The sequence below is a fragment of the Scyliorhinus torazame genome, chromosome 4, assembly GCF_047496885.1.
Source record: "Scyliorhinus torazame isolate Kashiwa2021f chromosome 4, sScyTor2.1, whole genome shotgun sequence".
In the NCBI taxonomy this organism is placed as follows: domain Eukaryota; kingdom Metazoa; phylum Chordata; class Chondrichthyes; order Carcharhiniformes; family Scyliorhinidae; genus Scyliorhinus; species Scyliorhinus torazame.
In genome coordinates this window covers 232,957,076-233,080,540 of record NC_092710.1, presented here as the reverse complement: position 1 = coordinate 233,080,540, position 123,465 = coordinate 232,957,076, and the positions used below count along the sequence as shown (strand labels likewise).

Sequence of the window (123,465 nt, the reverse complement as noted above, 5' to 3'; positions counted from 1 at the left end):
ATTTATCTGCTTAACTGACGAACACTTTTGCAAGTAATTTCAGTTTTCATTAATTTAGTGCCAATAATCTGGACTACTTTAAAAGATGTTGGAAATTGAGTGGAAATAGAAGTTCCTTACGGCCAGAAAGAAAAATATGTTTGGTAAAAAGATATTAGAAAGGCTGGTTGCGAGGACTTCCGGTGACGGCGGGCGGGAGGCAGCCGCACACTGGAGGGCTCCCGTTCGAGAATAGAGATTTCGGAGTTTTAACGCCCGGTCCCGGGGGCAACGGAGGCGAAAAGGCTATAAGAAGGCACAGGGAGTAAAAATGTCCAAGTTTGGGAGAAAAACGGCCGTGAAAAAGGGGGTTAACGAAAGTCCGCCGGTGAGTGGAAAAGTCAGAGCAGGAATTGTAAGGAAAGCAAAGGCTGAAGAACCAGGAGGCCGCATCGCTCACAGCACAAGAAATGACCACGGTGATGGCTGTGGAACTCGACAAACAGTTCACATGGAAGCGAAGGAGGAGGAAATGGTGATGGTATTGAAAGTGCTGGTGGAGGAGGTGATTGCCCCACCAAGGGCAGCGGTATCAAGCGCAGCAGCGGAGGTGCGGGAGCAAGGTGAGAATGAAGTGGAAGAGGCATTATCGCAGCACAGTGATCAACTCACCTCGATGGGGAAGGTGTTGCGGAGAGTGATAGAGACCAACAAGGTTCTGCGAGCCAAAATGGAAGACCTGGAAAACAGATCCAGGCGACAGAATCCAAGGATTGTGGGTCTGCCCGAAGGGGTGGAAGGCCCGAGGCCAACAGAGTATTTTGCCACAATGTTGGTGAAGCTATTTGGGGAGGGGGACGATCCCTCCCGATATGAACTGGATTGGGCTCATCGGTCGTGGAGGCCTATACCAAAGGCGAGTGAGCAGCCAAGAGTAGTAACTGTGTGTTTCGGTAGGTATAGCGTGAAGGAGAAAGTCCTGTGCTGGGCAAAGCAGAAGTGGGTGGTGCAGTGGGCTGTATACCCATATACCAGGACTTTACGGTGGAGCTGGTGAGAAGGCGGGCTGCCTTCAGCCGCGTGAAGAAGGCACTGTACATCAGCAAGGTGCAGTGCAGCATTGTATATCCAGCTAAGTTGAGGGTGACCTACAAATCCAAGGACTTTTATTTTGGGACGGCGGAAGCAGCGGAGTTTGCGAAGGCAGAAGGACTGTGGCAGAATTGAGAAGTGGTCGTGTACCGATGTAGCCTCATGTAACTTTATTTTTTCACTGCATGTATGTACTAAACGAGTAGACGCTGTATATATTTAGACAAGGGAAGAGATGGGACTATCATTTGCAAGGATGGTTCTTTAGGGCTCGGGTATGTATGCGGGGGTTGTGTGCTAAAGGGGATTTCTTGGTTTTCCTGGGACCGGGCAAGGGGGAAGGAGACCCAGGCGGGGCCCTCCACACTGGCTGGTTTAAACCGGCCAGTGAACGGGAGTGAGGTGGGGGTAGGGGCAGCGGCCATTGGAGCCTGGTAGAACAGGTTTCGGTGAGTCCAGCCGGGGTGAGATGTTGGGGGAAGGAACCGAGGTTGGGGGGAGGAGTTTACAAGAGGAAGGAGTCTTGGGGGGGGGGGGGGGGGGGGGGGGGTGCGCGGCGAGGGTGTCTACAATTCATGGGTGTCATTCACTGTACTCTTTCGGGGATTGGATGACATTGAATATTAGGGGGGGGGGGGGTTGGACTTTGTCAATGGTGACCATAGGGGATTCCCGATTCCTTTTATTTTCCACCTTGGGAGGGTCTGTTTTATTTGATGCTTATATTGTCAGGTGGACCGTTGTTTGGGGTGGTGGGAGGATGGGATTGTTGTTGTTAATAAGGGGATTGACATTGTATTCGTTAGTTTGTTGGTGGGGTGTAAATTCTGAAGAAAATGGAGAATAAAAATATATTTTTTTAAAAGGCTGGTTGCACCTAAGTCACCAGGATTGGATGAGATAAATTAGGGGGTACGGAGGGAATTATTGGAAATTGTTGCAGAGGAACTGGCCAATTGCAATCTCTTGTAGCATAGGATCAGGTGTATTGCCTGCTCGTCAGTTTTGATTTAGTACATCTCTTTTGTGGGAACCATGAATTTGATTCAATTTGAATTTAAATTGTTTTTTATAGCTAGATCCGGGACGTTTGATGTCCACTCTGCGAATTGGCTTTGTAACTCTTGACAAAGTATTTTTTTTAAATCTAGCCAGGAGTGGTGCCAGGAAACTGCAAAATTACATAATTACTCTTCAGAAACGAGTGGAAATTAAACCCAAGTACAGGGCAGTTTAACCTTGATGGTGGGAAAGCTTTACGAAAAACAATAAACCGCAACATTCATTTATCCACATGCTGAAGAAAGTTAACACAATTCTTTTTAAAGGAAAGCTACATTTAACAAACTTGATTTGAATTTCTGGACAAGAGAGGGGAATGGGATTTATGCAGTATATATGAACTTCCAAAAGTTGTTTGATGCAATGTCATATAACAGGTTTGTCAGGAAAGGTACAACTCCATGGAATAAAACAGACAGTGGCAGCACAGATATTATGTTGGCGGAGTGACAGGAAACAGTAGTGCTTAACTTTTTTTGGACTGGAGAAAGGTATAGAGGGGTTCCACAGAGGTCGGTGCTAGGATCACTGCTTTTTAAAATCTATATTAAGGACAATTACAAAATTTGCAGATGACAAATCTTGGAAGTAAATTACAAATGAAATGCAGATGTGCAAACATTTTGGTAGGAAGAATGAGGAGCAGCATTGTAAACTAAAGGAAACAATTCTAAAACAGGTGCAGGAGCAGAGAAACCTGGAGGTGCATGGGCACAAAATATTGAAGGTAGCACGACAGAGAAAATAGTTTATAGATATATGATTATGGACTTGACTTCAGAAATAGAAGTAGAGGACAAAAGCAGGAAAGCTATGGTGAACTTGAACTGGAGGGCTGTCCAATTCTGAGCACAGCACTTCAGCAAGAATATGAAAACATTAGTGATGGTGCAGAATATCTACAAGTGTGGTTTCACGGATGAAGGGCTTCAGCTGGGAAATTGGGGCTTTTTTTCCGTAGAGGAGTTTTGATAGAGGTGTTCAAAATCATGAACAGTCTGGACAGAGTAGATAAGGAAAAACTGTTCCCATTGGTAGAAGAGCCAGGAACCAGAGGTTACAAATTTAAGGCGAACAGCAGAAGAACCAAAAGTTGTTTCAAGTGGTGCTCCACAGGGCGAGATGTTGGGACCGTTACAGTTTGTGTTATATATTAACGATTTGACACAAACGTGGGGAGCATGATTGGGAAATTTGCAGATGACAAAGATTGACTGAGTGGTGGACAGTGTAGAGGATAGCTATAACCTTCAAAACAAGATAGATGGAATGGTGGAGTGGGTGATAAAGTGGCAAATGAAATTTAACACCGAGAAATGTGAGGTCATCCATTTTGGGAGGTCGAACAGTTGTAGGGAGTACACAATAAATGGGAATATACTAAGAGTAGATGAAGCGAGAGATCTTGGCATACACTACACAGGTCTGTAAAAGGCAGCAGTTAAAGTAGACAAGATTGTTAAGAAAGCATATGGAATCCTCTCCTTCATTGGCAGAGATATAGAATATAAAATGTTAGAATTGTATAAAACACTGATGAGGTCACAACTGGAAGAGTGTGTGCAGTTCTGGTCCACATTACAAGAAGGATGTGATTGCTCTGGAGAGAGTACAGAGGAGGTTTCCAAAATGTTGGCAGGGCTAGAAAAGTGTGGCTAAGAGGAAAGATTGGATAGTTTGGGGTTATTTTCCTTGGAACAAAGAAGGCGGAGGTGTGACTTAATTGAGGTGTACAAAATTATGAGGGAAAGAGATAGGGTGGACAGAATAAAATTGTTTCCCTTGGTGGAGAATTCTAGAACCAGGGAACATAGATTTAATATAACTGGCAGATGGTGTAGAGGGGACATAACAAAAAACTTTATGCAGAGGATAGTGGGAGTCTGGAATTCGCTGCCTACCTCTTTTAAAAAGGTACACGAGTCTACGTCTTAAATGCTCTGGAGGGCTGTGGACCGGGTGCAGAAAGGTGGGATTAGAAAGGGCAGGGCTGGCATGGACAAGATGGGCCAAATGGCCTCCATCTGTGCTGTAACTTTTCTAGGATTTTAAGACACAGTGAACTGTTAGGATCTGGAATGCAATGCCCAAGAGCGTGGCAGAAGCACATTCAAACACAGAGTTGCTCTTGCAGGGAGGAGCCAGCATGAACATGACAGGTCGATAACCAATCAACATTTCTAGCCATTTTGAATAGAAGCAAATTTTCTTTGCACAAAATTGTACAAAAATTAATAGGGAGCCGATTGGTCTATCGATACTTTATTTCACCCAAGCAAGCTGGGTTTGAAGCAATCCAGAGTTAGGATTCAGAGAAGAAATGTAACCATAAGCTATGCAGCAATGCTGAATGCAAAATTTGCATAAGCGAAGGTGTGTACAATGACAAAGAAATAATTACAAAAAATTTGGCAAGTCTTACCAGGTTGGAGATTCAAACCCTACTCTAGAATTTGAGCACATATACCACGCTAATTTGTCCAGAAAGTAAACATAATGCTACACATTTGATGTCGGACATTTTTCAAGGTGAGACATTAAACTGAGGCTCCACATGACTAGATATAAAGATCCCATAGCACTATTCAAAAAGCAAGTGTGTTGTCCTGGCTAGCATTCCACACCAACATCAAAAAATTAACTGTTTATTTCATTTGTTGTTCATGGGCCCTCCTGGAATGCAAACCGACTGACATATTTGAACAAAAAAAATTTGCTCAACAGCTTAAACCAAACAAACTAATTGCAAAGTGCTTGAAAATGTGACACGGTGTTATGAAATGCTCAGTTATTGAAAGACGATTCAGCAATTCAGAAGTGGGTAAAAGTGGTCAAGGAATGTGGAAAGCATTAATACAGTATGTGGCAGAAAATACAACTTTGGTCTTTGATATCGGTGTCATCCATTAGACACAAACTCAGAAGACAAACTTCAAACTCAATTCTAATTCTTTTAAATATACATTGGATAAATATTAATGCTTTCATCACAAGCCATAATACACTTTTTCTATAGTTTAAAAAAAAATTGAATTAAAATAATTTGGGTCTTTAGTGTTTCAGTACATGCTTTCAACCATAAAAGAATTAAAATGTTTAGAAGACTAAACAAAATTAGTGAGACAGTGCACAAAAAGCAAGCACGTTGAATAATTAAAACCCAAAACGTTGAGTTAAACAAATAGGAAATCAAAATCATGAGAATGGATTTTATTTTTTTCTTCGCTTTCCAGACATTACCAAATCTAACACATTGCATTGCAGCTCAATCCATTAGCGTATGAATGCTTGCAAGATATTCATGAGGAAACTATTCCCCAGCCCAAAAGTGGAAGAAAAAAATTAATATCCTCAGCACATATACAAACAATGCACAACAAGATTAGAGTTCTTTTGCATGATATTTGCCGTTTCCTATCTCTGTCTGGTGCATCTACTCAATTTTGTTCCAACATAATTTCAGAGATTCAAATTAAGGGAGAACAGGAATGGGTTGGATGGGGGGAATGCTGAAGAGAGGGGAAAACAGTTTTAGGGAAGCTGATTCCAGGGCTGTTGCCAGCAACAGTAGAAAAACGTAGTCCGAAATGAAATAAAATATATCCAAAAGCATGAATATTCATGTCAAACTGTACAGCTCTGGTCATCGTAAAAAAATATATACAAACAAACATTAGCTTTAATGTAGATATGTTAATTTAGAGCACAGATTTTCAAACTTAGAAACTTTTCACCATGATTTATATAACTATTGCTGGTATAGATGTACTGAAATTCTTGTTCGTCTAATAAATGAAACTAGATTAAATGCTTCTGCCTTCAGATACATTAGTTCAGTAATATTAGTTTCAGGCTTACATTTCTTTGTAAGATACAATATACGCACTGCAAAGTATTAAATTGAGCCAACGCTAAATTGAGCTCGGCAAATGAGGCACAGAGCTTGACATGTAGCTATGTAGCAAATAAAAACTACAACACAAAATGCTCAAACATTTAGCTTTTCTGATCATTGCCGTATCAGCATTTGTATTCTGATTTTTCAATTCTATACCAGGGATACAAACATGGCATATGGGCAAAACCAAATTTGCAATTAGAAGATTGGGGCAAGGGAAAAGAATGTTTAGGAAATAATTTTTTTTACATACATATCAAAGTTTTATCCTCATTAAATTGTTTCATGAAATTGAAGTAGTTTGATGCTAAATATTAACACTCCTTTTCATGGAAAAAAATCCAGCATTCAATTTTAAAGTAATACTGTTGGAGATTTTAAATTAATTGGTCATATATGTCAAATACTGTGCAAATCTGAGTAATATATTTAGTAATGTCATGGGAGCAATCAAGTAATATACATTATGCATGTAGTCTTGGTGATAGAACCCTACATCACTACAGCCATGCATAAATAATATGTGCAAAAATTACTTGTCTTTTATTACTGTCTATAAATTTGTAGAGTTTAGCTCTATCTAAAACTCAAAACTGCAAATTCAAAAACGATGTATTCTCCTCCACCCAGCCCCCGCAAAACCTACAAATGGTAAAAGATAAGGTAAAGTCGCCATATCCCAGATGACCATAGGCTGCTTCCCCCTTTGAGGGGAGAACTGACTGGTGGTGATTTAAACTGAGGATCACCACACCTCAGGTGAGGGGCAAGATTGAGAAGGCAGGGCCTTCATGAATAACCTTATCACAAATGGTATACAGTGCAGAATACAAATTGCACTGATTGGGTGCATTGAAAAACATCCTTTAAAACTCAAATCATAATGAAAGACATTCATAGTAAGAGATGTCTTTGTTGTATGAACATATTGCAAATTACAACTGTATATGTACTAATGTTGCAAGAAGGTGTCTTTTCAAATACTGATTTTTCCATAATATATATGCATACAACGCGTACACACTTGCCAGCGTTCAGCAGTTCCATTTCTTTGTAACAATTTGGCATGTCTATTTTTTACTTGGACCTTACAGGTTAACAATCGGTCTGTCCCTTTAAGATGTTCTTAAGAATTACTGTTAACATCCATGAATGACCAGTAACACATTTGTCGCACATGCCTCCCTTAAAATAGCAAGCAGAATACTCCATTAACATGCATTCATCTGCTAACATTACTAGTTATTTTTCTTTCATAGTACAAAATTAGCGTTGAATTCTGATAAGCAATAAAATTCAATGTCAATAGTGAAAAATTCAAAATCAAAAATCAATATGCTGAATACAGAATAGAATTAACTTAATTATTTTAGAAAAGGTTGTGTTTCTAGATTTAAACAAATGTAATTGTCTTTCAAATTATTTAATTTGACAGTGCAGTCCCCCACCTTTAACTGGGCAAACTTAAAAAAGAGATCTTGCTGGCATGGTGGATGGATTTAGGTGGGAAGGAAACATTAAACCACTAAATGTTTTGAATATTTACACTGAACATTTAAGCACACAAAACGTAATTTTCCTTTTACAAAAATCACAGTGCAGCATCCTTTTTCATAACTTTTGTCCATTGCAAAACAGAAAATAAGAATCTTAGGATGTTGCAACACAGATGAGAAAAGATATTTGAAACTGTTGCTGTGTTCAGAAAATAGATTATAAATAAGGGTTTCAAGTGGATTCTTGAAATTTAGTGTAACAGGATCATAGCATTTAGAAATTCTAATTCTACCAATCAATTTAGTGATGAAGTAAACATAAGGAGAGGTATTCTGCAGTAGTTCATACATGTATCTAGTATATGGAGAAATTATTACCTCAAGTGAATAAGACAAAGGAAATTTCAGTAGTAGTGCCTAAGAAAATATGGTGAATGAATAATAAGACTAAACAGCATTATTGTAAAATCCCATTTTAGCCATTATTAACCAGTAACCTGTACCCATTTAGTTATTCAAAATTCTTAAGTTACCGGTTAAATTTACTTGAGTTAATTACCCCAAATTGAAAATTTGTATCTGCACTTGAGTTAATGCACTTTTTCCTGGGGAAGCGAGGGAGGGAGAGGGTGTGTGTGTGAGAGAGAGAGAGAGAGAGAGAGAGAGAGGGGGAGAGGGAGACAGAGAAAAATTACATATTACTACTGATCATGTATTCCTGATTAGTTGACCATACAAGAGTTTCAATGATTGCCAGTTATTTCACTCTCTTCAAACATTTGTTGTGTATTGTACACACCAACTAATGCAATTATCAAAATGATGTGTAGTTGGTAATGCTACACGTTTCCTGTTCAGAGTGCACTTATGAAATTATCTTCAAGTTATGAACAATGTAAATTTACAGATTTCCATACTGAAATATAACCAAGCAAATGCCGATAATCATTGTTCTCATTGACAGATAATTGACCTGGAGTCTTAACAAATAGTTCAACAAGTCAGGAACTGTTAAACAATTGTGTCTTAATTTAAGAGAGGTAGATTTATCATCAGGGTAGGGCAAGGGGTATACCTGTAAATTTTCTTTACAGATATCAGTGTTGAAAATTGCAGTGCTAAATAATTTGCTCAAACCATGTATTCTCCAAATCCAAAAATTTAAGTACGAGAGATACAACTTCAGGACCTTTAGAAAGGATTTTGGTCAAATAGTTTTAGACTTCAATTCCATTATTCAACACAAAAGCATATCACACCCTGTAACAGTTTTTGAGGTTCTAGAAACAAAGAATAAATAAGTATTCTGTTTAAATTAGGGCTGTAAACAGTCAAATGAAACAGTGCGTTTGGATGACTGCAATTTCAGCTTAAATATAGGTGTGTCTTTATACCAACACCTCTTTCTTTTGGAGCAATTTTGACAGTTGAGATCTTTATGAACCCAGATATTAAGTGAACATTAAATACGAAAGATGAAAGTCAACAGCCCCAGTTTAAATTTAACCTTAACTGCAAATAGAAAGTACATAAGCTGCCTTAAATTTTTGCCCTTTCATAAATGTTCCTAATTTTAAACTCGACTACAGCAGCTTTTTCATGATATTGGCTCTGAAGATTTATGAAGTTCTTTCTGAATGCGGTGCAATGGCGGTATTAGACAATTCCACCAATCATGCATTTAGAGCTGGAATCCTTCCATTGGCGCCTCTTGCTGCTGGAAGATGAACTGTTGCTGATTTTCATCCACTTGTGGTGCAATGCTAGAGTCCTCCTCCTCTATACCAAAATAATGCTCAATCAGATCAAAGGCCTTTTGATAGATTTCCTGGTTTTCATGACTTTGGAGAAATTCGATTTTGTCTAGACCTGCAATTAGAGATCACAATTCAATGTTATTTATAAGTTGCACTGTTTATTGTTACTTCACAAAGTAACTTACACAAAGTGAATAAAATGTTACGCACTATTCATTGGTGAGATTTCATAGAATTTACAGTGCAGAAGGAGGCCATTCGGCTCATCGAGTCTGCGTCGGCTCTTGGAAAGAGCACCCGACCCATCCCCACACCTCCACCCTAACCCCATAACCCAGTAACTGCACCCAACACCAAGGGCACTTTTGGACACTAAGGGCAATTTAGCATGGCCAATCCACCTAGCGTGCACATCTTTGGACTGTGGGAGGAAACCGGAGCACCCGGAGGAAACCCACGCACACCTGGGGAGAACGTGCAGACTCCGCACAGACTCCGCACAGACAGTGACCCAAGCCAGAAGTCGAACCTGGGACCCTGGAGCTGTGAAGCAATTGTGCTAACCACTATGCTACCGTGCTGCCCGAGATGGATCATATGATTACTTGCCTGAGGAAACTGCCATCAATTATTTCAAAAGAAACATATCAGTGTTCCCTTTTTGGGGAACAGTGGAGTCAAGGTGAATATGAGCCAGTTCAAGAAGATGCAGAACAAGATTTTTGCATAAACCTTTGTTTCCCCTTTGCCACACAGACTCCAGGAATTTTATTTTCTAGTCAGGGCTGGGAACCTGACTCCTGGATAATTTCAGAGTCCCAACCCCCAGGCAACATCACTCCTGATGCTATCTTGAAATGTAAATGCCCTAATTACGCCAGAGGCAGGTTCGACACCCAATTATTGGCCACCGAACGCAACCAAGGAGGCAGGAGCTGCCTGCAGATCCTGAGCAGCAAAAGCAAATGGTAGCCACGATGAGGCTTGCCACTGCCTTTATGAGGAGTAGGCAGCGTCTTGGGAGACCCAGTGGCCTCTCACAAAAGTGGCCAAACAGAAGGTAAAAGGCACAACCTGGTCAAGATCCCAAGAACTAACTGGAGCTCAAGACAAATAAACTTTGAACTTCTGCTCGGTTTGAACAGCTATGCACCAACATGTAACAAGCAATTAGGGTTCAGAGATGTCAATTTTGATAACTCCATCCTTCCTGGCCTGCTAACAAGCTGAAGGAGATTAATGTCAGGGTGACATTGGCTGAAAAAGACCTGAATATTAGTGGCCCAAGACAGAAAGTTCTGAAATATTTTTGTGACAAGAGATCATTAATTTACTTTTATGATCCAAGTGAAACGCAAATGCTTCTAGGCATTCAACATACAGTCCAAGTGCCAGAGTCTGATCAGCCAAAGGCTTCTATCCAGCCAACCAACCTTTCTTAACTTCCACCTGGATTACCTTGCGGGCCACTTCTGAATGATGCTCTCCGCAGATGAATACACCCCTGCTCCATCAGAAGCACCAATATGCACAGGAATGGGAAGATCTCACCCCATAGAGTGCCCGTCTGCACCAAGTTTACACGGTGCGTTTGCAGGAAGATGAATGGGTGCGAGCGCAGTCCCAATGAACGTGGTTCTCAGACCCTAAACCAGAGTGCTGAACATGTAAAAATAGCCCCTGGATGAGGATCACCATTCAAGTGCTATTGCAGCACCTCCTCCATTCACAGTATTTTGATTTGTCTCATTGCAGGCGTTGCTCACAAAACTGAATCTAAAAAACACTGACAGAACCCAAGAGCCGGTTTTCAATGAAGACAAGTGTTGATGCAGATTGGTCCCTGGCCTCTTGTGTATGTCTCTTTTGTTGAATCAGTTTGAGCTCGAGAAATGGAAGAGAGGTTGCTGAGTTTCACCCAGAGGCCTTTTAAACCCAGTTCACCAAACAATTTCCAATGTGGAACTGTCAAAGGAGGTAGGTACTTTGGGAGATTAGTTTGTCCAACAGTCACTGTCCATTTAATCTACAAAAGTATCATTTAAGGTACAAATTTGGTAAAGTTTTCAATTCACTTTATAGAGTTTTACATTCATTTTTAGGATGTGGGCATTGTTACCAAGGCCAACCTTTACTGCCAATTCCCACTAGATAGGTGTTCAGCATATGCATCCCTCATAATAAAGTGAAAGTGCAGCTGTGGGGGCTGTCCCTGCACTTTCTAGGAAACATTTGAGAACAAAGAGGCAGACTCTTTGGGGGAAAAAACACGACCTGCAATCCTGAGTGAATGGATCCCTGCATAGTAATAAAAACAAACTGATTCGCCCCATTGAATCTTGATCTACCAAAAAGCTTTAAGCAGGCAATGCTCATCTCGGCGAATGGCAAGCTACAAGTGTCAAGGGGTAAAGCGCTTCACCGTCATGTTTTTGATACATTTCCTGTGAGCTCCAGTACCTCAGCACCAGGTACTCTAGAATGACCATGCTGTAAACGGCCACGGTGGCACTCACCCGGACATGGCTGCTGGTCCTGGGCTTCAGGCACCAATGGATCCGACTGACCAGGATAACTGCAACCCAGCTCGCTGCAAACGGGAACTTTTGTCTCCTCCTCACCGGTGTCTTTACACACTTTGCCACAAGCCATTGGCTCGTATTCTTTCGGTCGCTCCTTATTCCCCCACTGCTGACTAGTGTTTAATAGGTTAAAAGGCTGCAGATGGGAAGAGCTGCCAAACGAGCCCCATCCCAGAGAATAAATTGTTCTTCCCGACCCTAGCCTAACCAGCCCAGCACAAGACCTCCTGACCCCCCACCTCCTACGAAGGACCCCCTCGGCATCCTGGCTGCATTTGTTGGGAGTGTACTGACACCTTGCCACTCCTTGGACTGCAAGCTACCAGTCTACATTCCTCAATACTTCGACCAATTGAGGCTAATGTGAGTTTTGGCTGGAGGATTTGGAGAAACCCAGCTGGCGAGTGAATGGTGCGTCAATTATATGCAAAATAGCTCTAATGAGATATTTGCATGGTCGGGCTAGCGGGAAACCCACTATGGTCAGCGGGACGGGCACTGACACTTGCGATGGGCCTGGCGAGAATCCAGATTTCGGCCTGAAGTGGGATTCTGTGGGCCATTGCGAATCCAGAGCCAGAGGATCCCAGCAAATAATTAGTTGGGAGGAAAGTTCAACTTCTCCAGTACTGGGTATTGGACAAGCAGATTAGAGACAGTGAAAGTTTAAGAAAAATGGTGGTTACACCGAGCTATGTGTTTTCATAGGTTGGGGTGTAATGGTATTGCACTAGTGATCCAGCAACCCAGAGTAATACTCTGCGGAGCCAGGTTCAAATCCCACCATCGCAGATAATGAAATTTGAATTAAATTTTTAAACAATTGAATTAAAAGGTCTATTGATGACCATGAAACCATTGTTGATTGTCGTAAAAATCCAACTGATTCACTAATGCCCTTTAGGGAAGGAAATCTGTCATCCTTACCTGGTTTGACCTATTATGTGACTCCAGATCCACAACAATGTGGTTGACTCTTTTTAAAAAAATCCCAGCCAGCGACACCCACATCCCATGAAGAAATAAAAATTAAAACACTACAATGGACATATTTTTGAATGATATTGCCAAAGGGCATTATATAGATGAGAAATAGTAAGGAGTTAAGGCTAGATCCTTCTCGTAAATGGTGCAGAACAGGAAGAGAAGCCATTGCTAGTGATTTTCTGACTAAAACTGGATAAATAAAATTGGAACCATGCAAATGTTCCACTCAGCCGAATGGCTTAAACCTAAACATCAGGGAAAGGGTGCAGAGAAAATAATTAGAACTAAAAGCTGACAAGTTTCCAGGTCCTGATGGACTTCATCTTGGGTCTTGAAAGTGGCTGCTGAGATAATAGATATATTGGTTTTAATTTTCCAAATTTGTTCACGACTCCAATGAAAACGGGAATCAGATATTTTAGCTTCTTCATTGCCAACCAAGGATTATTACATTTCAGAGAAGCAAAATGAAAGTTATATCCTCTCTTTCAAACATACTATTTGCTCCGATTATCATGAGTTTTCTCACCATAGGCTTCTTCAATAAGTGCACAGTATGGATTGATACCATTTCCATTCTGTTTGGCCTCTTGTTCTCCTAGTCGCAGAATGTTTTCTAGTCCATTCAAAGCAACTTGCACTATTTTGGAGTCCATGACTGTAAGTAAGTCACAGAGTGGTTTGATGCAGCCCAATTCCACTAAATACCTTCAAAGGTAAACAAAAAAGGTGCCAGTTAACAACTGCTGTTTTAGTGAACTGATTATACAACATAATCTAAACATCCTCAAATAATTTACAGATAGGCATAGATGTTGAGCATGAACAAATTTTGTTTAGCACGTATTCTAAGATTTTGATTACTGTAATAATAAAGAATTATTAACTAGCTTTAGTTGTGCTACACAACTGTGTAACATCCACTGTTGAGCGACCCAATGATAACTTTCAGATAACGTAACAATTTACTTCAATTTACAATTCAGGTAGAAGTTTTTTTGAAGAATTCAAAAATTTAGAGACAATTAATCACCCATATTAAACATTTGTTACATAATTTGAAGTACGGGTTGAAAACTTGGAAGAAAATCACACTAACACCCATTCAAATTATTTTCTGGACAGATTTTTGTTGAGAGAAAACAGAGAATTGAAGCGAAGCATTTTATCAAGACTATACAGTCATGGATTCTATAGTCATGGTGCTTGAACATTTCACTGGGATTTCCTATCATAGCTCATTTGCAGCTGGTACATGGAAACAACTTCCTAAGATTAAGGATCTAAAAATACTGATTATACAGTACCCTGGTAGAATAAATATGACTAATGGTGCACAAGCTTTTAAGAAACTAAGTGTATCAACAAAAACCAATAATCCATAACTGATTTCCAAACATTGTAAAGACCATAAGTCATGGGAGCAGAATTAGGCCACTCGGCCCATCGAGTCTGCTCTGCCATTCAATCATGGCTGATATTTTTCTCATCCCCATTCTCCTGCCGTCTCCCCATAACCCCATATCTCCTTATTAATCAAGAACCTATCTATCTGTCTCAAAGGTACTCCGTGATTTGGCCTCCACACCGTTCTGCTGCAAAGAGTACCACAGATTCACCACCCTCTGACTGAAGAAATTCCTCATCTCTGTTTTAAAGGAATGTCCCTTCAGTCTGAGATGGTGTCCTCTGGTTCTAGTTTTTCCTACAAGTGGAAACATCCTCTCCACGTCCACCCTACCCAGGGCTCGCAGTATCTTGTAAGTTTCAATAAGAACCCCCCTCATCCTTCTAAACTCCAACGAGTACAGACCCAGGGTCCTCAACCGCTCCTCATATGAAAAGCTCTTCATTTCAGGGATTAGATGCAGGGCCCCAAATCTGCTCACAGTACTCCATATGGGGTCTGACCAGAGCCTTATACAGCCTCAGAAGTACATTCCTGCTCTTGTATTCTAGCCCTCTCAACACAAATGCTAACATTGCACTTGCCTTCCTAACTGCCGACTGAACATGCACGTTAACCTTAAGAGAATCGTGATTAAGGACTACCAAGTTCCTTTGTGCTTTTGATTTCCTAAGCATTTCCCCATTTAGGAAATAGTCCATGCCTCCATTCCTCCTTCCAAGTGCATAACCTCACACTTTACCACATTGTATTCCACTGCCACTTCTTTGCCCACTCTCCTAGCCTGTCCAAGTCCTTCTGCAACCCCCATGCTTCCTCAATATGACCTGTCGCGCTACAGATCTATGTATCATCTGCAAACTTAGCAACGGTGCCTTCAGTTCCTTCTTCCAGATCATGAATGTATATTGTGAAAAGTTGTGGTCCCAGCACACTAGTCCCTGGCTGCTATCTGAAAAAGACCCCTTTATCCCCACTCTGCCTTCTGCTAGTCAGCCAATCCTCTTTCCATGCCAGAATCTTACCCTTAACACCATGGGTCTCAACTTATTTAACAGTCTCCTATGCGGCACCTTGTCAAAGGCAATTTTGGAAATCTAAATAAAGCACGTCCACTGGTTCTCCTTTGTCTAACTTCCTTGTTACTTCCTCAAAGAATTCTAACAGATTTGTCAGACATGACCTCTCCTTGACGAAGCCGTGCTGATTCAATCCTATTTTATTATGCACTTTTCAAGTACTCCACGATCTCATCTTTAATCGGACTCTAAAATCTTACACCAATGACCAAAGTCAGGCTAACCGGCCTATAATTTCCCGTCTTCTGCCTCCCTCCCCTCTTAAAGGGGTGTCACATTAGGCACTTTCCAGTCCTTTGGGATCCTCCTCGTCTCCAATGATTCCTGAAAGATCACCAACAATGCCTCCACAATTTCCTCAGCTGTCTCTTTTAGAACCCTGCGATGTAGTGCATCTGATCCACGTGATTTATCCACCTTCAGATTTCCCCAGAACCTTCTCCTTAGTGATGGCCGCTATACTCACCTCTGCCCCGATTCTTCTGGAGCTCTGGCATCCCACTGGTGTCTTCCGCCATGAAGACTGATGCAAAGTAACTCGTCAGTTCCTCTGCCATTTCTTTATTTCCTATTATTACTTCTCCAGCCTCGTTTTCCAGTGTCCAAAGTCTATTTTTGCCTCTCTCTCTTACCTTTGAATATTGAAAAAAAACTCTATCTTCTTTTATATTACTAGCCAGCTTACACTCATTTCACCTTCACCCCCCTTATTGCTTGTCCTCTGCTCGCTTTTAAAGGATTCACAATCCTCTGGCTTCCAACTAATTCTCACCACTTTGTACGCTTTTTCTTTTGCTTTTGCGCTGTCCTGGACTTCCCTCGTCAGCCACGGATGCCATGTCCTCCCCTTAGCAGGTTTCTTCCTCCTTGGTATTAATCGCTGTTGTGCCTCCCAAATAACCCCCCAAACCTCCTGCCATTGCTGTTCCACTGTCTTCCCTGCTAGGCTCCTTTTCCAATCAACTCTGGCCAACTCCTCCCTCATGCCTTACCCATATTTAATTTGATAAATCAAAGATTCATCAAAAAAAATCAAAGAATCAAAGATTCATTCACCTGAGGAAGGAGCAGTGCTCCGAAAGCTAGTGACATCGAAACAAACCTGTTGGACTTTAACCTGGTGTTGTAAGACTTCGTACTGTGCTCACCCCAGTCCAACGCCGGCATCTCCACACCATATTTAATTGTAATACCATTACATCTGATTCTAGCTTCTCCCTCTCAAACTGCAGGGTACATTTAATCATATTGCGGTCACTGCTCCCTAAGGGCTCCTTCTCCTCAAGTTCCCTAATCAGGTCTGCCTCATTACACATCAAATCCAGAATTGCCTGAACTCTAGTAGGCTCTGTCACAAGCTACTCCAAAAAAACATCTCTTAGACATTCCACAAAATCCTTTTCTTGGGATCCACTACCAAGCTGATTTTTCCAGTCCTCCTGCATATTGAAGTCCCCCATGATTATTGTAATATTGCCTTTTTTTACATGCTTTCTCCACATCCTGACTACTGCTAGGGGGCCTGTACATAATTCCCATCAGGGTCTTTTTACCTTTGTGTGATTCCTCAACTCTACCCAGAGATTCTATGTCTTCTGATCCTGATTCTTCACTCCTCGTTATCAAATCAACTTCATTCCATACCAACAATGTAATCCCGCCCCCTTTGCCGATCTGCCTGTCCTTTCAACAGGACACATATCCTTGTAGATTTAGATCCCATTATTTTTGTTCTCTATTTCCCATGCAGTTATGACACCTTCTGAGCTAATGCTCTGGTTCCCACCCCCCGCCATACCAGTTTGAATCCTCCAGAGTGACTCCAGCAAACCTCCCAGCCAGGATATTGGTGCCCCTCCAGTTCAGATGCAACCCGTCCTTCTTTGACAGGTCCCACCTGCCCCAGAAGAGATCCCAATGGTCCAGAAATCCGAAACCCTCCCGCCTACACCATTGGTTTAGCCACATGTTTAGCTACACTCTCCTCCTTTTTCGAGATTCACTGGCACAAACAAAGAACAAAGAAAAGTACAGCACAGGAACAGGCCCATCGGCCCTCCAAGCCTGCGCAGACCATGCTGCCTGTCTAACCTAAAATCTTCTACACTTCCGGGGTCCGTATCTCTCTATTCCCATCCTATTCATGTGTTTGTCAAGATGCCCCTTAAACATCACTATCGTCCCTGCTTCCACCACCTCCTTCGGCAGCGAGTTCCAGGTACCCACTACACTGTGTAAAAAACTTGCCTCGCACATCTCCTCTAAAGCAATGCCCCCTGGTAATTGACCCCTCTACCCTGGGAAAAAGTCTCAGACTATCCACTCTGTCTATGCCCCACATAGTTTATTCAACCTCTCCTCATAGCTAATGACCTCCATACCAGGCAACATCCTGGTAAATCTCTTCTGCGCCCTCTCTAAACCCTCCACAGCCTTCTGGTAATGTGGCGACCAGAATTGAACACGATACTCCAAGTGTGGCCTAACTAAGGTTCTATACAGCTGCAACACGACTTGCCAATTTTTATACTCAATGCCCCGGCCAATGAAGGCAAGCATGCCGTATGCCTTCTTGACTAGCTTCTCCACCTGTGTTCCCCCTTTCAGTGACCTGTGGATCTGTACACCAAGATCTCTCTGACTTTCAATACTCTTGAGGGTTCTACCATTCACTGTATATTCCCTACTGCATTAGACCTTCCAAAATGCATCACCTCACATTTGGCTGAATGAAACTCCATCTGCCATCTCACCGCCCAAGTCTCCAAACTATCTAAATCCTGCTGTATCCTCTGACAGTCCTCATCGCTATCTGCAATTCACCAACCTTTGAGTCGTCCGCAAACGTACTAATCAGACCAGTTACATTTTCCTCCAAATCATTTATATATACACTACGAACAGCAAAGGTCTCAGCAGTGATCCCGGTGGAACACCACTAGTCACAGCCCTCCAATCAGAAAAGCACCCTTCCATTGCTACTCTCTGCCTTCTATGACCTAGCCCGTTCTGTATCCATCTTGCCAGCTCACCTGATCCAGTGTGACTTCACCTTTTGTGCCAATCTGCCATGAAGGACCTTGTCAAAGGCCTTACTGAAGTCCATATAGACAACATCCACTGCCCTACCTGCATCAATCATTTTTGTGACCTCCGCGAAAAACTCTTAGCAAGTTAGTGAGACACGACCTCCCCTTTACAAAACCGTGCTGCCTCTCGCTAATACGACCCCTTGCTTCGAAATGGGAGTAGATCCTGTCTCGAAGAATTCTCTCCAGTAATTTCCCTACCACTGACATAAGGCTCACCGGCCTGTAGTTCCCTGGATTATCCTTGCTAACCTTCTTAAACAGAGGAACAACATTGGCTATTCTCCAGTCCTCTGGGACATCACCTGAAGACAGTGAGGATCCAAAGATTTCGGTCAAGGCCTCAGCATTTTCCTCTCTTGCCTCCTTCAGTATTCTGGGGTAGATCCCATCAGGCCCTGGGGTCTTATCCACCGTAATATTTTACAAGACAAGACGTCTTTTTGCATCTCAATGTGACCCAGGCTATCTGCACACCCTTCGCCAGACTCAACATCCACCAATTCCTTCTCGTTGGTGAATACTGATGCAAAGTATTCATTTAGTACCTCGCCAATTTCCTCTGGCTCCACACATAGATTCCCTCCCCTGTCCTTCAGTGGGCCAACCCTTTCCCTGGCTACCCTCTTGCTCTTTATGCGCGTGTAAAAAGCCTTGGGATTTTCCTTAACCCTATTTGCCAATGACTTTTCCTGACCCCTTTTAGCTCTCCTGACTCCTTGCTTAAGTTCCTTCCTACTTTCCTTATATTCCACACGGGCTGTCTGTTCCCAGCCTTCTAGCCCCGACAATTGCCTCCTTTCTCTTTTTGACGAGGCCTACAATATCCCTCGTTATCCAAGGATGGCGAAATTTGTCATATTTCCTTCTTCCTCACAGGAACTTGCCGGTCCTGAATTCCTTTCAACTGACATTTGAAAGCCTCCCACATGTCAGATGTTGATTTACCCTCAAACATCTGCCCCCCCAATCTAGGTTCTTCAGTTCCCGCCTGATATTGTTATAATTAGCCTTCCCCCAATTTAGCACACTCACCCGAGGACCACTCTTATCCTTGTCCACCAGCACTTTAAAACTTACTGAATTGTGGTCACTGTTCCTGAAATGCTCCCCTACTGAAACTTTTACCACGTGGCTGGGCTCATTCCCCAATACGAGATCCAGTACAGCCCCTTCCCTAGTTGGACTATCTACATATTGTTTTAAGAAGCCCTCCTGGATGCTCCTTACAAACTCTGCCCCGTCCAAGCCCCTAGCACTAAGCGAGTCCCAGTGTCCCATGGCACAGGAGAAATTACAACCCTAGAGGTCCTACTTTTTAGCTTACTACCTAACTCCCTGAACTCCTTCTGCAGGACCTCAACACTCTTCTTGCCTATGTCGTCAGTACCTATGTGTACTACGACCTCTGGCTGTTCACCCTCCCCCTTCAGGATAACCGGTGTTCGTTCAGAGACAAGTGTTATAAGCAGAAAACAAAATAAAGAGTCAAGCTACACCATTCTGAATCCAAGAATTAAGAGTCTGTCTTCAATACTTATATGCTTACTCTAAAAGATTAGTGGATTGGGTGGAAAAGCGCATCCATGGGCACGATGACTACCTCATCTATTGGTTACAATTACCTGATTTGCTCTGGAGTCCCTCCAGAAGTTGCATTTGTGATAGCCCACGCAGCCTCCTTCCTAGTGCGGAATTCAGCCTTTTGGAGAACATCTATCAGCACTGGGAAAATATTTGCATCTATTACAGCCTATTAAGTATAAAAACAGAATATGAATATCAAATCAATAGTCGAGCATATTAGGTACAAAAATGATATAAGACGATAATTGCTGTTGAAAATAAAATTTCAACTGAGGTGTCTCGTTTCCCCTTTTAAAAAGCTGTTTTTTTGCAAATATTTGTGGTGCTTGAGACATACACTGGACGCTTCCAATAGCAAACAAAGAGGTTTATTAATGAAAGGCAAAGGCAGTTAAATAACAAGCACAGAACACTATACAACAGGTCTTTACAACTCTGCTCCCTGGCCCACACTGCCTGGGGTCCTGCTCCCAGGGACCCGCGCAAACTCCCCATTGGCCCAAGGATTTGCCTGGAGTTGGTCAAAGTCGTCCGTGGAGCCCGCTCCCTTAAAGGACTGCACCAACACATGCCGCACCCCCTCCCCCCCCTTAGGTCCCTTATTACACTACCCCAAAACTATATTCAAATGTCACACTGGTTAAGAGACCATGGTAAATAGCGTCAATCTAAAGGTCAATTGGTCCGATGACCTTCGGGTCCTCCCGGATCTCACTGCCCCAGGCTCAGCACTCTTTTGGGAAATTGGGTCAGTCAATACTGCCACAGGCGGCAACACTTCAACGATAGGCGAACTGGCCTCATCGGTCTAGACAGGCACAGCAGGTTGAACCGAAACGGGAATATTTGGCTGAAACGAATCACAGGTGTATTGCCAATGCTCGTTGAATTTGTGAATTCGAAGCTGGGGGTTGCCACCTCTCGACTCAAGCGGTCAACGTGCTTTCTGAAGGTCTTCCCATTAACATTGACCGCATAAGACGCCGCTCCGATCAGACCATAGATATCATAGAATTTACAGTACAGAAGGAGGCCATTCAGCCCATCGAGTCTTCACCAGCCTTTGGAAAGAGCACCCTACCTAAGCCCATACCTCGAACCTATCACTTTGGTGATCGTGACCACAATTCGATTAAGTTTACTTTCGTGATGGAAAGGGATAGGTATATACCGCAGCGCAAGAGTTATATCTGGGTGAAAGGCAATTATGATGCGACGAGTCAAGACTTAGGATGCATCGGATGGAGAGGAAAACTGCAGGGGATGGGCACAATGGAAATGTGGAGCTTGTTCAAGGAACAGCTACTGCTTGTCCTTGATAAGTATGTACCTGTCAGGCAGGGAGGAAGTGGTCGAACAAGGGAACCGTGGTTTACTAAAGCAGTCGAAACACTTGTCAAGAGGAAGAAAGAGGCTTATGTAAAGATGAGACATGAAGGTTCAGTTAGGGCGTTCGAGAGTTACAAGCTAGGAAGGACCTAAAGAGAGAGTTAAGAAGAGCCAGGAGGGGACACAAGAAGTCTTTGGCAGGTAGGATCAAGGATAACCCTAAAGCTTTCTATATATATGTCAGCAATAAACGAATGACTAGGGTAAGAGTAGGGCCAGTCAAGGACAGTAGTGGGAAGTTGTGCTTGGAGTCAGAGGAGATAGGAGAGGGGCTAAATGAATATTTTTCGTCAGTATTCACACAGGAAAAAGACAATGTTGTCTAGGAGAATACTGAGATTCAGGCTACTAGACTAGAAGGGCTTGAGGTTCATAAGGAGGAGGTATTATCTATTTTCACACTTTCCAGAATTGCTAAGTCCCCTGGGTAGGATGGGATTTATAAGAGGATTCTCTGGGAGGCTAGGGAGGAGATTGCTGAGCCTTTGGCTTTGATCTTTAAGTCATCTTTGTCAACAGGAATAGTGCCAGAAGACTGGAGGATAGCAAATGTTGTTCCCTTGTTCAAGAAGGGGAGTAGAGACAACCCAGGTAACTATAGACCAGTGAGTCTTACTTCTGTTGTGGGCAAAATCTTGGAAAGGTTTATAAGAGATAGGATGTATGATCATCTGGAAAGGAATAATTTGATTAGAGATAGTCAACACGGTTTTGTGAAGGGTAGGTCGTGCCTCACAAACCTTAAGAGTTCTTTGAGAAGGTGACCAAACAGGTGGATGAGGCTAAAGCAGTTGATGTGCTGTATATGGATTTCAGTAAAGCGTTTGATAAGGTTCTCCACGGTAGGCTACTGCAGAAAATAGAGGCATGGGATTCAGGGTGATTTAGCAGTTTGGATCAGAAAGTGGCTAGCTGGAAGAAGACAAAGGGTGGTGGTTGATGGGAAATGTTCAGACAGGAGTCCAGTTACTAGTGGTGTACCACAAGGATCTGTTCTGGGCCACTGCTGTTTGTCATTTTTATAAATGACCTGGAGGAGGGCGTAGAAAGATGGGTGAGTAAATTTGCAGATGACACTAAAGTCGGTGGAGTTGTGGACAGTGCGGAAGGATGTTACAAGTTACAGAGGGACATAGATAAGCTGCAGCGCTGGGCTGAGAGGTGGCAATTGGAGTTTAATGCAGAAAAGTGAGGTGATTCAGTTTGGAAGGAATAACAGGACGACAGAGTACTGGGCTAATGGTAAGATTCTTGGCAGTGTGGATGAGCAGAGAGATCTCGGTGTCCATGTACATAGATCCCTGAAAGTTGCCACCCAGGTTGAGAGGGTTGTTAAGAAGGCGTACCGTGTGTTAGCTTTTATTGGTAGAGGGATTGAGTTTCGGAGCCATGAGGTCATGTTGCAGCTGTACAAAACTCTAGTGCGGCCGCATTTGGAGTATTGCGTGCAATTCTGGTCGCCGCATTATAGGAAGGATGTGGAAGCATTGGAAAGGGTGCAGAGGAGAGTTACCAGAATGTTGCCTGGTATGGAGGGAAGATCTTATGAGGAAAGGCTGAGGGACTTGAGGCTGTTTTCGTTAGAGAGAAGGTTAAGAGGTGACTTAATTGAGGCATACAAGATGATCAGAGAATTGGATAGGGTGGACAGTGAGAGCCTTTTTCCTCGGATGGTGATGTCTAGCACGAGGGGACATAGAGGGGAAATAGATATAGGACAATGTCAGAGGTAGGTTCTTTACTCAGAGTAGTAAGGGCGTGGAATGCCCTGCTTGCAACAGTAGTGGACTCGCCAACACGAAGGTCATTGAAATGGTCATTGGATTGACATATGGACGATAAGGGAATAGTGTAGACGGGCTTCAGAGTGGTTTCACAGGTCGGCGCAATATCGAGGGCCGATGGGCCTGTACTGCGCTGTAATGTTCTATGTTCTATCCCCACACCTCCACCCTATCCCTGTAACCCCATCTAACCACAACCAGTTCTTCTAACAAAGGCAAAACTGAAGTAGAATGACGGGCTTCTTGGTTGCACAGTGGTTAGCACTGATGCCTCACAGCTCCAGGAACGTGGGTTCAATTTCGGCCTCGGAACATGGGCGTTGAATCAAAGATTTACACAAATCTTGGCTTTTAAGCCCTTAATCTAGCCCAATTCTTCGTGGAAGACGTCCTCATACCTCCTTAAAACAAATTGGAGGACGCCATCAGATATTTTGAAGATTTCCAGCCAATTCTGCAACCAGTCCCTTCCCAACAAACTGGGTCCATATTCTTCCACGACAACCAAAGACAGATTGGCCTCCTGTCCTCTGTAGGCCATTGGCTGTTCCAAGGATATTCAAATCTCCCCTCTGTATGTTTAAAGCTTAGCTGTAGTACTCTTGAAGCTTTAAAGACTGCGTTCCTGCATGAAGATATCGGCAGGTCTTCTCACCTACCAGTCACCGAAGCCCAGGTGCCAACTTCAATTTTAAGGGGTCTACCATTTACCATAAGACAATTTTAATTGGAGTGGTCTTAATCCATTTGTGTGTATCCAATTGTTGCATTACATGTTCGTCTTCAGAGCTATTCTCGTGCTCAGCGGCACTATGGACTGCCGTTGCTGTCTTTGTTTTGGACTGGCGTGCTTTGGCTCGTACTGCTATGTGCTTGTATGTGCCCTCTTTGGTTACATTGGAAGCACAAGAGCTCCCAAACATGGCAGGTCTCCTGGGGATGGTTCCCGCTACCGCAACAATAGCAGTGTACCCCGAACACTCCGACTCCTTCCCGCTCCTTGAGTTCCGGTCCTGTCCCGAGGACAGTGTCTGACCCTGTGCTGCGCCCTTGTATCTCATCTCGGACCTCGCAGCCATACCACCCCATACTTGGTTAACCTCCTCTTTAGCCATGCTTTCAAGTTCAGCAGTACATTGTTGAGCGCATTCCTTCCTCTGAGCTATCCCGATCGTTTTTTCCAATGTAATTGTGGTCTTCGCCAGAAGCTTCTTCTGGATATTAAGGTTATGGATTCCACAAACCAACCGACTGCACGACATGCCACTAAGCATGGCCCCCAACTCAGTGCTCAGCAAGCTGATGAAGTCTGTCTATGAAGGCTGAGACAGACTCTTTATGGACCCTCACTAATAATAATAAATCGCTTATTGTCACAAGTCGGCTTCAATGAAGTTACTGCGAAAAGCCCCTAGTCGCCACACTCCGGCGCCTGCTCGGGGAGGCCGGTACAGGAATTGAACCCGCGCCACTGGTCTTGTTCTGCATTACAAGTCAGCTGTTTAGCCCACTGTGCTGAACCAGCCTCTACAGAGATAAACCTAAAACTTTGGGAGAATAATCAAGGGCCTTGGGTTGAAATATTCTTTAACCAATTTCACTATCTGGTCAACGATCTCTTATCTACTCTTTTACCAATTTAAACACCTTAACTTGATCGCCTCTCCACTATTAAAATTCAAAAGGGAACACAATCCATGTTTATACAGTCTGTCATCATCTTTAAGCCCTGGTAAAATTCTGATGAGTCTGCACTGTACCTTTCCAAGGCCAATGTTTCTTTCCTGGACTCCAAATGGTACATGTCCAGAGCAAAGTCTACCGATAACCATGAAACCATTATCGATTGGTGTCCTTCAGAGAAGGAAATGTGCTCTCCTCATCTGGTCTGGCCTGCATGTGACTCCAGATGAACAGCAAGTGGTTGACTCATAACAGCCACTCAGTTTGTGGACAATTAGGGACAGGCAACAAATGCTGGCCTTTCCAGCAAAGCTCATATCCCATGAAAAACTAACATTAAATACTACATTCTTTAAGGCTTTTAGATTCTGTGAACCTACGATCCAATTTTTAGTGATTTAAGTACATTGACACCGAATTTTCCTTTGCTGCTCTTCAGCTCCGAGACTACAAATAGGGCAAAATTAGGACACGAATCGACAATGGTTTCATGGTTATCGGTAGACTTTCCAGATCATTAGTGAATACAAATTTCAGCATCTGTTGTGGTGTGATTCTAACCCATGTCCCCAGAGCAGTACCCTGGTTACTGGGTATTATAAAATATTCCAAAGTCTTGGCTTCCTTCCAAGTGTATGTCCTCACACTTCGGCACATATAATGCCATCTGCCAGAGCTTTCCTCCCTACTTTCTTTCCCAATCTACAAAACGTGCTGTGCTTCCTAACCTCATATCATCCAAAAACCTTGATATAAAATTCTCCATTATAAATGCACACAATTTAGATAGTGGGAAATTGCGGACATAGTACATAGAAACATAGGGTTTAGGAGCAGAAGCAGGCATTTCAGCCCTTTGAGCCTGCTCCAACATTCAATCAGAATGGCTGACCTCTTCCTGGTCACAAATCCACCTCCCGACCTGTTTCCCATATCCCTTAAAAAAAAAAAATCAGAAGCGTATCTATCTCCTTCTTGAAACCATTTAATGATTAAGACTCTGCCGCACTATGGGGCACCGAGTCCCACACATTCCCCGCCCTCTGCGATAAGTAGTTCCTCCTCATCTCAGTTTTAAATGTACCATCTCTCAACCTATAACTGTGACCCATTGTTCCAGATTGTCCCATAAAGTGGAACATTTGGTCTAAGTTTACTTTATCAATCCCTTTTAGTATTTTATATACCTCGATCAGATTCCCTTGCATCCTCCTGCACTCCAGCGAGTATAAGCCCAAACCATTTATCTCTCCTCATACGTCAACCCAGTCATCTCTGGAATCAATCTGGTGAACCTCCTTTGAACTGCCTCCAATGCCACCACATCCTTCCTCAAGTAAGGAGACCAAAACTGGACACAATACTCCAGATGTGGTCTCACCAACACCCTATACAATTGCAACAACAGTTCTCTACTTTTATGATAGACCTTTTGCAATAAACACTAAAATTCCGTTTGCATTTTTTTGCTACATCTGCATACTGACTTTCTGCAATTCCTGAACAAAGACACCCAGACCCCTCTGCCCAGACGCATTTTTAATCTGCTTTCCATTTAGATAATAATTTGCCTTTCTATTTTTTCGGCCAAAATGGATAACCTCACATTTATCCACATTAAATTTTGGCCCATTCTCCTAGCCTACCTGTATATCCCTCCGTAAATTCTTATTTCCTCTTCACTGCCTGCTTTCCCACTTGTTTTAGTACAGATGCCTCAGGAACATCGTTGGTAATATTCCATCTATCAGAGAACCAATAATTTATCCCTGTTCCCTGTCTCCAACTTCCCGACTATTCTGCCCGCGCCGCTGCCCCCACAGAACATTGATATTTACAATCATATGAAAATAACAAAGAGAAAGGCTAACTGACCATCACATCTGCCTCATACATGCGACGGCACGGTAGCACAGTGGTTGGCACTGTTGCTTCACAGCACCAGGAACCTAGCTTGGGTCACTGCAGTGCAGAGTCTGCGCGTTCTCCCAGTGTCTGTGTGGGTTTCCTCTGGGTGCTCCAGTTTTCTCCCACAAGTCCCAAAAGACGTGCTTGTTAGGTGAATTGGCCATTCTGAATTCTCCTGTGTACCTGAACAGGTGCTGGAGTGTGATGACTAGGGGCTTTTCACAGTAACTTCATTGCGGTGTTAATATAAACCTACTTGTGACACTAATAAAGATTATTAAAATACAGATATGATGCCTTCGGATGGTCACTTCCCCACGCACCAACATTTTTTTAAGGCAGAAAACCTACATGACCAATTTAAGGGGAAAGAATCTAGAATTCCGGATCTCAAAATATCATAGGTTACTCCACACAAGTAGGGCGGGCACAATATAAACCATTATTCAAATATCATTTCACTTTTACTTAATGCAGCTAAATTATGACAGGTAACAGGCAGATTTTACATTGCTTTTGGAAGTACAACAAAGTACATTACCTGGATTTGTGCTCTATTTCCAGCAGTGATGTTGGAAACTGTCCAGCAAGCTTCCTTCCGTATAGATTCTTTTGGGCTGCTCAATAAATGAAGGAGGCAGGGAAGTGCAGAGCAATTCAAAATCACCTAAATTAAGTAATAAAACATTAAAATTGAGAGACATTGCTACTTAGTAATATAGAGATGTAACAGTTGTCACAATTTAATGTCCAAACTCAAATTAAAAGAGTAGCCCAAAAGCGTGCAAACAAAAACATTTTAAACTTCAGTCTCTCCAACTCAATTTAACTACTATTATGATCCTCATGGAAACCAATAGCCTAAAAGAACCAATTTACCAAATTCACCCAAAGGAAGATACTGATAGACAAGATTTCACATTTCATAACTTTTCCATGTAACAATTAAACACCAATTAACAGCCACATTATATTTAATAGAAATTATAAAAGCACATTTCAAATAGCCAATACAACAAAGATGGATTTCATGGCTTTACTATGGATAACCTTAGACATGGGGTCATATTCAGCCACAAAGTTGTTCAAAACTGTCTCTCTCAGATAAGAGTTCCACTTCCTATTTCCAGGCATTTCACCTCCTGTAGCCACTCTCAACCTATTTGGGACCTACGGGCAAAGTCATCAGCAAAATGGTCAGCTCTGTTTAATTAGTCCTTTCCAAATAACTGAAGCAGCACAGTAACACAACTTTTCTTATCCTCATTCCCAGATTCAGCCTTCCAACACACAACTCTCCTCAGCCTGTCTGCACTACTCCGCCAGTGAAATCTATCTGATGATTCTTAGTCTTCGCCCCGCCCCCCCTCCCCAGCTCCCACAAAGAACCTCCATTTCCTTAGCAACCGGAGATATCAGCCAGATTTCCCAGCAATTTGATGCGACATCTAGAAACCTAAAGTCATAACCGCCTTTCCCAGATACCTAAAGTTTTCATTTCTCTTTCAATTAGAGATTGTCTCAAAAAATACTAGACTCTGAAACCAAGGCCAGTGCATACACAAGGTTGGATACGCTCACAGTGGATTTCAACATATTAGATATATTTTAGAAAAGACTAGAACTGGTGAAGTGGGCTCCACATATTTAGTTTATAGCACAGAAAGTGCACTATATTGTCAGCAAATAAAAATTTCAGAAAACATTATTGCAGCAGAATTTAAATATTTTGATTCTGCTGTAGAAAATAATGTTATTCTTATTTCAATATAACTAACACATTATATTCCTAGAAGGAAAATATATAGTCCCTTATATACCTACGGAGCAAAAAAAAAAAAGACAGATCCTTGCTTAAGTAAATGATTGCACATTATATTAATCATATTACTTGTAATGATCTTAAAAGGTCAGATTGTCTCTAAATATCTCCACTTTGTGTGAAAATGACCGGTAGATAAATAATGTGGCAAATTCTGTGGGTTTGGATATAGGTGTAGGGGTCAGGGTATGACATTATATCATAGGAAAATGAGAAATCAGAGGAAATGCTGGCTCTAACGTGGCAATTTCTGCTTTTAATTAACTTCAGTGAATTAAGCTTCATGCACAAAAGCCACTCGCATGAGGCAGGCTGTTAATTTCAATGGTAGTCACTCAATTACAGTGTTACATATCAAATTGCAAAAGCTATGTTATGTGTGGGCCCACAAGTTTCCTGGGATTTCTGGAACTTACCAGTAAAGTGAAACAAGAATACTATGACATTTGAGAGGCTTGTGTCATGACCGGGATATTTTCTTCCGTGATCACTCGCCAGCGAGTATGATTGTCCACCTAAGAAACTCTGTGTTACTGGTCATGGGTTCTGTGGGTCCTTGCCTGGCTGATGAGACGATGCTGGAGCCGCATCTTCAATCACATACTTGGCAGATGCTTCTGGGAGGTGGGATTGGTTCATGGACTTTAGATGCCTGACATTCCTTTCTCTGGCTACTTTCCCAGACCTCGTTGTGTTGTCAGGTGTCGTCTCAATCTCTTCGGAGCAAGGGTCTCCCAGGTGTTGATGTCGATGTTGCTTTTCTTGAGGTAAGCCTTAGGACATCTTTAAAGCGCTTCCCTTTTCCTCCGCTTGTTTGGGAGCCTTTCTTGAGTTTAGCAAAGATGATTTGCTTTGGCAGTCGGAACTCTGACATGCTAAGCACATGGCCAGCCGAGTGGAGTTGGTATTGGATGATAATGGCCTTGATGCTGGTACTCTTGACTTCAAGGATGCTGGCGTTAGTCCGCCTATCCTCCCAGCTGATGCAAGAATCCGTCTTCAGGACCTTGAGATGGCACCTATCCTTGGCTCAGGTTTCTGAGCCGTAGAGTTGGGAGGACGACTGTTTTATACACAAGGATCTTGGTGTCAGAATGGAGCCAAAGACTCTGGTCGTTCGGTGTTTGAAGGAGGCGCTCACAGGTTGTATACGATATTGGAGAGGTGGCTCCTCAGGTAGGAAACATTCCACGTATGGTAGTTTCTCCGTTGATAGTGATGGAGGGAAAGACCGGATCTTGCCTGGAAATAGGTTGGTAAAAGACGCGAGTCTTCTTGAGGTTGAGGCCAAGACCAATTCTTTGGTATGCCTCTGCAAAGGCGTTGAACAGGATTTGGAGATTCTCTTCTGAATGGAGATGGTGATGTCATCTGTATACTGAATTTCCATGAGCGATGTTAATTTTGTTTTGTTCTGTTACCTGTGGGCCCAAGAGTTTCCTGGAACTTCTGGAACTCACCACTAAAATTAAGCAAGAACATGGCGACATTCAAGAGCCTTAAGCCATGACCACCATATACACCAATAAGCACTCTTATTCACAACTGCTTTCTTACCTGCCCTTGTGAAAGTGTTTGTTCCAAGTCGTTGTGCTGACAGGTTACTTTATACACTTTGATACCTCTATAGTTAGAAAAGTCATTTCCATATACACTTGATACATCTGATCTGCAATTAGATCAGCAGGAATACTGCTTGTAATGTCAGACTGGAACTTAGGCAAGGATCAAGATAACCATCAGCAGCAGAAACAGTACCTGCGCTAGCAGAAGTAGGAAGAGCTGCACTAGCAACAGGAACATATGCCACACCAACACTCTCTTGATAGGAGAGGGATCAGCAGTGAGGTAGTTTTCAGAGAAAAAAAATCACAGTGCAGAGGACCTACAGGCAGAGAATGAGCTTCTCTGACATGTCTTAACAGTGTGTCTGTACTCTGTGTTGCACCAGGTGATGGCAGACATTTGCAGTTTGCTAGAACAAGACATGTTGACAAGTGGGCCTGGTGGCCATGCGTTGGAAGTCACTGTCAAAGTCTTTTTTATATAAATTTAGAGTGCCCAATTCTTTTTTTCTAATTAAGGGGCAATTTACCATGGCCAACTGACCACACAGACACGGGGAGAATGTGCAAACTCCACACGGACAGTGCCCCGTGGCTGTGAACATGCCCGGGCCCACAGCGCATGAGACAGCAGTGCTAACCACTGCGCCATCGTGCTGCCCCTTGGCTGTCAAAGTCAACACTACTCCCAGCTGCTTTGCCTCTTAATTCTCGCAGGACTCTGCTAGAGACATTTGTAGAATCTTGCATTCATGAGCCCACAAATGCACAAGACTGATGGTTTATTTGACAGTGTAGGCAATTATGTGCACTTCTCTTGCAATGACAACATTCAGAAAGAGTTGAAGCTTGGTTTCATAGATCATAGAATTTACAGTGCATAGAATTTACAGTTTGCAGTTCTACTTGGTCTCCTGCACATATTATGATGGACTCCTGCACATATTATGATGAAGCAAAGTCACATTGGACACAAAATGTTAACGCTGTTTCTCTGTCTACAGATGCTGCTAGATCGACTACGTTTTTCCAGCACTTGTTTTGTTTTCAGATTTCCTGCATCTGCAGTAGTTTGCTCTTAATAACCGTAATAACGACATCTGAATCGTCCTGGAGTCATCAACTCATAAGAGCTTCCACTCCATCAATGTGCAATTGCCATGTAACCACAAAAATATATTTATGCCCATGTGCAAAAAGGTTCCTGCTGCTTTCGACCTAGGGCAGCCCATCCTCTCCAATCTCTTTTCACCTTGAAGCAAACATACTTGCTTGGCTGCTGAGAGACAAGTAATAACCATTTAAAACATGGTTGTCACTCATGGGGAACCCAACCACAGGCTCTTGAGCAGTACAATGAAAACCAGACACATAAGTTGACATGCTGCAGATGCCTGGAGCGATCTGGATGCACACTTCGGTACACACCATTCAGGATATCCATCATTGTTATGGTATGCGGTACTCAGCAAAAAGATGTCTGCCATTCCCTGAGGCACCCCCTTTCCCCCACAGCACTCCACAAAGTTAAAGTCAAGCCCAAGATTTCAAGTAATGAGATGAATGACCACATATCAATTTGAATGAATCGGCCTTGAGAAACAATAGACCGACCAAGGTAAATGTCTACTTTTGCGATCTTTACCATCCCCCTAAAACAGAACAGGCAGGCAGAGCCTTGATTTAGCATCACAACTAGAGGAAAACTTCACAGAACCCTCGGAATACCACACTGAAATATATATCCCGATTATATATTTAGGACCTGGGTGGAGATTGAACCGGTGACTTTACAGCTCAGTCAAAATGACACTTATAACCCAAGACCAAAGTAAAAAATGCAACTGGATAATAATAAAAATGCCACATGTACTTTGGAAGGGTAGTTAACTTTTACAGGCAAAACGTATCAAGAAATATCTGATACAATTGATTTCAAGACCAAAGGGTAAAAAAGCTATATACGGACATGGAAAATACTATGTTTCAGTATTAGATTCACAAATAATAATTTATGTACAGAAATTGCAGTTGTGCTGAAGAGATGGTGAAATTAAGTCTCACAAATATACTGCGAATCTGAAGGGCAGAATTTTTTAAAATGTTCTCACCTGTGTTTGGATGTCATCGCCAGTAACTATGTTTCCTACAGCTCTCAGTGCAGGTGAGACAACCTTATAATCATTATGCCTATTAAAGAAGTGCAGGGCAAATTAGCGCTACTCATTGCTAAATTTCAAAGGAAATTATCGAAAAACTTTTTTCCAGCAAGAGTAGACGTACAGAACACAACTGATTTTTATTAAAAACTAAGCCCTCTTATTTAAGGCAATGAACACTATTGCTGCCAAATCAGATATACTTTAAAAAAATTTAAACTATGCAAGACAGAAGTTTTATGAAATTAATAGTAACATTCTTTTAGATTACTTCCTACTATAGGAACCTATCCAAACATTATGACCATGGTCACTAGTTTATAATGACTACGTCAAATTCAATTCTTTAATTATATGGGATTGAGATTTCTGCTGGTTAGAAAAATTACATCCCACAATTCCCAGAAAATCATAAATCTTCTGATTTAAATAAAATATTTGAGACAGAAAAAGGCCAACATATCAAAAGCCAAGAAAGAAAATCTAGATACTTACATCAAAAGCTCCACTAATCGTCTGCAAACTCCAGAATCAATAACTATTTGTATTTTCTCATTGGGTCCATCGGAAAGATAAGAAAGGGCCCAGCAAGCATCAGCCAAGACATCAGGATCACTGCTAAATAAAAGTCTTGACAACACGTTCAAGCAAGGTGATACCTAAAACAGGACAATAGAAACATTGATAAGATGTACGCTGATTTAAGTCACTGCACAATGGAGCAGCTTTACTCAGGTTCAAGGTTGTTGGAAGGATCTGAACAATTCTGAAGACACATTGAGATTATTTTCACCAATTTGAATGTTGTGCGTTCTATCGCTAGAATGGAGATGAGTTCTTGAAGGCACAAGCAAGTAATTATTTAAATTTCAAGAAACAGAAGAGTGATTGGGACACAGTCTGAAGAAATAATTAAAACATTTTAAGAGCTTCAAAGTTTAGCAGTTACTTCAATACTGAAAATGTTATTAGGTTTGTGAAATGTTCCAATGTAAAAAAAAAAATGTCTTAAGCTATACCTTTTCAAAATCTGGAGGTGGATTCTTTCCTCTACACAGGTTGGACAAAGCCCACACAGCATTTCTTGTTGTAGTAAGACGGTTCGACTTAGTTAATAGCCTGAGTTTCAAAAAGTCTACATTAGAAAAAAAAACTAACAAGGTAGCAATACTATATTTTTTACTCTTAATTACAGAGCCACAGCACTTATCAACATACTAAAACTGATTTATTCAAATGACTTTGATGACAACGGTCTGGTAACACCTCAAATGTTTTACCCTTTGCTTTAAAAATACATGATGTGGAGATGCCGGCGCTGGACTGGGGTGAGCACAGTAAGAAGTCTTACAACACCTGAGGAAGGAGCAGTGCTCCGAAAGCTAGTGATTCGAAACAAACCTGTTGGGTTAAAAATATTTAACAGGTTTAGGAGAAATAATACGGGCCAATATATTCATGGAGGCTGCAGGGAAGATCTGGGCCCAGTGAGGGGGACCAGAGAGTTGGGATGAGCCTTAGGGTGGGAGGGATTGTGTCTGTACAATAGTTACCCAGATGTTAGAAGAGATTTTAATTCTTCCAATTTTTTCTGGGTACCTACGAGTGTAACAGAGTTAGCGTTTTAAAATCATATCTTTGGATGGTTCCCAGAGCAGGGCAATTTGTCCAGGGCAAGTTTGCACTTCTGGGCAACTGCTGTGCAAACTTTACCTGTGAAGCTCAGAGGGGGGCTCCACATCTTTGCCATACCTCCTAATCCAAAGCTGGAAAGTTTGGAAGTTACAGCCCGATGAAACTCATCTTTCAGGCTACCTCTACAAATCTGATTCATCCAATGTGTATGTGGATGAAACTCTACAAGCCCTCAAATGCTTCTTCCCATTTACTCCAACCTGCAGTGATGTTAATGTTAGTAGGTTTATAAACTATTCACACAATTGACTTCTTACCACTGCCATTTCTTATCTTACCCAAGCTGGTTCTACATTGATCTTTAGAATGAAGGTCATCTCACTATTGTACTAATGCTATCCTTAATTAACAGAGAAACCTCACCACCTTTTCCTAGCTTCCTGCCCTTCTGAAACATCAAGTATCCTGTAAAGTTTTAGGTTTTGTCCCCTTGCAGCCAAGTCTCTGCAATGCTATCAAGTTATATTTATTTGTATACACATATTTTGTTGGTCTACTGCCATGAACTTACTGCAAGAGAGGAGGAAGAATTCCACAATTTAATACAAAGTCTCTGCATTCCGCATTGTCCCCCGCAATGTTGCCCAGAGCCCACACTGCCTGGAAGACAATACAACAATCAAAACCATTGAAAGGTATGCCCACTTTAAAAAAGTTATACTTTTACATTTAAGAGGGATTAACATGCTACAAAAGCAATTTTTGCAGAACACAGAATTAGGTCACAGACTGGCACGTTGGGGAACAAAAAAATTTTTTTTTTCAAATGAGAGGCATTGAGTATTGTTAATGGGCTTCATATTATGAAAGGACAAAATAAGAAAACACATGAAAAAAGGTCTTCCTACCCTTTTCATTTACTCAGTGTACTTGAACTTTACATTCAGGAAACAGTAAACATCAACATTCACTACAATAGAAACGTCACTTTCCAACAAGATAAAATCATTCCAAAGTTTAATGTTTGAATGTCAAAAGGTACTTCCATAATGTGACAAAACTGATGTGCAGTTTTTCCTTTCATTAATTTATTGCTGTTGGGGAGGGAGGGGGCAGGAATGATCAACACCATTTGACTATTAAAAAAGAATGAATTGGATATAAAATTATATTTAAGAATTAAAAAATATAAAGCAGAGAGAGAATACCTGTTCTTGCACATCCTCATATTCAGAGTTAAGTAGCTCAATGAAGATAGGAACGGCATCAGCTTCTATAACTACTTTAGTATGGAGAAATGTCCCAGAAGCAATGTTTGTCAAAGCCCATGCAGCCTCAAACTGCAGATTTAAAAAGGACACAAAAGTTAATATCCAATGCATTACTGTAGCCCCTTTGCCATTACTTAAAACGCTGAAAAGGCATCAGTTTTAGTTTGCTATTATTACACATCTATTTTGCGTGTTCTGGAAAAGACAAATATTTCATTCTAATTATCCAATACTAGTAACTTTGCGCTGTAAGTCACGATATCTATGACTCTATAAAATGAAATAACTTAGAAACATGATACAATTCTCAAGAATACGTTAATGAGGTTGGAGTTATAAAAATATGGGGCAGGATTTTCCTCCCACCGGCACCAGATTTCTGGTGTGTTGCATGCGCGGGATTCTCGCCAATGGGGTTTCCCATTGTGGGCAGCCGCACGCCGTCGGGAAATCCCCAGGCTGCCGGCGCAACGGAGAATCCAGCCGGTGACTTTAATCGAGTCAGTGCAATACAACGTTTCAGAGGCCTGCAGCTGAAACATCTGAAATTGCCAATCGTAAATTATCTGAGAGGCTATATGTGGCCGGAAAGTGGAGCTGAGTCCACAAAAGATCAGCCATGATCTCATTGAATGGCGGAGCAGGCTCGAGGGGGCCAGGTGGCCTACTCCTGCTCCTAGTTCTTATGTTTGGTTGATGGACAATTCTCATTGAACTGAAATTCTGCTATCAACCACTTTCCACACTGAAAAAGTAAATGCACTAAAACATCGGCCAGTGGTGAATCTTTTTCATTCAAAGGAAATAGCTAAAATAGATTGTTTTTGTTAAATAAGTTTAATTGTTTAAAACAAAAAACGTGAGCAACCTTTTTCTTCACTCAAGTATTGTGGTTGTAAGGAACTCTCTTGTGAATCCTCGATGGACTCTTTGTTTCCGTTTTGATTCCTGTTCTTTTGGCTATTATAATTCCTGGGGCCCACACATTTAATTTAAAAAAAGTAGGAGATGCTGACATTAGCTGCGGCACTTCTGGACAAGACTTTGCTGGCAACCAATCAGTTCCATTGCAAACCTGGAACCAAACAGATTCTCCATGTAGATTGGTTTGGATTCCTCAGTGTTTTTGCTTTCAATTTCATTTTGGTGCTGCAGAGCTAAACTTAATCTTTTTGAGTCTCTCTCTCCCAGAAGAGGGAAATTCTCTCTTAAATCATGGCTGGAACTCCCTTCAGGTACACAGAGCAATTTATGAGTACTCAAAGCCTGAAGAGGGAGTTGGTGGAAGGGGAACTTTTCGGATTCCTGTCCCATTAAAGATACCGGACCACACACAAGCCTCGGAAAAACTGCTGCTCTAATATTCTGTTTAACTGAGACAAGCTGTTGGTGAGTTTGCTGAAGCTGACCACATCTCATAAACTGAGCAGTCCTGAAGTGCATCTTCCGTGGGTAATGCTCAGCCCACTACAAGTTACAGTGTGTCCCCAGAGGGGATCCCACAGCCTGAGTAGTCCAGACCCAAACCATCTCAGAAGGGATCACCGCCCACAAAGGTCATCAAACCCAGCAGTGAAGATCCTCAGATTTCTCAATCCGTTATTTTTTTAACCTTCCTTATCTAAGAATCTAACCTTCCTTATCTAAGAATCTAACATCAGAGGGTAAACTGTGACATGTAGATGTGGTGGGAGGGAAAGGGGGAAGCAAAGGGGTGAAAGGTGGATAAGGTGGGGGGATGGGTAAATATATATAAAGAAAGACAAGAAGGAAAGAAATGGTAAAAGACAATTAAAATGAAATGGGATGAAAACAAATGGGTTGAGTTGGGGTAGAGCTAATCATCTGAAGTTGTTGAATTTGATGTTGAGACCGGAAGGCTGTCGCGTGCCTAACCAGAAGATAAGATGTTCCTCCAGAGGAACATCAAATTCAACAACTTCAGATGATTAGCTCTACCCCATCTCGACCCATTTGTTTTCATCCCATTTCATTTTAACTGTCTTTCACCATTTCTTTCTTGTCTTTCTTTATATATATTTACCCCTCCCCCCATCTTATCCACCTTTCCTTACCCGTTTTCCTCTTTGCTTCTCTCTCTCTCTCCCCCCCCCCCCCCTCCCCCATCTACATGTCAGTCTACCCTCTGATGTTAGATTCTCTGCAGTTTGACCTTTCACACTTTTTGTTCTCTCTGGGGACTGCCATTAGCACTCTTTCCCCTTGGTTTCTGTGGCTATCAGAACCCCATTTTCCTGGGTTTCTGTGGTTATGACTCATCTTTCATTCTCGCTTCACAGTAAAAATATTTCCCACTTTCCCCGTCTTTGGCAAAGGTCATCTGGACTCAAAACGTTAGCTCTTTTCTCTCCCTACAGATGCTGCCAAACCTGCTGAGATTTTCCAGCATTTTTTGTTTGGTTTCAGATTCCAGCATCCGTAGCAATTCATTTTTAGATCAATTATGATCTTATCAAATGTAGGAGTAGGCTCAAAAGGGCTGAAAGGCCTACTCTTGCTCCTCAAGTCCCATGTATCTATGTAGGAAAGGAGCTAATAAACTGAAAAACAAAGAAATGGAAAATAGAAAGAAAATGGAAAACTGAATAGAAAAATCAAAATGTAAAGTGCTAGAAATATTATAGACACCCAAAGATCCTACGTTTCAGGAACTTAAACGGAGAATTAGGAGGGCTAAAGGGACCATGAAATGATTTTAGCAAACATGGCAAGGAACATCCCAAGGCTTTTTAGGCATTTATTAGAAGAGGGTAGCAAGAGAAAGAGTACGCCCATTCAAGGACAATGGAGCGAAGTTATTCCTGTGGAACCACAGGAAGTGGATGAAATCCTTAATGAGTACTTCGTATCGGTATTCACCAGGGAAAAGGATATGATGGATGTTAAAGTCAGGGATAGGTGTGTGAACTCTCTTGAGAACGTCAATATATCAAAGGGGGAAGTGTTGTGTATCCTAAATTGCATGGTGTCCCAAGGGTCTGGTGTGATCTATCCCAGGTTACTGTGGGAAGCCAGTTGGACACAGAACTAGCTTGGTTATAGAAAACAGAGAGAAGCGGTGGAAGGGTGTTTTTCAGAATTGAGATCTGTAACTAGTGGTGTTCTGCAGGGATCAGTGCTGGACCTCTGTTGTTTGTCGTAAATACAAATGATATGGAGGAAAATGTGGGTGGTCTGATCAGTAAGTTTGCGGATGACACGGAGATTGGCAGCGTTGTTGGTAGTGTCGAGGATACTACAGGATATAGATAGATTGGAGACTTGGGCACAGGAATGGCAGATGGAGTTTAATCCGGACAAATGCGAGGTGCTGTATTTTGGAGGATCAAATCCAGGTATGAATTATACTGTAAATGGCAGAACCCTTAGGAACATTAACATATAGAGGAATCTGGGTGTGCAGGTCCACAGTTGCCCGAAAGTGGCAACACAGGTAGCCAAGGTGATTAAGAAGGCATGTGGCATGCGTGCCTTCATCTGTCGAGGCATTGAGTACAGGAGTTGGGAAATCATATTGCAGCTATATAAAACCTTAGTTAGGCCGCATTTGGAGTACTGAGTGCAGTTCTGGTCACATTATCAGAAGGATGTGGAAGGTTTGGAGAAGTGCAAAGGTGGTTCACCAGGATGTTGCCTGGTCTCGAGGATGTTAGCTATGAGGAGAGGTTGAACAAACTAGGATTGTTTCCACTGGACAGACAGAGACTGAGGGGAGACCTGGTAGAAGTCTACAAAATTATGAGGCATTGACAGGGCGGATAGGTTAGAGGCTTTTTCCAAGGGTGGAAGTGTTAATTACAAGGGTGTACAGGTTCAAGGTGAAAGGGGGAAAGTTTAAGAGAGATGTGCGGGGTAGATTTTTCACGCAGAAAGTGATGGGTGCCTGGAACGTTCTACCAGAGGATGTGGTGGAAGCAGGCATATTAGCAACATTAAGAGGCATCTGGGTGGGTACATAAATAGGGAGGAAATAGAGGGACACGTACCAACGGCAGAGTTTTTTTCTTTAAGTTAGTACATCATGATCGGCACAGGCTTGGAGGGCCGAAGAGTCTGTTCCTGTGCTGTACTTTTTTTTGTTCTCGAAATAGGGAAGAAATAACAAAGACCCTAGGAATTATATTCCATGTTTTATTGAGAGCAGATGTGCTGAGGTCAGGACAGTGACTAATACCCCCACCTGCGTAATGGGAGACAGCGAACATGGGTAATACAAATTGGTTAATTTAACATCTATGCGTGGAAATTTTAAAAATCTTTTCATTAAAAATTTAATTAAATTAAATTACTAAATATGTAGATGGAGAAAATAATCAGCAGCAGTCAACACAGGTGGCAAAATTGTATTTGACAGAAGTATTTGAAAAGGCAACAATATAGTAGATGGGGAAATGCTGATGTACAGGATGCAGATTTTCAGAAAGCTTTTGTAAAGATATCCCTGGAAATAATTAATTAGTATTGAATCAGGGAGAAGGCAACAAAACAGCTGCCTCCCTTCTTGCCTTTCACATGCTGCAAGGGGCGGCACAGTGGTTAGCATTGCTGCCTCACAGCGCCAAGGACCCGGGTTCAAATCGGCTTTGGGTGACTGCGTGTGGAGTTTATACTTTTTCCCCAATGTCTGCGTGGGTTTTCTCCGGGTGCTCCAGCTTCCTTCCAGTCCAAAGGTGTGCATGTTAGGTGATTGACCATGCTAAATTGTCCTTTGTGTGCAAAAGTTAGGCTGGGTTATGGGATTTCAAGCGGGGTGGGCCTAGGTAGAATGCTCTTTCGGGTCGTCGTTGCAGACTCGAGTGGCCGAATGGCTTTGTTCTGCACTGTAGGGATTCTATGATCCATCATTGGACCTTTCTATTTCAATTTCTGAGGATAGACTGTCTACTAGTATCCATTACAAACCCACTGGCTCCCACAGCTGCCTCGACTACAGCTCTTCACACCCACATCCTGTAAAGACTCCATCCCATTCTCCCTGTTCCTTCGCCTCCATCACATCTGTTCCGATATTACCACTTTCTAAAACAGTGCTGCTGATATGTCCCCATTCTTCCTTAATTGTGGTTGTCCACCCACTGTGGTCAACAGGGCTCTCAACCATGTCAGACCCATGTCCCCCCCTTGCCCTCCCTCCCAGAACCAGGATAGCGTCCCCCTTGTCCTCATCTTTCACCCCACCAGCCTCCTCATTCAAAGAATCATCCTCCGCCAGTTCTGCCAACTCCAGCATGATGCCATCACCAAACACATCTTCCCCTCACTCCAAGTCAGCATTTTGAAGGGACCGCTCCCTCTGGGCTACTCTGGTCCACTCCTCCATCTTCCCACGGCACCTTCCCATACAATCACAGAAGGCGTAACACATTCCTCTTTACCTCCTCCCTGTTCACCATCCCAGGTCCTAAACACTCTGAAAAGTGAGCCAGCACTTCACATGCAGTTCCTTCAACCTGGTCTACTCTATATTGGAGAGACTAAACACAGACTGGGTGCCCGCTTTGCAGAACACCTCCGGTCCATCCGCAAGTCGGACCCAGACCAGTAGATTTATTCAACAATTTCAATTGGGCAGCACGGTAGCATTGTGGATAGCACAATTGCTTCACAGCACCAGGGTCCCAGGTTCGATTCCTGCTTGGGTCACTGTCTGTGCGGAGTCTACACATCCTCCCAGTGTGTGCGTGGGTTTCCTCCGGGTGCTCCGGTTTCCTCCCACAGTCCAAAGATGTGCAGGTTAGGTGGATTGGCCATGATAAATTGCCCTTAGTGTCCAAAATTGCCCTTCGTGTTGGGCGGGGTTACTGGGTTATGGGGGTAGGGTGGAGGTGTTGACCTTGGGTAGGGTGCTCTTTCCAAGAGCCTGTGCAGACTCGATGGGCCGAATGGCCTCCTTCTGCACTGTAAATTCTATGATAATCTATGAATTGCAGTACATGAATTTCATAGGTCTGATAACTTTGATGCAAACTCATGATAGTTGAGGCATGTATCTGCTCATAGATTTTAAACACAATTTCTAGCAAGACACACAAAATATGAGTGTCTGTTGTAAAGTACAAATATATTCCTATTGCAAATAGATAATTGTTGTGTAGCGCAAATGGCTTGAGATTAACTATTAAAATACATAAACTTTTTAAAAATTAATTACTCACTTGGAGGGTAAAATTCTCATTCCTCTTCAAAAACTCCACAAACCTTGGCACAATACCAGGTGTATTTATGACCTCATCTATGGGAGGATTAGGTTCTGGAAATGAAAAATGATAAAATGTCAAAAGAAAATCCATATCACTATCTTTCCACACTTGTCATCCTGCTTTAGGACAAATGGATCATAGGACAGACGGATCATGGTTAAAAAAATATATATATTTTAGCAACATATGCAGCTTTATTTATAGAAAATTGAATTAATGGCTTGAAGCATCGTTTTGTTTCAAATCACAGGGACAGAATCTCAGATTAATTTAGTCATATGAATCATCACTATTTTAACAGTCACAAAAACGCAGTTACTCTCTGATGGCGGTCAGATCAGATAAATAGTAATCTACGCCAAGCTCTTCGACAGAAAACAAAAACATCTGATTCAAAGAAGAGTATAGATGTGTATGCCAGGAACAGCGTGCCATATCTAAAAAGGTGTCAACCTGGAGAAGCTACAACACAGGACTACTGCAATTCCACAATCAACGGACCAGATCTAAGTTTTGCAGTCCACCCACAACCAGCCCTGAATGTTGGTGGACAATTAAACATTTCATTGGAGGAGGCTCCATAAATATCCCCCTCAATGATGGGGGAGCTGAGCAAAAGTGTAAAAGATAAGGCTGAAGCATTTGCTACATTTGTCAACCAGAAGTGCAGAGGCGATGAAGCATCCCAGCTTCCTCCGGCAGTCCCCAGCATCATGGATGTCATTCTTTAGCAATTCAATGTACTCCAGGTGATATCAAGAAACGTAGCTGTAAAGGCTACAGGCCCTGACAATAGAACTTAAGACTTGTGCTCCAGAGCTTTCTGTGCTCCTAGCCAAGCTGTTCCAGTACAGCAACAACACTAGCATCCACACAGCAATGTCAAAAATTGCCCAGGTGTGTCCAGTGCACAAAGAAACAGAACAAACCCAATCCAGCCAATTATCACCCATCAGCCGACACTCGATCATCGGTGAAGTGCTGATAGCTCGGTTGAGGACCCTTTCTAAGCGGCACATGCGTCTCAATAATTTGCTCAGCTGCCCAGTTTGGATTTCACCAGGGCCAATCAGCTCCTGACCTCATTATAATCTTGATTCAAAAATGGACACCACCACCAACCTCCAACGTCAAATTATCAACGCTGACATTTGCCATCCTGATGCTGGCGATTAAACAAAACACTTTACAGGTGCGAGAAAGTCTGTTGATTTGCTGCTGCAGGTGTTCCTCAGTATGGAATGTTAGAGCAGCATAGAGTAACTCTCTGATGAGGGCTTGGTGCACCTTTAACTTAGATCTTAAGTCAGTAAAGGTTTAACAGCTTGTCAGTTCTGGCACAAGTTGACATCCTCTGTAACTGACCAACATGCATGTGACAACAACAATGAGAAGAATATCTCAAAGTGTGTCAGTCCCAGAATTAAACCCTATTTGACCCTACAGTAGATCTCAAAAGGTTCTGATATTGCTCCTTCATAGCTGACTGTTCCCATCATGTTGTCATGGAAAGAGGAAATCACATTGAGCACCATCAGCAGGCTGTCAACTTTCTCCAAAAACTTAAATAAACCACCTCTGCTCACATGGTTGAATGCTTTGGTGTGATCGATGGTACTATATAGAATCCTATAGCACAGAAAAGGCGATTCAACCCATCATGTCTGTGCCGGTCAACAACAACCACCTAACCATTCTGATCCCATTTTCCAGCACTTAGCCCATAGCCTTGTATGCCTTGTATGCCCTAGGATTGCAAATGCACATTAAATATTTCTCAAATGTTATGAGAATCTCTGCCTCCACCGTCCTTTCAGGCAGCGAATTCCAAACTCCCAGCACCCTCGGCATAAAAAAAGTTCTCTTTCGTATCACAGAACATTACAGCGCAGTACAGGCCCTTCGGCCCTCGATGTTGCGCCGACCTGTGAAACCACTCTAAAGCCCATCTACACTATTCCCTTATCGTCCATATGTCTATCCGATGACCATTTGAATGCCCTTAGTGTTGGCGAGTCCACTACTGTTGCAGGCAGGGCATTCCACACCCTTACTACTCGGAGTAAAGAACCTACCACTGATGTCTGTCTTATATCTATCTCCCCTCAATTTAAAGCTATGTCCCCTCGTGCTAGACATCACCATCCGAGGAAAAAGGCTCTCACTGTCCACCCTATCCAATCCTCTGATCATCTTGTATGCCTCAATTAAGTCACCTCTTAACCTTCTTCTCTCTAACGAAAACAGCCTCAAGTCCCTCAGCCTTTCCTCACAAGATCTTCCCTCCATACCAGGCAACATTCTGGTAAATCTCCTCTGCACCCTTTCCAATGCTTCCACATCCTTCCTATAATGCGGCGACCAGAATTGCACGCAATACTCCAAATGCGGCTGCACAAGAGTTTTGTACAGCTGCAACATGACCTCATGGCTCCAAAACTCAATCCCTCTACCAATGAAAGCTAACACACCGTACGCCTTCTTAACAACCCTCTCAACCAGAGTAGCAACTTTCAGGGATCTATGAACATGGAGACCGAGATCTCTCTGCTCATCCACACTGCCAAGAATCTTACCATTAGCCCAGTACTCTGTCTTCCTGTTATTCCTTCCAAATTGAATCTCCTCACACTTTTCTGCGTTAAACTCAATTTGCCACCTCTCAGCCCAGCGCTGCAGCTTATCTATGTCCCTCTGTAACTTGTATCCTCTCTAAACGTCCTGCCCCTTACCTTAAATCTATGCTCCCTGGTCATTGATCCCTCCACCAAGGGGAAATGTTTCTTCCTGCCTACTCTCTATGCTCCTCATAATTTCAATCCTGTCCTCCCTCAGTCTCCTCTACTTCAAAGAAACCAATTCAAGTCTATCCAATCTCTCTTCATAACATTCTCCAGCCCAGGCAACATCCTGGTAAATCTCCTCTGCACCCTTTCAAGTGCCATCACAGCCTTCCTTATAATGTGGATTCCAAAATTGCACACAATACTCCAGCTTTGGCCTAACTACATTTTATACAGTTCCAGCAATTCCTTTTGCCACTGGTCAGCCCATCTGACCAGCCCTTCTATATCCTCCTGTAATTGAGGGCTATCCTCTTCACTATTTATCACCCCAACATTTTTCATATCATGTGCAAACTTAAAGATCAAGCCTCCTGCATTCATATCTAAATAATATATATAAAGCGCAAACAGCCAGGGCTCCCAACAATGCTCCCTGCAGGACCGCACTGGACACAGTCTTCCAGGCAGAAAAACGCCCCTCAACCATCACCCTCTGCTTCCTGCCACACAGCCAATTTTGGATCCCCATTGCCAAATTTCCTTGGAGCCCATGAGCTCCAAGTGGTCGCCTTTGTTCAAGGCATTTCTCTTGCAGCTGCCAGACTGAGAAGATTGGAGCCCATGGGCATATAGTGGTCGCCTTTTTTCAAGGCATTTCTCTTGCAGCTGCCAGACTGAGAAGATGTCAGTTGCGTACCTCCCACTCCACTCAAAAAATACTGATTTAAGGTCAATGTGTTCAGGTTGAGGGAGGGGCAGGATTGGTAGCTTAACATCCCGGGATACAGAATCTTCAGGAGGGACAGGGGAGGGGGAAAAAGATGGGGATGCATTGCATTATTAGTTAAGGAGTCAATTACTGCAGTACAGAGAGATGATATCTTGGGGGTGGCATTAAATGAAGCTTTGTGGGTAAAGTGTAGGAATAAAAAAGGGACAGCTACGTTGCTATGTGTTTATTATAGACCCTCAGATAGTCAGCAGGAAATTGAGGAGCAAATATGTGCGCAATTTGCAGAAGTGGTAAAAATAATAGGGTAATTATAGTGGATGATTTCAACTTTTCCAACATTAACTGGGATAGTCATTGTGTGAAGGGCGTAGATGGAGCAGAGTTTGTAAAATGTATACAAGAGAACTTTTTAGCTCAACATGTGGAGGGTCCAACAGGGTATGGTGCAATGCTGGGCCTAATTCTAGGTAATGAAGCTGGACAGGTGGTTGATGTGATGGTGGGGGAGCATTTTAGTGATAGCGACCACAACATGGTGCAATTTAAGTTTGTTATGGACAAATTGCAGAAAAAGGTCTTAGATTGGGGAGAGCAAACTTTAGTAAAATAAGTCAGGATCTGGCCATGGTAGATTGGAACAAGTTACGGGTGGGGAGATCTACAGAAGAGCAGTGGGGGTGTTCAAAAAGGAAATGGGGAGTAGAGACCCACATATTCCCTCTAGAGTAATGGGAAGGAGTAACAGGCCCAGGGAACCATGGATGACGAGAGATATTCAGGATGAAATGAGAAGGAAGAGAGAGAGGCTTTTAATAAGTACAAGGGGAGCAAATCAACGAGGCATTAATGGAGTACAGAAAGTGCAGGATAGAGCTTAAAAAAGCAATTAGGAGAGCAAAGAGGGGATATGAGAAATCTCTAGCTGGTAAAAGTAGAAAAAATCCCAAGATATTCCATAAGTGTATCAATGGGTCGAGGATAACTAGGGAAAACGTAGGGCCCATGGGGGGAATCTGTGGGTGGAGCCAGAGGGCATTGGTAGGGAGTTAAATGAGTATTTCACATCTGTCTTCACCCAAGAAAATGAGGTGCCAGATATGGAACTGGGGGAGAGCGACTGCGAGGTTATTGAGCAAGTTGTCATAGGTAGGGACAAGGTATTGGAGCTGTTGGCAGGTTTAAAAGTGGAGAAATCTCCAGATCCGGATGAATTTTGTGACCACGTGTGTAGATGTGGGTAGTGCAGTTGATGTAGTTTACGTGGATTTCAGCAAAGCATTTGACAAGGTCCCACATAGGAGACTTATAAAGAAGGCAAATGCACATGGGATGCTGGGGAACTTGATCATAGATTCTTAGAATTTACGGTGTAGGAGGCCACTCAGCCCATCAAGTCTGCACCGACCCTTAGAAAGAGCACCCCACTGAAGCCCATGTCTCCAACCTATTCCCGTAACCCCACTAACCTTCTGGACACGAAGGGCCAATTTAGCCTGGCCAATCCACCTAACCTGCACATCTCTGGACTGTGGGAGGAAACCAGAGCACCCAGAGGAAACCCATGCTGACACAGGGAGAAAGTGCAAACACCAGATAGACAGTCACCTGAGGCCGGAATTACACCCGGGTCCCTGGAGCTGTCAGGCAGCAGTGCTAATTACTGTGCCACTGTGGATTCAAAGCTGGCTGAGCTGTAGGAGACAGAGGGTGATGGCGGACAGCTACTTTAGTGACTGGAAGCTAGCACCCAGCGGCGTACAACATGGAGCTGTGCTGGGTCCCCTATTACTCGTCTTTTATACCAATGAATTGGACGACATTGTGGGGGGTAGGATCAGTAAGTTTGCGGATGACACAAAGATAGGCTGGGTGGTTAACAGTGAGGTTGAAGAGTCTTAGGTTACAGGAAGATATAGACGGAATGGTCAAATGGGCAGAAAAGTGGCAGATGGAATTTAATCCTAAAGTGTGTGGTGTGCACTTTGGAAGGAGCACTTTGTCAAAGTAATATTCGATGAATGACAGAACATCGGAAAGTCGAGGCAAAACAATTGGCGTGTTTGTAAATATATCTCTGAAGGCAGTTAATAGGGTGGTGAAAATGCAGATGGTAGACTTGTCTATTTTCAATCGTGGCATAGATTACAAAAGCAAGGAAGTCATGTTGGAGTTTTATAGAACATTGGTGATACCACAGCTGGGGTACTGTGTGCAGTTCTGGTCACCACTTTATAGGAAGGATGTGATTACACTGGAGCAGGTGCAGAGGTGTTTCACCAGGATGTTGCCTGGGATGGAACATTTAAGTTATGAAGAGAGGTTGAATAGGCTTGGGTTGTTTTCGCTGGAGCAGAGAAAACTGGGGGATGACCTGATAAAGGTGTACAAGATTATGTGGGGCATGGACAGGATGGATAGGGAACAGCTGTGCCCCTTAATTGAAGGGTCGGTTACAAGGGGACACAAGTTCAAGGTGAGGGAGGTACAGAGGGGATTTGAGGAAAAACTTTTTTACCCAGAAGGTAGTGAGGGTCTGGAAGAGACGGGTTACCTCACAACCTTTAGAAAATACGTGGATGAGCACTTGGCATGTCTGAACATGCAAGGCTATGGGTCAAGTGCTGAAAATGGGATTAGGATTGGCAGATCAAGTGACTTTCATATGGCAGTGCAGACTCAATGGGCAGAAGGGACTTTTCTGCACTGAATATTTCTGTGATTCTGACATCTGGATATTCTGAAAGTTGTAACCAGCATTCAATGGCACACCACCTAACAGTCTCTTAGCATATTCAGTCTTCTCATTCAGGTCTGTTGTAATTAATGAGAACTGACCGCTTAGCTTCAATGACGGGTTCCAGCAAAGCAAAAGCAGTGCCCGCTTCGACCCAGGCAGCATTTTGCCGCTCTTGCTTCCCATATGTTGAAAGTATGGTATTGTAGATGATATGTTGAAATATGCTCCATGGCACTTTTACACTGTGTGGGAATGGTACATTTAAGTTATGAGAGGTTGGATAGGCTTGGGTTGTTTTCGCTGGAGCAGAGAAGACTGAGGAATTCACATCTGGCTATGATCAGATCAGGTTGGCAAAGCCCCGATCTTGGATGCAACTATAGTACTTTGTGGCATGGTTTGTTCTGAAAGGTTTTACACAATGTTTGTGATAGGAGCAAAGCTCAAGTAGTCTGGTTCTAGAGAAATCCCCTCTGTACCTCCCACCCTCTAACCTTGAACTTGTGTCCCCTTGTAACCAACCCTTCAATTAAGGGGGACAGCTGTTCCCTATCCATCCTGTCCATGCCCTTCATAATCTTGTACACCTTTTTCACGTGAATGAAGAAACTGATGTTTCTTATCTGGGCAGGCAGTATGGCCCCTGTTGATTAAAGGGAGTGATCTATATTTCAGTCAGCGCTGTAGTAGCGATGTGTGTTGAGAATGCTGTTCAGAGATTCACATCTGGCTATGATCAGATCAGGTTGGCAAAGCCCTTGGATGCAACTATAGCACTTTGTGGCATGGTTTGTTCTGAAAGGTTTTACACAAAGTTTGTGATAGGAGCAAAGCTCAAGTAGTCTGGTTCTACACATAGGATCGGGTTGATTGAAGGAGTGCTAGAAAGATGATAGAGCTGGATTTTCTTGGTTTCATGCCAGGGTTTACTCCCTTAGCCTTCAACTCTCCCGAGATATCTATAAGGCAGTGGAGTATTTGCCCATAGCTGGGAATTTGGTTCAGGAATGCTCAGGCATGTTCTCATACCAGTTCCTCTAAAGCTTTAGCCAGCAACTGCAAGGAACCCAGTTTTGTCTTACCGCGAGGAGGCACAAATGAGGGGTTGTCGATGGAAGGCTTTGTACGGACAAGGAGAGACTTAGGCATTGCTGCTAGCTAGTGGTGTAAGCTTAAAATTAAAAGTAAACAAAAACAAAGGCAGAAAGCTTGCCAACTATATTCACCAACATTAGATACATCAGACCTTTTGAACACACTTTAATGGTTTCAGGAACAAAATACCTAGAAATTCACAAAATCATCTAGAACGGTTTCAGGACAGGAAGGGGACATTTGCCCTGTGTCTTTGTGCCAGCTCTCTTGAAAGGGCAACACAGTGCAACTCAGCTAGCCTCATTCCTCCCTTTCCCCATAGCCCCACTAATCTGCTTTCTTCAGGTACTTACCCAATTCCAGTTTAAAAATTGTAATTCTGCTTCTGTAACACTTCAGGCAGCGTATTCCAGATCCCAACCACTCATTACATAGAAATGCCTTTTTCTTCTGTTGCCATTACTTTATTTTTACCCATCACCTTAAATCAGTGTCCCCGAGTTCTCAAACCTTCCACCAAAGAGAATTTTCTTTCCATCTACTTTGCCGAGACACCTCATTATTTTGAAATCTTCTTACAAATAACCTCACAGAGGAGAAAAAAAGTCTGCGACATGGTAGCACAGTGGTTGGCACTGTTGCTTCATAGCACCAGGGTCCCAGGTTCGACTCCCGGTGTGGGTCATTGTTTGTGCGGAGTCTGCACGTTATTCCCAGGTCTGTGTGGGTTTCCTCCGGGTGCGCCGGTTTCCTCCCACAAGTCCCGAAAGATGTGCTGTTAGGTGAACTGGACATTCTGAATTCTCCCTCTGTGTATCCGAACAGGCGCCGGAGTGTGGCAACTAGGGGCTTTTCACAGTAGCTTCATTGCAGTGTTAATGTAAGCCTATGCATGACGATAATAAAGATTATTATTATATCTCTCATCCGTGGAATCATTCTTGTAAGTCTTTACATTCTCCACAAAAAGTGTGGTGCCCACAATTCGACACAATAGTCCAGCTGAGGATGAGTTATAAGGGCTCATCAACTTGCTTGTTTTTTTTGTTGCAATCCATGCCTCAGACTAAAGCCCAGGGTCCTGAATGGCCTATTAACTATGTTCTGAACCTGCCCTGCCACCTTCAATGATTTATGTGCATATACTCCTTGGATGTACTCAAAGTCACTTTATAATGAACGAGTGACATTAAATCATACCAGTTCTTTTAATAAAGCATTCATCCAGAGGTTCTCACCTTTTGAAAGCAATTTCCGAAACTTCTGTGTGGCCGCAAGCTGCTGATCGGGATCTTCTGAAAATATCATCTGTACCATTTCCATTGTGATTGCACCTTCCTACAATTGAGGGCATTTAAGAACATTGACACTTCAGTGGTTCAAAACTACATTAAACAGACACAAAAATGATCTTATTCGCTTTACTTACTCCTTGTACAGATACTACAGTAGAACTTATATCAGGGTCCTGAATGGGGCTTTCAAACATGGCTTCTTCACCTCCAGGAACTGCCACATTTCTGCGTTTGAACAACTGGGATACAAACCGAAAAAAACAATCAGTTAAAAAGTGTGACCCAAATTTATCAAAATGTATTTGCAGAGCTATTATCACATACATACCTGCTCTTCCCTTTTTTGTTTGCGTAGCTGGATTCCCTCTTCTTCTCGTCGCCTTCGCATTTCTTGAGTGTTTAATGCTTTGTTCTTGTAGCTTTTCATTCTGTAATTATCTCTTACTGGGCTTGCCATGTCTGCAATTAAACGTCCACAATATAATCTGAGACGGTTGTTGTTGCAAAAGTAGGTAAATCACAACTCATAGTTTTTCACCTTAAATTCAACGATGAACATACTTCAAAAAACATATTTAGCACAGCATAGAAACATGCATATAAAAGCAAAATACCACAGATGCTAGAAATCTGAAATAAAAACAGAAAATGCTGGATAAACTCAGCAGGTCTGGGATCATCTGTGGAGATACAGACTTAACGTTTAGAGTCCAATATGACTCTTCTTCAGGCAGTGCGACGGTACAATGGTTAGCACTGCTGTCTCTCAGCACCAGGGACACAGGTTCAATTCCGACCTTGGGTGATTGTGTGGAGTTTGTACGTTCTCTCTGTGTCTGCATGGATTTCCTCCAGGTGCTCCAGTTTCCTCCCGCAGTCCAAAGAGGTGCAGGGTTAGGTGGAGTTGTGGGGACAGGGTGGGGGAAGTGGGCCCGGATGGGATGCTGTTTCAGATGGTCGGTGCAGACTCAATGGGCAAATGGCCTCCTTCAGCACTGTAAGGATTCTATGGAACAGGGAGGTGACGGAGTTATATGGATGCAAAATATTAACTCTGTTTCGCTCTCCACAGGTGCTGTCAGACCTGCTGAGTTTATCCAGCATTTTATTTTTAATTTATATTTTACATTATATAATAAAAATATCCATTCTGAGTAAAAGTATGACATCTGTGTATGTCATAATTGAGTCATCAACCTTTTTTTTTTTGCAAGTGGCAAAAAATCACCATGCAAGCACTAATGGAAAAAGCACGAAGGAACCAACCATTTTTTTTAAACAAGTTTGTTAATCATTCAAATCACTCAAAATGCCTTTGAATGTTTTTGCCCCACAATTTTTCAGTAACTGAAGCTTAACTTTTTGCCTAAATAATTTGCAAAATGCTACATACTTCACAAAATCATGCTTAAATATATTTACTGAATTCTCGTTGATTTTAATACCGTTAAGTATCTCTCTTGTTTCTTCCTCCCTTATTTAAGAAGCCTGAACTTTGGTTAGATTAATTAACCTTATAGTAGCTGGAGAGGTTGTGCATGTAATTTCTCCATCAGCAAGCAGGATCAATGGTTGCCTCCCTCATGTCACAGGCTCAAGAAGCAGGTTTTTTTCAAAAGACAGCGAAATAAATTGAATTTGCAAAATGTTTGATCAAGCAAAATCCATAGCGTTTTTACAGATACATAAAGGGCAAAACAGTTACCAGGGAGAGGGTAGGGCATCTTAAGGATAAACAGGGTCATCTATGTGCGAATCCACAAGGGATGGGAGAGATCCTGAATGAATATTTCTCGTCAGTATTTACTGCTGAGAAAGACACAAATGTTTGGGAAATAAAAAGTGATGTCTTGAGGAGTGTACATATTACAGAGAAGGAAGTGCTGGAGGTATTAAAACACATCAAGATAGATAAATCCCCGGGACATGATGAAATGTATCTCAGGACGTTGTGGGAGGCTAGGGAGGAAATTGCCGGCCCCTGGCGGAGATATTTAAATCATCGACAGGCACAGGAGAGGTACCTGAAGATTGGAGGGTAGCAAATGTTGTGCCCTTGTTTAAGTAGGGATAAGCCTGGGAACTACTGACCGGTGAGTCTTACTTCTGTAGTGGGTAAGTTGTCAGAAGGTATTCTGAGGGACATGATCTACAGGCTTTTAGACAGGCAAGGGCTAATTAGAGAAAGTCAGTGAGGCTTTGTAAGTGGAAAGTCATGTCTCATGAGTTTTTTGAAAGGGTAACCAAAACGGTAGACGAGGGCAGTATGGTCGACGTCATCTAAATAGACTTTAGCAAAGCCTTTGACAAGGTACCACATGGTAGTTTGTTGCAAAAGGTTAAATCTCATGAAATCAAGAGTGAGAACATAAGATAAGAACATAAGAACTAGGAACAGGAGTAGGCCATCTGGCCCCTCGAGCCTGCTCCGCCATTCAATTAGATCATTGGTGATCTTTGTGGACTCAGCTCCACTCTCCGACCCGTACACCATATCCCCGAATCCCTTTATTCTTTAGAAAGGTATCTATCTTTTTCTTAAAAACGTTTAAAGAAGGAGCCTCAACTGCTTCACTGGGCAAGGAATTCCAGAGATTCACAACCCTTTGGGTGAAGATGTTCCTCCTAAACTCGGTCCTAAATCTACTTCCCCTTATTTTGAGGCTATGCCCCCTAGTTCTGCTTTCCCAGACCAGTGGAAACAACCTGCCAGCATCTATCCTATCTATTCCCTTCATAATTTTATATGTTTCAATAAGATCCCCCCCCGCATCCTTCTAAATTCCAATGAGTACAGTCCCAGTCTACTCAACCTCTCGTCATAATCTAATCCCCTCAACTCTGGGATCAACCTAGTGAATCTCCTCTGCACTCCCTCCAGTGCCAATATGTCCTTTCTCAGGTAAGGAGACCAAAACTGACCACAATACTCCAGATGTGGCCTCACCAACACCTTATACAATTGCAGCATAACCTCCCTAGTCTTGAACTCCATCCCTCTAGCAATGAAAGACAAAACTCGATTAGCCTTCTTAATCACCTGTTGCACCTGCACACCAACTTTTTGCGACTTGTGCACCAGCACAGCCAGGTCCCTCTGCACAGCAGCATGTTTTAACATCTTACCGTTTAAATAATAATCCATTTTGCTTTTATTCCTCCCAAAATGGATAGCCTCACACTTGGCAACATTGAATTCCATCTGCCAGACCCTAACCAATTGGATACAAAACTGGCTTGGCGACCGAAGCCAAAGGCTGGTTGTTTAGGGTTGTGTTTCAAACTGGAGGCCTGTGACCGGCGGTGTACCTCGGGGATCAGTGCTAGGTCCACTGTTATTTATGATATATAAAAATGATTTAGGATGAGAATATAGGAGGCATGATTAGTAAGTTTGCAGATGACACCCAGATTGGTGGCATAGTGGATAGTGAAGAAGGTTATACAAGATTTCAACAGGACCTTGAGCAATTGGGCCAGCGGGCCGATGAATGGCAGATGGAATTTAATTTGGATAAATGTAAGGTGATGTATTTTGGTAGATCAAATAAGGGCAGGACCTATTCAGTTCATGGTAGGGAGTTGGGGAGAGTTACAGAACAAAGATCTAGGAAGACAGGTTCATAGCTCCTTTTTTTTTTTTTATAAAATATTTTTATTCTCCTCCTTTTTCACATTTTCTCCCACATTTACACCCATCAACAATAAACAATAATCAGCAAGATATGTCAATCCCCATAATAACAACGATCCCATCCGCCCACCAACCCCCAAACATCAGCCCGCATGTTTACATAAACAAATGACAAAAAGGAATCAGGGATTACCCGTAGTCACCCTTAACTACACAGCTCCCCTTCCCCCAACTAATGTTCGATGTTATCCAGTTCTTGAAAGTGCCTAATAAATAGTGCCCATGGCTTGTAGAACCCCTCCGAGCTTCCCCTCAGTTCAAACTTAACCTTCTCAAGGGTCAAGTATTCCAACAGGTCCCCCCACCACGCCAGGGCACTGGGTGGAGAGGCTGCTCTCCATTCCAGCAGGATCCGCCTTCTGGCGATCAACGAGGCGAAGGCTATGATATCTGCCTCCGCTCCAGTTTCCAACCCTGGCTGGTCCGACACCCCGAATATGGCCTCCTGGGGACCCGGGTCCAGTTTCACACGCACCATCTTGGAAATTACCCTAAACACCTCCTTTCAGTACTCCCCTAGCTTTGGACAGGACCAAAACATATGAATGTGATTCGCCCCCCCCCTCCGCAACGCTCACACACAGCCTCTACTCTTTCAAAAAAATCGGCTCATCCTCGCCCTCGCGAGTGCGCTCTATATACCACCTTCAGCTGCATCAGCCCCAACCTCGCACATAAAGTGGAGGCATTCACTCTCCGGAGCACCTCACACCAGACCCCCTCCTCTATAACCTCTCCCAGCTCTTCCGCCCACTTTGCTTTGATCCCTTCCAGTGGTGCCTTATCCTCTTCCAGAATAGCTCCGTACACCGCTGACACTGCCCCCTTGTCGTCAACACCTCTTTCAGCAATGTGGAGGCCGGTTCCTCTGGGAAGCTCTGTATCTCCTTCCTGGCAAAATCCCGAACCTGCATGTACCTAAACATTTCTCCCTGCTCTAGCCCATACTTCGCTTCCAGCTCCCTCAATCCTGCAAACCGACCCCGAAGAAACAAATCTTTCAACGTTTTAATCCCCTTCTCTTCCCATTTCCGAAAACTTCCATCCCACCTCCCTGGCTCAAATCTGTGGTTCCCCCGAATTGGCATTTCCCTTGACCCTAAACCCAACCCGAAGTGTTGGCGAAACTGCCTCCAGATTTTCAATGAAGCTATTATTACCGGACTCCCTGAATATTTCCACGGAGATATCGGGAGCGGCGCTGTTGCAAGTGCCTTCAGCCCCGACCCCCTGAACAAACTCTCCTCCATTCTGACCCACGGAGAATCAACCCCTCTGACCCAGCTCCGCACTTTCTCCACGTTCGCCGCCCAGTAGTAGTACAACAGGTTCGGGAGACCCAAACCCCTGCCTGCCTTCCCCTCTGTAGCAGCATCTTTCTCACTCTGGCCACCTTCCCTCCCCATATGAATGAGGTAATCCTTCCCGCCATCTCCCTGAAAAAAAGACTATGGCAGGAAAATCGGTAGGCATTGAAAAATAAACAGCAATCGCGGCAACACATTCATTTTAACCGCCTGTACCCGACCCGCCAGTGACAGAGGAAGGCCATCCCATCTTGCCAGATCGGCTTTCACTCTCCCCACCAAACCAGTGATGTTGTACCTGCGAAGCCTCCCCCACTCCCGGGCAACCTGCACCCCCAGATACCTAAAATGAGTCCCTGCTCTACGGAATGGCAGTCCCCCCACCCCTGCATCCACCCCCGGCCGAGACACCACAAAGTACTCACTCTTGTCCAGGTTCAACTTGTACCCCGAGAAAGACCCAAATACCCACAGTAGCTCCAATATTCCTGCTATCGGCGCACTCGGCTCCGACACATACAGCAGCAAGTCGTCGGCATATAAGGACACCCTATGCTCTATCCCCTCCCACACTATTCCTTTCCATGCTCCCGAACTTCTCAATGCGATGGCCAACAGCTTAATCGCAAGTGCAAACAGCAGGGGGGACATAGGACATCCCTGTCTCGTCCCACGGTGGAGAGAAAAGTATCTCGAACTGACATTATTTGTGCGGACACTCGCCTTCGGTTCCTTATATAATAGCTTTGCCCAGTTCACAAACCTTGGTCCAATCCCAAACCGCTCCAGCACTGCCATCAGGTACCCCCATTCTACCCGATCAAACGCCTTCTCGGCGTCCAATGCCACAACTACCTCTGTTTCCTTTCTTTCCGCCGGTGCCATAACAACGTTCAAAACCCTCCTAATGTTCGAAAACAGCTGCCTCCCTTTCACAAACCCCGGCTGATCCTCCCCCATCACCTTCGGAAGGCACTCCTCCAGCCTACCTGCCAGTACCTTCGCCAACACTTTTACGTCCACATTCAGAAGTGACATGGGCCGATACGACCCACACTCCGTCGGATCCTTATCTTTTTTTAGAAACAGGGAAACCGATGCCTGCCCCAAGGTTTGCGGCAACACCTCCTTCCCTATCGCCTCCTCAAACATCCCCACCATCAGGGGTGCCAACCTAACCTTAAATTTTTTATAACATTCCACCGGAAACCCATCCGGCCCGGCCACCTTCCCCAACTGCATCCTCCCAATCGCATCCTTTATCTCCTGCTCCACTATTGCTCCTTCTAATGTAGCCCTGTCCCGCTCCCCTAGCCTCGGGTACTCCAACCCTTCTAGAAATTCCTGCATCTCACGGTCTCCCCAGAGTGGCTCGGACTTGCACAACCTCTCATAAAACTCCTCAAAAACCTTGTTAATCAGCACTGGGGCCACCACCAACTTCCCTGCCCTATCCTTCACCTGAAGAATTTTCTTTGCCGCTGCCTCCCTCCGGAGCTGACCTGCTTACATTCGCTCCGCGTTATCTCCATGTTCATAAAACTGCACCCCTTGCTCGCCTCAGTTGGCGCACCGCCTTCCTGGTGGACAGTCGGTCACAGCTCGTCTGTAGTTCCTTCCTCTTTTCCAGCTTCGCCGGGTCCCCATCCTTTGCATACCTCCAACATCTCATCTATTAACCTCTGCCGCTCCAACCTCTCCTCCTTATCCACCCTGGCCTTAAACAAAATTACCTCACCTCTCACCACCGCCTTTAGAGCCTCCCAGACGACTGCCTTCGACACCTCACCCGTACAATTGAAACCTACATATTCCTTAATTACCTTTTCAATTTTCTCACAGAACACTTGGTTCCCCAAAAGCCCCACATCCAGTTTCCACCATGGTCTCTGCGCTGCCCCCTTCTCCAGCACCATATCCACCCAATGTGGAGCGTGATCTGACACTGCAATTGCAGAGTATTCCGACCCCCCGACTCCAGCCTGCAAAGCCTTCCCCACCACAAAAAAGTCGATCCGCGAGTATACCTTATGGACTGCTGAGAAAAATGAATACTCCCGTTCCCTTGGGTGCAGGGTCCACCCCTCCCATTTCCACCATTAGCCCAGCCAGCGCCTTCGCCCCCCCGATGGGACCAGCGAGGGCGGCCGTGATCTGTCCAACCTTGGCTCCTGCACCAAGTTCCAGTCCCCCCCCCAAACACCTTCCTCGCGAATCCCACATCTTCCCAATTGGGACCGTATACACTTAACAGCGCCACTAATCTCCCCTCCAGTGCCCCTGTCACAATCACATATCTACCCCCCTGATCTGCCACCACCTTCTCCATCTGGGAGCGCACCCTTTTGCTGACCAGCACCGCAACCCCTTGAGCTCTTCCATCAAATCCGGAGTGAAACACTTGGCTAACCCAGCCCTTTTTAAGTCTCACCTGGTCCTTCACCCTCAAGTGAGTCTCCTGCAGCATTGCTACATCGGCTTTCAAACTTTTAAGATGTGCAAGCATCCTTGACCTCTTGACCGGACCTCCTAGCTCTCTCACGCTCCACGTGATTATCCTTACTGGGGGTCTCTCAACCCCCCACCTTTCTTATCCACCATCACCATACCACTGGGCCCTGCCCCATAAGCCTGACCCACCCCTGTCCATTGTTAACATCAAACCCCTTCTCCCCCCCTCCCAAGAACCCCCCCTACAAAAACATCCCCCAACATCCATCCCTCCACCCCCTCTTGCTCGCCTCGTAGGCCCATTGAAGCCTGCTATCCAGGCACCAACATCCGCAGTCCTCCTCTCACCTCACCCCCGTTCACTAACTGACTTTAGTTAGCTAGCGCGGGTGGCTCCCCCCGCCAAGACCTCTCGCCCCCTTCCACCCAGTCCCAGAGAAAGAAACACCAAAACAAACCCAACAATCCATCCCCTACAATTCACTAACATAACATTTAACCGTCGCAACACAGAATGCCATTAACTTGAACTCTGTAACAATGCAAAGAGAAGTAAATTTCAATACAAATCAGTAGAAAGTTGTAACATTTGTACATTTTCCAGCCGCTCAAACACAGTCCACAGTCTCTCTTCCAGTTCCGCTCTTCACGTCTGTCCCATGCTTTCTGCCCTCACGAACGCCTCAGCCGCCTCAAAATAAAAGTCCTTGGCGTTATAGGTTACTCTCAACTTCGCCGGGTACACCACACCAAATCGCACCCCCGTCTTGAACAAAGCCACCTTCACTCGCCCAAACGCCGCTCGGCTTTTTGCCAACTCCACCGTCATGTCCTGGTAGATCCGAACCGCAGTACCATCCCACAGCACCTCAGGCTCCTGCTTCGCCTAGCTTAATACTTTCTCCTTCATGCAAAACTTATGGAAGCAGATAATTACTGCCCTTGGCGGCTCGTTCACTTTGGGCTTCGGCCTTAATGACCGATGAGCTCGGTCTAGCTCGTACAGGGTGGGGCTCTCACCCTCCCCCATCAGCTCCGCCAACTTCTTAGCGAAGTATTGCGTTGGCCTTGGGCCCCCTGTCCCTTCGGGCAAGCCCACAATTCTCAAATTGTGCCGCCTTGAGCGGTTTTCCAAGTCTTCCAGCTTTGCTCGGAGTCCTCTGTTAACCTCCACCACCCTCCGCAGCTCCTCCCCCATCGAGGTGACCTAGTCGCTGTGTCATGTCACGGCCTCCTCCACCTCCTTCATCTTCTCGCCCTGCTCTCTCACCTCAGCCGATGCCTTTGCCACCTCCACCCTCATCAGTCCGATTGCCTCCTCCACCCATGACCTCATCACGACCACCATCTCTTTCCTCAAGGCCTCCATGTGCCTCACCAAATGTTTTTCCAGCTCTACCGCCATCAGCTCGGTCATCTTTCCATCGTAAGTAGTGCGGCCCCGCCTTGCAGTTCGGCTTCCGCCATCCTGTCAACACTTTTGCTCGTCTTCTCCTTCGGCGGCGAACCCATGTTTCCTCCTTTCTTCGACGCTGCTCTTCGCATCCTTTAGCGGCTTATTGTTTTTTTATCTTTTTCTTTTCTCCTCTCTCCCCCTTCACCCTCCTGCCCTTCATCAATCTGACATTCTTCTTTTTGGAAAAAAAAAGGGGCGAGAGAAAAAAAAACTTTCACCAAACATCCTTAAATCTTCTTTCTTTCTCCTCTGCATTCACCTGGGACCAGGCTTCAACCTTCTTTCTTCTTCCTAGGCGGGAGCCATCCGACATGGTGCCCTGGCTTTGGGCCTGCCGCCTCGGCCTCCTCGTAGCTCCGCCCCCGCTACTCTGACCTGGCGCGCCGGGCCCGGCGCCTCAGCCCCCCGAGCGGGGTTCTTCGCCGGTCTTTAAGCCGGCTGGCTGCTCGTGGCGGCCCTAAAGGCCGACGATAGTCGGGGGGTGCGTGAGGCCTCGGGGATTTCCCCGTAATCGCCGCAAATCGGGGCCACAGGCAGGAGCTCTTGTTGCTGCGGCCACCCTGCTCGCCCACGCCACCGGAAGTCAGGTTTCATAGCTCCTTGAAGGTGGATTCACAGGTGGACAGGGTGGTGAAGAAGGCATTCAGCATGCTAGGTTTTATTGGTCAGAATATTGAATACAGGAGTTGGGACGTCTTGTTGAAGTTGTACAAAACATTGGTAAGACCACATATGGAAGGAATACTGTGTTCAGTTCTGGTCACCATATTATAGAAAGGATATTGTTAAACTAGAAAGAGTGCAGAAGAGATTTTCAAGGATGCTACCAGGACTTGATGGTCTGAGTTATAAGGAGAAGCTGGATAGGCTGGGACCGTTTTCCCTAGAGCGTAGAAGGCATCGGGGTGATCTTATAGAAGCCTATAAAATAAGGAGGAGCATCGATAGGGTAAATGGTCTACATCTTTTCCTAAATGTGGAGATGCCGGCGTTGGACTGGGGTGAGCACAGTACGAAGTCTTACAACACCAGGTTAAAGTCCAACAGGTTTGTTTCGATGTCACTAGCTTTCGGAGCGCTGCTCCTTCCTTCACCTGAGGAAGGAGCAGCGCTCCGAAAACTAGTGACATCGAAACAAACCTGTTGGACTTTAACCTGGTGTTGTAAGACCTCGTACTCTTTTCCTAAAGGTAGAGGAGTCTAGAACTAGAGGGCATAGGTTTACAGTGAGAGAAGAGATACAAAAGAGACCAGAGGAGACATTTTTTCACACAGAGGGTGGTGAGCATTTGGAATGGGCTGTCACAGGCAGTGGTAGAGTCGGGGACAATTTTTTCCTTTCAAAAAGTTACATGGGCAGAGTGGGCACAGAGGGATAGGGGCCAAATGCTTGCAAGTGGGACTAGCTTAAGGTGAAGAATCAGGGCAGCAGGGACCAGCTGGGCTGATGGGCTTGTTTCCATGCTTCCAAACTTCAGTCCCACCAGTGCTCCATAACATCTTTCTGGATGTTTGTGGAAGTCTGTGACCACTTCCCCAGACTTCCTTTAAATCAAAATTCTTTGAATATCACCCAGTCGCACAAACTCCTGTGCGCCACTCCAATGATCCCTGGCAGCAGAACTGTCCAAAACTTCCAAATCCATAGAACTGTTACAATGCAGATGGAGACCGCTTGGACTATCGAGTCTGCACCGACCCAATTTTGGCTCACTCCCCCCGTTTTATCGTCATAACCTCACTCAACATGCATACCGTTGGATGGTGGGAGGAAACCCACACAGACACGGGGAGAATGTGCAAATTCCACACAGTCGCCCAAAGCCAGTATTGAACCCATGTCCCTTTCGCTGAGGCAGCAGTGCTAATCATTGTGCCATCATTCTAATTTGGACACTTCTATAACTAAAATGGATATGGACTGATACTTTCACAACTAACCTGCTACAATGAGTAATCCTCATGATTCCAGTGGGGGCTTGCACTTCATGTACCCGTGGCAACAGAGTGAAGAAACTTGTGCTGCAATTCAATGTCAGAGGTCTGGCAGAATCAGAACCCATTCAATGAACACCAAATTGCAGCACACAGTTTCCATTCCGATATATATTTTGTGACTCTGAATCAAAGAAAAACTCATGTCTTTTAATTTCACCTTTTTTTTTTTAACCTCATGGAAGAGATGTGGGTGCGACTGGTTAGGCCAGCATTTATTGCCCATCCCCAACAACTACTCCTGCATATTTGTGACAGCACCATTTTTTTAAGCTCCTTACCACAGCTTAAACTCCCACATCTCTCTCTCTAACAGCACTGTGAGTGTACCTACACCACATGGACTGCAGAAGATCATGGCAGCGACTCAGAACCACCCACCTTTCTCAAGGGCAACTAGAGATAAGCAACAAATGCTGACCTAGCCAGCAACCCCCACATCCCAGGATATTTTTAAATCCTCTGCCACTGAAGAATGGCCAATTAACTTAACACCTATTTTAAAGGCAAAATACAAATTTTCCACTTCAAACACCACCCTTGGACAGTCAACGTCGTGCCTGACCTGCACACCCCTCCCGCAGTCCATCATTCATCTCCACACCCCACCCCAAACTCTCCATCGCTGGGATGGGGGAGACAGACAGGCTGGATTATCGAGATTATCAATATAATTACAATAACCAGAAAAATATATTTAAAGATAGCGGTGGAAGAGTTTGATGCGGTTGGGGGTGACTTTCACCTAAAAAGGTTGGTTAAAAAAGAGCATTTTCCTCCTCGACCCCTCGGGGGGGGGGGGGGGGGGGGGCGACGACTGGGACTTGTGCGGCAAATGGCTGACGCGGGGCCCCGAGTTAAACCCTGAACACGGGTAACAAGGGGCCGGGATCCCGGGAGCTGACACCGATCGCAGCCGGCGCCATGGATCGCGGGGCCCTCGGGGGCGGGAGAGGCTCAACTCACCTCCAACTGTCACTCGCTTCGCCCTCGCGCGCGCGCCGATGGTTAGACCCGGGCCCACAATATGGCGGCAGCACGGGCGCAGCAATCCCAACAACCACCTCGCCACCCACACGCTCTGCGCCTGCGCGCCCGTTAACGCGCGCCGACACCTCAACTCGAATTCTGTCAAAGTTTTCCTCCCCCATTTTATTCTCTGGGGAATATCCTACTTTCCGTTGATTATACACTTATGCGATTCAGGGTGTGTGAATTGTCCCCATTCCTTTTTCAGATGAGGTGTATTCACGGGAAGGCACCCCTTTTTGGGGGTTGTTGGGAGGGGGGGGAACCTTTTCGCTGTAACATCGCGGTGAATAAGATCTATCCCCGCCTTGACGGCCGCTGTGCGCCTGCGCGCGATTGGGAGGCGGTGTCCGCTGGGGGGCGGACAGATGTCGATGTAACACCGGAAGTCCCGTTTGATGGTTAGAATCGAAAGTTTCCAGTTGATTGTTATTTTACGAGTCTTGTTCTTGGCGGCAGAGACAAGGTCGAGAATAGTTTTAGATCAAAATCAGTGCCTCTGAGGACGCGAAAGCCTCTATCGCGGTGATAGCACCAGGGCTGGACGGTGAGTTAGTCCAGTCCCCCTTCTCTTCCGGCCAGGCGGCAGGACGCATTCAGAAAGTAGTTAACAAAGCACACAGGGTCTTAGGTTTCATAAATAGACACGTGGAGTATAACTGAATCTTTATAAAGCTCTGATTAGGCCCCAACTCGAAGATTATGTCCAATTCTTGGCATACTTTTTAGGGAGGGTGTTCCTGTCCTTGAGAAGGTGCAGAGGAGATTCCCGAATGGTTCCAGGCATGGGAGATTTTACCTACAAATGGAGAAGCTGGGATCGTTCTACTTGGGGGGAAAAAAAGGAGGCGGAGTAAAATAGGCACAATGATCTAGACCAGAAATGACAAAGGCGTGTCCAACCCAGTTGTCTCTGCAAAGCCTTACTAACATCTGGGTAGCACAAGTGGATAGCACCATGGCTTCACGGCGCCAGGGTCCCAGGTTCGATTCCCCGCTGGGTCACTGTGCGGTGTCTCCGTGGGTTTCCTCCGGGTGCTCTGGTTTCCTCCCTCAGTCCAAAGACGTGCAGGTTAGGTCAATTAGCCATGATAAATTGCCCTTAGTGACCAAATAGGTTAGGAGGGGTTATTGGATTACGGAGATAGGGTGGAAGTGAGGGCTTAAGTGGGTTGGTGCAGACTTGATATTCCGAATGGCCTCCTTCTGCACTGTATGTTCTATCTGGGAGCAACGACAATTGGGAGCGCTGTCCACAAACTATTTCAGCATGTTTCTGGACGAGTAATCCAGAGGCCCAGACTAATGCTCTGGAGACATACGTCCAAATCCACCCCCCTCCCCGGCAGCTGGGGAGAGGTTAAATTCAGTTAATAAGCCGGAATAATATGCTAGTCCCATTAATAACAATAACTACAAACTTTATTGTAAAAACCCATCACGTGATACACGATTCACAACAATGTGGTTGACTTTTAACTGCCCTCTGAAATTACCTAACAAGCCACTCAATTCAAGGGCTATTAGGGATGGGCAAAAAAGTAATGCTTACACCCTAAGAATTAAAAAAAAAACGCTGGGTGTCACTATATGAGTTCCTAGGGGGTACTTTCTCAAACCCAAACAGTTCATCTTGATGTTCTTCACTTTAGCATTTGCTCAGAAGTGGGGATGTTCACTGATGATTACACAATTTCAATTACAACTCTTCAGATTCTGAAGCAGCAACCGAAGGTGGACAATATTGCAACTCTGCATTTATTTAAAAATATATTCTGCTTGGTGGATTTTTGAAAGACCTACAATTGGTAATGTAAAAGTAAGGAGTATAGCTATTTAAGAATCATAACTACAGTATATAATTAAAATATTATCAACTTGGTCCAAATATATGATGAACCTGAATAGTGGGTTAGATATAAGGTATAGTTGGTTCTGTATGTATCTTTTTTTTATTATTTCACTGAATATGACCATTGTTGGCAATTTGTTGCCCAATTGCATCTGTTTGATTGCACCACCTTTTTAAGTGTTACCTATAACTCTACTGCCACACTGAGCTATTTATGTGAATTTTCAGTGGAAACTATAATTATACAGTATGTTTAACTTTCAACTGTTTTTTGACAGTAGGGCTGACTTTCTTACTGTAAATTGTGTTCTAGACAGACCATTCTTGAAAAGAGAACAACCTGCTGAAATAGATCACTCACTTTGAGATCTATAATTTCTCAGGTAATGGAGGCTGCATTTGCAAGCTGCTAAAATGTTGCCAGATCACCTTGAGGAGATCCCTATTCTGGCAAGGAGCATTTAATGTCTGTTGGATTTACATATGATTGAATTATTTAAGACATTTTGAAATATATACATTTAAGGTTCTTCTATTTAATTAAACGTAGATACCCACTTTTTCTTCAGTAATCCAGATCTGAAAAGTTTGATAAATGTAAGTTTTTCAGGACAGTGGCCAAGTTCCACTCTGGGACTTGAGTACAAAAATCAAGGCTAACACTTCAATGCAATACGCAGTGGAATACATCACTCGTGAGGCATTAAACAGATCCCGTCTGGCCTCGGGTGAGGGAACAAAATGAAAAATAGTTGGGGAGTTATCCTTGGTGTCCAGGCCAATATTTATCCCTCAGCAAGGTGTAAAAAAAAACATTATCTGGACATTATCACATTGCTGTTTGTGGAAGCTTGCTGTGTGCACATTGGCTGCCGCATTTCCTACATCACAACAGTAACTATATTTCAAAAAATGCTTTGTTGGCTGTGAAGTGCTTTGGGATTTCTGGTGGTTGTAAAAAGTGTGATATAAATGCAAATCTGTTTCATGATATGTAGCTGATACTTTGGACTGATACTTTATTGACCTCCAACAATCCTGAGGAAAAATTTGTTTCTTCTGTTGGCTTTCCAGTAACCCCATCAGAAAGTATGGACATTAGGTTAAGTGAAGATTGATCTAGGTTGTGATACATTTTCATTGAAGAATCTGAAAGTGAATTCTCCCTTAACTCTTGATCTGATCATCTAAGGCCATAGAATACTTGGACAGCAACTCCAGAAAGTAAAATTATACTTAACCAACTTCAATAATGACTTTAAAGGTAAAGTCAGCCATAGTCCCAGATGACCATAGGTGGCACAGTAGCACAGTGGTTAGCACTGTTGCTTCACAACGCCAGGGTCCCAGGTTCGATTCCCGCTTGGGTCACTGTCTGTACAGAGTCTGCACTAGGGGATTTTCACAGTAAGTTCATTGCAGTGTTAATGTAAGCATACTTGTCACAATAATAAAGATTATTATTAGGCTGCTTTCCCCTTTTGAGGGGGAGAGCTGACTGGTGGATTAACCTGAGGATCACCATACCTCAGGCGAAAGGCAAGGTTGAGAAAGCGGGGCCTTCAGCTGGTACGGGAATTGAACCCACGCTGTTGGCCTTGTTCTGCATCACAAACCAGCTGTCTAGCCCACTGAGTTAAACCAGCCTCTGGTTGACTTTATAATGACTTTACAGACCTTTTGATTATGTGTTCTGATTGAGGTTTGGTTGCAGTTGATGTGACGGTCTCCTCTCTGTCTGGTCTTGGTCTTTCAGGTCACATGGAAAAGGTCCTCAATACTTAGTTTTACATCTGGGGTCTTCTATTGTTTCTGTGCAATGAGGCTTTACAAAACTCAGTTTATAACTCCTTTTCTGACCATCACAACACCTTGCAGTCAGCAAATTGGCCTGATGATTGGCTCTGACTGTTACTAGTCTAATTTGATTGGTTTTAAATTAATAAGACATCTATGCAGCAGTGAATAGAGTCGTATTCATGTTGTCCAAAATCCTATTAATTTCCCCTGATACAATATTCATTTTATACAAAACAATTAATTTCCACTGAAAGCAACCCAATTTGCTGTATCAAACTTGCAGGGATTACTGGAGTTTGTAATGCATTTGTCTAACATAGACAGCCATGTGCCTGAACTACTACAAATCACAAAACTGATGGTTTAAATGTATTTGGTATTACAATTGAATAATCAATACTGTAGCCTAATTGCATGCATAACTCAATCTAGGACATTCCATTTTTCAGGATTAATTGTAGCATTGATTTATTTTAATATGGTATCACAAAATAAAACTGACTGTTTGTACTAGTTAGTATCCTATTGTGAGGCCAAAGCTAACCATCCAAATTTACCTACACTGGCTATGCTTCCACAAACTATTTTATTTTCAACACAACTGCCAGTTGGGAATCAAGGTATGTTTAAAAGGAAGTATACTCGCTAATATTACAGGACCTGGCATACTCTCTTATTTATGCATGTCCTATTTATTGCATCATAAATATTACTGAATACTTTTTTATATTTACACACTGCAAGGTATTGATATGCGATCTCATGATATTTTTCTTTTTCTTAAATAGCTGAGTGTGTCAAGTCAGTAATCCGACATGTTTACCTGCGATATTTGTGGGCAAAGTGGCCTGTCGGATCCAGACATGAGGACACACATTCTTATAATGCATGAAGAAAATGAGTACAATTGCCCAATCTGTCGTCTGTCAGGAATCAGTTATGATGAATTAATGTTCCATATAGAGACCTCCCATAGTGAGGTGAAACCTGTGGATGATAGTAGGACAATTTGTTCCATTGATAAAGAAAAGGATCTTGGTGCTTCATTTCAGACCAGTAAGTTAGTTCATTTAGAGCATAAAACAGTTCCAGAACAAAAAGAATTTGAAGTGGACAGGATGGAAGAGCCAAAACCAGAGATGTCTTGCTCTGCTTCTCCTCCTAGCTGTGAGAGACCATTTAAACATAACATAAACAGAAAGGGTGAATCCAAACGATTAATGCCATCAGGAGCTGTCAATGGACATGTTTCAGGACCGGTTTGGAGGCAACCAGAGAAAACAATATGTGATAACAATCATAGAGGATCAGAAGACAATGAACTTCCTAGCAGTTCTGAAGAATCTGTGAAGTTTGATGCCCCAGAATGTCCTTTTTGTGGCCTAATAGGAAATTCAGGAGAGGATCTAGATGAACATGTTAAAGACAAACATTCCGAGTTGCTGGAAACTCCTCAAAAAGGTGTGAAATATGTGTATGAGGTAATGCTTCTAGTCTTCAGCAGTGCAAGTGTATCAGAATTAAGAGCTACGTTTTGGAGACAAAGAAATGTCACATATAAAATCAATGTCCAGGATAGAGCTCTATGATGGCTTTACCCTCCTATATTTGTCCCAGCTCATCTTGTCCATATAACCCAACTCCTCCCTAACCTTATTCCCACTAAACTACTGACCATCTGACTTCCCTTCCTGACTCCAATGCTCGCTGACATTTTTAATTGTGTTCTCTCCTTGGGTTCTGCCCTTGTACGAACACAGCAGGTGTTATTTGCTGAGCTTGCCAGATACCAGAGAGAAACCTGTTTTCCTGATCATAAACCTTTTAAAAAAATATTTTGAAAACAATAAAGACGAGCTCTTGATTCCAAAATCATAGAACTACAATAATATCTTTAGGATTTAAAAAAGTAACAGATTTATCAACCAGAAATAAGCACATAATTTTGAAGTTATAGTTAAAACAGTCTTCCAGAACGACCCCCAAAAGCCCCACTTGGTCAGAACACACAAGTGAACTAACTATCTTCTTAGCAAAAACCTCCTTATAGATTTTTAACTATAAAAATACAGTAATATTACCCAAGGAAAAGATGCTATCACTTTACTAAAGGTGTACCACACATCTCCTCAAATATTTCCACTGTGATGTGGACATCCAAAAGAAAAGGTTCAGAAGCAGTCTATTTTCTGAAAACAGACTTCTGGCATGACTGGATCTTCAAATTTACAAACCCACACCTTCTCCCAGCACAGATCTGGTCACAGGACATTTTCCCCCCACACAGCCACACCAACTCAGCTCAACATCGTTTCTTCAATATCTTATTTCCCTTCCATTGTTCTCTTTGAACTCCACTTTTCCAAATTGAGACTTTTTCATGTTTTCCTATTGCCTCCACTTTCGGGTCAGTAACATTCAATATCCCTTCCCCTGTTTACGTATGAAACCATGATACTTCGGAACTTCCCTTCGAAATTCAACAGCGGAAAAGTCAGGTCACTGCTTATCTCATAATGCAAATTTAAAATCCAACCTATTGTAAATTCAACAGCCACATAACCTCTCATCACAAATGCCTACATGCATAAATACATACCTAACACCTTTATCCCTCTTACCTCCCAGTTCCCATAGAAAAAAACTACCTATTAGCCTCCCCCCAGTTTAATTAATCACAGACACACACAGCCTTCTTTACAGAATACCACTATATTCCCAATAATATTTTAAACAATAACATTCATCATCATAACCCCTCCTTCAAATCTGCTGTCATCACCACTCTCAAGAACCTAACCCCTGGCCCCCCCTGTCCTTGCAAACTACTGCTCCATCTCCAACCCCTCGTTCCTCTCCAAAGTTCTTGACTGGTGTTGCCTCCCAAACCCCCGCCTATCTTTCCTGTTTAATCCCTCCTATCGAGTTTTCATCTCTGCCCTAACACTGAAAGTTCTTATAAAAGTCACACCCTGTATGATGTTACAAAGGTAACAAACCCTCCTTGCCCTTCTCGACCTGTCTGCAGCTTTTGACACAGTTGATCACACTATGCTGTTCCAGTGTACTTCCATAAATGTCGAGATGGTTGGGACTGACCTCATTTGGTTCCATTTTAATCTATCTAATTGTCACCAGAGAATCACTTTCAGTGGCTTCTCTTCCCATTCCGCACACTTACCTCTGGTGATCCCCAAGGATTTAACCTTGGCCCCCTCCTATTTCCCATCAGTGCTGCCCCTTGGCAAAATCATCCAAAAACACTGTTAATTTCCACATGCATTCTACTGGATAAGCAGGAATTGCCTCCCAAGTAAAATACTGGGATGGCTGAAGAGATTGTCTTTTGGTCCTGCCACAAATTCCTTTCCCTCCCATTGACTCAGTCCCCTTCCTGGGAGCTGTCTAAAGCTGAACCACTCTGTGCAAAACTCTGTTGGATCTTGAGATGATCTATTGATCAGTATAAATATGCTCAGTAAGATTGTCTATTTCCTCCTCCATAACATCGCCTAACTTTGCCCTGCCACAGCTCTTTACTGCTGAAACCCTGATGCATGCCGCTGTCACCTACAGGCATAACTATTTAAACTCAGTCTTGGCCTGCCTCGCACACTCTACTCTCTGTAAAGCTGAGGTCATCCAAACGTCCGCTGGCTGTGTCCTAACTCTCTCCAAATCCTGATCGCCTGTGTTTGCTAACCTCCACTGACTCCTGGTGAAGCTTTGATTTGAAAATTCTCATCCTTGGTTTTCAAATCCCTCTATGGTCTGGCCCCTCCCTGTCACTTTAATCCAGCCTTTTGCATATCTATGATGCTCTAATTCGAGTCTCTCGTGCATCCTTGACTTTGATTGCTCCTCTATTGCTGACCTCACTTTAAGCTGCCTTATCTCTCGATTTCTCTTTTTAAACCAGTCCATTTCTCCACCTCACTTTCCTCCTTTAAGACACTCCTTAAACACACCTCTTTGACCAAGCTTTGGGTCATCTGCCATATCTCCTTGGGTAGCTTGGTGTCACATCTTGTTTTATAATGCTCCTGTGGAAATTCCTTGGGATGTTTTATTATGTTAAAGTCATTATATGCACTCATAAGCAATTGTTAAAAAATACAAATATGCCTGACCGGCTAAGTCTAAATTTAAAAAAAATGTTCCTAAAACTGATCGTTTCCCGACCAAGATCGTTATTTTTCACTGCTTTTCCAGTCCAGTTGCTAGAATATGTTTAATTGTACCCCCAGTATGTTCTGCAGAACTCTTCTTTCAGTGGAGCAGTGCTATAATGTTGCTCTTACTGATTTTAATATTACTTGTATTGGAGTAGAGTCTGCATCACAATGAGCTGCTTGTTCTACGGTGTGTCCTGTAGGTGGCATCAGTCACCTGGCTTCCTGTTAAATCTCGCAAACTGATAGAGGGTGTCAGCAAATGTGGGACAGTAAACCATTTCTGTGAAGCGTTCTAAACTATTCCTTTCCACTTAAAAGAAGCTTAATAGCAAAAGTCTCACCTCTATAGATAGAGGCTAAATTTACTTTCAGAGTAAAACTTTCGTAACAAAAATCTTATTTCAGTATTGAATGTACTTCACAGCCCTCTGGGGTACATAACTCCAAATACTCACAACCCTCTTTAATGTAGAAATTCCACTGCATCTCAGTCCCATTATTCTGAGACTAAGTCCCCTTCGTCTGTCCAGCCAGAGGGAACAGCCTCTCAGCATCTACCCTGTCAAGCCATCTCATAATCTTGATAAGTTTCAATGAAATCACCTCTGATTCTCCTAGACTCCAGAGATTATAGGTCCAATTTACTCAAATCTTTCCTCACAGCAAAGACCATTAGGAAGTCAACCAATAGTATGTAATAGGCCTAGCCATGAAAATCACCTGGGCCTTTCTGCTGCCAGTCTTAAAATCAGAATTTTCAAATATATATTCTTTTTACTGGCAGTGAGCATTGCTGGCTAGGCCAGCATTTATTTCACATTCCTAATTGCTCTTGAAAAGGTGGTGTCTTCCTGTCCACCTCGACAATCTCGGCAGTAATCATCCATGCTCCTCTCTCCTCCTCCTATCCCTATGCACCATGAATGACATAATCTCCCCACGAACCACCGCCTTCAACGCCTTCCCAGAACGTGGCTGCCGACACCTCCCCATTCTGATTAAGCTCCATGTAACCCTCCAATCGCCAGCTTCACCTTTTTGCCAAACCCCTTATCTGCCAAAAGACCCAAATCTAGCCTCTGTCCCGGCATCTGCACCTGCCCCGAGCTAATCCTTGGCTCCAGCCAATGTGGCACATGATCCGAAATCACGATTCCTGCATACTCTTCCCCCACCTCCCCCATCAGCACCACTTGACTCACCACAAATAAATTAATTCCAAAGTACACCTTGTACACGTGCGAGAAGGAGTGCTCCTTCCCCACCCAGGTTCCTAAATTCCATGGATCATCTATTTTCATACATTCCATAAACTCCTTTGCATTCTCGTCCTTCCCATTGACTTGGAGCCCAACCTGTTCACCTTCAGCTCTATCATACAGTTCGCAATCCCCCCTCCACCTGGTCACCTCTCGTGACCTCATCTCCCACTTCACCTCCATTCACCAGCATTATTTGCTAACGTGGCATGTCCCATTCTAAGGCCCCCCCCCTGCTTATGCACACCTCCATCACCGGTCCCTTCTTCACCTGTGCAATCGGTGTACTTTGGAATTAATTTCTTTGTAGTTAGTCAAGTGGTGCTGATGGCCCCTTACCCACCTGAATACCCATCCAACTTGCAACCCCACCCAATGGACCCCACCTTGCACATCCCTCACCCACAACAAAAAGCACTCAAAATCACAAATTGCCTCCTGTCAAAAAGAAAAACACCACAAACAGGGGAGGGGCTGGGATGATCACCCTTACAGAATGCAGCTCCCCGAAAAAATTCCCACCCTCCGGCAACATTAAACAGCCAAAACATCAAAACTTTGTGGATTAAATTTAGAGAACCCAATTTCCAATTAAGGGAAACTTTAGCGTGGCAATCTACCTATCTGCACATCTTTGGGTTGTGGGGGCGAAACCCACGCAAACACAGAGAGGTTCTGCCGCCTGGACCTGTTTTCCTGCTCCACCCTCACTTGCAGCGACTTGCATAGATCCACCAGGATCCCCACCCCTGCCTCCAAAGACACAACCTGATCACTCTGATCAGCCACCACCTTCTCCACCTCCACCTCGCGTAGTGTCGCTCCTTGCGCCTCGAGACATTTATCCACCATGTCTAGCTTTTGACCAGTTGCCATGCATCTCCTTCCTTTGTTGGCAAAATTCCTCCTTGATGAAGGCCATGAACTGCTCCATCTGGGGCTTTCCAATTGACGACGACCCTTCCCCTCCGCCATTCTCAAAATTGTTGCTGCGTGACAGGCCCCCTCCAACTCCTTAGCCAAGTCTTTAACTGTTTGTTACCGGGTCTGGTAGCCAGTGGACATGCCAATCTTGGGGAGAACCTCCTTCTTCTACCTCTGCCGGAACTACCCCGCTAATGGTATAAAGTGCCCAAACAAATGCCTTCGAGCCGGAGTTGCCCTGTGTGCACCCAATCATTACATGGCTGCCACCGGAGGTCATACAGCAGCATTCTTTAGTCGCACTCCATTTAAATAATATTCTGCTTTTTTACTCTTCCTGCTAAAGTGAGCAACCTCACATTTTCCCACATATTCCATCGTCAAATCTTTGCCCACTTAATCTATCTATACCCACTTCCAGACTCTTTGTATCCTCCTCACAATTTGCTTTCCTACAAATGTTAGTACTATCAGCAAATTTGGCTACAATATAGTCAGTCCCCTCACACAAGTCATTAATATAGATGATAAATAGCTGAGGCCCCAGCACTGGTCCTTGTGGCACTCCACTAGTTACAGTATGTCAAGTTGAAAATTATCCATTTGTCCCTACTCTCTGTTCCTGTTAGAAGGCAATCCTCTATCCATGCTAATATATAGCCACCAATGCCGAGAGCTCTTGTATTGTGTAATAAACCTTTATGTAGCACCTTATCAAAATACTTTTAGAAATCCAAAAAGCTTCATCTATTGGCTCTCCTCTAGTATCCACCCTGATTATTTCATCCTCCAAGAACACTAATGAATTTGTCAAACACAATTTCCCTTTTATAAAGTCATGTTGACTCTGCCTGACTGTATTATGATTTTCGAAATGTCCTGCTACTTGTATGTTCCCCAATGGCAGATGTGCAATGGTGAATTTGCTTATCCTTCCTGCAGTCTTGTTCACAAAAGGTTGCACAACCTGTTTAACGAGTGCAAAGGCTGAGACTTTCCGGTGTTACCTTCCGGACCCCCATATCTGCCTCATGCTAGTTGTACTCCTCTTTACCTGACTACAGACCAAATCTGAGGTTGTTAACTCAAGGGATATGACTATCTCCTAGAACAAATTGTCCAGCTAACTTTCTCCTGTCCTGATGAATCACAGTGTCCGAAGCTCTGATTTCAGATTATCAAATCTGAACCAAACTTCCTTGAGCTGTGGTTGCTGTACATCACCTTGGTGTCCACCAGATCCCATGTACTGCAGCTGCAACCCATCATCTTTCCTGCCAAGTAGTTTAACCAGCTAAGCTCTAAATTTAATACAGTACTTGTGTCTCCTGGTCCTAATTTAAACTCTCCATTCAACTCCATTTTACCACCCTAGTTAGGTTGAAAATATATTGTAAAACTCAACAACCAATCACCTAATTTATGTCTCGAGACCTCGGCCCTCAGGTCTTACTGTCTCTTACTCCTTGGACCCACTTGTTTTCAAAATACCTGAATAATACCACTTCACTTACCAAACTCCTGAGCTAAGCACACCATCAAAGTGAACTCTGTGCCACATTGTGTGTATTTCTTCCTACATATACAAAAAACAGCAGGGCAAGGCAGCTCATTATAGCACATCATAAAATAATTCATTCAATCTTTTTTTTTTAAAAAGCTTAATATTTTGCATTTCTTGACTGGAGTTTAATTTTCACCTTGTGTTTATTAGGTTGTGGAAAGCAGAGACTGTATCCATGTCCCATGTGCAAACTGGTATTTGGAAATTGTCAGGTACTGCAAGAACATGTGGAGTTGCATTTAGCTGAGAGCAGAGCTGAAGGTAATACACTGTGTTATTCTTTGCAACGAGGTTAGAATGTGAAAAGCGGTAATTTACTGGTTTAATCAGGCATATTAATTTTATTGTCCAACATGTCAGCTCGTGACATTGAAAGGCACTTTGAATGTTTGCAAAGTTTCCACACAATTTATTTCTGTTTATTGATTACCTCCTATAGAATTCTTCCATTTCTTGCTTGATTCTGAATTGATCCCTATTTAAAGCCTTTGCAGATGTTTATTATGCAAGTGAAACATATTGCTTGTTGCTGTAATAGTACTCAGAAAACTGTATTATTGCTTTATTTCAAATTTCTGGTTATTAATGTTTTCATTTTATGTATTCTGAGCTTTGTGTTAAGGCATGTTCAAGGTCAGAATGGAGCATATTGTTGTGTTTTAAATCTTGCAAGTTTTATCACTTGGCCTGGTCCAAATTGCTAGGTTGTTGCATAGTGTTCATTGAAAGTTGCAACTTTGCCTATTCCCTGTTTTTCTCTCAATTTTTCCTTAGGATGCCTCTTCCTTCCCCTCTAAAATACTGTCCTCTAAAGCCAACCTTATGGAACATAAAACATAGAACATACAGTGCAGAAGGAGGCCATTCGGCCCATCGTGTCTGCACCGACCCACTTAAGCCCTCGCTTCCACCCTATCCCCGTAACCCAATAACCCCTCCTAACCTTTTTGGTCACTAAGGGCAATTTATCATGACCAATCCACCTAACCTGGACTGTGGGACTATGGAAGCCCATTTGGACTGTGGGAGGAAACCGGAGCACCCGGAGGAAACCCACGCAGACACTGGGAGACCGTGCAGACTCTGCACAGAGAGTGACCCAACAGGGAATCGAACTTGGGACCCTGGCACTGTGAAGCCACAGTGCTATTCACTTGTGCTACCGTGCTGCCCAGATAGTTTCATTTAGCCACTGGGTCCAGTAAATCTCCATCCTTGGTGATTTTCCATCTACACTTAAATGCCTTAACCCCATTCCTCCTTTCCTTTATAATCTTACTCCTCAAACCTTGTCGCCCACTATCATAATCAGCCCTTTGGTCCTGTCAGCTTTTGTGGCCTCTCCACTGTCTAAATCTTAATCACTGAAGATAGTTTATCTTGCCTTTCACTCATCCCACTACCATCACTATCAACTCTTGGAAAAACTCCACCCTTACTAATCTCTTGCAAGGAACTGTCCTATGATTCTTTACTCATTGTGACAACTCTATTGACCCTCCCCCTCACTTTTGACAGGGTCTGCCAGCCTGGCCCCAGCAAAATCACAGACTTACCTTTTAATGCAACTCCCATCACTGCACAGCCCTTTCTGGGATTGCCTGCTGTCTCAGCAGTGGTCACTGCTCAAATCTATTTGTTTGGCCTGCAGCTCTTGGTAATGGGATTTCCTCTCAGATGAGGGCAGTGCTTCACCTCCAGTTAATTGAAGGCCTGACTGCTGTTAAAAAGCTATGGGGTGAAACGGCCAAGCAAAGGCATACTCGCCACAGACCTGGAAAATGGGGCAGGAATCTCAGCCCAAGCGTAAACTTCAGTTTCAAGTCTCCTACCTCTTCTGGTCTCTGAGTACAGCCTACATCAGCCTGAAAAAATACAAATTTGAACTCTCCTCATATAGTTACTTATTGTTAAAGCACACCATCAGCGTGCTTAATTGTAAGATCTTTTATTATCATTTTGAAACCAACTGCACCTCATTCTCCTAATCAATGATAACCCATAGCTCCTTTTCTTCATAATGAATCATCTCCTCTAATCTCTCCCACCTTTTCCCGTCCTTTCTAAACTCATTTGTTCAATTATACCTACTTCACATTCCCTTTACTTGCTCCCAATCAAAACCCTGGCACTGAACTATCTTCACCAGCCACCATGTTTGATCGTGTTTGTAGCTCCCTATTCTCAGGCATCACCCCTCCCATTCAGAACTGCCATCATCACATTTGCGGCACGGTGGTTAGCACTGCTGCCTCACAGCTCCAGGGACCGGGTTCAATTCCAGCCTCGGGTAACTGTCTGTGTGGAGTTTGCACTTTCTCTCCATGTCTGCGTGGGTTTCCTCTGGGTGCTCCGGTTTCCTCCCACAGTCCAAAGATGTGCAGGTTAGGTGGATTGGCCATGCTAAATGGCCCCTTAATGTCCAAAAGGTTAAGTGGGGTTACTAGGTTATGGGGATAGGGTGAAGGCGTGGGCTTAAGTAGGGTGCTCTTTCCAAGGGCTGGTGTAGACTCGATGGGCCAAATGGCCTCATTCTGCATTGTAAATTCTATGATCCTATGAAGCTCATCTTCATTCCATTCATCTCACCCATATTTTAATATCCTGTTACCCATATAAGATATTTGAATGTGACATTGCTTTGAGGCTCTGTGCCAAAAGGTCCTGTTCAAACTTTTTCAGTGTAGCTTCTGCCCAGTTGGAAACATCAAGACCACCAGCCTGGGAAAATTATAAATGGTTTCTTTTGCGATCTTGACCACAGTACATAATTCTTCTTCTTCCATCTTGTCCTCCTGTAGCACTGTGATATATTGACTCCACTAGTTTGGCCAGCTCCTTGGAACTATCCTTGTATAGTTCCAATCCTGCCTGCCTGAATACAGCCAGTGCACATGCAGCAATAACCTATCCTCCTGTCCCAGCATCGGTACCACCAGCGTTTCTCATGGATTTAATTTTATCTTTATTCCCCTTTTACTTCCTCATCTATATGATGCTCCTAGTGGCATGTGCAATTTCCATGTGGATGCTGGTGAAATTCAGTTCTACACTTCCTCCATCCCTTCCCTTGGCCCCCACAGCTGCCTCTGTGACCTCTGTCAGACCTGACATCAATATGTGGATTAGTCGATATTTTCTTCAACTAAGCATTAAGAAGCCTTATAACATAACCTCTACTTCCTTATCGGTGTCTTTGACCTCTTCCCCACTTATTCATTCAAGCAGGTTCAAATATTGTCCAACTGAGTTTACTGCTTATTCAACTTCTACACCTATATTTACCCCACTCGCACTACGAGAAGGCCAAAGGCCCATTACGTCTGAGCATTTATCCAGTTGGAAAACTGCCTGGTGTTCAAAATGTCAGTAGCCATAACTGATTTGATTGTTCTGTTCAGTTCCTGTTGAAATAATTGTCAAATTTTCGGTTTTTGTTTTCCAACTTCTTTCAGATAGGATGGATTGAGCTCCGTGTTTTGTAAGAAGCAGAGTGTTCAAAGAGGCAGTTTATTAAAATATAAATTTTCAATGATAGTATAAGAAGGCAGGGAAAAGCATTTTGAATGAGTTAATATGATCTTTGCGGACTATGAACAATGTTCCTGTTATAAAACAGATGCTTCTGATTTATGGGAATAATTCCTGGAGTACTGAAGTTTATATAAACTTGATTATTTTAAAGCAGGTTATTTTTTATATATATTCTTTCATGGGATGTAAGCATTGCTGCAAAGCTAGTACATAAACGTATTAAACATTTGGCGCTACTTAAGTATTTTTAGATATATATTTAATATTTGTATTGTGAATGTGTTTCTTCATTGAATTATCTCCAGAATGTGTCTTGGCTGATCGTCGATTTGCCCAAAGACTTCAGGAAGAGGAAGAAAAGAAAAGAAAAGTTTTTGAAGCCAAAAGAGAACATGAGGAATTTCAAAAACTTCAGGTATTTGCAGAAAAAATTACAAAGAACAATACAGCACAGGAACAGGCCCTTCGGCCCTCCAAGCCTGCTCCGGTCATAATACTATCTGTGGCCAAAACCCTCAGCACATTCTTGTACCGTATCCCTCTATACCCATTCTATCCATGTGTTTGTCAAGATGCCTTTTGAACGCCACTAATGTATCTGCTTCCACAACCTCCCCTGGCAATGCGTTCCAGGCACCCACCACCTTCTGTATTTTTTTTTTTTAAACTTGCCTTGCACATCTCCTCTATGCTTTGCCCACAGACCTTAAACCTATGCCCCCTGGTGACTGACCCCTCCAACCTGGGAAAGAGTACCTGCCCATCCACTCTATCCATGCCTCTCATAATCTTGTAGACCTCTTATCAGGTCACCCCTCAAGCTCCGTCGTTCTAATGAAAACAGTCTTGAGTCTATTCAGCCTCTCCGCATAGCTAACACCCTCCAGACCAGGCAACATCCTGGTAAATCTCCTCTGCACCTTCTCCAAAGCCTCCGCATCGCTCTGGTATTGCGGTGGCCAGAATTGTGCGCAACATTCCAAGTACGGCCTTACTTACCGAGGTTCTATACAACTGCAGCATGACTTGCCAGCTTTTATACTCGATGCCCCGTCCAATGAAGGCAAGCATTCCATATGCTTTCTTGACTACCCTGTCCACTTGTGGTGCCACTTTCAAAGATCTGTGGACCTGCACGCCCAGATATCTCTTACTTTCTATATTCCTAAGAGTTTAGCCATTTACGGTGTATTTCCCCTCTATGTTAGACCTACCAAAATGCATTACCTCACATTTGTCTGGATTAAACCCCATTTGCCATTTCTTTGCCCATGTCTCCAACCTATCTATGTCCTGCTGTATACTCCGACAATCCTGGGCAGCACGGTAGCACAAGTGGTTATCACTGTGGCTTTATAGCACCAGGGTCCCAGGTTCGATTCTCCGCTAGGTCACTGTCTGTGTGGTGTCTGCACGTTCTCCCTGTGTCTGCGTGGGTTTCCTCCAGGTGTTCTGGTTTCCTCCCACAGTCCAAAGATGTGCAGGTTAGGTGGATTGGCCATGATAAATTGCCCTTAGTGACCAAAAAGGTTCGGAGGGATTATTGGGTTACGGGGATAGGGTGGAAGTGAGGACTTAAGTGGGTCGGTGCAGACTAGATGGGCCGAATGGCCTCCTTCTGCACTGTATGTTTTATCTTCAACACTATCTGCTACTCCACCAACCTTGGTGTCACCCGCGAACTTACTAATCAGACCAGTTACATTTTCCTCCAAAACATTTATATATACTACAAACAACAGAGGCCCCAGCACAGATCCTTGTGGAACACCACTAGTCATGACCTTCCATTCAGAAAAATACCCTTCTACTGCTACCCTTTGCTTTCTATGACCTAGCCAGTTCTGTATTCTTCTTACCACCTCCCCTCTGATCCTGTGTGACTTCACCTTTTGTACTAGTCTACCATGAGGCACTTTGTCAAAGGCTTAACTGAAGTCCATGTAAACAACATCCACCGCCCTCCCATCATCAGTCATCTTTGTCACCTCCTCAAAATCTCGATCAAGTCAGTGAGGCACGACCTCCCTGCTGACTATCGGTGAGTCCATTTCTTTCCAAATGCGTATAAATCCTGTTCCTGAGAATTTTCTCGATAATTTACCTACTACTGACATGAGGCTCGCTGGCCTATAGTTTCCAAGTTATCCCTGCTATCTTTCTTAAACAGCGGTACCACATTACCTATTCTCCAGTCCTCTGGGATCTCACCTGTAGCCAATGAGGATACAAAGATGTTAGTCAAGGCTCAGCAATTTATTCACTTGCTTCCCTCGGTATTCTGGGATAAATCCCACCCGGCCCAGGAGACCTATCTACCTTAATATATTTTAAAAGATCCAATACCTCCTTTTTGATGTCAACATGACCCAGACTGTCCATACACCCTACCGAAGAATCATCTTCCACAAAGTCCTTTTCTTTGGTGAACACTGATGCAAAGTACTCCTTTAGTACCTCGTCCATTTCCACTGGCTCAACACATAGATTCCCCCCACTGTCTTTAAGTGATCCAATCCTTTCTCTAGCCATCCTCTTGCTTTTTACACATGAATAAAAAGCTTTGCGATTCACCTTAATCCTATTTGTCAGGGACTTTTCATGATCCCTCCTAGCTCTCCTAATTACCCACTTAACTACCTTCCTACTTTCTTTATACTCCTCAAGGGTTTCGACTGTCTCCACCCTTCTAGACCGTACAAAAGCCCCCTTTTTCTTTTTGATGATGTTCACAATGTCCCTCGTTATCCAAGGCTTCCTAAACTTCCCATACTTATCCTTCGTTCTCTCAGAAACGTGACTTTCCTGAATCCTAATCAACTGTCTCTTGAAAGACTCCCACATGTCCGATGTTGATTTACCTTCCAACAGCCGCACCCAATCCAAATTCTTCAATTCCTGTCGAATGTTATCTTGCTTGTCACAGTTCAACTAGTTGCCACTATCTGAAAATCTTAGGCTATGTCAGTCTAGTATTGTTGCTCTTTGCACCTTTTCTCGAGCCACGCTGTCTATGCTACAAATTTCAGATCTGCCTTAGATACGCATGCATTTAGTGATGCTGATCTATTTTGTGAACAGCCTAAGCATCTTACATTCAGGGCGGTCCTTGTTGTCCATTAGCTAGTGTAATAGCACACCCTGAGAGTGTAACAGTATGATGATCTGATATTCCATCATTCATATGTTCCCTTGCATGCACTTAACTGAAGTAGAAAGCACTTTAATAAGATGAAGCTTGATGGAGGTTGTTTATTTTACATCAGGCAAGTAAATGTAAAGAGTAAAGGGGCAGCACGGTGGCTCAGTGGGTTAGCCCTGCTGCCTCACGGCGCCGAGGTCCCAGGTTTGATCCCAGCTTTGGGTCACTGTCCATGTGGAGTTTGCACATTCTCCCCGTGTTTGCGTGGGTTTCGCCCCCACAACCCAAAGATGTGCAGGCTAGGTGGATTGGCCGTGCTAATTTGCCCCTTAATTGGAAAAATGAATTGGGTACACTAAATTTATTTTTAAAAATGTAAAGAGTAATAATTGGAACCAAATGTCATCTCTTAATTAACTTCACATGAATTTCATTAACCAAAACCCACCACAAGGGGCTTTTCACAGTAACTTCATTGAAGCCTGCTTGTGACAATAAGTGATCATTATTATTATTCCTTTGAGCAGGCTCACATAACCTTTTCTCGGCAGTTTTCTGATTTTAACCCATTCTAAGTTCAAGATGAGTGACTTTTCCTCAGTAAGTCAAGCTCTCTTCCCTGAATTAATATAACTGAATTAATTACTTCATGTGTGTCTCCCTTCCTTCCTCTGTTAGCAGAGAATGTAAGAATTGTCAGGACGATAAAAGGTAAGTAAGCATGGGTAAGGAGAGAGAAGGCAAGAATAGGCTGAGAGCCAAAGGGAGATTTGTATTCATTTAGTGCCTTCCATAACCGTTGGACATTCCAAAGCACTTCAGGACCAAAAAATGTACTTTAAAAGTAAAATGTACTTTTAAAGTATAGTCACTGACGCAGCCAATTTTTGCTGAGCAACATCCCACAAACAGCAATGAGAAAATGATTAAATAACTTGTTATAGGTATCGGTTGAAGGATAATTAATGAAGACACAGGGAGGACTCCTGTGCTCTTCTTTGATTAATGTTATGTGATCTTTTGTGCTACCTTAGAAAGTAGATGGGGTAACGTTCCCAAGTCTCATCTGAACGCGGCATCATTGACGGTGCAACAATCCCTCAGTACTATACTGAGCTGTAACCTACGTTATATGCTCAGGTCTCTGGAATGGAACCTAAACCCATAATTCAAACAAAATCAGAAAATTTTAAAGAATCTCAGCAGGTCTGACAGCATCCGTGGAGAGCTTTCGACGTTTCGAGTCTGGATGACCCTTTGTCAAGAAACGGTAGCTCCCATCTCTCTCCACAGATACGGTCAGATCTGCTGAGATTGTCCAGTATTTTTTGTTTGCGTTTCAGATTCCAGCATCCGCATTAATTTGTTTTCAGCTTGAACCCATGGCTATATGACTCGGGCAGGAGTACTACACACAGAATGAATGCTACGAGTGGGTAAGAGCTGAGTTAGAAGCCAGGACAAGCATAAAGGAAAATTATGGGAACAGGCCAAAGATCGTTAGAAATCTGGGGAGGCAGGGAGTGAACTGAAGATGGACACAGAATTCAAGTAGAGTTGAAGCCTAGAGAAGTGGCTTAACTGCTGCAACTAGTATCAGAATGTAACAATCTGATCCTATCTTCATCGCATTAAACAGGTGGACTGGAAACCATTTAAAGATTGGTGAATTGCATGTGAGAACACATGTAGAAGACGGGATATCAGATCACAATGGGACCCTATTCCATCCGTAGATTATGCTTTTATGTTGGACGGCATGGGCACTTTAGGTGCGAGTTTCCAGACCAAGCCACCCTATAGCCCTGCGGTGTGTTTTCCAGGCCACCAAAGGCATCTTATCCTGTCATTGTTGATGGCGTTTCGTGTGGCTCGCCCATATCGCCATTGGGGAACCCGCTACGGGTTGGCGGGACCAGAAGACCCCGTTGGCAGAAATGGCTTGAAAATCCCACCCTTGGACAGTTTACCAAATAGATCTGTGTCACTGTGTTCAAGAGAATATCTAAGACAGACCTGTAATTGCGAACATGGACATTGTAGCTCTCAAGATGTATCAACCTGAACAAAGATTGGAGGGTTGTGAAAGGGGGGTGGATGACAAGTAGAGGATAAGGGCAAAGGTGGAAGAAACAAAATAAAAACATCAGTTAATGGAAAAGAGAAGGTGGGAAAAAGTAGAGCAAGGGAAATGGGCAAGGGGAAAGAAAGAAGTGGTGATATATAGAACATAGAACATTACAGCGCAGTTCAGGCCCTTCGGCCCTCGATGTTGCGCCGACCTGTGAAACCACTCTAAAGCCCATCTACACTATTCCCTTATCGTCCATATGTCTATCCAATGACCATTTCAATGCCCTTAGTGTTGGCGAGTCCACTACTGTTGCAGGCAGGGGATTCCATGCCCTTACTACTCTCTGAATAAAGAACCTACCTCTGACATATGTCTTGTATCTATCTCCCCTCAATTTAAAGCTATGTCCCCTCGTGCTAGACATCACCATCCGGGTAAAAAGGCTCTCACTGTCCACCCTATCCAATCCTCTGATCATCTTGTATGCCTCAATTAAGTCACCTCTTAACCTTCTTCTCTCTAACGAAAACAGCCTCAAGTCCCTCAGCCTTTCCTCATAAGATCGTCCCTCCATACCAGGCAACATTCTGGTAAATCTCCTCTGCACCCTTTCCAATGCTTCCACATCCTTCCTATAATGCGGCGACCAGAATTGCACGCAATACTCCAAATGCGACCGCACCTGAGTTTTGTACAGCTGCAACATGCCCTCATGGCTCCGAAACTCAATCCCTCTACCAATAAAAGCTAACACACCGTACGCCTTCTTAACAACCCTCTCAACCTGAGTGGCAACTTTCAGGGATCTATGTACATGGACACCGAGATCTCTCTGCTCATCCACACTGCCAAGAATCTTACCATTAGCCCAGTACTCTGTCTTCCTGTTATTCCTTCCAAAATGAATCACTGCTGGTGAAATATGACAAAGAGGCAGAAGGGAAAGAGAGAGTTGAGGAAGATGGAGGGGAATAAAGAAGAGAAAAGGAAAAATTTTAATCTACTCTGCAAATAGCAAAGCAACAAAAAAAATTCATTTGTTCTGGTTTGCAAACTTAGTCTTTTCAATTCAAACATTTTTGATAGCACCTTAAAGCTGTTAAAAGTAGAATGATGTTGAAAAATGACTGGTGACAGCCCACAGCAGTTTCTCTTCAGCACAGGTTTGGTTGCTAAAGGCATTGAGACATTATCCACATCATGCAGAGTGCAAATGAATTTTGAAAAGAGGTTCTGAAAAAGCCCTATTTTCATAAGCAAGGGGCCTGATGCTATTTCAGGTGTATGTCCCAGACATCTACAGCAGCCTTTACCAATGAGGTCGACAGGACATTTTGGTGTAGAAGGTGCATGCTCACACGCTGCCATATTAGATGCCCATTTTGTGCCTGTATAACAGGCACGATGGTAATAAATTTCTAGGTCATGATGTTTCATCTCTAAATTGAGTTTAACATCAGAATACTAACTGTTTACAAAGCTATATCTGCTTCTGAGGTAATACTTTGGCCATACTATTGGTTATGATGGGAGTAAGAATAAAATGTTATTCAGTTGAGCATAAATACCCATTAAATTTTACTTTAGTTTCTAACTTACTTGATCATTGGGTACTGAGTACACAGTAGAAGAGCAGCCCGTTGGACATGTACAGCAACTGAAGAGAAAGGAGTGGGGAAAATTTGACTTGTTCTCATTAGACTTGATCTTTGCTTGATTATTTTTCTATACTATCTCTCCATAACATAACTCGGTAATTCCCTGTAAGTGTTCCACTGCTGGTGACATTTTCCGTACCACGCTTTGTTTCAAAAAGCATATTATCAATCTGTGTACGCAACTCTATAGAGACCTTCTGTAGTGCAGAAAGTCTTTAGTACAGTGTATATTTCTTCTGTCAATTTGCTGAATATAACACATTGGTTTTCCTTGCCACGCAGTTATAAAGCAGCAAATTCTCTGAGCCAAACAACGTTGTGGGAGATTGGCTAGTGCAAATATGCAGTGATGATAGTTAATTATCACACCATTGAATTATTTAAGCAAAGCTGATTCCATAAATGTATACTGATGGCTAATGTTCATGCAACCCTATCCACTGTTTTTGGTCAATCCTGTATCAAACTGGAATATTAAAGTTATTAATGTTGCTTTTCTTCTCCCTATAGCAGCAATATGGATTAGATAATTGTGGAGGATACAAACAACAGATAATGAATAATATGGAGAGGGCTGTGGCACGGGGTCAGTTGAATCCTGCAGAATACCATCGCAGAAAAGCAGAAGTACTGGAGACATTAGCAGTTGGTGAAGATGATGGCAGAACTAGAACTCTAGGTATGATTGATTTTTCATTTCCATTATTCTCTGGGAACTCTGATCTGACCAGCTAATAGCTCATTATAGAGCCTGATTTTGACTGTAAATTGGAGGTTAATAGCATATTCAAAGCATAGTCCTTTTTTTTGTTTGTGTAAACGGAGTAGGCAATAAAAAGCCCAGATAGCAAAGATGAGTTCAAGTCTGAACACTCCAGGGCCGAACCATTGTTTGAGGGGCTGGACTGAGCTCAGGGAGAGAAAAGAACCCTGTTCAAACAGTGAGGGCAGATGTATTTGGAAAGCTACCAGGCGACGTCATGTAAAGCTGCTACAGAGACCAGCTTTTAAAAGGGGTCTGAAGAAGCTAATCTAACAGGAATATATTCTGTAAATCCAGGTATCATTGTTGCCTACCAGTCTAAGTGGAGATGAGAGCTGTCTGTCCATTTTACATGGTGATCAATAAGAAATCATGGCTGGGATTCTCCCTTGTGGGGACTAAGTCCCCACACCGGTGGGAAAACCAGCGCCGGCGTCAACGGCCCCCCAAGGGGAGGAATTCTCACCTGTCTCGGGGGCTAGGTGGACGCCAGAGGGGTTGGCGCCGTACCAGCCGGTGGCAAAGGGCCAGGGCGAGTTGGCACATGTGCGGAACGGTCAGCGTGATCTCGCGCATGTGCCGACCGTGCATTCACGCCGGCCATGGCGGAACCCGAAAAACTGCAGCGGAGAAAAATGGCACCCGGCGTCGGGCGGGATTCCCGCCTCCCCCCGGGGATTCTACGATCCAACGTGGGGTCGGAGAATCCCGCCCCATGTGTTCAGGTTAAAAGATACATGTAAGCTGTGTCATAGTTTGAAGTTTAAAATTGTTTTTCTTTTAATAAAGTTTTGTTTGCAAAAATAACCAGTCCCTTTTTATGCTATCACTCCTGGAATAATTGATCTTTCCACACTGTTTGAAAAACAAAACATCTTTGCAGTTCTGGTCCAGTATCTTAGCCACTGTTGGGATCTGACCATGCATCTGTAACTGGTCCCAATACCCACTCTTGGGGGGCACCAATACAAACCTTCAATTGAACTGGATGTTTTTAAATACTAATCAGAATCATGCTTCGTGACAGACACTTGAGGCTCCACAATAAAGCAGATTAGTTTCTAATGCAGATGCTGTGTTGTAAGAAACTCTGTCTTTATCTTTCTTTCCCCATGATCACATTTAACTTTCTTTGAAACATTCTTTTTAAAGATTCCAAAATATCAAGACAGCAGTCTGGACTATACAAGGCCAAGCCAAACTATTAAGACAATGCATCTTGTATATATACGCTATCATAGAGTTGTCAACAATTAACTTGAGAACCGAACCAACAATAGAGAAAATATTTGCTTTTCTTGACCTTGGCCATCCTAAAGTGCATTACAGTGGTTTTTTTTAATGTAGTCTCTGCCATAATGTTGGAAATGCAAATTGTGCATAGCAAGCTGTCGCAAACAGGAATGTAATAATAACTAGATAATTTGTTTGTAGTAATTTGGTTGAGGGCTAAATATTGGCCTGGAAACTGGGGATAATTCTTACTCTTCTGCTTCCATCTGAAATGACAGACAGAACTCGGTTTAAATTCTGATCTGAAAGAAGTCACCTCCCAATTGTAAGGTTTAAGTTTTGTGGGTCACAAATTACCCAAAAAAGGGGTTGAACTCAACAATGATTTTAGAATAGTTTATTAAGAAGCAACAGTTTAAATATTAATTCAGAAGCTAAGCAGACAGGGAAATCATACAACCTGTGACAGATTAGGATGATTTATCAGTGCCAGAAGGCAAGTGGATGAACAAAGCCATTTTTTTAATCGGGGGCAGCATTTTCTTATCTTGTTTTCAGCCTTTTGTTTTGTTCTTCTTCTCGAGCTAACTGAGCTGCTAGGAAACTGCTACTCCCAGTTCCTCCATCTGAAGGAGACTGGCCCTAGCATGTGTCACCAGTAATTAGTTTTAACAAAAAGACCAAAAACATTTATTAAACATGAAAAGTTAGATTATGATACAATACTCCCCCTTAGCTTAACAAGTGCACACAGATTTTAGAGTTAACACGGCTTACAAAATATATCTTAAGCTACAACGGCCTCAATAACACGCAGTAAGTCTCTTTAAACACACAAGTTGGCTGTGGTTAAATACACTCTCCATTCTGAACTAAGTGAATGTCTGTGGATTTTTCTCCAAAATCCCCCGAGATGATTGTCACATGGGAGTTCTTTGAAGAAGGCAGCAAGGAAGTTAGACAAAGGAGAACTAGTGGACGTGATTTATTTAGATTTCCAGAAGGCCTTTGACAAGGTGCCGCATAGGTGACTGTTAAATAAGTTAAGAGCCCATGGTGTTAAGGGTAAGATCCTGGCATGGATAGAGGATTGGCTGACTGGCAGAAGGCAGAGAGTGGGGAAAAAGGGGTCCTTTTCAGTATGGCAGCCGGTGACTAGTGATGTGCCTCAGGTGTCTGTGCTGGGACCACAACTTTTCACAATATACATTAATGATCTGGAAGAAGGAACTGAAGGCACTGTTGCTAAGTTTGCAGATGATACAAAGATTTTTAGAGGTACAGGTAATATTGAGGAAGCAAGGGGGCTGCAGAAGGATTTGGACAAGCTAGGAAAGTGGGCAGTGAAGTGGCAAATGAAGTACAATGTGGAAAAATGTGAGGCTATGCACTTTGGAAGGAGGAATTTAGGCATAGACTATTTTCTAAATGGGGAAATGCTTAGGAGGGACTTGGGAGTCCTTTTTCATGATTCTCTTAAGGTTAACGTGCAGGTTCAGTCGACAGTTAAGAAGGCAAATGTAATCATAGAATCATAGAAGTTTACAGCATGGAAACAGGCCCTTCGGCCCAACCAGTCCATGCCGCCCAGTTTTTACCATTAAGCTAGTCCCAGTTGCCCGCACTTGGCCCATAAATAGAATGTTAGCATTCAAGTCAAGAGGGCTAGAATACAAGACCAGGGATGTACTTCTGAGGCTGTATAACCCATTTGGAGTATTGTGAGAGTTTTGGGCCCCATATCTAAGGAAGGATGTGCTGGCCTTGGAAAGGGTCCCGAGGAGGTTCACAAGAATGATCCCTGGATTGAAGAATTGTCGTATGAGGAACGGTTGAGGACTCTGGGTCTGTACTCGTTGGAGTTTAGAAGGATGAGGGGGGATCTTTTGAAACTTACAGGATACTGCGAGACCTGGATAGAGTGGTGGACGTGGGTAGGATGTTTCCACTTTTAGGGAAAACTAGAACCAGAGGACACCATCTCAGACTGAAGGGACGATCCTTTAAAACAGAGATGAGGAGGAAGTTCTTCAGCCAGAGGGTGATGAATCTGTCTTTGTCTTAAAGACACTCAGTGATTTGGCTTCCACAGCCTTCTGCGGCAGAGATGGATAGGTTCTTGATTAATAAGAGGATCAGGGGTTATGGGGACAAGGAAGGAGAATGGGGATGAGAAAATATCAGCCATGATTGAATGGCAGAGCAGACTCGATGGGCCCAGTGGCCTAATTCTGCTCCTCTGTCTTATGGTCTTATGGAGTTTCCAAACTCCATTCCCAAAATATATATCTTCAGATTAATAAGAATGAGGCCTTGGGTTTTTGAGCAGGCATAAAGGTGCATAAATCCCATAGCCTGATGAGACATATCCCAGGCTGCTATGGGAGGCAAGGGAGGAGATTGCTGGAGCAATGACGGAGATATTTAAATCTTAGTTGGCCACAGGTGAAGTGTCAGATGACTGGAGGATAGCTAATTAATTACCTTTATTCAAGAAGGGCAGCAGGCATGAGCTAGGTAATTACAGGTCAATGGTAGGGAAATTATTGGAAAATGTTCTCGGGGAAAGGATTAATCAACACTTGGAAAGGCAGGGATTGATCAAGGATAGTCCGCACTGTTTTGTTGGTGGGAGATCCTGTCTAACTAATTTAAAGTCTTTTGAAAAGGTAACTAAATATATTGATGACGGTAGCACAAATGATATGGTTTACATGGACTTCAGTAAGGCCTTTGACAACTTCCCACATGGAGGGCTGGTCCAAAAGGTTAGAGTCCATGGAATCCAAGGCAAGATGGCAAATTGAATCCAAAATTAGCTTGTTAATATTAGGCAAAGGGTGATGGTGGAGAGTTGGTTTTGTGATTGGAAGCCTGTGACCAGCTTTGTATCAGGGATAGGTGTAGGGACCCTTGCTGTTTGTTATATACATTAATGACGTGGACATGAATGTAGAAGGTTCAATTAGTAAGTTTGCAGATGACACAAATTGGTGGCATTGTTTATAGTGAGAAGGATAGCCTTAGGCTATGGACTGATATTGATCAGCTGGTAAGTTGGGCAGAGCAATGACAGATGGAATTTAATTCTGGTAAGTTTGAGGTGATGCATTTTCAGAGGTCCAATAAGGGTAGGAAATACACAAATGGTAGATTTTAGGGCGTATTGAGGAACAAAGGGGCCTTGGTGTACCAGTCCATGGGTCCCTGAAGGTGGCAGTGCAGGTAGATAGGATGATGAAGAAGGTGTATGGGATGTTTGTGTTCATTAGCTGGGGCATAGACTATAGGAGCAGGGAGGTCTTAGAACAACTTAATAAAACATCATTTAGGCCGCAGATGGAATATTGTGTGCAGTTCTGGTCGTCACACCATCGGAAGAACGTGGTTGCATTTGAGGGGTTACAGAGGAGGTTCACCAGGATGTTGCATGGGATGGAAAGTTTGAACGATGAGGAGAGACTGGATAGGCTGGGTTTGTTTTTCTTGAAGCAGAGGAAGGTGAGGGGAGATCTGATAAAGGTAAACAAAATTATGAGAGGCATAAATAAGGTTGATCATAAGAATATTTTCTCCATAGCAAAGGTGTCTTAAGACCAGAGAGCATAGGTTTCAGGTAAGTAAGTAAGTTTGGAGGGCACCTGAGGAAACATTCTTTCACCCAGAGGATGGTGGAAATATGGAAAGCGCTACCTGAGAGGGTGGTGGAACAGGTACTCTTGCGACATTTAAGAATCAATTAAATGAGAAGTTAAATTGCCACGGCAGAGTAGGCTATGGACCAAGTGCTGGTAAATGGGATTGGTATAGACCGGTATTTGAAGCTCGTCATAGACATGGTGGGCCGGAGGGCCTGTTTCTGTGCTTTGTGACTCTGCTCACACAACCTTTTCAGGAAGAGAGTTCCAAAGATTCACGATTCTGAGTGAATTTTGCCTCATCTCCATTTTAAATGGGCGACTGCTTGGCCAGAACTTTCCAGCCGTTCTCGCGGGTGGGATCGTCCTGTCCTGCCGATTATGGACTCCTGCTGTGGGTTTCATGGCGGCGAGGGGTGCATTCAACAGGAAACCCCGTTGACGATAGTGGAACCAGAAGATCCTGCCACCAGCCAATAGCGGGCCACCTCAACCTGCCGGTAAATCCTGCCTACTATTTTTAAACAGTGACCACTAATTCTAGATTCACTAACAAAAGGAAAAATCCTCTCCATATCCACCCTGTCAAGGTCTGTCAGGAACTTGTTTGTTTCAATCAGGTCGCCTCTTACTCTTCCAAACTCCAGTGGGTACAAGCCTAGCCTGTTGAACCTTTCCTCATAAGAGAACTCACTTATTTCAGGTATTGGTCTGTAAACCTTCTCTGAACTACATTTTCATATTTCCTTAAATAAGGTGACCAATACTGTGCACAGTGCTCCAAACGTAGCCCCGCTAGTGTCCTGTACAACTGAAGCATGACCTCCCTACTTTTGTATTTGATTCCCCTTGCATTAAACTATATTAGTATATTAGCATTTGTAATACTTGCTGTACCTACACCTAGCCTTTGTGATCCATGGACTAGGACTTCCAGATCCCTCTGCATCTCAGTGCTCTGCCGTCTCACCATTTAGATAATATCCTTTTTTATTTTTATTATTTGACAGTTTCATATTTTTCCACATCATATTTCATTTGCCAGATCTTTGCCCACTCACTTAACCTATCTCAATCTTTTTTTAGCCTCCTTACATCTTCTACACAACTTACTTTCCTACCTATTTTTGTGTCATCAGCAAATTTGGCAACACTCTCTTCAATCTCTTCATAGAACAAAGAACAGTACAGCACAGGAACAGGCCCTTCAGCCCTCCAAGCCTGCGCCGATCACGTGTCCTATCTAGACCACCCGCCTGTAACCTTCCATACCCCATCTGTTCATGTGCCTATCCAGATAAGCCTTAAAGGTCGCTAATGTATCTGCCTCAACCACCTCACTTGGCAGCGCATTCCAGGCCACCACCACTCATCCAAGTCATTTTTTAATATATATATATATATATATATGTGTATCTATACATTGTAAACAGTTGGGATCCCAGCCCTGATCCTTGTAGCATACCACTCGTTAAATATTGCGAACCATTTATGCCTACTCTCTGCTTCCTGTTAGCCAGTCGATCTTCTATCCATGCCAATATGTTACACCCTATAACATGACCTTTTATTTTCCACAATAATCTTTGATGTGGTACTTTATCAAATCCCTGCTGGAAATATACTCACTTATTGAATTGTGTTCTTGTTTTACAGGTCTAATAAGGGCGCTAAATGAGTATTATCAGCGAAATGGTGCAGAAATAAGGCATGTGTATCTGTGTGCAGAAGCAGATCACTATCATGCCTCTCTAGGAGACAAAGGCTGGGGATGTGGATACCGAAACTTTCAAATGCTTCTTTCCTCACTTATGAAGATGGAAGAATATAAGTGTGATTTACACGGTACAGATATTACAGAAAAATATTACTGTTGGAAGGATGTTGGGAGCAGGCTCTAAGAAACACTATTACTAAGCAAGCTCGCGCAGTATTTATTCGTAACTTGGTAATCCTAGATAACCGAGGTCTTCTGCCTCTGAGTTAGAAGCTCTGCGTTCGAATTCCACCCAGGACGTGACAGCCAAGGAACATGCATTCATGATGCAGCCAAACAGGCATATCAACCTGCAAATTTTTCCAACGTACCAATGGCAGGCAGTAAGAGTAGGCGAGATTCCTGGGAAGCTTTCTGATGGAAAGAAAGTTGGAGCCTCTCCCGTCACTATCCATAGCTCTAACTACAACATGCAGAGAATGATGCATGTTTGCACAGGAATTCAGACTCCCTGTGTGAACTGCAACACACCACCACCAATTCTAGATCATAGTTGTACTTGCCTTACATCTTCCTTGTTGACCTCATGTCAGTTTGTGGTCATTTTCTTTTTTTATTCGAGGAGACCATTGCATTATTTCAAAATGCTAAACAGTAGAGAACAGAAATCTGTATTTCACAGAGACTTGTCTCAGCTTTTTATATTATTTATATCATACATTCCAGCATTGTCCTTGTTTAGATTCTGGAAGCAAAAGTAGCCACTTAGATTCATTAGAAAAACAATGAGAGTCCAAAACCTGTTTCAACATTTTAACCTTGTCAGATGCAGTGTTCCGGTAAAATATATAATTTCTTGTGTAAATCTGAACATTTTTTTAATAAAGCATTATGAAACAGTGATGTTAGCACTTAAAGCTATTTGGTTAGAAAAACCTTAAAATCTCTTTTTACCCTGAGATCTAACTTCACAACAAACTGTAAACTGTGCTGAAAGATGGGACTAGCGAGGCACGGAGAGCTTGGGTATGAGGAAGATTTCTATCTATATTGCACCTTATCACATATGATATGTCATTTTAAAATTCAGTGACAACTGTGAAAGGAGCCAGGCTAGTTATTTTGCACAAAAATAATAATGAGATGGCTGACTACATTTAATATTTTGGTGCTGATACTTGAAGGAAGACATTTTTTGCCAGGGCATCAGACAGTACAGGTCATCTTCAAAAAATACCCTTGGATCTTTAATGCCTACCAGAACTGCAGATGCTTCATCCAAAAGACAAGCAGCTCTTTAAATGCAGGCCTTGATCAGTCTAACACTGGAATGACAACCTAACTTGTGGATTCCAAGTTCTGGTGTGAGAATTAAATCCATAACTTTCTGCATCCAAGGGCAAATCTATATATTTTATATAAATATATATATATTTTTATATATATATATATATTGAGTGACCTTTTTTGTTGCAACCGCTAGATGTCATATTTGGCCATTGTCCTCCTGGACCAGTGGAAAGAAGAAAGTTAGCAGTTTAAATTGGATTATACTGGGCGGGGCCGGAGAATCCCCACGACCGGCGCGATTCTCCGCAGAGTGTGGTTGGTGCGGCGCCGGTCAAGGGCCACTCTACGCGGCCGGCCCGATTCTCGGCCTGGGATGGGCCGAGTGGCCGTCGTAAAAACGGCGTGTCCCACCTGCTCTCAGCCGGTGGGAACTCGGCGTTGAAGGGTCGGGCGGTGGCCTGTTGGGTGGGAGGTGGGTTCTGACCCTGGGGGGGGGGGGGGGGGTCCTCCAATGTGGTCAGGCCTGCGATCGGGGCCCACCGATTGGCGGGCCAGCCTCTCTGGCTGGGGGCCTTCTTTCCTACATGCCGGCCCCTGCAGCCTTGTGCCACATTGCGTCAGGGCCGGCGCATTGAAGGAGGCCACTGCGCATGTGCGCGTTGGCGCCGGCATCACTGCATGCACGGATCCCGCGGCACCGGGATCGCCAGCTGGAGCGGCGTGAACCACTCCAGTGCCGTTCTGGCCCCCTGTAGGGGCCAGAACTAGTCATTGGCTCGGCCCGTTCATGCCGTCGTAAAACGCGCCGGCGTTTATGACGGCGCGGGTGCACACTCTGCCGTGGGATTAGAGAATCCCGCCCACTGTATTTGCATATTTGAACAAATGTTCTTTTTCCATTTGGATGGAGAGATGTAAACATTTTTCATTTGTTCTTTTAGGCCTTGTAATCCCCTGCATTCCAAAAATCCAGGCTATGATTGAGGAAGCATGGAAGGATGGTTTTGATCCTCAAGGTGCTGCATATTTTAAAAATAAATTGCAAGGCACTCGAGCTTGGATTGGAGCAACAGAAATCTATTCTTTATTGACCTTTCTGAGAATAAAGTTAGTATATGAGTTAAAAATACTCTGAATTGATAAAAATGAACCTCCTAATCTACTGGTTATACTCTACCTTTTAATTGAGTTGCAAGAGTTAACCTGATTCCAAAATTCACTTGTAATGATTAAGAGACTAATATTAGTACTTGTAAAATGACAACACTATTAAAATACTGTTAAATACCAACTGAATTAATGTACCTATCCATTTTCCCAATGGATATATCATTGAGGTATATGCATAACGGGTAAAGAAATTAAGGATTTCAGCTGACTATTCCAACTGTCCCGTAATAATCATTTATACTTTGTAGTAAAGAGTCGTGTTTTATCAAGAATATTCAGTCTCTTGTTCCACAAAGACAGGAATAAAACTGATGTTTTTCTCCCGATCTACCTTTGTTCCACCTCCACATGGTACCTGAGTGGCCATATGCTGCCATTTGAAAGAATGGTGAAGAGCATCTGCAGCTGACGGCATTTCCAAATAAGCATATGAAATCAATACTGTTACTAAAGAGTTCGGATTAGATGAAATTTGTGATCAAGTAGATGAATGTTGGAATACGTAATTTTTAATTTTCAGATGCAATTTCCACATCAAAGATTTTTAGTAATTCGCGTACACCCATGGATCAAATGTAAAGTTTCTTTTCTGTCTGACATTGTGTTTGAATCTTGCACATAGTGTACTGCTGCAGCATGTTTTTTTTATTTATCCTCATCCATCCTGATACACTGAATAATATTGGCAATTAGACAGATTTGGATCTGTGCTCACTGAAACTTGTATAAACTCATCTGAGCCAACAAAGTCCAAATCCCAGAAGCAACGTGCTTGTATTCTTATTTGCCTCAAGAAAAGGCACTAATAATATGTTTTTACAGCTCAAACACTTTGGAATTATCTTACTTTTAAAGTACAGGAAAACATGGAAATACTTATTGTAATACTAAAAACCTTAAAAAGGATACTACAACATTAAGTATTTTCATATGGTGATGTGATAAAGACACCATCCAGCACAAAGCAGCGCCAGATTGATTGGTACCCCTTCCACAAACATTCAATCCCTTCACTATTAGCCGTGTGTACCATCAACAAGATGCACTGCAGGAACTCACCAAGGCTCCTTGGATAGCACCTTCCAAACCCATGACTGCTACATCTAGAAGGACAAGGACCTGGGAACACCACCACCCTAGAAATTCCTCCATGTCACTCACCATCCTGACTTGGAAATATATCGCTGTTCCTTCACTATTGCTGGGTCAAAATCGTGGAACACCCTCCCAACAACACTGGGTGTACCTACCTCAGGGGCTGCAGCGGTTCATGAAGGCAAGTCACCACCATCTCTGGGACAACTAAGGTTGGGCAAAAAACTCTGGCTTAGCCAGTGAAGCCCACATACTGTACAAAAAAAAAAAAATAATACATTTAAGAAATCCATTGACTTGATCATTGCATCCATGATCTTGCTGTATCAATGCCAATGCTGTACTTATTCCTGCCTGAAAATTATTTGGGTTGCTTTACATATGAACAAAGAGCAGGATTAGGCATTCGGCCCCTCAAGCCTGCTCCACCATTTAATAAGATTGACTGATCTGAGAGTAACCTCAAATAGAAAACCGAGGAATACATCTTGCTGCTGATAATTGTAACTATCAAACATTTTTCGTCTAAACTAATCCTGTGTATTTCAGGTGTCAAATCGTTGATTTTCACCATCCGACTGGACCATCAGACACACATCCTCGGTTGTTTGAGTGGCTAAGACAATTCTATTCTTCAGGCAAGGATGCAGGGCCACGGTTACAACCCAGGGTTGTATGGACAAACAAGCCACCAATCTATCTACAGCATCACGGTAAAAAATACAAATGTGATTTCTAGTGTTTCCAACTTCTTTTCACTGATTCTCAGCTGACCTAAAATTATGTGATTATGTATTTAATATTGTCCACAGTGGTGTGTACTTGCTGTGCAGGGAGAAGCAAGGAAAGTACAGTTTTTTTTTACATTCATATGGGTCTATGTTGTAGGAAGACTAGGTTGTTGCTCCTTCTACCCCGGAGGAATTTGGGTATAGAAGCACTCCAAGGAAAGGGAAATGTGGGTATGGAAGATCTCTCCCCAGAAGATTCTGTGGATGGAATAGGTGCAGGAAAACAAAGTATGTTATAGTTGCTTGTATGTATTATTATAGGTTATTACCAAATATATGTTCTATATAGCTATCCATGTTTAAAGCTTTAGAAGTAATGGAAGAACATTTTGTCCACTGTTTACATGAGCCTTGACAATATGTAAAACAATTTGTGGCACCGTCACCGATAAAGACGGTTCAACTTTTATAGCAGGTAATACAGGAAATCATGGCCTATGCATTGGAATCACTGCTTTCTGTATGTTTTCCTATACTTTATACGAATACGTAACAATATGAATAGGATTGTGAGAAAACATGCACGATGAGAACCATAATTTTATCTTGAATCTTTGCTGGCATGTTGCGTAAATATCTATAATGACCACTGAATGTAGCGTTCATCATCTTTAAGTACATTTGAGCCTTAGCCAGCCATTCAGATTATCTACAGGTTGAGCATCCCTTATCCAAAATGCTTGGGGACGAATGTGTATCAAATTTCAGAATATAATGTGCATCTGGCGCATTGAGGTCCGCAGGAACCTTCCCAGGGCCTTGTCGAATTTCCCACTCGTCACGTCGCATCAGCGCTCAAAAAAAAAAAGTACATATTTCGGAATTTCTCAGATTTCGGATAAGGGTTGCTCAACCTGTTATTGATTAAATGGTTTATTCCTAAAGATTCTGACTGTTTTTCCAGCCATTGATGGTTCATGGTTCAGTGATTGTTACATTTCAGGCTTTCTCCCAACATTTCTATCTTGCAAAAATGGCAAATAGATAGTTTCCCTAACCTGGCCAAGGATACAATAATATGAAATCTGCAAACTTGTATATGTTGTGCATTGGGCCGTATTCCCACAATTAACAGTAAATCCCTCATTACAATAAATAATCTATGGAAGATCACATGAGAGATTACTTATCTCTTACGTAAGGTAACCAGTGTTGTGCTGTCATACTAATGTGTAATGGTTAAACAAAATAAACTTGTTATTTGCAAGAACAATAAACCAAAATAACAAAACTTAGCATGAGAAGGGTACAGTACTTAGAAACAATAAACTGCATTTATATTTTTTTCGAATACAGTTATTTGACTGCAAGGCATCAGGATACATACACTCTCCTAAACCTTCATAATGTTATGATATAGTCTGCATTTACATTGATAACTCTCTCTGCCCCTCAGCTCCGAAGGAAGCATTTAATTTTTCATCTTTGTATTTTGTCTGTCATTTATCTATTCTGCCTGGCAGCCCACTGGCTGGTAACATTTGGATTAAATCATAAATTATGGATAATTTGAAGCTCATCTTACATGTCAAAGGTAAATAAATGCTTAGAAATAATAATAAGGAAAAGTAACAGCTAAAATAAAATGTAGTTCAATAAAGAACATTGAATTAAATAGGCAGATGAACAAGAGCTCAATATTTAAAAACTTGAGCCCATTGCTGAAGGGCTTTTATTTAGAGTTGGTTTATCAGAAACCTATTTTGAAATAAAATAATTTGTATATTTTTGAAACTTCAGGTCACAGCCGAACTGTTATCGGCATAGAAGAAAGGAACAATGGAACACTTTGCCTTTTGGTTTTTGATCCTGGCAACCATGAAATGCAGAAACTTTTGCGCCGTGATATGACTGGTGTCAGTTTGAAAATGATTCGTAGGTTTATTGGAAGTATGAAACATAAACAGTATCAGATAGTGGCAGTAAATGGTCTCCTAACAATGGAAGAGAAAAATGTAAGTGGACTTTTTTTTAAAAACTGAGCATGTTCTATTCAACAAGTCAAAACTTAGATATTTGTAATGAAATCTCCAATCGCTCTTTAACCATGACCTTGTGCTTCCACTCTCCTGTCATTTTAGTTCTCTGTCCCACTCCCACTCTGGCTCCTTTGTCCATGGTCTCCTTTCTGTTCTAATGAAGCTCAACAGAAGTACAAGGACAGCACCATATCTTTTGATTAGGCACATACAGCCTTCTGGATTCAACATTGAGTTTGACAATTTTAGATCACCATAATTGTACTTGTTTTTTTTTCTGGTACCGCGGCTTTTGGAATGATTCTGCTATTGCTATAAACACTTCTCCTGGACCCATCTTTGTCTCTTGTGACATGAGGAGGCAGTGGTGTTCAAATTCCACCATGGCAGATGGCGAAATTTGAATTTAATATAAGTCTGGAATTAAAAGTCCAATAATCGTTCAGGCCCCTTATTCAATGTGAGTCGCGTTGAATAACCATGTGTTTCTCGGCATTGCGAGTGCCGGGAAATCGCAGCTAAACGCGCTCACTAGGGGACTTTGTTTCCTTTTGGGAGAATCACGCCCATAGTTACTCTGGATGCTGTTGAGGGGAGTGGCCACTCCGGGGAAAGCAGCAACAGCCAAATTTGTTGCACCGTGGTTGACTCTGCTACACAGGGGAGGAGTAAAAAATGTGGGAATGCAATTGTTATAGGGAAATAGATAGGCATTTCTGTGGCTGCAAACGAGACTCCAGTGAACAGTCAGTGGTCGTGGTACACATTGGTGCAAATGACATAGGTAAGAAACGGTTGAGGTCCTGAAAGTAGAATATAGGGAATTAGGAAGTAAGTTGAAAAGTAGGACCTCAAAGGTAGTGGTCTCAGAATTACTAACAGTGCCACGTGCTAGTCAGAGTAGAAACAGCAGGATATAGCAAATGAATACGTGGCTGAAGAGATAGTGTGAGGGGAAGGCTTTCAAATTCCTGAGACATTGGGATTGATTCTGGGGGAGGTGGGACCAGTACAGACTGAGATCCTGTATTTGGGGGTTGGGGGGAGGGGTGTAAACTAAAATTGAAGGGGGATGGGAACCTATGCAAGGAGGGGAAATCAAGAACTAAGAAAAGGGCTGACTTCCGATGACGGCGGGCGGGAGGCAGCTGCACATTGGAGGGCGCCCGTTCGGGAATGGCATTTTCAGGGTCTCACGTCTGGTCCCAGGGGTAACAGGCGGCAAAAGCAGGGAGAAGGCACAGTGAAGGGAGATGTAAAAAACAAGTTAAAAAACGGCCATGTAAAAACGTAGCTGAAAGTCCGTCGGGGAGTGGAAAGGTCACCGCGGGGACGGCAAGATAAATGGAGGCTGGGGCACCAGGGGAGGCCGTATTGTCCACGGCTGAAGAAATTACTACGGTGATGGCCGCGGAACTCGAAAGGCAGTTCACAAAACACATGGAGGCGATGAGGCAGGAGATGGGGGCGGTATTGAAAGTGCTGGTGGAGGAGGCGATTGCCCCGGTGAGGGTGGTGGTATTGTGCGCAGTGGCGGAGGTGCGGGAGCAAAGCGAGGCGCTGAAGGAAGTGGAAGAGACATTATTGCAGCACAGTGATCAAATTACTTCGATGGGGAAGGAGATGCGGAAGGTGATAGAGATCAACAAAGGTCTGCGAGCCAAAATGGACGACTTGGAAAACAGATCCAAACGACAGAATCTAAGGAATGTGGGTCTTCCCGAAGGAGTGGAAGCCCGAGGCCGACTGAGTATTTTGCCACGATGTTGGCGAAGTTATTGGGGGAGGATGATGATCCCTCCCGATATGAACTGGATCGGGCTCATCGGTCGTGGAGGCCTGTACCAAAGGAGAGTGAGCCGCCAAGAGTAGTGACTCTGTGTTTTCGTAGGTAAGTGTGAAGGAGAAGGTCCTGTGCTGGGCAAAGCAGAAGCGGGTGGTGCAGTGGGCTGGAGCTGGTATACGCATATATCAGGACTTTACGGTGGAGCTGGTGAGGAGGCAGGCTGCCTTCAGCTGGGTGAAGAAGGCACTGTACATCAGTAAGGTGCAGTGCGGCATAGTATACCCAGCTAAGTTGAGGGTGACCTACAAATCCAAGGACTTTTATTTCGGGACGGCGGAAGCAGCGGAGGAGTTTGCGAAGGCAGAAGGACTGTGACTGAATTGAGAAGTGGGCATGTACTGATGCAGCCTCATGTAGCTGTATTTTTTTCACTGCGGCGGGTGTATGTGCTAAATGAGCCAACGTTGTATATATTTGGATAAGGGAAGAGATGGGACTTTCACTTGCAATGATGGTTCTGTGGGGCTTTGGTGTGTATGCGGGGTTTGTGTGCTGAAGGTGATTTCTTGGCTTTCCTGGGGCCAGGCAAGGGGGAAAGCGACCCGGGCGCAGGCCTCCACGCTGGCCAGTGAACGGGAGTGAGGTGGGGGGAGGGGCTGTGGCCATCGGAGCCTGGTAGAATAAATCCCGATGAGTCTAGCTGGGGTGGAAAGATGGGGGGGAAGGAACAGAGGTTGGGGGAGGGGTTTGGTAAGAGGAAGTGGAGGGGAAGAGTCGTGGGGGGCGGGGGGGGGGGGGGGGGGCTTGCAATGCATGGGTGTCATTTACTGTACTCTTTCGGGGATTGGATGGCATTGAATGTTCGGGGGAGGAAGAGGGACTCTATAGGTTAATGGTGACCATAGGCGATTCCTAAATCCTTTTTCTTTTATTTCTCCTTTGTTTGTCCCACCGTGCGAGGGTTTGTTTTATTTGATGCTTCTATTGTTAGGTGGGTCGTTGCTTGGGGTGGTGGGAGGATGGGATTGTTGTTGATAAGGAAATTGACTTTGTATTTGTTACCATTTACCGCTTGTGGGTGGGGTGTAAATTCTGGTGAAAATGGAGAAAAAAATATTTTGCAAAAAAAAGAACTAAGAAAAGGAAGGCAGAAAGGGACTAAGATAAGTGATAGGCATTGGAATCAATGGGCAGAATCAAACAGGGCCACAGTGAAAAATAGTGGGAACGGCACAAGTAATGTTAAAAAGACGAGCCTTGAGGCTTTGTGCCTTAGTGCACGGAGCATTTGCAATAAAGTGGATGAATTAATCGGCAAATAGTTGTAGACGTGTATGATATATTGTATTGCAGAGACATGGCTGCAGTGTAACCAAGGATGGGAACTGAACATGAGGGGTATTCAGGAAGGACAGACAAGAAGGAAAAGGCGATGGAGTTACATTGCTAGTTAAAGAGGAAATTACTGCAATGGTGAGCTATTGGCTATTAGCTCTGACGATGTGGAATCTGTATGGGTTGAGCTGACAAATACTAAGGGGCAAAAACGTTAATGGGAGATTGTATATCGACCCCTAAACTGCAGTGTTGATGATGGGAATGGCATTAAACAGGAAATTAGAGATGCATACATTAAAGGAACATTTATAATTATGGGTTACTTTAATTTGCATATAGATTGGGCAAATCAAATTAATCACAATAACGTAGAGGAGGAAGTCCTGAAGTGTATACGGCTGGTTTTCTAGACCAATATGTCGAGGAACCAACTTGCAAACAGGCCATCCGAGATTGCGCATTGTACAATGAGAAAGGAATGATTGGCCATCTAGTTGTGCGAGACCTCTTGGTGGTGATCAACCATAATATGATAGAATTTTTCATCAAGATGGAGTGACTAGGTTCTGACTCTTAATAAAGGAAACTAGAATGGTATCAGCCGCACGTTGACTCTGATGGATTGGGAAACATTACTTAAAGGGAAGACAGTGGATAGGCAAAGGCAAACATTCAAAGAGCACGTGGGTAGATTGCAACAATTTTCTGGTCCAAAAGTAAAACTAAAACGGGAAAGGTGGCCAAACCATGGCTTCCAAGGGAAATCAAAGATAGTATTAGATCCAAGAAACAGGCATAGAAATTGGCCAGAAAAACGGCAGACCTAAGGGGCAGCACGGTAGCATTGTGGATAGCACAATTGCTTCACAGCTCCAGGGTCCCATGTTCGATTCCGGCTTGAGTCACTGTCTGTGCGGAGTCTGCACATCCTCCCCATGTGTACATGGGTTTCCTCCGGGTGCTCCGGTTTCCTCCCACAGTCCAAAGATGTGCAGGTTAGGTGGATTGGCCATGATAAATTGGCCTTAGTGTTGGGTAGGGTTACTGGGTTATGGGAATAGGGTGGAGGTGTTGACCTTGGGTAGGGTGCTCTTTCCAAGAGCCAGTGCAGACTCGATGGGCCGAATGGCCTCCTGCACTGTAAATTCGGGAGCAGTTTAGAATTCAGCAAAGGAGGACAAAGGGATTGATTAAGAATTGGAAAATAGAATACGAGAGTAACCGTGCGGGGAACGTAGAAAACTGACTAAGGGCAGCACGGTGGCGCAGCGGTTAGTGCTACTGTCTCACAGCGCTGAGGTCCCAGGTTCGATCCTGGCTCTGGGTTACTGTCCATGTGGAGTTTGCACATTCTCCCCATGTTTGCGTGGGTTTCGCTCCCACAACCCAAAGATGTGCAGGGTAGGTGGATTAGCCACACTAAATTGCCCCTTAATTGAGAAAAATGAAGTGGGTACTCTAAATTTTAAAAAAAACTGACTGTATAAAGAGCAGGAATGTATTTTTGCAATCATAAAGGGCCCTGGTGAGGCCACACCTGGAAAATGGTGGGCAGTTTTGGTCTTGTTATCTGAGGAAGGATGTTCTTCTCAAGGAGCGAGTGCAGAGAATGCTTACCAGATTGATTCCTGGGATGGCAGGAGTGACATATGAGGAGAAATTGAACTCTTTAGGATTATATTTGCTGGAGTTTAGGAGAATGGGGAGGAAATCTGATAGAAATCCATAAAAGTCTAACAAGACATGGTAGATGCAAGAAGGATATTCCCAATAATGGGGGTGTCCAGAACTAGGAGTCATGGTTTAAGGATACAGGGTAAACCATTTAGGACTGAGTTGAGGAGAAATTCTTTCACCCAGAGGGTGGTAAGTCTGTGGAATTCACTGCAACAGGGAGCAGTTGAGGTAAAACATATTTTTTTCAAGAAGGAGTTAAATGTAGCTCTTGGGCGAAATGGATCAAAGGATATGGAGCGAAAGCGGGAACTGAGCTGGAGGATATTGAATGGCGGAGCAGGCTCAAAGGACCAAATTACCACTTCCTGCTCCTGTTTTCTATATTTACCTGAAATAATTATAAGAAATAATAGTACTTTAACTTCAGTGTAATTATTTTAAAGACACAGACCAAATACTGCACGGAGCATCCCTAGCTCCTCCCTCCCCCCCCCCCCCCCCCCCCCTATACAACTCAGCACCCTACCACCCACCGTATTCTCCCCACTCCAATCCAACCGGGCTCGATCACTCCCCCAAGTCTGACTTCCCACCATGAGTTGTCCCGGGCAATATTTACCCCTCAATCAACATAACACAAATGGATTATCTGGACCTTATATTGCTGAGTTTGCTGAGTGCAAATTAGCTACCACATTTCCTACATTACAACAGAGACTACTTCAAAGATTATTTCATTGGTGCAAAGTGCCCATGAAAAGCATTATATAAACACAAGGCTTTCTTTACTGGATTAAAAATTTGAAATTCATCTTGAGCTCTAGAAGGAAGCTAAAGTTATGAATAATCTGTTTAGAGCTGAAAAAACTTGTTTCTAAGGGAGGTGCAATCAGCAATGCAATGGAATGAAGTTTCTGTCAAAAACCCAAGATTACCATCAACCTCTCCAATTATTACTTGCTGGAACTGCCTTAGGTGCCTTCTTGCAACAACGTTGACCTTCACATGTTTGAACTATTCCCTTTGATTTTTCTGACATGCTACTCCCTTCTCTGCTGGAATCCTAGCCCTTAATTTCAAATATATGGTTGAAGAGAAAGCAGCACAGCAGATATATCTGGGGAAGTGCTCTATTTTAATAGTTGTGTGCATAATCATTCTAACGATGGAAGTTATAATCAAAACCTAGTCAAAAGTATAATCTTGCTTTCAAATTGGAATAATTGCATAACTGTTTGAAACCTACCATTGATTCATAATAATATTTGCTATATCTATTTTCTTCCAGACTCGGAAGCATGCATCTGCAGTGCTGACAGCAGAAAAGGTGCCGTAATGAAATTCTTCATATTTGGATTCACCATGCAAGATATGCAAGATCTCCTTCACATACACCTTTGCTTAGGTCAAGCGGAAATTTCAATTTATACATATTTTTCCTTTGATCTTGGAATTACATAAATGGTGTTTAATATAAGACCTTGGATATTTTAACTTGACATTGGTTCCTCATAACATATTAGGTCAAACAATGGCAGTCTTAATCATATTTGCTAAAGTGGGCTGCAACTGTCTGTGACAAGTTGTATCTCTCTCTTAACTGATGAGCATATCTCAGCATCTTGAAAGTTTGAAGAGTGCAGTTCAAATTTACTTATTTTTACTGACCTGATATAAGTCTTGCATTGTTCTGTACTGGAAACTTTGGTGATACTTATCAGTGTTCTTTTATGCATATAGAACCAGTCTGTTAACCTTTAGAAAATTGGGACTTGCATGGTGAAACTGTAAATAGATCCACTAATGAATACTTCAGGTTTGCTTGTGTATGTTTTGTACTTTTTGTACATGCATTGCATATCATTACAAAGATGTAAACTTGAAAATATGGTCCAGTAACTGGAAAGTTATTTAATATTTTAATTGCGTCTGTATAGCAGACAAATAAACACTTTAGATTTACACCTGTGTATTTGAATTTGTTATTATCTTTGCAACAACCATACAGTTTGAATTAAGTCTGATCTTCTACATGTAGACACATGGGTCCAGATTTTCATGGAGCCTTCCAGGAACTTCCAAATGGTAGGCTGTGCCTGGAAATGCAAGTCCCCTGTTTCCGACTAATCCAAATTTTGCTAGTGGGGGAGGAAGAGCGTGGTTCCCTGCTGAGTTGAAACAGACCCCATTTTGCCTGTTGCGAGGGTCTTAATACCGTGTGGGAGCCATACATTATGGAGTGGATGTAAAGGCTGTTGAAGAGTGGATAAGATCTGTATAACTGTCATGATCTGAAGTTAGTTAAATCCCCAGCCCTTTAAAAATAAAACATCCTGCTGTTTGATTTTTTTTTAAACTCGTCTAGCAGTTTCCAAAATGGGGCTCCTATGAATACTTGCCATATTTACCAAAGTTAGAATTACCTCAATAGGAAGGGTTCTGAGTTCATAGTTTATTTGACAGCTCAAAGATGCTATCAAAGAATAGACTATCTGATGTGGGATTATTAATAGAAGTTGGGCAGCACAGTGGTTAGCACTGCTGCCTCTCGGCGTCGAGGTTCCAGGTTCGATCCCGACTCTGGGTCACTGTCCTTCTGGAGTTTGCACATTCTCCCTGTGTTTGCGTGGGTTTCGGCCCCACAACCCAAAGATGTGCAGGCTAGGTGGATTGGCCACGCTAAATTGCCCCTTAATTCGAAAAAATTAATTGGGTGCTCTAAATTTAAAAAAACAGATGAATAGAAGTTTGTTTTTGCCAAGATATTAACCACTTGAGATCTAAAAGGTTTGACTGAACTTTCATGATTGAGTATTTTTTGTATAGTGAAGACAGTGTAACATTATTGGAGCTTTATTTAATCTTAAAATGACTCCTACAATCTGAGTATGCATGGAGCGTGTATAGAGTGGGTGGGTTACATGAGATGACATGCAGAGGGGATGGGGGTAGTGGTGGGTGTGAGGGATAAAGGGCCTAAATTGTAAAGAAACACTGGCACAAACGCCCAAGGTTGAGTTTTAACCTCTGATCTCTCCTCCAGGGGTCTGATCTCCAGGTGGCAGGCCTGATTTTATCCCGCACTCACCACCACTACCCCCTCAGACCGAAGTTCATCCATTCAGGGGCCTTTCTAGCAAAGTTGGCAGCAATCCAGGGAATTTCCTGACTTCAGCCACCCACATCAATAATTAAAATCTGGGCCACATAGTTCAACTGCATTAATTCTGCTCACTGAAAATTTTCAGTTGGCACTCCTTTTACATAAATTGCAACTATCAACTGGTCAGATAAGTACTCTGTGATTTCTTTGCCTTTCTTCATTTGATGCTTTTTCATTGAATGAAAAGTAATTTTTATTGAATTAAACTTGTTCCATTTCTTAGCTGGCATCTGGTTCATGGGTATAATGGGCGGGATTCTCCCTTTTGGGGACTAAGTCCCCACGCCCGCAGTCCGGGGTGATTCTCCGTTTCCCAGGGGGCTGGCTGGGCCCCGGCATGAGTCCCGCAGCTCTGGCTGTCTGTGAGGCCCTGCTGTCCAGACTGAGTGGCCGCATGTACGTATGGCGGCCGTAAGCAGATCTGCACATGTGCGCGGCAGCCCACTTCGGCTCGGGCGCCGCTGACATGGCGGACTCACACAGCGGGCCCGCGCGGAGGAAGGTAGGGTGTCCCGCCCCCCCCCCCACAGATCTCGATGGCCCGTCGATCGGTGGCCCCCGATCGCTGGCTTGGCCACCGCTGAGGCCCCTCTTCCCCCCCCCCCCCACCCCGAGTGAGATTCCCCGCACCCCACCAGGACTGCCACCGCGGCCGTTGGTCTGAGCTCCCGCAGGGTGGTACATGATGTGAACCACACCAGCGTGAACTCGGAGAATCGTCGTGGGGGCCTCTTCCAACGGCCCTCGACTGCGTGCGCGCATGACTGGTGGGTCCGCCGAGAATCGCGGAAGCGCCGTCGTGCTGGATTTCTGGCGTGAACGGCTATTCTCCACCACCGCGCCGGCCGCGATTCCAGTGTGGAGGGTGGGAGAATCCAACCCATCATCTTCACTTAAAGGATATGGGCTCCCTCTCACTTCAGGATGCTCCTACTGAAACAATTCTGTATGGATGTTTGCCACCTATTAAACAAGTTTAATTATCCCTTCTTTGGCAAATGCAGACACACAAATTAAAGAGATTTATTATCAAGTGTATGTTTGAACATCATCGAAAAGTGTGGTGCTGCCCAGAATCGGACACAATATCCCAATGTTTTATAAAGATTCACCACAGCCTCCTTGCTTTTTGTACTCCCTCTATTTATAAAACCCAGGACACTATATGTCTTATTTCTAATTTTTTCCAAACTTCCCTGCCTTCAATGATCTGTGTATATCCCTCATGTTAGCATTGATGAATCTGAAAGAATCACTCTGTACTCAGTTCTGTTCCAGAAGTCAAAAAGGTTTATTTGTTGCTCCAGCAGGGAGCGAATGGCTGGCTAAGCCCAAGTTCTCTCCAAAGAACAAAAGGGAAACATCATCATTTATACACTTCAGATAAGTAACAGCCCAGCATGGCTGATCATGATCCAATCATTTGTTAACAGGCACGGTGGGATGGTGTAATCTGAGTTGAAGGTTTATTCATGACTTGCTGATGTTGTCGGACCCCATGTCTCTTGTCCTTGTTTCTTTGCACATCCATTTCCCCTTATCATAATCTTATCAGTGGCTGGTCCCATTATCCTTAACTTTGCCCTCATTATCCTTAACTTTGTCAGTGGCTGGTCCCATTGTCCCAATTTGTATTACCGAGAGGCAGCATGGTTTTGTGAACGGGAGGTCGTGTCTCACTAACTTGATAAGAGTTTTTTGAGGAGGTCACAAAAATGATTGATGCAGGTAGCCATGATGTGGAGATGCCGGCGTCGGACTGGGGTGAGCACAGTAAGAAGTCTTACAACACCAGGTTAAAGTCCAACAGGTTTGTTTCGATATCACGCTTTTGGAGTGCTGCTCCTTAGGTGAATGAAGAGGTATGTTTCTGGTATGTTTCATAACAAAATTATGAGGAGCATAGACAGAGTGGATAGTCAGAGGATTTTTCCCAGGGTAGAGGGGTCAATTACGAGGGGGCATAGGTTTAAGGTGTGAGGGGCAAGGTTTAGAGGAGATGTATGAGGCAAGTTTTTAACACTGAGGATTGTGGTGCCTGGAACTCGCTGCTGGAGGAGGTGGTGGAAGCAGGGACGATAGTGATGTTTAAGGGGCAGCTTGACAAATACATGAATAGGATGGGAATAGAGGGATACGGACCCAGGAAGTGTAGAAGATTTTAGTTTAGACGGGCAGCATGGTCGGCGCAGGCTTGGAAGGCCGAAGGGCCTGTTCCTGTGCTGTACTTTTCTTTGTTCTTTTTCTTTTTTCTTTTGTCTGTATTCATGAGGATAAGTCTGGGGGTTGGTGATACAGGATGTTCTGACTTAACAGGCTGTTTCTGTCTGACTCAGTGTGGATCTTTTTTTCCCAAAGAATGTGGTCAAGTCAAAATGTGGTCAAGTCCCACCATGCTTTGGGTATGTTGTTTTAACTTGAGAGCATACATTGCTTCTTGATGTTTGCTACAGACATTAAACATATTTGTATTTGTGACATATTAAGTACGCAGGTGCCTCTGCCTGGGAAGTGCCCTCAAACAATCCCCCCTTTCCAATATAGGGAAATCTAGTGTCAATTTGTCGGACTTCAACCAGACAAAATCAAAGTCCTCAGCAGAGGGCTCAATTTCTGCACCACAACCAAAATGGACCTCATCAGTCTGCGGCAGACACGGAGGAATTCATCAGGCAAATGAGGCTCCGGGAGTTCTTCCACAGACCCCAAGAGGCCGACAGTGAACCCATTGTGACAACTAATAAACCAGAACAGCAGAACGAGAGATCTGTGGTACGGCAACCGAAGAGGAAAGAGTCGATTAGACCCCTCCGGAAGGCCGCTGCCCTAGACTCGACATGTCTGCTCAAGCCGTCAGGAGTCGCGTCAACGCCAGATTCATCAGTCGTATTCACAAGACAGCCCTGAACGTCACCCAAGCACAACGTAACACCATCCGTGCTCTCAAGACCAACCACAACATTGTCTTCAAACCCCAGGACTGATCAAGACCTTGGATCCAGACCTTCAGAGCACCCTACGTGCTCTCATTGGAGATCTCTGGAAATACACAAGGCCAACACACCAGGCCGTCCTATCGTTTCAGGCAAAGGGACCCTGTGTGAGAACCTCTCTGGCTACATCGAGGGCATCTTGAAACCCATCGTAAAAGGAACGCCCAGCTCGATACGATGGACCAGTTGAACCAGGAACATTCCTCATCACAATGGACATCTCGACACTCTACACCAGCATCCCCCATGATGACGGTATTGCTGCAACAGCCTCAGTACTCAACACCGACAACTGCCAATCTCCAGACGCAATTCTGCAACTCATCCGTTTCATTTTGGATCACAACGTCTTCATATTCGACAACATGTTCTTCATCCAGACAAATGGAACAGCCATGGGGACCAAATTCACACCTCAATATGCCAACACCTTCATGCACAAGTTTGAACAAGACCTCCTCACCGCACAGGACCTTCAACCGACGCTATACACCAGGTACATTAATTACATTCTTTTCCTTTGGACCCATGGCGAAGAATCACTGAAACGACTACACGATGACATCAATAAGTTCCATCCCACCATCAGACTCACCATGGACACACTCGTCTCCATCAAGGACGGTCCCCTCAGGACTTCGCTTTACTGCAAGCCCATAGATAACCTTACGATGTTCCACTTCCACCCTAATCACATTAAAGAAGCCACCCCTATGGACAAACCCTCCGGATACACAGGATCTGCTCAGATGAGGAGGAGCGTAACAGACATCTACAGACACTGAAGGATGCCCTCGTATGAATGGGATATGGCACTCGACTCATCGATCGACAGTTGCAACGCACCACAGCAAAAAAGCGCACCAACCTCCTCAGAAGACAAACACGGGACACAACCGACAGAGTACCCTTCGTGGTCCAGTACTTTCCCGGAGCGGAGAAACTATGACACCTTCTTCGCAGCCTTCAACACGTCATCAATGAAGACGAACATCTTGCCAAGGTTATCCCCTGATCCCCACTACTTGCCTTTAAACAACCGTGCAACCTCAAACAGGCAATTGTTTGCAGCAAACTACCCAGCCTTCAGAACAGCGACCACGACACTACACAACTCTGCCATGGCAATCTGTGCAAGACGTGCCAGATCATCAACATGAGTACCACCATTACACGTGAGAACACCACCCACCAGGTATGTGGTACATACTCATGTGACTTGGCCAACGTCGTCTACCTCATACGCTGCAGGAAAGGATGTTCCGTAGACCATGCAGACGATGTGACAACGGTGAACGGACATCGCACGACAATCGCCAGGCAGGAATGTTCCCTTCCAGTCAGGGGACACTTCAGTCAAGGGCATTCAGCCTCTGATCTTCGGGTAAGCGTTCTCCAAGGCGGCCTTCAGGACACGCAACAATGCAGAATCGGCGAGCAGAAATGTATAGCCACTTTCCGCACACACGAGTACGACCTCAACCGGGACCTTGGACCTTGGATTCATGTTGCATTAGATTGACTCCCCACCATCTGGCCTGGGATTGCGAAATCCTACCAACTGTCCTGGCTTGAGACAATTCACACCTCTTTAACCTGTGATTATTCCTCTCTCCAGTTGCTCTGTCTGGACTGTAAAGACTTAATTACCTGCAAAGACTCTCATTGTCTTGCATCTTTGACTTTTGTCTATATATGTGTTTCTGGAACCTACCTCTTCATTCACCTGAGGAAGGAGCCGTGCTCCAAAAGCTAGTGATTCGAAACAAACCTGTTGGACTTTAACCTGGTGTTCTAAGACGTCTTACTGTGAATCCCCCCTTCGGTAAGGGGAGTGGGTATAGTACACCTTTAACCAAATTTGTTAATGTTCATTGATCTATTTTATTCACTCGATATTCCTTGTCTTTTGTGCTGGCAATGCGACTTCAGGAACTCCGGTCATCTAAATCAAATTGATGTGTTCCAAATTAGATTGTTCCTCTCATACGAAACATCTTCCTGGCTTCAATTATAGTTTTTACCTCCTTTTGTCGTTCACGGTGCAGGCCGCTATGCCCCAGGCCAATGCAAAGATTGAGTGTACTCCTACTAGTGTGTGAGATATTATCCTAATCCAGGGATGATGTTCATATTCATCTCCCAGTTCCAGACCTTCTCCCACCAACTCTGATATTGTAGCTCCTTGTCAGTTTCTTCCTCCAAAATGTTAATCTTTCTAACTGAATGGCCAACCCCAAGTGGTAATTTCTTTAACACCTCAGCTAAGTGTGGGATGAGGGCCTGTTTTGATTCCTCGTAAGTAATCATGTAGCAGATCTATGACGTTGATAATCTCGGTCCCCCTGCACCTGATGTGACTGTTTCTGGCCTGCCCTATGGTGACTGGTTGCGAAGGTGTTAAGCAGAATTCTGGCTGAAAGTTTGGGCATTGCAGGTTATGATAATGGTCAGAGCTCTTGGTGGAGGAGACGGAGTATTTTTCCTTTCCTCCGTAAGCTGCCCTGGCAAAGTGCATGGGGGCAGGTGTAATCTCTAAGACACAACCATGAGCTCTGTTAAACCCACATTCGTCCAACTCTCCCTGTCCCACCAGATGGGGGCACACCATATTGTCCCCTTTCTGTTTACAGCCCATGAGGGAGATCCCATTTAATGTATTATTCCTGCGTAAAGCAGAGGTCTCGGTGAGATAGTACTGGCGGGAAGTGTTAGCCCGTATGATTCCAGTGTACTCCAGTGGAAGGGAGGGAATGGCTCTGAGCCTGGTATGATAAGGATCATCAGGACCACCCCTACCCCCATTATATCATCCATTTTGCAATCGGGGATTGCTGAGTATACTCTGGTTAGTTCCTTCAGACCACAGTTGTCCAACGTCCCTTGTTGTCTGGCTAGCTTAGCCAGTTGTGGGCTGTCTATCCAATAAGGCACCTCTCCCCTTTGGATCTGATTAAGGTTGTGCCTTAGTTGGCCCACCATCCATAAGCCATATGCGTGACAGAGCTGCTCCTGCCGGAGCCTTCCAACATCCCTCCTTTCTTGGTCAATGAGATTGTTGTGTCTTAGCATGGGCCTCTAACACTATTATCCAGGGTTGGATCTACTATGAATTAATGAAGCTCAAGCTTCAGGGCCCCTAATCCCGGAGGGGCCCCAGAAGCGACTTTAGTCCACATTGCTTAAAAATTTTGGGTCTACTGTATGAGAAGGGTTTTTTAAAAAACAATAATATTAATAATATAGTGTAATTCTATACAAAATAATAGTTAAAATAAAAATTAAAAGGTTATTAAAGTATCATGTAGGCTAGCCGTAAATGAAAAAACATTCAAATTAAGGATGTTTCATTCTAAATATATTTAATATAAAATAATTATAAATAATTTAAAACACTATGAGCATTTATGACAGAAATACAAACAGTAGATGATGTGTCGTATCAGAAAAGAGGAGCCGTTGAAAAGGCAATCACAATGCTAACATGAATTTTCAACGTGATAGCACTCGTGATAGCGATCTAGACAAGAATTTTTTTCAATAAAGTGTTCATAAGGATACAATATCTTAATTACCCCTACTCAAAAATAAATATTATAGTTAGAAAAGTAAGGTAAGTAATTAAGGTGAAATAGTGTTCGATTAGCCTAAGCCTATTGTTTTTATGAAGAGGTGAACGGAAGGTAGGCTACGACCACATAGCCTAGGCTAATACTATATTACAAGTAATTATGAAAAAGTAATAAAAGGGTGAATTTGTGTTAAATTACAGGTGTTTATTATGAAAAGTGTTCAAATAATGGTAAAATTGTGTTACATTACCTTAGCCTATGAGTTTTGGTGGACTAGTCTTGCCTAACTTAGTCTAGCCCAGCATCGGCTAGCTTGAACATAGCCTAGTTTAGCCTATTTAGCTTATTTATTATAATTTTTTTTTAAATGGCGCTTTACTTTCTGAGAAGTGTTTTTTTTTAAATACCTTTCTCAGAAAGTAGAACTAAAATGTTTTCCTTTCAAAGCATGCAACAATAGTCGCACGACTCAAATTGATTAATTTTTTGTTGTATATATTTCAACAATCCCAAAGTTTGAGAGTCAGTAGAACCAATGTTGTAAAGGTGGAGTGTCACAGTAAGTTGGCTGTTCTGCTGTGGCTAATGTAATTTTTTCCCCTTCCTAACAGAGGTCAAGATCCTCGAGGAATAACAATGAGTTCACGAAAGTATTTAAGTGGATACCAAAAACGCAAACTCAATGAAAAGCGATCTGACAAAATTTCTAAATGTCAAAAACGAACAAACTATTTTGCAATGTCAAGTTTGTCAACACCTACAGTTGAAACAAGCCAAGCAAACACCATTGAAGCCAGTGACAGTGCACAAACCGTGGGAGCTCTTTCTAGCAATATTCAACCCATTGTTGACGCTTTTGATACAGATGACGATCACAGTGGTCACCATGAAAGTACCGCGGAACAAGCAGAGACTGAGCAGGAACATGAAACAGGAAGCAAATTCAGTGATTTCAAAGAATATAGTGACCTCGAAAACTGGCCCATCACAGTTGATAATGATTTCATACAGAATTGTTTAATGCAAGACATAGGTTTTTTTCAAAATAAAAAACCAGATGATGTATATACCGAATCAAGCAGGGTTTACAAGGAGCAAAACAGAAGTTTCTCAAACAAATATTTCGAAAAAAGATTGAAAAATGGCCAGTCTGTGATGAGATCCTGGTTAGTTTACTCAAAGAGCAAAGGCTGTATATTCTGTTTTGTTTGCAAACTCTTTTCTAAATGCTAAACATCACTTACAACAGGTGGGTTTTCTGACTGGATGAATGTACTCAGAACTCTGGAGAATCATGAAGACAGCATGGAACATAAGAGGGCGATGTTGTGTTGGATAACAAGAAAGTAAAATAAAAATACTGTGGATCAGCAACTTGAATAACAGATGAGAAAAACCATACAGTACTATTTTGAAGTACTGAAAAGAGTTGTAGCTGTTATAAAGTTTTTAAGTGAAAGAGGTTTGGCATTGAGTGGTCATGAGGAGAAGTGGGGCTCACCAAATAATGGAACCTTCATGGGGACCATTGAACTTATTGCAGAGTTCGACCCATTTTTACATGAACATCTCGAGAAATGTAAAAATGAAAAAGTAAATGCTACTTACCTATCCAAACCCGTGTATGAAGACTTGATAGGAATCATGGGAAAACATGTACAAGATGAAATTGTGAATCAAATCAACAACCTAGACACCAAATACTACTCTATTATTGTTGACTCTACGCCTGACCTGACATATGTTGACCAGCTCGTAATTGTGGTTCGATACTGCTATAATGGAAAACCCTGTGAGAGATTTTTCACATTTATACCAATAGAAAACCATTCATCCACAACCTTGTTCAACAAAATACAACAAGTCCTGGGTGAACATAAGCTTTCACTTGAAAATATTTGTGGTCAGTCCTACGATAATGCATCTAACATGAAGGGCTCGGAGAAAGGGCTGCAAGCACTCTTTAAAAACATTAACAGCTTTGCAGACTATGTACCATGTGCAGCCCATTCACTTAACCTTTTTGGAGAAAAGGCAGTATCTACTGTACCTGAGGTTGTTGACTATTTTGGCATTTTGCATGAGCTGTATGTTTTCTTTTCTGGATCTCCACGAAGATGGGAGATTTTAAACACACAGGGCAATCTACATTTTTCTCTGAAGAACTTAAGTGTAACTAGATGGTCTGCACACTATGAAGCAGTCCAGGCAATAAAAAATGGATATATGGATATTTTACAAACTCTCAAACATATTTTTGAAGACTCAGAAGAGAAGCCTGAATGTAAACGAGATGCAAAGAATTTATACCACAAGTTGGTAAAGCTGGAATATGCTATTTTAACAGTCGTTTGGAAAGAAGTGCTGGAGCATTTCAACAAAATAAGTAAGAAACCCCAAACCCCTGGTTTTGATGTATTTGAAGGTTATCTTCTGCTGTCATCTTTACTTTCGTTTGTTAAAGAACTCGGAGAAAATTCAGCCGATAGGATTGCACACTATGAATCAGAAGCAAAGGTTTGTGTGAAGATATCACCTCAAGTTATTCTGATGCTTCCAAACGCATTGTTACAAGGACATTTTCAGATGGAACAAGTGGTATTGCTTCTTTGAGAGGAGCTGACAAATTTAGGAGATAAGTTCTATATCAACTCTATGACTGCTTGACAATCCAGTTACGCAAGGGGATTGACCCATATGAGCAGATTGCAAAAAGGTTCAAGTTCCTCTCAGAATTGGTGAACAATTCTGAAATTGATGAGGACAGTATTAAACTTATAATATCATATTACAAAGATGATATTGATCACAAATTAGTAAACGAGTGTTATCAGTTCAAAGAATATTTGCACCTTAGGAAATCCCAGAACACAGAAGAAAACACGCCATCTAAAATGCATTGGGCAGAAGTTCTTCAGCTTATTTGTGAGCAACACCTAATTGAAGTGTTCCCCAATATTACTGCTGCGCTTAAGCTGTACTTGACAATGCCTATCATGAGCTGTGAAGCAGAAAGGAATTTTTCAAAGCTATCCTTTATAAAGAACAAATTTTGGTCTACCTTGACTGAAGAGCGCTTAAATTCTTTATGCATATTGTCTCTAGAAAATGATATTGCAAGGACGCTCTCATGTGACAAAACTGTATGTGAATATGTTGCTAGAAAAAACAGAAAAAAGAGTATTTTTTTAAATGTGCTTCATGTTGTATGTATTTTCATTGGTGTCTAAAATAAAAGATTATATTGACTGTGATCTTTTCTACGTTTCATTTCATTATTCTATGATGCATCGTGCATGTATATAACATTTCCCTAATTTTCATCCCCCCCATAATCGAAAAATATAAGGCATAGGATATTTTTATTCACACCAGTGACTTTGACATGTGAGATAATCCAGTACAGCAATTTTAATCAAAATCTGAGATGTAGTGGTTAAATTTTTTTTAAATTTGTGGTGATCTGTCGTGGAACAACCCCGTTGAAGAAGATAACAGTGGTTACCCAGACCTCGTTGCTGGCTGCGAAGGGGCCCCCATTACAGTTCAAGCTTCAGGGCCCCAAAAATGTAGGTCCGCCACTGCTATTATCCCATGCAATTGTATGCCCATGCCCTCTTCCCCCGACTGGCCTGATCTTCCTGACTTCTCTCTGCTCTCTCCAATTCTTTCATTATTCCTTTAAATTGCTCCACCTTTTAGTCCTTGTATGTCTAGTGAGATTACCATAGAAGTTCCTGTGTTAAATCCTGTCACCCCATCATTGACAATGCCCTTTCTTATCCTGTGTAGCTTGTCCTGTCCTCGAACACTACTGGTATCCATGGCATCAGCAGCTTGCTTCATTACAACCTTATTTAAAACACTACACACTTTCTTCTTCTGAACAATATCCTGGCATCTGAACCCGCACAATATTGATCAGTACAGGCACAATCTTGTGCCTAACATTCTCATACATTATCTTCCCCTTGTTAACAAGAACAATCCTGTTCTCTGGTCCCTCAGTGGTCGTATGGCATAACCATTCCTTAGGCAGGGTGTGGATTTGTTCGGGAGCGTCGGAGGGGAAGGAAAACATATTGGGATAAAGCAACTGCTCCCACCTCCTCATAATAACCACATATTCCCACCCCTTTTATATGTGGGATTGCTGTATGGCGCCCTGTAGGGGGTGCTGCTGCATGGCGCCCTGTGCGGTGTTCCCAGATTATCCTGGAAGTGCATCCAACCTATGCATATGCTGTCTTTTTCCGAATGTACCTGCAGCCACGCATTAAAATAAGTTCTATCATTGTTCCAGTCTCTGGCTGCTGAGATACATATCCCGCCAATAAAATTATATAAAGACCCATAGTTCATGCAGCTATGTTCATCCTGTGTCTGTTGCAAATTCGGAGATGTTCCTGCGCTCTTATGTCCTTGTAATTGTTTTGAGGTCTCGAGAGCCATCACGAGTCCCCACAGCTGAAGCAGCCACTATTGTTCCATCCTTTTGAATGTTTAATCTGAAGATTTAAAGGAAAGGGTCCTGGTTATCACCAGGTGTTAGGTTTTGTCCATATAAAACTTCTCCTGTATGGGCTGAACACATCCGTTATTCAGGTGTTAGTAGTTCTCATATTTTACAACCTTTTCATATCTAGTTTTCTCGAGGTTGCATGCCTGATTCTGTTGCACTTGAACCCGACCCTGACGGGCTTGTGCCGGTTTCGGTAATCACCTCAATATAACCCATATCCTCTCCCCAACTATCCACTTGCAGTTACTTGTAAAGCAAAACACAAAAGATCCATTCTGCTTGGGACAGAGTGGGTTAACTAATCTGAATATATCTGACAATTCAAAACTTAAGGTTTGTAATTCCTAATTAAAAATACATCTTCAGCTGTTCACAAGCAAGGGTTAATTCTCTGCTGGTTTGAAAAGGGGTGGAGTTCACAACCAGACATCATTTTGTCATCACCCTTCTTTTGTTTTAACAAGAAACATGATTATGGAGCTATTTTATTTACCGATCTCTCCTTTATACTTCTTTCTGCAATCTCAGAATTATTCCTTCAACATTCCGGCAATTGTGTCAGGGAAGTTTTAACCTTGGACTAATCCAACACCGGATTGGTCACATCCATTTCAACTATCCCAAATTCCAATGAACCCTATCAAAATAATATGATCTTATGCTTACGTGCGTGAATTTGTATCCTGATTAAAATTCCTCATGTTTATCAAAAATACCCTGGATTTGTCAGTAAACATGGATAATAACCTTTGAAAAGAAAAATTTGTTAATTGCATTTCCCATTGTTAGCTGTTTGACTCAAATCATTTAAACGATGACCTCAAAAATGACAGTATCACATGACACACAACGATCACCCATACTCAAACAGAGGAACATAGTACTTCAGTGCTTTGACCAAAACAAATTACATAAGAGCCCTTGAAGCTTCTGTCTTAAACTCCCAAAGGGTCTTTAATTAGAAACTCACGGTTACTTTCCCAGAAAGATAAACATTAGCAAATGTAGTCCAAAACACGATAACGCAAATGTATGAACACCCACATAAAACAAATGAGAAACAGATTCTCACAGCCTGGAATTTTCTCTCACGGCTACAGATCTTAAAGAGACACCAAATTCACAATTGTCTGATTGAAATACTAAGCAAGGTTCTGCATTCTCCTTCATGATAAAACTTCAATTTATTTTATTTATTTTGCTCCATTTAAGTCAATTTCCAATGATTGATTTTCGAGGCATGAGCTATTCTTTGTGGATTTAAAATTTCAAATGCATTCTCGCCCAAACACAATGAGATTCTTACATTAGTACCAAATTTCTCCAGATCCTGCTTAAAATTTTCACGTTTAAGTGGTCTTGTTGAACTCCCATAAATTCACGATTAAACCCCATATAAATTAACATAAACTGATATATAATCATAGATACGCAATTTTTTGCGCAATTTAAAACAAATCACCTGTCTGTTGCAATGGTTAAGTTTCCTATTGTCCTAAAGGGTGGAGAGTGGGCAGAGAAACTTGGCATGCCATTGCGGCCCTTCACTTAATTTAAAGACTTTTTCCTTTAATTTTACTCAAATTTCTTTCTTGTTCTTTAAACTGATTTCAAGTCCCATTGTTCGCTACTTAACCAGTGTTTGAAAGAAATCTTACTAGTTTTTTTAAAAAACTCAAATGAATTGGATTACTGCCGAGTTTATCTGGCCTGGACGACTTGAATGACTTAATCTCGAACTCAAATCCAATCTTGCCAATTTGAAACAACCTGAATTTCTTTTCAGACAGGAACCCATTTGTTACGTTTTTAACCTTAATCTTCTATTTACTTTACTCCCTTTTTATGGGTTTGGGCGGGGGAGGGGTGGGGGTGGGGGGTCAGCTGCGGATATCATCCTCAGATATTTCTGAAAAAGCTTATTGAGCTTTCCAGCCCAGCAGCGGAGTATCTATTGAAATCCACCCGGCTTCCTCAGTTTATCAATTGGGTTGCAATGCTGCTGGGTGAGGAAAACTGTTCCTTCCCCTCCTCATTCCTCAATGAATCCGAGGTCTGTCTTTTTGGATTTAGCTTTATTTGATTTTTCTTTTTCCTTTGACTTGTCTATTCTATCTAAATGGTGATTGAAGATCTAAACTTTGTGAGAATTTGGTGCGCCCCCTCGCTGGAAACCTCACCACTCAATAAAGTTCAAATCGGATTTACTCATTGATAAACGTTTGTTCTGGTGGCCAAATGGCACATGGGGGAACCACTCCTGTCCCCATTTGAGCTCTGCTTTCTTTTTTACTGGCTAAACTTGGGTCGGATTAGAACCGTTTGGTAATCTACTCTCAGAGGTCCGCTTTAACTCCAGCGCAGCTTGTAGTAGAACGCCCTCGGCCGACTGTCATAGAACATAGAACATACAGTGCAGAAGGAGGCCATTCGACCCATCAAGTCGGCACCGATCCACTTAAGCCCTCACTTCAACCCTATCCCCATTACCCAACAACCCCTCCTAACCTTTTTGGTCACTAAGGGTAATTAGCATGGCCATTCCACCTAACCTGCACATCTTTGGACTGTGGGAGGAAACTGGAACACCCAAAGGAAACCCATGCAGACACGGGGAGAACGTGCAGACTCCGCACAGACAGTGACCCAGCGGGGAATCAAACCTAGGACCCTGGCGCTGTGAAGCCACAGTGCAACTGTGCTGCCCAAGTGCTGCTGTCGGGTCACAAGTCTGTCACTCTTCGCACAAATCAATGATAAATATCTTAAAACTTTAAGCAATGACTGACAACACCCACGTCTCTGAACGAACTACCTACCACCATTTGACTGTTGGTCAGACCCTGTTCACAGGTTTGGAATTCGTCGGTCGCTGAACACCACATGGTCCCGGGGTAAATTTTAAAATACTTATTGTGAGGAAACGTACTCACCCCGTATTCCGTTGATTTAGAATGATCGATCGAATCCTGCTGACTACGCCATTCTGTTAGTGTCTATGAATCTGAAAGAATCTGAATGAATATTTTGCTTCAGTATTCACTAGAGAAAGGGACCTTGTTGCTCGAGAGAACAGCATGAACCAGATTAATTGGCTTGAACAGGTTTATATTAAGAAGGAGGATGTGCTGGAAATTTTGAAAAGGATAGATAAGTCCCCTGGGCCTGACGGGATATATCCAAGATTCCTACGGGAAGCGAGGGAGAAGATTGCTGCGCCGTTGGCGATGATCTTTGCTTCCTCACTCTCCATTGGAGTAGGACCGGATGATTGGAGGGAGGCAAATGTTGTTCCCGTTCACGAAAGGGAATAGGGAAATCCCTGGGAATTACAGACCAGTCAGTCTTATGTTTGGTGGTGAGCAAAATACTGGGAAGGATTCTGAGAGATAGGATTTATAATTATTTAGAAAAACATAGTTTGATTAAAGATAGTCAGCATGGCTTTGTGAGGGGCAGGTCATGCCTCACGAGCCTCATTAAATTCTTTGAAGATGTGACGAGACACATTGATGAAGGTCGGGCAGTGGATATGGATTTCAGTAAGGCATGTGATTAGGTTCACCATGGTAGGCTCAGTCAGAAAATTAGAGGGCATGGGATAAAGGGATATGTGGCTGTCTGGATACAGAATTGGCTGGCCGAAAGAAGACAGCGAATAGTAGTGGATGGAAAGTATTTTGCTTGGAGATCGGTGACCAGTGATGTCCTGCAGGGATCTGTTCTGGGACCTCTGCTCTTTGTGGTTTTTATAAATGACTTGGATGTGGAAGTGAAAGGGTGGGTTAGTCAGTTTGCCGATGACACAAAGGTTGGTGGAGTTGTCGATAGTGTCGAGGGCTGTTGCAGGTTACAAGAGGACATTGACAGGATGCAGAGCTGGGCTGAGAAGTGGCAGATTGAGTTCAACATAGATAAATGTGAAGTATTCATTTTGGAAGGTCAAATTTGAATGCTGAATACAGGTTTAAAGGCAGGATTCTTGGAAGTGTGGAGGAACAGAAGGATCTTGGGGTCCACGTACACAGATCCCTCAAAGTTGCCACCCAGGTTGTTAGGGTTGTTAAGAAGGCGTATGGTGTGTTGGTTTTCATTAACAGGGAGATTGACTTTAAGAGGCGCGAGGTTTTGCTGCAGCTTTATAAAACCCTGGTTAGACCACACTTGGAATATTGTGCCCAGTTCTGGTCGCCTGCTTATAGGAAGGATGTGGATGCTTTGGAGCGGGCGCAGAGGAAAATGACCAAGTTGCTGTCTGGATTGGAGGGCATGTCTTATGAAGAAAGGTTGAGGGAGCTAGGGCTTTTCCCACTGGAGCGAAGAAGGAAGAGAGGTGACTTGATAGAGGTGTACAATGTGATGAGAGGCATGGATCGAGTGGATCACCAGAGACATTTCCCCAGGACGGAAATGGCTATCACAAGGGGACATAATTTTAAGGTGATTGGAGGAAGGTATAGGGGAGATGTCAGAGGTAGGTTCTTTATACAGAGAGTGGCGGGTGCGTGGAATGCACTGCCAGCGGAGGTGGTGGAGTCAGAGTCATTAGGGACATTTAAGCGATCCCTGGACAGGCACATGGACAGCAGTAAATTGAAGGGGTGTAGGTTAGGTTGATCTTAGGTTAGGTTGATCTTAGGTTAGGATAAATGGTCAGCACAACATTGTGGGCTGAAGGGCCTGTACTGTGCTGTACTGTTCTATGTTCTATGTCATCACTCAGCACTCAGGTCTGTTCCAAAAGTCAAAACAGTTCATTTGTTACGCCAGCGGGGAGCGAGCCTCCATCTAATCCAAGCTCTCTCCAAAGAACAAAAGGAAACCTCATCATTTGTACACTTCTTCAGATGACTAACCAACCAGCATGGCTGATCATGATCCAGTCATTTGTTAACAGGCACGGTGGGATGGTGTAATCTGCAGTTGAAGGTTTATTCATGACTTTCTGATGTTATCAGACCCCATGACTCCTGTCCTTTTTTCTTTGAATATCCAGTTCCCCTTATCGCAACCTTGTCAGTGGCTGGTCCCATTATCCTTAGCTTTGCCCTCATTATCCCTAACTTTTTGTCAGTGGCTGGTCCCATTGTCTGTATTCATGAGGTTAAGTCTGGGGGCTGGTGATGCAGGATGTTCCGACTTAATTAAGCATACAAAGTAGCAAAGGTTAGTGGGAGACTAGAGGACTGGGAAATCTTTAGGGGGCAACAGAAAGCGACTAAAAAAGCTATAAAGAAGAGTAAGATAGATTATGAGAGTAAACTTGCTCAGAATATAAAAACAGATAGTAAAAGTTTCTACAAATATATAAAACAAAAAAGAGTGGCTAAGGTAAATATTGGTCCTTTAGAGGATGAGAAGAGAGATTTAATAATGGGAGATGAGGAAATGGCTGAGGAACTGAACAGGTTTTTTGGGTCGGTCTCCACAGTGGAAGACACAAATAATATGCCAGTGACTGACGGAAATGAGGCTTTGACAGGTGAGGACCTTGAGAGGATTGTTATCACCAAGGAGGTAGTGATGGGCAAGCTAATATGGCTAAAGGTAGACAAGTCTCCTGGCCCTGATGGAATGCATCCCAGAGTGCTAAAAGAGATGGCTAGGAAAATTGCAAATGCACTAGTGATAATTTACCAAAATTCTTTAGACTCTGGGGTGGTCCCTGCGGATTGGAAATTAGCAAACGTGACACCACTGTTTAAAAAAGGAGGTAGGCAGAAAGCGGGTAATTATAGGCCAGTGAGCTTAACTTCGGTAGTAGGGAAGATGCTGGAATCTATCATCAAGGAAGAAATAGCGAAGCATCTGGATGGAAATATACGGGCAGCTCGTGCCTAACTAATTTAGTGGAATTTTTTGAGGACATTACCAGTGCGGTAGATAACGGGGAGCCAATGGATGTAGTATATCTGGATTTCCAGAAAGTCTTTGACAAGGTGCCACACAAAAGGTTGCTGCATAAGATAAAGATGCATGGCATTACGGGGAAAGTAGTAGCATGGATAGAGGATTGGTTAATTAATAGAAAGCAAAGAGTGGGGATTAATGGGTGTTTCTCTGGTTGGCAATCAGTAGCTAGTGGTGTCCCTCAGGGATCAGTGTTGGGCCCACAACTGTTCACAATTTACATAGATGATTTGGAATTGGGGACCAAGTACAATGTGTCCAAGTTTGCAGATGACACTAAGATAAGTGGTAAAGCAAAACGTGCAGAGGATACTGGAAGTCTGCAGAGGGATTTGGATAGGCTAAGTGAATGGGCTAGGATCTGGCAGATGGAATACAATGTTGACAAATGTGAGGTTATCCATTTTGGTAGGAATAACAGCAAAAGGGATTATTATTTAAATGATAAAATATTAAAACATGCTACTGTGCAGAGAGATCTGGGTGTGCTAATGCATGAGTCGCAAAAGGTTGGTTTACAGGTGCAACAGGTGATTAAGAAGGCAAATGGAATATTGTCCTTCATTGCTAGAGGGATGGAGTTTAAGACTAGGGAGGTTATGCTGCAATTGTATAAGGTGTTAGTGAGGCCACACCTGGAGTATTGTGTTCAGTTTTGGCCTCCTTACTTGAGAAAGGACGTACTGGCACTGGAGGGTGTGCAGCGGAGATTCACTAGGTTAATCCCAGAGCTGAAGGGTTTGGATTACGAGGAGAGGTTGAGTAGACAGGGACTGTACTCGTTGGAATTTAGAAGGATGAGGGGGGATCTTATA

The 123,465-nt window shown here is 43.3% G+C and overlaps 2 protein-coding genes across 6 annotated transcripts; one reads left to right on the top strand and one right to left on the bottom strand.

Annotated features, from left to right (window-relative positions):
- Nucleotides 1–4,379: 4,379 nt before the first annotated feature.
- kpna5 (karyopherin alpha 5 (importin alpha 6)) lies at nt 4,380–62,096 on the bottom strand. The gene is made up of 14 exons (XM_072499459.1): nt 61,969–62,096; nt 50,428–50,558; nt 50,234–50,338; nt 50,043–50,142; nt 41,409–41,503; nt 35,170–35,301; nt 34,533–34,621; nt 33,346–33,445; nt 32,822–32,985; nt 32,279–32,357; nt 27,322–27,447; nt 20,055–20,182; nt 13,383–13,561; nt 4,380–9,396 (listed from the first exon to the last, which is right to left on the bottom strand). Exons 2-14 carry the CDS (start codon nt 50,554–50,556, stop codon nt 9,209–9,211), a joined length of 1,614 nt encoding a protein of 537 aa, XP_072355560.1. The 5' UTR covers nt 50,557–50,558; nt 61,969–62,096; the 3' UTR covers nt 4,380–9,208.
- Nucleotides 62,097–62,397: 301 nt separating this feature from the next.
- On the top strand, nt 62,398–104,452 carry zufsp (zinc finger containing ubiquitin peptidase 1). Of its 5 annotated transcripts, none has more exons than XM_072499458.1 (10): nt 62,398–62,578; nt 66,472–67,144; nt 73,756–73,866; nt 77,445–77,554; nt 84,527–84,692; nt 91,304–91,492; nt 93,596–93,761; nt 95,469–95,632; nt 97,451–97,665; nt 103,779–104,452. In XM_072499458.1, the coding sequence occupies exons 2-10, from the start codon at nt 66,499–66,501 to the stop codon at nt 103,824–103,826; spliced, it is 1,815 nt and encodes a 604-aa protein (XP_072355559.1). In that variant the 5' UTR covers nt 62,398–62,578; nt 66,472–66,498; the 3' UTR covers nt 103,827–104,452. The 5 variants fall into 5 exon arrangements, with proteins under 5 accessions (XP_072355559.1, XP_072355554.1, XP_072355558.1 ...); XM_072499453.1 differs by having other exon boundaries at nt 62,400–62,578; nt 84,524–84,692; XM_072499457.1 differs by having other exon boundaries at nt 62,412–62,432; nt 84,524–84,692.
- The last annotated feature ends 19,013 nt before the right edge of the window (nt 104,453–123,465 follow it).

What these genes read in the sequence shown, in the direction of transcription:
- zufsp (XM_072499453.1), top strand. Translation starts at nt 66,499, where the DNA reads ATGTTTACCTGCGATATTTGTGGGCAAAGTGGCCTGTCGGATCCAGAC. An exon ending in AATCTATCTACAGCATCACG is followed by an intron (nt 95,633 to 97,450) that starts GTAAAAAATACA and finishes TTGAAACTTCAG; the next exon opens with GTCACAGCCGAACTGTTATC. An exon ending in TAACAATGGAAGAGAAAAAT is followed by an intron (nt 97,666 to 103,778) that starts GTAAGTGGACTT and finishes ATTTTCTTCCAG; the next exon opens with ACTCGGAAGCATGCATCTGC.
- kpna5 (XM_072499459.1), bottom strand. Translation starts at nt 50,556, where the DNA reads ATGGCAAGCCCAGTAAGAGATAATTACAGAATGAAAAGCTACAAGAAC. An exon ending in ATGAGAATTTTACCCTCCAA is followed by an intron (nt 35,302 to 41,408) that starts GTGAGTAATTAA and finishes TTAAATCTGCAG; the next exon opens with TTTGAGGCTGCATGGGCTTT. An exon ending in GAAATAGAGCACAAATCCAG is followed by an intron (nt 20,183 to 27,321) that starts GTAATGTACTTT and finishes TATACTTAATAG; the next exon opens with GCTGTAATAGATGCAAATAT.